Source organism: Xyrauchen texanus, chromosome 13, assembly GCF_025860055.1.
Source record: "Xyrauchen texanus isolate HMW12.3.18 chromosome 13, RBS_HiC_50CHRs, whole genome shotgun sequence".
Classification (NCBI taxonomy): Eukaryota; Metazoa; Chordata; class Actinopteri; order Cypriniformes; family Catostomidae; genus Xyrauchen; species Xyrauchen texanus.
The window spans coordinates 7,744,984-7,889,162 of record NC_068288.1 but is presented as its reverse complement, the minus strand read 5'-3'; the positions used below and the strand labels follow the sequence as shown (position 1 = coordinate 7,889,162).

The 144,179-nt window shown below is 40.7% G+C and overlaps 3 protein-coding genes across 6 annotated transcripts; 2 read left to right on the top strand and 1 right to left on the bottom strand.

Moving 5' to 3' along the window:
- Positions 1 to 29,285: 29,285 nt before the first annotated feature.
- Positions 29,286 to 66,997, bottom strand: LOC127654149 (B-cell lymphoma/leukemia 11A-like). The gene is made up of 3 exons (XM_052141182.1): positions 66,789 to 66,997; positions 61,958 to 62,293; positions 29,286 to 34,102 (listed from the first exon to the last, which is right to left on the bottom strand). The coding sequence occupies exons 1-3, from the start codon at positions 66,841 to 66,843 to the stop codon at positions 32,172 to 32,174; spliced, it is 2,322 nt and encodes a 773-aa protein (XP_051997142.1). The 5' UTR covers positions 66,844 to 66,997; the 3' UTR covers positions 29,286 to 32,171.
- A 1,119-nt stretch (positions 66,998 to 68,116) lies between these two features.
- On the top strand, positions 68,117 to 91,547 carry LOC127654404 (centrosomal protein of 170 kDa-like). Of its 2 annotated transcripts, XM_052141563.1 has the most exons (19): positions 68,117 to 68,188; positions 69,455 to 69,610; positions 71,337 to 71,426; positions 71,549 to 71,630; positions 74,017 to 74,072; positions 74,565 to 74,715; positions 74,794 to 74,931; positions 76,942 to 77,433; positions 78,474 to 78,859; positions 78,997 to 79,125; positions 79,367 to 79,502; positions 79,594 to 81,006; positions 81,865 to 82,114; positions 83,146 to 83,248; positions 83,566 to 83,703; positions 85,008 to 85,096; positions 85,524 to 85,617; positions 86,022 to 86,073; positions 86,815 to 91,547. In XM_052141563.1, the coding sequence occupies exons 2-19, from the start codon at positions 69,506 to 69,508 to the stop codon at positions 87,051 to 87,053; spliced, it is 4,143 nt and encodes a 1,380-aa protein (XP_051997523.1). In that variant the 5' UTR covers positions 68,117 to 68,188; positions 69,455 to 69,505; the 3' UTR covers positions 87,054 to 91,547. The 2 variants fall into 2 exon arrangements, with proteins under 2 accessions (XP_051997523.1, XP_051997522.1); XM_052141562.1 differs by lacking the exons at positions 76,942 to 77,433; positions 78,997 to 79,125.
- A 14,380-nt stretch (positions 91,548 to 105,927) lies between these two features.
- LOC127654151 (inactive phospholipase D5-like) lies at positions 105,928 to 143,769 on the top strand. 3 transcript variants are annotated; one of them, XM_052141186.1, is made up of 10 exons: positions 105,928 to 106,060; positions 124,190 to 124,326; positions 124,580 to 124,763; positions 128,727 to 128,835; positions 129,162 to 129,289; positions 130,079 to 130,276; positions 131,317 to 131,468; positions 134,656 to 134,821; positions 134,962 to 135,052; positions 141,263 to 143,769. In XM_052141186.1, exons 1-10 carry the CDS (start codon positions 105,947 to 105,949, stop codon positions 141,511 to 141,513), a joined length of 1,530 nt encoding a protein of 509 aa, XP_051997146.1. In that variant the 5' UTR covers positions 105,928 to 105,946; the 3' UTR covers positions 141,514 to 143,769. The 3 variants fall into 3 exon arrangements, with proteins under 3 accessions (XP_051997146.1, XP_051997145.1, XP_051997147.1); XM_052141185.1 differs by having other exon boundaries at positions 134,941 to 135,052; XM_052141187.1 differs by lacking the exon at positions 105,928 to 106,060 and adding an exon at positions 113,888 to 114,131 and having other exon boundaries at positions 134,941 to 135,052.
- The last annotated feature ends 410 nt before the right edge of the window (positions 143,770 to 144,179 follow it).

Here is a 144,179-nt window from a genome sequence, read left to right as displayed (position 1 = left end):
TCTGGATTTACGGCATTTGAATTCCTCAGCCCGCCTGTCAGATGGAGTTTACAACTATTACGCTGCTCTTGGAATTACGTGTCTCCCCCGGTATGTCCATCAAGGGTCACGCAAACATCCCTGTAGATTACAGACTGCTTCCTCTGACAACCACCACATACCAGCCATCTGGTCTTCACACCATCGCCCTTCGACTGGTGAAAATGATGTGAAGCAGGGTGTCAATTTTGATAATCTCAATTTTCTTTTAATCTTTAATTTCACCGCAAAACACATACAGTATGTCATCACTATTAAGATTGCCCTCATTAATGCATGGTCAATATTGAGCAAGTCATTTATTCTGAATGACTTATTTATATCAGAATCATTGGATTTATTTTATCACTGAGACCTGGCTGAATCCTGGAGAACAAATGACCATGGGGGATATAATAAGTTAGGCTGTAACTTTTTAAATTCTCCACAGACTTCAGGGCAAGGATGTGGCATTAACACTGTTTGTAGAAAATCTTTTAGAAGCAGAATGCTGCCTATGGACATGTATTCCAGTTGTGATGTCCAATTATTAAAGATTGATATCTTGGTGTTATGGAGGGTGAGGAAACAGGACAAGACAGACGAGAGGTGCGGATCCAAATGCGGTTTTTAATGACTTTAACACATAAGAAATAAAAGGTAAACACAAAGGAAAGTCCACGATGGGAAAAACTGGAAACTTGAACACAATGAAACAGATTAAACACGATGAAACAAAACACAAACAAAATTAAGAACTCGGGTAGGGAACACGGACCAGGCTAGGAAACATACAAGAAACGAACGACAATCGACAGAGACTCAACAAAGAACCAGGGTTTAAATACACAGACAAAGTGGAGACAGAACGAGACACAGGTGGAAACAATGATGAGTGCAGGCAGTGAGGGAGGCTGGGAATTGTGGGAAATGTAGTTTTAGACAAGGACAGTGAAACACGGGGCGGACAACAAAGAAAACGTGACATGGAGCGTGAACGGTGACGGGTGAAAACGAAAACACGGAGCAGACAAGGAACCAAGACAAGAAAGTGAAACATAGAACACAAGACAACAGTGAACATGACAGAATAAAAGAAACTACAAAAAGACTACAAAACCAAAACAGGAATTAAACTAAACTTCATGATGACAGTACAAAAACAAAAGACAACAGGGAACATAACATAACCCCCCCTCAAAAGGACCGGATTCCAGACGGTCCTAACAAAAAACAGAAATACCAAAAACACAGAATTACCAAGGAGTGAGGGGGTAGACCAGGGGAGAAAACAGATAGATGAAAGGGGGAACAAGGGACACAGGGACCATCCCAGGAGGCACAAGGGACAAAAAGGCAGTCCATGGGGGCACAAGGGGCAATTAGGCAGTTTATGGGGGTACAAGGGACAATTGGGCAGTCCACGGAGGCACAAAGGGAAAAGAGAAAGTTCACGGGGGCACAAAGGGAAAGGAGTCAGTCCATGGGGGCACAAGGGGCAATTAGGCAGTCTACGGGGGCACAAAGGGACAGGTTTAGGAGGCCAGGGAGGTATTGACCGGGCCTGGACAGGTTTAGATGGCCCGGGGGCTGGCCAGAAGGCAAGGGCCGGTTCAGGGGACCTAGGAGGAGGAGTGGCCACTGGGGAGGCCGGTGGAACCGCGTGAAGCGGAGCCAAGGAGGACCTCTGAGGTGGAGCCGAGGGAGGCTCGGGAGGCGAAGCCGAGGGAGGTGATGGCTTAGAAGGCTCAGAAGGCAGAGCTGAGGGAGGCTCAGGAGGTGGAGCTGAAGGAGGCTCAGGAGGCGGAGCCGAGGTAGGCGGCACCGTAGGAGGCTTTAGGAGCGGAGACCTGGAAGGTTCTGGAGTCTCTGGGGGCTGAGCCGTAGGAGGCTCCGAGGGTGGAGCCGTCGGAGGCTCGGGTGGCTCGAGAGGCGGAGCCATAGAAGGCGAGGGAGGTGGCGCCGTAGAAGGTTTCAGAGGCGGAGACCTGGAAGGCTCTGGAGGCGGAGCTGAGGGAGGTGGCGCCGTAGAAGGTTTCAGAGGCAGAGGCCTGGAAGGCTCTGGAGGCGGAGCCAAGGGGGGCTCAGGAGACGGAGCCGTAGGATCCGTAGGAGGCGGAGCCGTAGGAGGCTCGAGAGGCGGAGCCGTAGGAGGCTTGAGAGGCAGAGCCGTAGAAGGCTCGAGGGGCGGAGCTCTAGTAGGCTCTGGAGTATCTGGGAGCAGGGCCGTAGGAGGCTCTGGGGGCGGAGCCGTAGGAGGCTCAGGAGTCTCTGGGAGAGGAGCCGTAGCAGGCTCGAGAGGTGGAGCCGTAGGATGCTCAAGAGGCGGAGCCGTAGGAGGCTCGAGAGGTGGAGCCGTAGGAGACCTGGAAGGCTTGGGAGGTGGAGCTGTAGGAGGCTCGGGAAACGGAGCCGTGGAAGGCTCGAGAGGCGGAGCCCTGGGAGGCTCGAGAGGCTTGAGAGGCGGAGCCCCAGGAGGCTCGGGAGGAGGAGCTCTGGAAAGCTCGGGAGGCTTGAGAGACGGAGCCCTGGAAGACTCGAGAGGCTTGAGGGGCGGAGCCCTGGCAGGCTCGAGGGGCGGAGCCCTGGCAGGCTCGAGAGGCTTGAGGGGCGGAGCCCTGGCAGGCTCGAGAGGCTTGAGAGGTGGAGCTCTGGGAAGCTTGGAGAGTGGAGCTCTGGAAAGCTCGGGAGGCTTGAGAGACGGAGCCCTGGAAGGCTCGAGAGACTTGAGAGGTGGAGCCCTGGGAGGCTCGAGAGGCTTGAGGGGCGGAGCCCTGGGAGGCTCGAGAGGCTTGAGGGGCGGAGCCCTGGGAGGCTCGAGAGGCTTGAGAGGCGGAGCCCTGGGAGGCTCGAGAGGCTTGAGAGGCGGAGCCCTGGAAGGCTCGGGGGTGGAGCTCTGGAAAGCTCGGGAGGCGGGGCTCTGGAAAGCTCGGGAGGCGGGGCTCTGGAAAGCCCGGGAGGCGGGGCTCTGGAAAGCCCGGGAGGCGGGGCTCTGGAAAGCTCAGAAGGTGGAGCTCTGGAAAACTCGGAAGGCGGAGCTCTGGAAAGCTCGGGAAACTCGGAAGGCGGAGCTCTGGAAAGCTCGGGAAACTCGGAAGGCGGAGCTCTGGAAAGCTCAGGTAACTCGGAAGGCGGAGCTCTGGAAAGCTCGGGAAACTCGGAAGGCGGAGCTCTGGAAAGCTCGGGAGGAGGAGCCCTGGAAGACTCGGGAGACTTTAGAGACTTGGGAGGCAGAGCCCTAGAAGGCTCGAGAGGCTTGAGAGGCGGAGCTCCGGAAAGCTCGGAGGGCGGAGCTCTGGAAAGCTCGGAGGGCGGAGCTCTGGAAAGCTCGGGAACCTCGGAAGGCGGAGCTCTGGAAGGCTCGGAAGGCGGAGCTCTGGAAAGCTCGGAGGGCGGAGCTCTGGAAAGCTCGGGAACCTCGGAAGGCGGAGCTCTGGTAAGCTCGGAGGGTGCTGGCTCTCGGACGGTCGTGGCTACTGGCGCTGGCTCTTGGACGGTCATGGCTACTGGCGCAGGCTCTTGGACGGTCAGGGCTACTGGCGCAGGCTCTTGGACGGTCAGGGCTACTGGCGCTGGCTCAGGGACGGTCGAGGCTACAGGCGCTGGCTCAGGGACGGTCGAGGCTACAGGCGCTGGCTCAGGGACGGTCGAGGCTACAGGCGCTGGCTCAGGGACGGTCGAGGCTACAGGCGCTGGCTCAGGGACGGTGGAGGCTACAGGCGCTGGCTCAGGGACATCTGGAGGCTACAGGCGCTGGCTCATTGACGTTTGAGGCTAACGGCTCTGGCTCCCTGACGTCTGAGGCTACAGGCACTGGCTCATTGACGTTTGAGGCTATCGGCTCTGGCTCACTGACGTCTGAGGCTACTGGCGCTGGCTCGGGGACGGCCGAGGACTCAGGCTCGCTCACAGTGACATGCGTGGGCTCTAGCTCGCTCACAGTGACATGCGTGGGCTCTAGCTCGCTCACCGTGGCTGACGAGGACTCAGGCTCGCTCACAGTGACATGCGTGGGCTTTGGCTCGCTCACCGTGACATGCGTGGGCTCTGGCTCGCTCACCGTGACATGCGTGGGCTCTGGCTCGCTCACCGTGACATGCGTGGGCTCTGGCTCGCTCACCGTGACATGCGTGGGCTCTGGCTCGCTCACCGTGACATGCGTGGGCTCTGGCTCGCTCACCGTGGCTGACGAGGACTCTGGCTCGCTCACAGTGACATGCGTGGGCTTTAGCTCGCTCACCGTGACATGCGTGGGCTCTGGCTCGCAGACCGGGGCTGGCGCGGGCCGGGAGGTGGAAGCCCGTCTTCTCTCCCTCCTCCGGGCTGACGAAGTGGGCCGCGCTGGCTCGTGGTAGGTGACTGGCGTGAGGGTCGGTTCGCAGACAGGTGGGGCTGGTGTTACCTGGGCCGCCGGAGGTGGTCAAAGGGACTCCATTGTGGATGGCAAGGTAGAGTCCTTCTCAGCAACGCCCACAGTTAACGGTGAGCCGCAGACCCGCAACGTCATCTCCACGATTCTGCAGAGAGTCCACTCGTGCGTTGCTGGTGGCAACTGCTCCCTCAACGAGGCGTTCAGGTTGCCCCTGAAGTAGACCACCAGGGCAGAATCCGGGAAGTCGGAAACGCTAGCCAGCCTGAGAAAATCGCCAATGTGAAGCACTGCCGGTCGGTCCTCTTGCTTCAGACACAGCAGCCGATAATTGGCCTGTTGAACCGCTGGATCCATTTTTGGTCGATTGTTCTGTTATGGTGAGGAAACAGGACAAGACAGAGGAGAGGTGTGGATCCAGATGCAGTTTTTAATGACTTTAACACATAAGAAATAAAAGGTAAACACAAAGGAAAGTCCACGATGGGAAAAACTGGAAACTTGAACACAATGAAACAGATTAAACACGATGAAACAAAACACAAACAAAACTAAGAACTCGGGTAGGGAACACGGACCAGGCTAGGAAACATACAAGAAACGAACGACAATCGACAGAGACTCAACAAAGAACCAGGGTTTAAATACACAGACAAAGTGGAGACAGAACGAGACACAGGTGGAATCAATGATGAGTGCAGGCAGTGAGGGAGGCCGGGAATTGTGGGAAATGTAGTTTTAGACAAGGACAGTGAAACACGGGGCGGACAACAAAGAAAACGTGACATGGAGCGTGAACGGTGACGGGTGAAAAGGAAAACACGGAGCAGACAAGGAACCAAGACAAGAAAGTGAAACATAGAACACAAGACAACAGTGAACATGACAGAATAAAAGAAACTTCAAAAAGACTACAAAACCAAAACAGGAATTAAACTAAACTTCACGATGACAGTACAAAAACAAAAGACAACAGGGAACATAACACTTGGGTCCTGCTTTCTGTTTTTTCTTATGTTATCTTATTGTCTTTCTGTATCCAACTTAGAGGTCTTAATTATTGGCATTTCTGACTATTATTCAATAATGTTTGAGTTGGTATCTACCTGTCCTCTCCCTACTTTTTCTCAGTCCTTATGTCACTCTGGTCCATTCACTCATCGACTGCCAATCTTTGTAAAAAAAATTATCAAATGCATTTCACAGATGATGTCTTAGCTCAAAACTGAATTATTGGTTGAAGCTTTTAACAACGTCGCTCCACTCAAGCCAAAGAGACTTCAGGGTGTTTCACAGCCTTGGCTAAATGACGTATATCCCCCACGGTCATTTGTTCTCCAGGATTCAGTCAGGTCTCAGTGATAAAAAAAATCCAATGATTCTGATATAAAAAAGTCATTCAGAATAAATGACTTGCTCAGACAAGAGTGCAGAAAATTTCATCAACCCCTAATACCTTCCCCGTCCAGCTCCCTGACTCACTTTGAACCAGTTACGTAAGCACAGTTAGCAGATGTAGTCTCCAATATGAAGTGTTCCAGTTACAAGCTGAAGATTCTTTTTCTACGCCTTCTTAAATATGTTTTCATGACTATCAGTTCCAGTGTGACAGCTATAATTAACAGCTCATTAGCAAGTGGAGTTGTTCCAAGTAGTTTTAAACATGCAAATCTACATCCTTTGTTAAAAAACCTTTTTTGGATCTTCCAATACAAACCAATCTCCAAATTGCCTTTTATTTCCAAGATTTTCGAGAGAGTTGTTGTTTGCAGCTCTACTCCTATCTAAATACATTTAACATTTTAGATATATTTCAGTCTGGTTCCAGACCCTTGCACAGCACTGAGTATGCATTGTTGAAGGTCACTGAAACAGTTCTAACAATAAGGAAGGAAGTGGGAAGCGGGGTGGCAGTCCAGGTAAGTCAGCCTTTAATGGTGTTTCAGTTTCACAAACACTGTCTTTGGGCTTTTCACAAACATGGCACTAACTCTTCAGCTTCACAAATAACATAAACAATACGCTTTTCAATAGGCGTGCAGACACAACGTCACTGGTCTGTCTCTCTGACATTCTCGGCGGCCTTTTCAAGCCCGTCTCTGTCGTCACTGTAATGAGACACAGGTGTTAAGCATCAATAATCACCAGGTGATAGCCCTTGCGGCTTCCTCTTCCCCAGTGACACATGACCACTTCTCGCTCCACAGTCACTAATAATATTTTTCTTTACATGGATTCTGCTTCACCTGTCTTAGATGTGCCGCATTTGACACTATCATCTATAATATTCTTCTCAATAATCTTGAGTGTATGGTTGGCATCCAGAATATGGACCGCCTGTGGTTTTCCTCCTATCTAAAAGAAAGGATTTTCATTACTAATTTAGGAAATTTTTCTTCTATGTCGGCTCAATTAAAGTGCGGTTCTCAAGGGTCGATTTTATGGCCCTTGTTATTTTCCCTAAATATGTTTCTCTGAGATCTATTTTTTAGAAGTACAGCATATCTTATCACTGATAACACGATTCACAAATGTATTTCCCAGTGAGTGTACACAAGAATTGTTCATTTGTGAATGCCCTAAATTGCTTCAGAGATATTAAACATTGGCTGACAATCAATTTTTTTACAATAAAATGAAAGCAAATCCGATGTTCTGATTTTAGGTTCATCCATGTCCTCCTTACCTGGCCATGTTGCCCAGTTAGGTCCTCTGTCGTCAAATGTACAAGATCATATAAGGAGTCTTGGAGTGATTTTAGACTTCTTGTTACTTTTCAATAAGCAGATCAGTACTGTTGTCAAGAGTAGCTTTTAACCAACTGAGACCTATCGCTAAATTTTCTTTCCCATAAACACTTATGACATCAAGGTTAGACTATTGTAACTCATTGTACATTGGTCTCCCTCAAACTGCGTTATACCACCTACAGCTAGTTCAATACCTGGCAGCTAGGCTTTTAACAGGGTCAAGAATGAGGGATCACATTTCCCCTGTTTTAGCATCTCTACACTGGCTTCCCATGAAATTCAGGGTCAATTTTAAAATTCGGATTTATGTCTTCAAGGCACTATCTGGTCTCACGCTCAAATATATCAGTGACCTTCTCCTCCATTACTTCCACCCCAGAGTGCTCAGGTCTTCTGATCAACTTCTATTGAGGGTTCCTCATTGCCACTCTCTAAGGGTGACCGTGCCTTTTCTGTGATAGGTCCTTATCTATGGAATAGTCTCCCTTTCCATGCAAGGTCAGCTTCATAACTAGCCATTTTTAAATCTTCTTTAAAAATATTTATTATTCCTTAGTTTTTGGATAGATCATTGAATAGTTTGAAATGGATAAATACATTATTTTAAAGGTTTTCATTTAATTTATTAAGTTTTATATTTAACTTTAAATCAATCTGTCATTTTTTGTAAAAAAAGATTTATCTGTAAAGCACTTTGGGTCAACTTCTGTTGTTTTTAAGTTGGCTCTATAAATAAAGGTTGACTTGACTTGACATCAAGATGGCCTGTGGAGGTCAGGAGATACCTGCATTTGTATAATCGAATCTAAAAGAATATAAATACATCTTAGGTCTAAACTCCTTATGAGAAATAGTCCAGCATCTCATAGGACTCATAGCGTGCATGCATCGGCCACATGTGTATGCGCGCACTGTCAAATTAATTATATTTTGAAAAGCTAGAATTCGACTGTCCGCAGACACTAAGCGTTCAAGTCAAAACCAGAGTATATAGTGGGCTTTAGACATTATGCTCCTGGTGTAAACAGCAGGCAGCTGTAATTAGTGACAAATAATACTTTTAGGAAATCTTGGGGAGAAACTGTCATTTAGATTAAAACAGGTGTGGTAATGACATATTTATTAAATGTGAATTGAAACAGTATATGTTTTATGTTGTCATAATATACCCCATGTGGATATGAAAAAGACAGGGTTTAATAAAGACAGGTGTGTGTATGTGTGCTTAAGTGAGAGATCTGCAAGATGCATTTCTTTTCGTTCTAGGTATCTGACCCCAAAGTCTCCTTAGAGCTGCTTTCAATGCAGACAAATGCTATATTAAACTCCCAAAGGAGTGTGTGCGTGCGTGTGTTGGCCAAAGGACAGTTCCTGCAGAAAGACCTAACATCTCAACATATACTGTAAAACATCGAATATTTCTAATTTCCCAGAAGAGCTTGATGTTGTAAAATGGTCATAAATGGGAGATTGAATGCTTCACCGCACATACACACATTTGGATAAGCAGTTGCTGATTGCGGCTGTCAGTGGACAAAGGTGTCAGCAGCACTATCAATCATTTGCAGGAGTTCTCAGTTGGTCTCTCTGACCGCTCTGGCACTCTGGTTATCTTTTTATTACTAGCCAATTATATTTTATCAGTGGTGGTAAACCCTGTCTCCCTTCTTCTTATCTTTTGCCCTGAGCTGACCACAATGTCTTCTGAAGACAAGAGGGGATGTCTGAAAGGAGGGTCAATCAACCTTGACAACAAGTGAAGTCTTCTAAAAGACCATTTTCCTGTTTTTATTTACTGTTTTTAGATTTACACGCTTTACAAGTTTTAAAAGTTTTTCTTCCATGGAATAGATTAGAATAGATTTGATTAGATATAATTTATTGATCCCGCAAGGAAAATTGTTATGCTACAGCAGCATAATCAACAATATATTAAGAATAACAATAATATTAGGGGTCCTTGGTAGCTCAGCGAGTATTGACGCTGACTACCACCCCTGGAGTCGCAAGTTCAAATCTGAACTGGAGTGTGCTGAGTGACTACAGCCAGGTCTCCTAATCAACCAAATTGGCCCGGTTGCTAGGGAGGGTAGAGTCACATGGGGTAACCTCCTCATGGTCGCGATTAGTGGTTCTCTGTATGACAGCTGAGCTGACTGAGTCTGTTAGAAAATGAGTTCTGTTGTCTTTGTAGTGTGTCATGGAGGGTATGGGATGGATTGTCCACAATGGAGAGAAGTTTGTTCCGTGAACTTCTGCTCCTCACTGACTAAAACGTCTCCAGGTTTTGACCAATGATAGTTCCGGCCTTCCTAATGAGTTTATTAGTCCTGCTGGCATCTATGACACTGATGCTGCACCCCCAGCACTCACAACCACAGACTGATGGAAGATCTCTAGCATCTTGGCGCATAAATTGAAAGATCTGAGTGTCTGCAGAAAACAGAGAATAAAATATATAGATATGGATTATGCTGGAAATGCTGTAGAACATATTGGCACATTTGAGCTCCAGTTTTCAGGTGAAATGTCCACAGAGTGATGTCAGAACCTAGTGTGTTTTTAGTTGTAAATGATGCAATTTTGTCAACAGGAATGCATGCTTTACCAAATGCCCTAACCCCAGCTCTAAGCCTAATGCAACCTACAAATGGTGTTCATCGTGAATTATGTGCAGTGTTGGGTAAATTACTCGTAATAGCGTCTTCTACAGTGTAATTATATTACTGTACTAATTACTCTGTCTGAAATGTAATTGCATTATTTAATACTAATTACTTTCTAAAACACTTATCACTTATAAATAAATTATTCATGAACTGGCTAAAGAATTTAAGGGGTCTGCATTAAATTAGAAAACATTTTACAATATACATTTTAACAAATTTCGATTTTAAATTCACTATTGTTTTATATAGAATTCTTCTATAGTCTATACAGTATTTTACACAATTACATCAGAAGTAACTAATTAAATTTCTGAAAAATGAAACGTAATCCCTTATTTTACTTTTATCAATAAAAAAGTAATTGTTTTACAGTAATTAATTACATAGTAATGTATTATACCCAAAACTGATTATGTGAATATTTACTGGTTTCCATGGGACCAGAACCTGTCTCTAAAGCACTAAATACGCTAAAAATGCCACAGGAAAAGGTGAAAATGTTTTTATTGATGCAAAGATGTATGATGAGAGATACTGCTTTTCAGTAACTCAGCAGAGTGGGGTATCAGGAGATATTTGTTAGCAAAATGTTGAATTCCTTTGCGATTATGTTGTAAAAGTAGTCCATACAACTTGTGCGATATATTGCACGTTTCGCGAAGCGGGGGCTAGAGGGCAGTGGTATTTAAGTTCACCACATGTTGTAGACAACTACGCCATCTTGGGACTCACCCAAGGAGTTAAGGCATCCTTGAAACAAGATAAACAACCTTGATCAAGGACACAGATTGTTGTACCCAGTGAAGGATGAGACCATGCATTGCCCCAATTTTCTTTTCTTTTTTTAAACAAACAAAACAAACTGGATTCCCTTTATAGACAATCTCATACCTTTTACATACCACATAAGACAAAGTCAATATTTTATTTAATAGGGCTTCTAAAAGAGAGCTGGGACTGACAGCCAGGGAAGCAAAACAACACCAGGATGGGCCCAACACACCACTTACCACACACACTTATGAGCACACTACATAATTCAATAAACCAGTGTAACTGTGATAGCTGTCAAGTTAAACTGAGAAGGGGGGCCAGAATATCCAGCAACCAGCTTCCACACATCCTAGACACAATGAAAAGTAAAATTAGATAAGAAAGATTACAAATCATAGCAATAAAATCACAACAAAACAGCAGCACAGCATGATTGTGCTTGCACCACACACACCAGACAGACCCACGCCTTCAAGTGGCGCAGCGCCGGAACAACACAAGCAAATAAACTAGACACTGTCGAACAGACACACAACTCCAGCTCTATTCACTGCAAAGTATGAGACAAGACTCAGACTGCATGACTCCAAAAATGTAAAGAAAAGTATTCATGAATTAAGACAAATTACTAATGGGCCAGGTGGCATCAATATGCAGGCAAATGGCAGGTAAGGGACAAACCATTGAAGCTATATGCAAGCGGGACAATGACTGCCTATCCTGCTACAATCTACCCCTCCCTTTTGCATTGTCATCCCAATGATGAGTGATTAGCCACCAGGACTTAATTACCAATATTTCAAAAGTAGTTTATAAACAAATCTGGGATAGCTAAGAATCAGAATCAGAATAAAGCTTTATTGCCAAGTATGTTTTTTACGCATACAAGGTATTTGTTTTGGTGTTGTAGGTGCATGTCACACATTCTCTAAATATAAAAAGAAGTATTAAAATATAAGCAATATAAATATAAATAGGTCCACACAGTATATATTAAAAGAAAAATAAAATTAAAAGAGCAGCAGAGTAAGTACAGTGGCATATAGAGCCAGAGGTGGAGTGTGGAGAGTGTCAGGGTGGGTACCGGGCCTTGTTGATAAGGCAAGTGGCGGATGGGAAGAAACTGTTCTTGTGGCGTGACGTTTTTGTCCTGATGGACCTCAGCCTTCTGCCAGAGGGGAGTGTCTCATAGAGATTGTGGCCGGGGTGGGAGAGATGAGCCACAATCTTTCCAGCACGCTTCAGGGTCCTGGAGGCGCACAGATCCTTCTCACCTTCTCTGCAGACAGGATGACACGCTGCAGTCAGCCCTTGTCCTTGGCAGTAGTAGCAGCGTACCAGATAGTGATGGAGGATGTGAGGATGGACTGGCTGTGTAGAAGTGCACCATCATTGTCTTTGACAGGTTGAATTTCTTCAGCTGCCACAGGAAGTACATTCTCTGTTGTGCTTTCTTGATGAGGGAGCTGATGCTCAGCTCCCAATTTAGGTCCTGGGAGATAATAGTTCCCAGGAAGCGGAAAGACTCCACGTTGTCGATTGTGAAGTGCAGGTGAGGCTGAGTTCTTCCTGAAGTCCACAACCATCTCCACTGTCTTTAGAGCGTTGAGCTCAAGGTTGTTTTGATTGTACCAGGTCACCAGGTGGTCAACCTCCCACCTGTAGGCGGACTCGTCACCATCATGAATCCGATGAGGGAGGTGTCATCCGCAAACTTCAGAAGCTTGACGGACTGGTGACTGGAGGTGCAGCTGTTAGTGTACAGGGAGAAGAGCAGAGGAGAAAGAACGCAGCCCTGGAGGGAACCAGTGCTAATGGTCTATGAGTCAGAGACGTGTTTCCCCAGCTTCACATGCCACCTTTAAGGTGGGCATTGGTGGGGGTGCCCAGGCCCCTGCTGAGGTGGAGGAGGTGGAGGTGATGCACTGTAACTGGAGCTGTTGGAAGGTGTCGTGGGGTGGATGGTTTCAGGACTGTCCCTTTGTTGGGAGGTGTCGTGGGGAATGGTTACAGGACTGTTCCTTTGTCTTTCAAAGCGGCAGTAGAACTCGTTCAGGTCGTTAGCTAGGCGTCTGCCTGAGCCCTTTCCAGACAGACACAGAGTCGTTGGCTGAAAGCTGGTGTTTTGGATCTTCTCAGAGTACCGTCGTTTAGCCTCTTTCACCGCCTTGCTCAACTTGTACTTTGCCTCTTTAATTCTGTCTTTGTCCCTACTCCTGAAGGCCTCTTCCTTATCAAACCTTAATCTTCTGAGTTTGGCTGTGAACCAGGGTTTGTCATTGTTGTAACTCACCCTGGTGCGTGATGGAACACAGCAGTCCCCACAGAAGCTGATATATGACGTCACAGCCTCTGTGTACTCATCCAGACTGTTTGTAGCAGTCCTGAACACGTCCCAGTCAGTAGAGTCAAAACACATCTGGAGATCCTCCACAGCCTCACTGGTCCACTTCCTTGATGTCCTCACTGCAGGTTTGCAGAGCTTTAGTTTCTGCTTGTGTGTGTCAGAGTGTCCCAGTGCAGCACGGGGGATGGTATGATAAGCATTCCTGACTGTGGTGTAACAGTGATCCAGAATGTTCTCCTCTCTGGTCGGGCATTTAACAAACTGTCTGAATTTAGGGAGCTCATGAGTGAGGTTTCCTTTTTTAAAGTCACCAAGGACAATAACTAAAGAGTCCAGGTTGGTCCGCTCCACACACAGTATCTGGTCGGCGAGCATGCGGTGTGCGACCTGCACGTTGGCCTGCGGCAGGATGTAAACATCGACCAGGATGAATGAAGCAAACTCACGGGGTGCATAAAAAGGCTTACAGTTTATGATGAAAGATTCCAGGTCAGGAGAACAGTGCTGCTGGATCACTGTCACATCGTTGCACCAACCGCTGTTGATGTAAAAAAAACACCAGCCCGTTTCCCTCTCCTTCGGCATTTGACTGACAAATTTCCAGTGTAGGGTGAAGAAAAGTAGGAAATAAGTCCTCTGGTGTTGTTCCCCTGATGTTCACGAGCTCATCTCTGGTGATAGAGCTCCTGGTACCTTTGCAAAAAACTGAGTTAAAACACAAATCAAAACAAAACAATGTGCACACACACACCGAGGCGGCCGTCCACATTACAGCTTCACAATAGCACATCAGCTTCACAATAACACATCGGCTTCACTATAACTCATTAGCCTCACAGTAACATATCAGCTTCACAGTAAGGCTCTTGACCAGTCTCTCTCTCTCTCTCGATCTGGCGCCGGTGTTGTCCTTTTATTCCGCTCTCCCCAATCTCACTACAATTAGAGGTATGTGTTAGTCATAATTTGGCTCAGGTGTATGCACCCTTACCGCTCTCTCTCTCCCAACAGATGCTTGACCACGCCCCCGCTGCCACATACTGTATCCCCACTGCCCGACTTAGGCTGGGGAGTCATCCAGACAGCCTACCTCTCCCCCCCATTTCTGGACAGGAAGTTGGCGACAGCCATCTGCACTCCCGGTCTGTGGACCACCTTGAATTTAAAGGGCTGGAGTGCCATATACCCCCGGGTGATCCGCGCGTTGGTATCCTTCATGCAGTGGGGCGTGATCTGAGCAGAGGGTGAAGGCCCAACACAGCAGGTAGTAACAGAGAGTGAGGACCGCCCACATAATGGCAAGACACTTCTTTTCAACAGAGCTGTACAACACCGGGCACTCCTCCCCCTCCACCACCTGCGAGAGTACGGCCCCCAGCCCTCTGTCTGAAGTGTCTGTCTGTAATACAATAAGGAGAGGGAAATTAGGTGCATGTAAAAGCAGCCCCCCAAAAAGTGATGCTTTAACCTGCGTAAATGCCATCCCCTGGACCGGGTCTGGAGCTCCCTTTTCAGTGAGATCAGTCAGCGGGCTGGTGACATCCAAATAGTTAGGCACAAATCTCCTGTAATAGCCAGCCAGCCCCAGGAACTGTCTCACCCCGTTTTTGGTCTTGGGTCTCGGGCAGTTCGCAATCAACGCACTCTTGTCAATTCGGGGATGTACCTGCCCGTAGCCCAAGTGGAACCCCTGTTACCGTACCTCCACCTGCCCAATCACGCACTCCTTGAGGTTTGCTGTGAGCCACGCCCGTTGCAGTGACCTCAGAACCAGCCTCAGATGCTGCATATGCTGCTGCAAATCCGAACGGAAGTGTCACAAATTGGTGTAATCCGAATGGTGTGGAGAAATATGTTTTTCACAGGAAATTGGTGTCAAGGGGATCTGCCAATAACCCTTTGTCAAATCCAGTGTTGAGTAAAAATGAGCAGTGTCCAACCGATCAGGTAACTCATCAATACGAGGCACTGGGTAGGCAACAAATTTAGACACCACGTTGACTTTTCTATAATCCACACAGAACCGTACAGACCCGTCACTCTTAGGAACTAGAACAAACATGCTGGACCAGTCGCTGTGGGATTCCTCTATTACTCACATATCGAGCATTGCATACAATTCTTCCCAAAAATGTTCGGGCAAACGGTAAGGGTGTGTATGTACCACCACCACGTCTCGATGTGGTGCTAGATTAGGTTTGTGCGACCCGGAAGAGGGGAAAACAAATCCACGAATTCTTGTTGTAATTTGGCAACCTCTGCGAGTTGGTACGGTGAGAGGTGGTCCCTGCAAGTGACCTCATCTTCATGAGTGATGGTGGGTGCAAGTGACTAGTGTTGTCCAGGGTCACAGCCGGGGTTTTCTCCTGGCTGAGGAGGCTTTAGATCACCCGCCGGTCCTCTGCTTGAGCCTTGAGGATCACGTAGAAGTGCCGATCCTGGTCCTGATGGAGCTCAAGTAGAGCCTGTTGGTGGGAGTGATATAGGTCAGCGAGGGACTTGATGATGTCGGACAGCGGGAAGGACTCCATGAGGCATGCATTCTTCAAATCAGATCCCGAGTTTCGGCTCCAGTGTAACAAAGAAGGACACCGGGAACTGGATTCTTCAAATAGAGGTGGATAACTTTTAATTAGCCACTTCACAGATTTACAGCTTCACAATAACTCATCAGCTTCACAATAACTCATCAGCATCAAATTAACATATCAGCTTCACAGTAAGGCTCTCGACCCAGTCTCTCTCTCTCGATCTGGCACTGGTGTGGTCCTTTTATGCCACTCTCCCCAATCTCACTACAATTAGAGACAGGTGTTAGTCATAATTTGGCTCAGGTGTATGCACCCTTACCGCTCTCTCTCCTCATGGACACTTGACCAAACCCCCACTGCCACAATGACATATCCCTAAACCCACAGTGTAGGATATTTCAGGGGACAGTTATGATATAGCTAAGGTAGCCACTGCTTAACACATGACTCATCTTTTCAAGAACATTTACAACCTTTCAATGGTGAGTACACTGAGGAAGGAAGGGAGGATAGCAGGAGAACTACTACTTTTGGGGCCTGAGGCAGCTACATAATGCAACAATGCCTTGTCTGGCTCTCACTGGGCTACGAACTCTTGCAAACATTGTACATCCTCGTCCATGGTGAATGCTGAATACAAAAAACAAGAGGGGAAAACATAAATATCTGGTTAACACACCTAATGGATTAGTCAACTGCTGTTTTGTTGAAAACCAAAAACTAAACACGTCTCAACTCCACCGGGTTCACCCTGCCAACTATGTCAGTTTGTGAGGGATTTAGGGTTGGGATTTGGGTAAAGGTGTATGGTTAATAAAATATGCATTCCTGTTGATTAAAATTACATCATTTACAACAAAAAATATAAACTGCTTTTGGCACCACTCTGTGGACATTTCATCTGGACACTAGAGCTCATGCTTGCCCATACATTCAACAACACTTCCAGTTTTGGCCACTGGGGGCAATGATTTGAATGTTGGTCCACACAGATTTATTTTAGCTGAAGAAGAACTTTTGAACTCCTGTCACCGAATTCAGAAAGATCAATCAAGTTTAATACATGTATAAGTCTTTTTTATTTCAATGGGTTTTTTACAGAATTATTATGCATTTTATTTATTAAATAAAAGAAGGTCATGTTTATTAACACAGCCCTAAATTAGACAGTCCCACTTGAGTAAAAACTACAGAGATCCCATCCAAATCATTACATGAAATCACAGAAGTCCTTTAATAATAATTGTAAATCATATGTTATGTAGAAACTAATCCTTTTTGCAAATTGCCATTTACCTGAAGTAATGCATCTTATTGCACCAAGCATTCATGAATGCGGTGGTATTATCAGCTGCTGTGTATTTTTAAACCATTTGTCCTGGTAAATTAAATATCTTTATTTGTGCATTTTAAATATTTTTTTTCCAGGGTTCATCCGAGCCGTTAGTTAATTCTTGACAGCAATGGAAGTAGTGTTGATGGACACACATTTAACACATATACAAACAATTTATGAACAAAAAAAAATAAATGACAGCCACAATTATTGAATGTGACCACTGCAGCTATAGGAACTCCCCTTTTCCCAGCTGGTCCTTGTGGATCAGAGAAGCAGTGACAGAGAAAGCGATGAAGAAATTGAGCGGGGGGTGGGTAGGGACAAAAACCTTGGCCTTGTGGCGTGACCCGGCATTGGGGCCCCTGTCTGGGTCCTTCGCTCTGTCTGACACCTCCTCCCCCCCAGATTGTCTGTGAAAGCTGGATCCCTCATTATAATCCCCGTGTCTATGGAAGCTGAGGGTGAGGGGAGCAGAAGACCAACCAAGACATGGCCCAACTAGGACAGCTATTGATCACTGGGCTGACACACATATAGAAAACTTAAATGGCTACGTAAATGTGTGTGTGTGTGTGTGTGTGTGTGTGTGTGCGTGCGTGCGTGTGTTGGGGGGATGGGAAAATTTTGATGCGCTCAGCAGTCTGATTGAAAAAAGATTTCCAGATCGATTATGGTTGGTTTCTTTCCTACCGGGCACTGCACCGCTCTATGTTGTGTTGCTTTTAAAAGGGCTGGGGTGAGGGGTGCGATGCTGGTTTATCAGTGGGTCAATAAGTAATTCCTTTTTTTTTCTTAACACTGACAATGCTTTCAAAATATACTCCATATGGTACTGTTAACATAAAGTTTCTCTAAATATGTATGAAGGAAATGTGTAATATGTTCATATTAAAGGTGTTCCTTCTCTCTGTGTGTGGGGGTCATGTTTGATCATTTTTTAAGAGCAAAATGTCACCACAAGAATAGTAAATCCTGAAATAACCAACATTGTTAGGACCAGTCAATGTGTTATAAATAGTAAATTATGTCTAAATGAAAATTTTAAAATGCAGAAAGGTTTCTGTGAGGGTAAGGTTTAGAGGTTAGCTTTCCTGATGTCATGAAATTACCTTACTGTGGCAAAACTTTTGCAAAATATTGTGTGGTTCCTTACACAAACCGCAACAGTTCCCAGGTTAAATTTACAGTGTGTGATGCTAAAAAAAACAAAAACATTTTCCAAAACAGAAAAAAAACAAAATCTACGGTAGCCTACCTCCCTTAAACCTAAACCTATCCCAAAGTAATAGTGTGTGTGCGTGCACGTGTATGTAGGGAATGGGCAAAATTCAGGCAAAGTCACAGCAGGAAAATGGGAAAAGGTCTGGTTCATAGTTCATGATCCCCAAGCTCTCACACACACACTCTCACCCTTCGCCCTCTGGCCTCGTCTGGTCGTAAAGGTCAGTGCATGTCTGGGAAAAGCAGAATTTTAATAAATTCTTGTTAAAAGGTCATTCTAATGCATCCACTCTTCTCAAGTTCATCAGATGACCAGAACTTCACATGCAAACACAACAAAAAATGCAGTATGTGGAGATTAAATTGTATAAGATGTAAAACAAAAAAACTTGATAAGCACATAAAAGTTAACTTTTCTATTTTAACTGCAGGCAAAAGGTGGACATTTGTTATGCTTGTGTTATAATTGTCTTCATGAAACTGTAAAAATTCTAAAGGTTATCTAGCAAATCTAGTGTTTCCCCCCAAAAAGTGCTGTTTTCTTAATGAGAGATCGCTGCTAGACAGAGAGGACTTCTGTATTATGCTTTAAACCTATTGGCCCACTGATTTTACCATAGAAAGAAGGGGAGGGGGTGTCTTAGAGGGGTGGTGGGGTTGCCCAGCTGGTTGTCTTGAATGGTAGCAACAGTCATACAGCTGAAATCTCAAGTAGGATTGCCTACTCATTTTTAGTTTTAAGTAATTATATTGATAAAAAGAAAGTCATAATTTCATCACAATGGTCCGTTCAGACCAAACATGTTTTTAGGTTAAAAAAGCTAAATGCTGCACAATGATGAAACAGAACACAGGTGTCTCAAGACATGTTTTGAAAGTTATTTTAGGCTACATCCATACTAATATGTTTTAGGAGCAGGGCGTCGGCATCCTTACCAAAAATGTAAAGTTCTGGCAAACTTGCCTCAAATGCATTATTTTCACATGCAATCGAGCTTGTGATTTTCCGCAAATGTTCGTAGCTCTTCACCGGTTGTGGTGAACCTGCAGCAAACCTTTGGCTATAAAGGACAATTTGCTGCAAGTTTTCCGCAAATTTGCTATGAACTCTCAATTTTTGTAAGGGTGGGAGTGATTGCTCTGTCTGTTGGTGTATGTGTACAAACAGTTGGTGTATTCACAAATATATATGTGGAATCCATGTTAATGAAGTGGCAAAAGCCTATTTTGCAATTGTTTTGAGAAATAAGTAATTGCGCTTAAGACATCTGATAACCTTGTCTATTCTCAGTGCAAAGTCTGAACGTCTAACGTTTGATTACAACTAAAAAAACTGTGTAGAGGAACCCCAAAACAGGTTCAGTGTGAACGGCCCCTAAGACTAACACTTTATTAACATATTCTTCATTTGAAAAGAAAAAACAGTGTATGTACATACCATAAGATTACAGTTAACTTTTATTTTTACAAGCAAATGTAAGTGGTGCATGACCATGCTAAACTCACCATCACAATACCTGGGCATTGCTATGGGTTGCTAAGTTGTACTGAATGTTGATATGTATGGCTCAGGTCCCTCCTTCAATGTTAGTACATGGGGTTGTTTTCTCTTTTTAATCATCCGCCATGAGAAACTTGTATGTCTAATCGCCTATGAAATTAGCAGCAAAACTCTCCTCAACAAGCAGCATAGTTTGAGGTATCATTTATGTATATTGCTCAAAAGGTGAGGGACTAGTTATGAGCCTATTTTTAAAAGTTTGGGTCAGGTGTATGTTCAAATCCATAAATGTGCTGTAAGTATGACCAACATTAATAGTGATAAGTGTATTTGATTACACATGAAGTTTCATAACAAAGTTCGAGAGGAACATGTTCATTTAATCCAACCAATCTCATCACCAGAGTAAGGATATATTAACAGCTGCTTACCTCCATGATGGGGACGATTCTTCCGGCATCCCTCCATCCACCCCTTATCATCCATCCACTCATCAATAACTCTACAAGTCCAGGGTGGTATTCGAGTTCAGGTCAAGTCTCATGCCTCGAGCCTTCAAAAAGTGACAACGAGCCAAACTCGTTTACACTATCCTCACTAAAGGATAATATTAACTTGCAAACTATTGAAACAAGACTGGTGTCTGTCCAGTTCACCTCTAAATTTACTCTTGTAATGTTGCTGTTTAGTTACTTTTGTTGTTCTTCTTCTTCTTTGTCCTCTGTTGATGTCCACAGTTATTGTCTCTTGCTCATAAACTGAACAAACATCACAGACCGAGCTGAAAGTGTCTGTGTGCTTTTATTTATGTGTGTGCATGGATATGCATGAGTGCATGCATGAAAAGGATGTCTGAGTGGGAGCAAGTTTGCATAAATGAGTGTCTACAGCCACAATATTATATGATTTTGGGTCGTATTGCAGGGTAGTGGCTGATAACCGCGTGTCTGAATTGTTTGAAAAAGTTAACCTTTGGTTCACCCCAGCCCCTCCCAAACACCTCTGTTGTCTTTTTAAATAGACTAAGACAGTTTCATGGTCTCTGCCAGCGCTTTCCCGTTTCCAACTGAGATTGTTCCAGATTAGATTAGACGCAATATGAAAAAATGTAAACCAAAGACCCCTCAGACTGTGAAAGCTATCAAAGGCATATTTTCACTGTCTAATCCTCTTTCTGCCCCCCACTCCCCCTCCCTAGGTTTCACCCCAAACACCCCCTTTTTGTCTGCCCAATCAAACTGTGCCCATCCCTCCTGGTGCAGTCTGGGATTATTGGTGATTTGATGAATTATACATGAATGCCAGAATCAACTCAGCCATTCACCACAAAGCTGTAAGTATGTGTTTGTGAGCAAGCGCAGGCTTGTGTTTTGGGGTGAGGGGGTCACGGCATAGGAGGGTTAACCTAAACATTGCCTGGTCTCGCAGACACACGGTGTCTAGTCTCAGGTGGAGTTCGAAAAGAGAAACAGATAAGGAAAAAGAGTAATGAACTTTGGCTCTGTTATTGACAGGGTTGTAAAGCTGGCACCTTACTGTCTCACCAGAACTGTACACAAACACCCAGGCCAGAGGTCAGTGATAAACTGGCCCTCTTTTATTCAACAAGACAGATATCGAGACCCGCAGCTACTGGATTCACAGAACAGGCGTCGTTATCTGGCAAGGTGTGCAATGCATCACATCACCACTGGTGAAACTTTTTATTGTGCTCAATTTGTCGCATGGAACTTGCCTTGTTTGTGTTTTAAAGGTGAAGTGTGTAAATGTTTTTATCAGGTTTCACAAACACTCCTTCTATCTTCCATTAGTTGGACATACAGATAGTCCCACCAAAAACGGTTGCTATAGGTTGAGCGAATGTTGCCGTGTCGGGCTGGTTGGGACTCTCCAGACCATTGTTTTGATAACGCCACAGAGCCACAGAGTTACACTTTTCAGGGAAATCAAACTACTAATGCTTTACTTATAGTTGTCTCTACATATTATGTTGTGATAGGAGAATGTTTTTTAACAAGGAAAAATTTACAAATAAGAGTTCTTATTACTGTAAATGTTGAGATTCTTTAATATTTTAACAGGATTACTACAGAATTGAACAGTAATTATTCTGATAACTAGACTACACTGGTATATGTTTCACGCTGTAGATTCAAAAGAATAGTCTCTTAAGAGACAAACACAGTGGATTTGTTATCAGGCCTCGAAGAGGTGTTTATTTTAAATAATAAACAACAGAACATTTTCAAAAAGGGCAATAAAAGGGGGCCTGGGTAGCTCAGCAGGTATTGACGCTGACTACTGCCCCTGGAGTAGCAAGTTGGAATCCAGGGTGTGCTAAGTGACTCCAGTCAGGTCTCCTAAGCAACCAAATTGTCCCAGTTGCTGGGGGTTAGTGTCACATGGGGTAACCTCGTCATGGTCGCTATAATGTGTGGTTCACGCTCTCAGTGGGGCGTGTGGTGAGTTGTGCGTGGATGCCACAGAGAATTGCATGGGCCTCTACAAGCGTTCCGTCTCCACGGTAACACGCTCACCAAGCCACATGATGTGATGCACAGATTGATGTCTCAGACATGGAGGCAACTGAGATTCGTCCTCTGCCACCCGGATTGAGGCAAGTCACTATGTCACCAATTGGACATTCCAAATTGGGGAGAACAGGGAAAAAATTATAATAATAAAAAAAGGGCAATAAAAGTTAGTGTTCAAGCAAAAGGGGAATCTGGTGTCCTCGCCGTGACATGGGGCTCAGTGTAGGTTGGGGAATGTCCACAGGGGTTTGTCCAGGTTTTAGGGGCGGGGTCCGGCAGTCATAAACACTCCCCTGCCTGGTCCGGTGCGCAAGTGGCGGCAGCTTGTCTTTAGCGGGTCAGCTTCCCTGAGGCTGAAACACTTGAGGGGAATGGACCACAACTTTTGTGCTCAAAATCAAACAATGCTTTCTGATCATACACACTGCCAGTCAATATATAAACACTACAGAGAATTAATTAGACACTACATCAGAAAATTATGAACACACCATCCAGGGCATGTAGTTACGGATTTGTAAAAAAATTTTTTTGGTATATAATAAGTCTCGTAAGTATAGTATAGTAAAAAAAGTATAGTAATCACAACTTACATTAGTACAGTGCATATACTGTATACTGTAACTACTGCAAGTAGTACAGTATTGAATGTCTGTATATTCAGCACTTGCATACTGTAAAAATACAGTATTCCAACTGCAAAACCCCAAAGAAAACTCTAAATGAAAAAACACTTTATAGTAAACTCAAAAATGTAGTGCAACTGCAAAATTAGTCAATGAGAGATGTATTCAGCCTAAGCATCACGTTTGCATATCATTATAAACAAGTGTGAACAATTTTGATTCATTGTGTAAACAAGGACAACTGTGTTGTACTTGTGTTTAACTTTTGCTGCCTGTGTTGACCGTTTTGCAACACAAGTGCATTACAGTGCGAAATGTGTTTTAGTGAGTGAGAATGTGTTTAGCGTTTTGCAAAAAGAGAGACTGATTTGTCAAATGGGTTTAGTCCTCTAAGCATTTGGTTCAGAGAATGGGGTTTAGTGTTTTATCAATTCAGAAAAACTGATAGAACTGGTTTTGAATAAGAACCATTCCTTTGTTCTAAACCCAATCTGTAGTCCAGCTGTATGTGTAGAGGCAACTGTTGAATGTACTTTAGCTCATTTGGTACAGCAGAAATATTTAAACTGAACAGGTGTGCCTATAGTCTGGTGTTCTGTAATGGTGTTCAAGGGTTTAATTCGCCATAAAATTTAAGTTATGTTGTTATTTACTCTGTAGAACAGAAGAGAAGAGAAGAGAAGAGAAGAGAAGAGAAGAGAAGAGAAGAGAAGAGAAGAGAAGAGAAGAGAAGAGAAGTGAGGTCAAAGGGGGGAAGGGAACTTTTGGGGCCCTTCTCAGACAGTCATGAAGGGCCTCTTGGATGTTTCCTTTCTGCTGGATGGCCTCAACAAAGGTGCTCAGTCATGTGAAACTTAATCTTGAGCCCCCCCAAAAAATCACCTTTGACCTTTCTCTGCCTTCACCCAAGGAGAAGGGGCCAGGATCGGAGGCACTGGGGAGAGGTCACGTCCCCCAAGACTCTCCCCAAGCACACGTGTGTGGAGTGTATTCTTGTTTGTGAAAAAGAAGGAGCGACCCTTTTACTGATTTTTCTCTCCAGCCTAGACCCCAGTCTAATCCAGTGGCCCTTTACTCCTGTCTGGGCAAATCTAGAATCACCTCTGTTGAGCAATACTTGTGTGTTTTTGATCTCAAGGGGACAAGATTACTGGAATCAAAAGAATGAGATATACTGTACACATGCACGCATGCACACACACACACACACACACACACACACACACACACACACACACACACACACACACACACACACACACACACACACACACACACACACACACACTCCCCTGTCTTTGGTGCAAGACCCTGTATAGTATACTGAAACAAGACAGAACTAAATGGGAGAAATTAGAATGCCCAATGTCCAGCGGATATAGAAAAGTCCTGACTTGCGGAGCCAATAACATTTTAGATACATTCATCACCTGTCATTTTTCTTATCTCAGATAAAGCACATTTTATGAGACAAATATCGTCAGATTTTATTGCTGATTTGAAATATTTTTCTTTGATCATAATCTTGACCAACCATTTTGGAGATTTCCGTCTTTCCCCATTGAAGTAATGTAAATTTGAGCTGTACTTTTATGCTGTTTACAAAGAAAATAGCTGGCCAGGAGTGTTCTAAAGATGGCCACCGATTGGACTTACTTCCCTTGAAAGGGCCTTTGTATCTTCTGCCTACATAAGCAGTTGCCTTTTAAGATAGCATCCTAATTCAAATGCAACCTCAGTTCCGATTTCCAAGTGACTGATTTGGAACGTTATACATAGGCAGCAACTCTGTACGTCATACAAATAGCGCTTAACTCAATATACAACTCAGCAGACAGATTTTGAATATTGTTAACCTTACAAAAATTGAGAGTTATGGCAAACTTGGTGCAAACTTGCATATCTAGTATGAGAGCAGGCCGCGCCAGCCACTCTTTAAGTTTTTCTCTCCACAGAAACTTAGATTCGGCTGGGCCTTTAAATGCTCATTAAACGTGCCGGGGAAGGTGTTCTTTTCCGATCCTATTCTTTCAGGGGGAAAAGTGTGTAGGCCACACACTACACTGAAGGGAAGGGTAAAAAAGTGGCGAATACGTCATATGGGCCTAAGTCCGCACATGGAAGAAGTGCGGCGATAGGTTCTGCCCTTCGTAGGAGAAGAGTTCTACAAACAAATCGACCAGGGCAGAGAGGAATCTGCCAAGGGTGACGCGGGTCTACTGAAAAAGGGAGACATCACAAGAGGTTACCGGGGTAACCAAGACCATTGAAGCACTTACCCCATTACAGGGCATGTTAGCACACGTACTGGGTCAACTACGAATTCCTCCGCTAAACTCGTGAGCCACAGGGCTAGGAGGAAGGACATCCAGGGTTCTCAGATCAGGAACACGCATGGGAGAGAAGAGCACATGACTTCACCTTCGTGGTGGGGAAAGGCTAGTACCTATGGCTAGTACTCCTTGTAGAGTGTGCTGATCAGAGCATCTAAAGTGCTGCGTGCGATCCAAATAGATGCGCAAAGCATGCATCGGACATAGCAACAATAAAGCTGGGTCTGCCTCCTCTGGGGCAGCTTCGCTTGGAGGCTCACCACCTGATCCCTAAAAGGGCTCGTGGGAACCTTAGGCATATAGTTTGGTCGGGGTCTCAGGATCTACGTGAGAGTCTTCCGGACTGAACTCCAGGCACGTTCACTGACAAAGAACGCTCACAGATCCCCGACCCTCTTATGGAAGTGAGCACGGTCAGGAGGGTGGTCTTTGAGATGGCCTTTAGCTCGACTAACTCTAAGGGCTTGAGCAGGGCCATCTGTAGGGATTGAAGGACCACAGATAGGTCCCATGAGGGAAGAGGCACGGCCTAGGAGGGTTCAACTTCCTGGAACCTCTTGGGAGACTTACCTTCAACAGCATCATGACTTGTTGCTATAGCAGCTACAATACCTTGAGAGTGGAGGGGGAGAGACACCCCTCCAATTCTCTTGCAGGAAGGAAAGCACTGACCTGACTGCACACCTCTGGGGGTCTTCGCTTACGGAAAGAACATCACTTAGCGAACACACTCCACTTCAGGGACTAGAGCCACCTTGTAGAAATAGCCCTGGCCTGAGTGATTGTGTAAACCACTGTGGCCATAGACAACTTGGGTCTTCTGCGTCCTGTTCAGGGGCCCAACATGGAGATTCCAGAGGTCTGGGCGTGGGTGCCCCATCCCTGAGAAAGAAGGTCCTTCCTAAGGGGAATCTGCCAGGGAGGTGCTGTTGCGAGGAGTGTGAGGTATGAGAACCATGTCTGGGTGAGCCAATGCGGTGCCATGAGACTTTTTGACTTGTTCCTCATCCTCCCTGACCTTGCACAGAACCTGTGCAAGTAGGCTCACTGTGGGAAACACGTATTTGCAAATCCCCCTGGGCCAGCTGTGTGCCGGCCGAGGGGAGCTCCCATCAGGGCATACCAGTGCGGGCAATGGGAGGATTCTCGGGAGGCGACCAGGTCTACCAGTGCCTTGCCGAATTGACTCCATATCAGGGGTGGAATCTCCACTTTCCCCTGAGCGTCAGGGTGAGTTGCGACATGTGAAGCGAGCGTAAACTGCCTTGACGCTTTATATAAGCCACTGTCGCCGTGTTGTCCGCCCGGACCAACATGTGCTTGCCATGGATCAATAGCAATAGTCTCCACAGGGCTATAATTTTTTGGCAATTTCAAGAATTATATAGCCTTCTTTCCACAAAACAATGATTGACTGAAGAGTTTCTAGAGAAAGCTGTTTCTTTTTTGCCATTTTTGACCTAATATTGGCCTTAAGACATACCAGTCTATTGCATACTTTGGCAAATCAAAAATAAACACAAAGATAATGTTAAGCTTCATTTAACGAGCTAAATAGCTTTAATTGTTTATGGACTGGCCCCATTCATTTCCATGGTAGGGGCCTTACTGTAACTGTAATTTTTGCTTTTTCTTTTTAAATAAAGGATTATGTCACAAATTATGTCACAAATGCTGTCGGCTGAGCTTAACTTGCTCACTAGGCAGCTGACTACATATTGAAACAGAGTCACACAATTCTGTAAAGCTCCTATTGGTGGGATGAAGACCAGCATTGCTTCTCCATAATTAGTTATGTTTTTTAAAAACAGGTGGTAACCAAAAATTAATGAAGAATGTGAAATATCTATACATTATTTGTCACAATAAGAAAAAAGGTAATGCCTGCTACAAAACTTTGTTTTCAAGGTTTCTCTCTTGTCAGGTTTGCTGAAGTTGACTCAAATGAAAGGCAAAAGGTATTCGTTTGTGAGAGAATTGAGTGATCCTCTCCAAGAGCCTGAAAATATAGTCTCTGGGGAGGGAGAAAGCCAGAGAGCAAAGGTCCTGACCTGCTATGGGAAAAGTATGCATGCTATGCACGGTCTGTTTGGGATCAGGATCCCGGCGAACCACCAATGTTCACCCTTTGACATTGAACTTGAGAGAGGAGAAAGCAAGCAGAGCACCTAAACGCTGTAAAATACACACACACACACACACACACATGCACGCATGCATGCACACACACACACACGTTGGTGAAGCAATCATTATGAGGACTCTCCAGACAAATAATGATTTATACGGTACGAACTATATATTCAATCCCCAAACCCTACCCCTAAACCTAACCATCAAAAAAAATACTCTTTTAAATCTTTTACTATGATTTTTAAGCAGTTTGAATTATGAGGACACTAGAAATGTCCTCATAAACCATATTTATAGCATAATACCCTTGTAATTACCAGTTTATAACCTAAAAAATGTCCTCGTAAACTACCCAAACCCGCACACACACACACACACACACACACACACACACACACACACACACACACACACACACACACACAAATCTAGCCATAACCCATCCAGTGCCCATCCCCAAGCCTTAAGGGCTTTTATCTCAACTGTCAACAGGTTAAAAATCAGGATCCTTTTCTATAGCTGGACTTTAATCTCCTCCAGGTCTGTAAACATAGAGTGCTGAAGCAAGGGCAGAGAGAGATAGAGAGAAAGAGCGAGAGAGAGAAAGAGAGAGAGAGATTACTTTGTCATGTCAGAGCCAGTTCAAAAAGAAAAGAAAAGAGTACAAGATGATAGAAGGAAAAAAAAAGGCTGTTAACGTTATAACACAGACCCCCAAATGACCAGACAAAGACTGAGATAACAGATAAAGCTGCCAACTTCCAACTTTTTCATTTAGGTATTGCAAAGCAAACACACCTGTTAATATGCATGTGTACACATACACACACACACACATGCACGCACGCACGCACTCACTCATGCACACACACATACGGTGGTCCAAAGGTCAAAATGCTTCTATTTTGCATTCTTTTCTAATATAATACAAAACTTTTCATTACAAATTATAGTTAAATGGAAAAATTTACACAAATTAGAGAATCTCTTGCATGCACTTGAACTTTCATGAACCGTATGTACAAAAGAGTTAACATGATGTATGTGACACATTTGCTTAGGTTTGATTAGTGACCTGGAATATTAAATATTTCAGTAACACATTACATTAAGGTTCCAGTTGTTAATATTAGTAAATGCATTAGTTATCATTAAATAACTATTAACAATATGCATGTACATCATTTATTAATCTTTGTTCATTTTAATTTCTAAATATATATATTTTTTATTGATTAGTTCATATTAACTTATGTTACCAAATGCAAACTTAATGTAAAGTGTTACCAAGGTTTCTTAAAAAAATTAAGTAGTAAACATTTTTTAACTAAACTTTTCTTGGTTAAAAACTTTGTTTATTTCTGTTTAAATAATAATCATAACAAATCCACGATTTTTTAACGTAGTCTCAGACTTTTGTATCCTAGTGTAGATGTGAGCCATGCCATAAAAAAACAAACTTTTTTGCAAAATTTTGCAAACAATTTGATTTAACCTGAACTTCTCATGGTTATTGTTTTTTCACTTATCTAATTAATTTATTTGAACTTTTAAAAGTTAGCCTAGGTCAGTGCTACTGTAAGTGCACAAAATCAGAATAATATATATTTTTTTTAATATACGCCCCTTTTGAAATGGACATTCATATAGCTGAATGCACTAAAATCATAGTTTAACAGAACAGGCCGAAAAACTCTGATAAAAGTTACAGTTACTGCTCTGTTTGTGTAAACATGCTCAGACTTATTCTGTTAATCTTTTTTGCAAAAAGAAATCTGCAGGATTCTGTGGAATGCTTTTAAACGTGTTGAATGGAGCTGAGAATGTAATCAAATTATTCGGCCACGTACACACTGTTTTAGTTTTAAATCACGTTAATAGCATTAACAGCTATCATCCACATTGAAAATACATTTCCACCACTGAAAATGGAGACTCTCTAGTGTCACATTGGCAAATGGTGATGTTATGAAATCGAAAACATCTAAGTGTGGTCTTAGAAAACAAAAATGCAACGGTAGAACTTGTGTAGAACTTTGCAAATGACGGGCATTCCAACTCTACTGAAATTTGCAGACTTCTGCTGCCGCAGATTCCAGGTGAGTTATTAATAAAACAAACCAAGACAAACTGCTGTATTTCAAAATGCATTTTAAATGTATTTATTGACTCTTGATTCATTGCATATGACATCCATTCTTTCAAAGATGACTGGAATGTTTCAGGTTGTGGGAGGAGACAGTGTCAGTTCAAAATAAAGAGGGAAACCCAAAATCTAACAAACTTTACTGCATATCCAAAGGCCAGAGATCATATAACCACCTGTTCCTCATCATCGTGACAGGTCAGAGAGGATTGTGTACAACAGACCATTGTATAGCCTTTTATCCATGTAAACCCCACATAGCTTTTTCTTAGAAACTCATTTTCAAGATCTATACAGTAAAACGTTTCACTCTATATTATCCTGCCAAATGAAGGAAAACAAAAATGGTGGCAGCATGTTGAAATTTACTACAGGTATTTTTGTACCTTTAAAGTGAATAAGGAACAGTCTGGAATTCTATCCTATATATAAATACTATCTTGACTACTCTCGATGAACATTTAAATCAAGATCTTCTCTATGCACTGATGTGGCAAACAATAGCTTTTGACTGACAGTAAGTCAGCCCTATAAAATGTCAAATGTACTCCTACAATCTCATCCTGGTGAACTGTGGATGGCAAAGAAAAAAACAGAACCAGAAGAAAACGAATCTCAATAACATTTAGTATTTACATAGTACATTGTAATTCACAAAGACATAAAGACGGGCAGCAAAAAAATTGAACACTTTAAATTAATTTCCTTTTAAAAACACCAAACGTTTTACAAAAAGAAAACCCCAAATATCTAATTCTTAAAAGATATCATGGCTGTTTAAACAGAGAGTTTGGAGTATATAAACTGAGAAGTAAACATACACTGTCCCATTTAAAAATCTAGCTCCTAAATAACAGCCTTCTTTTTCTTTCTTTCTTTCTTTCTTTCTTTTTTGTTTTTATTTTATTTCCTTTTTTTTTGCTGACCAAGAATTATAATCTAACTGTATTTTACAAAATGTGATGACACCTCATCAATTGATGAAACGAGATACGGTGACCATACGCCCTCTTTTTCCCAGACATGTCCTCTTTTTCGGACCTTAAAAAAGCGTCCGGCCGGAATTTTTAAATTTGCGAAAAGGTCGGGATTCGGCTTTAGTTGCATTATGATGTGCATCTGGTCTAGCATCGTTTTGGAAAACCAGAATATGGTCATCCTATAGGAGAGTGTCTCTTGTAAACAGAAAAAAAAAACAGTGCAGGTTTTCGTGCTGTTGGAGAGCGGTTTTATTTTATACTCAACCACCTGCCCGTAGATTAGCAGGACAGACACAGAGTTTTAGGCTGAGTGGCAAGTGCTATTTATAAAATTCACTATGGGATAATGTAGAGAATAAAAAGTCTGAATGTCAACTCGGCGGGCACAAAATATGTGTAACGTGGCTAAGTGCTTTATACTATTAGACAGGGGTATTTACAGTACATAGCTTTAGAAACTGCAGAGTGTTGTGTTAAAGAAAATGGTAACACTTCACAATATGGTTCTAGTCATTAACATTAGTTAATGCATTAGATATCATGAAATAATAATAAATGATGATTTTACAGAATTTTTAAATCTTGGCTAATATTAATTTATCAAAGTCATATTAGTCCTTATTGCATTAACTAAAAGTAACATAAACAACTTTAATTGAAAAATGTATTAGTATTACCCAATACATTTTGTAAAATGATTGTTAATTGTTAGAACATGTTAACTATTGTGTTAACTATAACTATAACTTAATGAATATAACCTTATAGTAGAGTGTTACCAAGAAAATGGTATGGAAATAACCTTTATCAAGCAAGTTAACGGTAAAGTGTTCAGACTTTCATCCAAGAATGTGTAAATGACCTGGAATACATTACTGCATTGCTCCATCAAAACTGGCCTCTAATCGATCTGAGCTCAATTTGAAATTCAAAGGATTTTCAATCCTGACAACTCTTTAGAAGCTTATTCAGGGACTATAAAGATATATTTTTAAACTTTCATGAATTACCCTGTCAAGAAATTGATTCTTTGACATAATTGACATATATACATAATTAATATACATTTTGATCCATGCACCAAATAGAAATATATCAGTATAGTCCAAAAAAAATTGCTTTTATCTACTGTGTGAAACACATATTCAGGGCTACTTTCTAAAAACTTTCATAGAAAACCCAAATTAACATCGAGACCCTATGTTAAAAGAAAATGTACTAATGTACCAGACAGTTTGATACCAAAATACAAGATAAAATATCTCCAAGCCAAAGGGCATGAACATACCAACAAAAGAATTGTACTTAAAAACACAATAGGTTATACTAATAAATTATATACACAAGAACGTATACTGGATTCCTGCATTTAGTGAATTCACAATAGGTACTTGATGCAAGAACCTTATTTTGCATTGAACAATATTCCCAAGTTTATGGCAAATGGCAGAAACCACAGACGCTTTAAAGATACCCAAGGCACTCTTTTTCACAAGCAACAACAAAAAATCAAACAAGTTTAGTATTTGACTAAAATATTACTGTTCAAACTTTCGCTGGTAACCCTATAATCTATACCCCTATTAACAGTGTAAACCCCAGTGTGAATGTAGGTAGTCAAAAGATTACAAGCTTAAATGACCAAATACTAGGTATGATACGTAAAAATAATTATTTGCCACATGAAATGTCCCGTTCAATAAAAGACTGTACCAACAGCAACACAACTAATGCTTAATCAAGCTAACACATTAAATCATGCCAACAAGTAAGAAAAGTACAAAACATTAAGTTATTGCACATTAGAGAGGCTCAAAGTCATGCGTCAATTTTTGCCCAGCATAATTCTCTGACGCTGTGCCTTAAATATTATTCTAGGTCTGCAAAATATGTCGTAAATCTACTCTGTTTTTATTTCAATGCTCAACGGTTGATCGTTGTGCCATTTTTTCATGTGCTTCTCCAGAGTGCTATAGACGCTAAAAGGCATGTGGCATATCTCACATTTATAAACGTCCTTGCCCATCTGCCCGTGCGTCTTCATGTGTCTCGTTAACTTGCTGCTCTGAGCACAGGCGTAGCTACAAAGCTCGCATTTGTACGGTCTCTCACCGGTGTGGCTGCGGCGATGCACTGTCAAGTTGCTGCAGTTCTTAAAGACTTTGCCACAAAACTCACACATGTCACTACGGCGGCTGTCCTTGGAGCTGGGTCGACCAGTGGGGAGGTGGGGCGTACTGGCCCTACTTCCCGTTCCACTGCACCCTGATGCTGTCCCTCCATCCAGCTCACCAGGTGGAGTGGAGAACCTGAGACTGCCATTTTCCGAGGAGTGCTCTGAAGAGGTGGCAAAAGGCGATTGTCTCGAGTCCCCAAAGTTGAGGATGGGATCTTTAAGCTGGCGGGATGCGGCATATCCAGCCAACCACTGAGAGTACACATTCTCAGTGTTGGGGACTGCAGGAGTAGGTAGATCAATGTCTTTTTCAACCTTTATGCGTTTCGAGAGAGGACTGTCGGATCCTGGACTTCCAGCCAGAAGTTTACGAGAGAGGTCGTCATTTAGGTAGGAGGCCGTACCATTTACTGTGGGTCCATTTCCCTCCTTTACTTGGCCAGACTCTTTTGGGGAGTTGTCACCGCCTGTCTCGCTAGTTGATCTATGGTCTCCTTGTTTGTACATGTTTAGGGCATCTCGATAAACCTGAACTGCCTCCGAACTTTTGTTGTGACATTGTCTATTGTTCTCGTGGTGGCGTGCACCTTCTAAGCTCAAGCTGAAGATAATGTCATCCCTCTCTCCTGCCTCACTATCATTCTCTTCCTCCTCTTCTTCCTCTTCATCCTCCTCTTCTTCCTCTTCATCCTCCTCCTCATCATCTTCATCTTCGTCATCTTCCTCCTCCTGTTCATTTTCAGGGATCATGCCATTGTTTTCACTTTTCAACTTTGCCACCACAGATTTGAGAGCATTGGTGGCACTGCTTAGCAAATCACTTGTTCCTGGTTCCGGAGAACTGGCAATTGAAAGACCATCATCAGATTTGGAGGTAGTGGAGGAGGATTTGTGCAGATGAGTCTTCATGTGGCGCTTCAACTTGCTGGCTTGAGTGCAAGCATGGTTGCACAGGTGGCACTTGTACGGTTTCTCTCCAGTATGACTGCGCCTATGAACAATTAAGTTGCTCTGGAACTTGAAGGACTTCCCACAGAACTCACAAGACTTTGCCTTCACAGTTGGCATGTTTGGAGTTTGTTGAGTTGATGTTGAATGAGGTCCAGGAGAATGAGAAGCTCCAGGTTGCAAAGGCTGAAGAAGCTGTTGCATGGGGCTAGGACGGTTCGGCGACATGGGCGGAGAGGACCCAGCAGAGTTCCCTGCCAGTTCCCTTAGTCGTCTTGAGAAGTCCATAGATGGGGAGTCCAAGGGTACTGAATTAAGACGCAGAACCCTATCAAAGGCGCTTGGGTGGTGGGGGGCCAAAGCCAGATCATCTGGGCTCATATGATGCCGTGGTGGGGGACTAAAGAGTGGAGGTGTCCTAGGATATCGACCTTCTCTAGGAACTGACGACCCTTCTCTGTTGGCTATCCTCATTAAGCTATAGGGGCTGCTATCTGCACGCTGGGCTGTGTGTAGCTGTGGCTGCGAAGCACAATCACCACCCATGCCTGGAGCAGAGGCCACCCGAGGAGTTAACGGACTTCCAGGTTCACTCTCCAGGTATATTCGGAAACCATGAGTGTTCTGGGCATGCTGTAGCAGGAACCAGGCATTGCTGAATGACTGCTTACAAGTTGTGCAAGTGTAGCTGCTGGGCTCATCTTTTTCTGCAAGACAAAAGCAGAGAGGAAAGGTCAGCAGTCCATCTAGGAAATATAAATGTTACTTTAAGTTTGAGCTTTACATTATGTTAAAATAATAAACAATATTGAATGCTAATCTTGCTCCATAATGAAAGTTCAGTAAAAATGTTAGCATCTTTACTTGCACAACCTTGCACTGGTTATACTTAATAACGTGACAATGTGTAAGTTCATGTAATGACCTTAAATAATGTAAACACGATTTTCTTGCATTGTTGGGTTAATTATGTTCATTTTTAAGACAGTTAAGAGCATATTGATGTGCATATAAACACAGTAGGGCAAGTAAGGAAGTAGCAAATTAAAGGATTTCCGGCTCATGGCATTATCCACTACACCACACCACCACCAGCGTTTAATGAAAATACATGCGACTGAACGGTCTATAATGTATTTGTTTGTGTATTCTGTTGTAAACATCTTTATTTATACAGTTTTGTGTTCTTGCCGAAACATGTTGGCACACAAAGTCGCAACTTTACAGGCAACATCTGACCTTATGAAACTCTAAGTGAGGTTGTTCAGGTTCTGAATTCTAGGTCTACATTCCAGCGTCATTTTTCAACTGCTTTGCATCTCTCTGAGGTAACAAAAAAACCTGTACCCAATCAAAACACTTTTTCACTGCATAAAACATTCAAGGGGAGAGGCTGGTAAATTATGGATCATTACAATCTGCAAAAATTACAGTTAATTGCTGCCACCTGTGTGGTGTGGTGACCTCCTCGGGAGATTTTTCCATCATAAAAAGCCATTGTGACTTGTCTGCCTTTTCTCAAGCTTTTTATAGAATGTACGCATATATACTTTGAGGAGTTAAAATTAAATCCAGTTCATGCTTCACAATAGGCATACATTATTATAGTGATAATGTTCCTTATTAAGAGCTTAGCAAATTCAGACACTTTAATTTTGGTCATCTTGTCAGCTCTTATATAAAGAAACACAAAGACAGAAGACCCAGGCACTTCCTGTCTCTTAACAGCTAGCTTAATATATAAGACAATGGCTTTTCTTAGCTAGTTATGTATATAGGCTAATCATCCTGTGTTGCTGACATTTAAAACTCCCACCTCAACAACAGCAGCCATTACATGATGGCCTTGTCTAAGAGGACGACTTATTGATTACTTTCAACCCTGTTCCTCTCAGATAACAGCTGACAATCATATTTTTTTTAGTGATACTGTATGCTAACAGCAATGCTGAGGGAAGGGTATGTCAGAAGAATTTGTGGACACTTATCCACTTTTTCTGCTAAAAATAGCAGCAGAATATTTTTACTAGGATAAATCTAAGGCATTTTGTGTTTGTTCATTTATTTGAAGGTATTACATTCAACTTTTTAGATGAGTAGTGTTTAAAATGTTTAGAGAAACTGGCCTCAGTGAACATCTAATATATTTGCAAACTCAAAAAAAAAAAAAAAAAAATACATGTGTAAAGAATCCTCTTAACATGTAACATTAACATTATTAGCTTTTTCAAACCAACTAAAACACACAGTGATTAAAAGTGAAACCAAAGACGTGAACGTTGTGCTTACAGGGCCCAGAGCAGAGCGTTTGACACTGTCAGAAGCATAAAGGCGATGAGGCTACAATTACACACAATTTGCCCAAAATAACTGCACTTCACTCAAGCATCTGTGCCCTCACACCTGACCCTATTTTAATCTAGACTAACAATTATTGTCATATTCAAATCACCTTTATAAAAAGCATCAAATGGCATACACGGATACTCTTGCGACATGGAATATGGAAACCCAGATTTGGCCCCGTTTTTACATGTTAATTTGGCAGCTGGAATAGTTTTGCCAGTTTGAAATGAGGCTATGAAATTAAAATTAGAATCTTGTGGCTTTCAGTCACTGTTTGTTTGATTTGAGGCTATCTATATGCTAGTGTACTCAATACGCTCGTTTAAAATTAGCAATCTTTCTCATCAGTAAGCCGGTCCAAAAATATTGATGACTCATCGTGCACTATACATATTGTTGTTAACATTTTCTAGCATGCGAATGTTCCTCCCCCAAATACTACCTGCAACAGACTAACAAGTAGCCTATAATGCAGGGGTCCCCAAACTACGGCCCGCCCCCACATTTGGACCGGCCCTCTGAACAATGCCATGCAGAGAAATATTTTTACAATTTAATTTTAAATATGTTTTAATCATATCATATTTGTATTTGATAATACATATTGGCTTTCAAAAAAAAAAATTCCCTTAGTTATAATTATTAAAGTAGCCAAATTATTTGTTAGATTCACCCGGATTAACGTTCCATCATGATCGAGCGGGTGCACGCCGCACGCGATCCAGCAAGAAAATTGAAAGTGACAACAAAATGGCCAAACGGTTGGGAAAGAGAAAAGTTGATTCAGAATGCAGGGTATTTAACCAAAAATATTGCATTTTTTTTTTGTTCAATGCAAAGAAATGGCTGTTTGCCTCATCTGTCAAGAAACAGTCTCTGTGTTCAAAGAATACAATCTGCGCCGACACTATGAAACCCGCCACAGAGACAAGTATGCAAGTTTACAAGGCCAAATGAGAACAGACAAAGTGTCGAAGCTAAAAAGTGGACTATCTGCTCAGCAAAATACGTTTGTACGGCAAACCCAGTTGAACCAGTCATCCATTCGAGCTAGCTTTCAGGTAGCTAAACTGATTGCAACCTGCGGTAGGCCATTCAGTGATGGTGAGTTCGTAAAGAAATGTATGAATGCTGTTGCGGAGGAGGTGTGCCCCGATAAGAAAGACGTCTTAAATGCGGTCTGTCCGCAAGTACAATCACCAGACGAATTGAAGAAATGGGGTATAATGTATATGCCCAGCTGAAGGAAAAAGTGAAAGAATTAGATTTTTTTGCATTAGCGCTGGATGAAAGTAATGACGTGCAGGACACGGCACAGCTGCTCATTTTTCTTCGCGGAGTTAGCTCAAACTTTGAAGTGTCCGAGGAGCTGGCAGCCCTAAAAAGTCTCAAAGGTACTACGACAGGGGAGGATATTTTTGGTAAAGTGTGCCAAACGATAGAAGAGTTGGATCTAGACTGGTCTAAGCTGGCCAGCATCACGACTGACGGAGCTCCTAGTAAGGTTGGCGCGTCAAGGGGACTGATAGGACGCAAGAATAGAGAAATGGAGGAAAGAGGTCTCATGCCCCCTTTACAAGTACACTGCCTAATTCACCAGCAAGCACTGTGCTGCAAGGTTCTGAAGTGGGAATCGATTATGAAAGTGGTGGTGTCATGTATAAACTTCATCAGAGCAAACGGACTTAAACACAGGCAGTTCCAAGTCTTTCTGTCCGAGCTAGAGTCTTCTCACTGAGATGTGCTTTACCACACAGAAGTTCGATGGTTAAGCCGGGGCAGAGTTTTGAGGCGTTTTTACCAGCTGCTACCCGAAATCAATGTTTTTCTTCTGACAAAGGGCAAAACTGTCCCAGAACTGATCGACACAAAATGGAAATGGGACCTCGCCATTTTAACAGATGTGACAGAAATGTTGAATGGCCTCAACGTGCAGCTCCAAGGCAAGGGGAATCTAATATGTGACATGTATTCCCACATAAAAGCATTTGAGGTGAAACTAGCACTGCTTGTGGGACAAGTGCAAAAGCAAGACTTCACCCATCTCCCTGTTACCCAAAGCCTCTCAGCTGAGAAACCAGTGGTCCCATTCCCAGCTGAAAATCAGTGGAAGCGCTGGAAATGATGAAGGCGGAGTTTGATGTGCGATTCCGTGAGCTACATGTCCACACTAAAGAAATCCGCCTTTTTCAGAACCCTTTTTCTGCTGACATTGACGAAGCCCTGCCTTCTTATCAGTTTGAGTTGGCTGAGTTACAGAACTGTGATGTTCTGAAAGACGCGTTTAAGCCCAACAGTCTCACTGAATTCTATACTGCCCTCCCTAACGAGACCTACCCAAACATCAGAAGGAATGCAATGAAGATGTCCACACTTTTTGGCAGCACGTATATCTGTGAGCAAACCTTTTCACGCATGAAACTGATGAAAAATCCGATGAGATCAAGACTCACTGATGAACATTTGCATCAGTCTTTGAGACTGGCTGTGACAGGAATGGAACCTGACATTGGACTTCTCACCAGCCAGAAACAAGCCCATAGTTCACACTGATTAGCCTAATACGCATGAGTAAGTAAATAATTTGATTTCAATAGCAATGAATATGAAAAAATTTAATTACGATAGTAATAATGCTCTTTTAATAGGCTATATATCACTTGATATGTATGGTGCATAAATAATAAATTAATCTAGCATTAGGAGGCATAATACTGTAAATCCATTTAAAATCATAATAAAATCTCCACAATAAATCACTCCGGCCCATGCCATTTTCTGTTAGACTACGGCCCTCCATTATAGAAAGGAAAAATGATGTGGCCCTCATAGAAAAAAGTTTGGGGACCCCTGCTATAATGGTTCATGACAGTGAAGAAATGAAAGCTTATCTTACAAAAAGCGACAAACCCTTCGATTAATCCCACAAAAATTGTGTTTCAAAAGGAAATACATTAACACAGGAAAGACATTTTAGAGCTGGACATATGCATGGACACACACATAACAAACACCCCAACCCCCAACTACAAATTGAATGTGTCAGAGAAGGGTGAGAACGGGAAGCCATCTTGGGGCCTCTCATAGAGCACCAAGCAATAGGTCAGCAGTCACCTTGGCAACGCACATTAAAGAAGGCATATAGACAAAAAAAGTGGACCAGACGGAGAGGTGAAGGGGATGATGGTTTAAAGGAATGGATTGGGGGAGGTTATAGTCTGCTGAAAAGAAAGAGGGGACTTTGAGAAGATGAACTAGACTGGTCTGCTCAGGGTAGAAAGTTTTGTTAGCATATACAATTGTCCCACAGACACAGCAAACATTTAAGCTAGAAAAGCAGGAAAGAAGGAAACGCAGGGTTGTGGCAGCTTGACTGACTAAAATAATTAACAACTTTTTAATTGCAGCATTAATTAAATGTATAATATTATATTATTATATTAATAAATATCTAACATATACAAATATATATATATATATATATATATATATATATATATATATATATATATATATATATATACTGTGTATACACACACAATATATACATGTCATATTTCATATATAATATTAAGAACAAATTATATATAATATTGGGAATTACAGTTACAAACTACATTTATTTGATGCAGATCGCTGATGAATCTGAAACGAAACACTGAAAATTAGCATGACATGTCTTACCTATGACAAGCTCCGAGGGGAAAATACACAGCGCATACTCACAGACAAACGCGCACTGGGCAAAGTCACATGGAAATTTAATCAAATTATAAATCACATCTTTTAAATACCCTGCCCTGCATTAACATAATCACAGAAGTAAACTCTGATTATTTGCATATAACATGGGAACTGCTGATTGGATAGGGCTGTCATGATTGTGAAATTCGGTTGACGATTAATTGTCAAACCAATAATTGTGATTAATACGATTAATTGTCTCTTAAAGGGTTTTCACAATTAATTGTCATATACGAGTGTGCTTTTTTCTGCATGTGTGCTTCATACACCTTAAGAATTCATTTTTACACATTTAACTTGAAACATAAAAATCAAAGATTTTTTTTTAAGGCTTTAAAAACTTATGAATGACATGAAAAATATTTTCTCTTTTCGGTCAACTTTAGTTTTGGTCAGTTTTATATTTACATTGTTGTTTTTTTTACTTTTTTACTCTGTACTGTAATTTTACAGTATATATTTTATAATAGAACTGTGCAAAAGTTTTAGGCACTTGTTGCACAAAATGTTGCATAGTGAGGATGCCTTCAAAAATAATGACATAAATAGTTTTCATTTATCACTTAATGTCATACAAAGTCCAGTAAACATAAAAAGCTAAATCAATATTTGGTGTGAACATTTTTGCCTTTAAAATAGCTCCAATTATCCCAAGTACACCTGGACAGTTTTACTTGGTTGTTGGCAGATATGATGTTCCAAGCTTCTTGGAGAATTCGCCACAGTTCTTCTATCTATTTAGGCTGTCTCAATTGCTTCTGTCTCTTCATGTAATCTCAGACTGACATGATGTTCAGTGGGGGGCTTTGTGGGGGCCATGACATCTGTTGCAGGGGTCCTTGTTCTTCTGTTCTATCCTTTTCTATTTGTAAAAGTAATGTATGGGAGTCTAACATTTATATTTCTGTCCATATCTATATATCTATATATCTATATATATATATATATATATATATATATATATCTATAGATATATATCTATCTATATCTATCGATATATAGATATATATATATATATATATATATATATATATATATATATATATATATATATATATATATATATATAGATATAATATTTGGTTACATTGTGCAATAGTAAAATATTTCTGTCCAAATTTCTTCACTTTCTCATGTTAGTTTAATGCTCTGATTAAACCCACAAGCCCTTGTTTCTCATGAAGCAAAACCCTGGAGATTTTGTTTCATCATTTCATCACTCCACAGAAATTAAGTAAGCGTGCATCTCATCCTCATCAATATATCCTTTGTCACCTCATGTATGAAACAGGAACATTTGCCATTACACGATCATTTAAAGTGAAACCAGAGCACTTTGTGTTTACAATCACAGTTTATCCTTGTTCAATTAGGTTCTCTGGCATCAGCAGAGGCTCGCGCCCAACTCCCCCTTGTGTTTCTGATTCAGAGCGCTTGAAAAGCTCTTTACGTGCTCTCCCTGACATGAGCTGGTTGATGTCCACAGTGCGGCTCAGTTACACTCGGATTTGGAGTTCAACTGAATGACACACAAACGCGCAATCGGATAGCAATCTGATCAGTAAAAACGTATGAATTGACCAAGTGTATATACCCCCTAAATCGCTTCAAATCTTGGTCTATGTAATATTGTGTATGGCCTTGCCCATGTAAAGATTGTTAGAGCTCTTTAAAGGTCTCAGTTGTTTCTCCTAGATAGCAATGAGACTAAATGAAGAGCAAAGGGAGAATTTTCTATAAGTCTGCTTTCTCACATGAGTTTTCTCTCGAGTTTCAGAAGATATCTCAAACAAAATGATATCAATGTCTGCAATCAAAAGTCAAAGATTTTTAAATGAACTCAAATATTTCTTATGAAACTCTTCCAAGACCAAATGATCTGAACTTTGCACATTCATTTTATAGCACTATACTGTTACTGTTTGTCAACAATGTTGTGTGTGTGTGTTTTTTATACTTTTATTTCTCCTGAGGAATTTTAGGAGTAATTACTCCAGTATTTAAGTCTCACGAGACTTACAGTAATAGGTTTTGGTTTAATTAGAGTTAGACTTGACAAAATGAATTACATGGGGTTTTGTACCTTTAAAAAGATCCTTGTGCTACGAGTCATTCATGTGGTAAGAAGCGCTGTATGTTTTGTGGTATATGTAAATTCAAAAGAACCAACTATTTCATTCAGGAATCATGCTACAATGGATGCACTGTATGTTTCCCGCTGTATATTCAAAAGAACTGGCTCATGAGAGTCATTCGCCTGGGTTAACGGAACTGAAAGTTATGAAAATTATTTGGCTGTGGTGTTTTTCAAAACTCGGTTCCCAACCTTACTAATAAAGCACTGAGAGTGCAGTCTCTGAGCTATAATATCAGGTGGATGGCACCTTTCTTTATTTACGAATTGTTACTTAAAAGAGTTCTTGAAAAGTCCATAAACACAACAGGCCTTTCCTGACACATAGCATACATAAGGGGTCCAGTATATCACTAAACTTTACGACCCCACCAACATTTCCACACTGCTTGACAAAGATTATTTTAAGTCATCCTGTCTCTTCTCTTTTCCTTTCTTTGCATTCTCCTGCTCCGTGAGAGGACTGCAGGCTTAAACAAGCATGTGATAGTTAGGCTGGTGAGACGATCCATTCAGGAAGCCCCCTCGGGCAGAGCTCTGGTACTGGGGCCAATACAAAAAGATCAGTGTTCCCAATTCACATAACAGCTATGGGGTCAATATTTAAGGCTTTCCATCTGGCGCGTCCTGGGGACGAGCGATATTGTAAATCAAGCCATAATTTGATTAATTATATTTTTAAATAAAAGTGCTTTATTCTGCTTAATGAACTCAAATTTCTGTTCAAATAGGCCTATAAGTAAGCGATTTGTAGGTTGATTTCCTTGACAAGTGCAAATATTGTGGCTCTTGCAAAAATTGTTGTTTGTTTGACCGATCATACACAAAATTGGCTTAACCAATGGTGTGAGTTAGGGGCAGGACTCCCTGTTTTGTTGACCAATGGAAGACAGAAGGAGTGTTTGGGGAAACCTGTTAGAAAACAATATTTCTGAAATAACGTTGATGCAGAACTTACACACTGCAGTTTTAAATAAGAACATAACCCAAGGGTTAAGTTGCAATGCTCATATAACATTCACATTTAATAGCACTAGCACACAATGACGAAACTAGGGTAAATGGAGAAAGGACTCTAAACATAACATTTACCATCAATAAGCTTCTATATAACTTGGCTGAGACAGGCCACTCTCACCCCATTTTATTCATTTGGGTGACATTGAGCTGGATAAAACCCTAAATTGACTGTAAAAATGGCAATTGAAACATCTTTACAGCACAAATAATACGTGAGTTTTAACAGAAGAATTAATGTTAGTGCTTTTATAAAATTACAAGCTTTGCATTTCTGCCTTCAAACCCTCCAAACACGATTGAGCTTAACTTGTATTGAATATGGGAAGATTTGTTACCTTGTGACATTATTTTCTTGACAGTTATGCACATATTACCCACCGATTCTCATTACCGTAATGAGAAAAAAGATGGTCATTATGATATTCTCTTTACCTTTTCTCTTTTCTTATTTAATTTGTAAAGTATTTAATCATTATAATAGTACTCCAAATACTGCCTTTCATTGTTGCTGATTTAAATGTAAAAAGTCATTGCATCTTTTTTACTTTAATACAATAAAAATAACAGTGTTACGTTAATGGGAATTCATCACTTCAAACAATAGGAATAATAAAAGTAAAACATCCAGATGTCTTACGGTAATATGTGTGTGTATATATATATATATATATATATATATATATATATATATATATATATATATATATATATATATATATATATATATATTATTGATTTCAGGTTAAATATGACCAGGAAGTTTTCTTGTTTTCATGTTTAATGAGAATCACCCCTCAAGACATGCCGCAATGATCTGAACCAGTCTATCTAGGGCATGTTTACATAAAAAAAACAATTAAAAAGCAGTGCAAGAATATGTTCTGTGTGCACAGCCTGTTATAATTAAATCAACCTGATATGTATGGAGGTTCTTTGTGCAAAATTGCTTTCTACAAAAGATGTTTTCATGTAGATTTCAGGTATATTAATCACAGCTGATTTTAGCTAGTTCTGGCTACAATGTTGTACAACAGGTTGGTGTTGTCATAAAAGAATTAGGCATGTGGCAGGTGAATCCTATCTGTCATGGCTATCATATTTCAATTGTAATGACATAATATTAATTAATCTGGGGTTTCTTCATTGTACTCAACTGCAACAGATAAATCAACTAAAGAATTAAGGTATTTCAAACAGAGCTGGAATGTTACCTGTGCACCCTTGCCAGAAATCTGTCAGGAGCCCCGTAGATCACAACGCTTATACAGTACATACTTTTACGAGACTGTAGTGTCGGAGGTTACAGAGAGCAATCAATTTTCTCTGTTGAAAAGACAAGCATTGCTGGTCACCAGTATATTATGTTTTTGATGCTGGTGGGCTGGTGTTCCTACCAGGCTTCTAAACAAACTTAAGCAGTGAGACATCCCCACTGGCCCACCACCTAGACCAGCACCAAACCAAACCAGCATAAACCAGCCTGGACCAACATGGAAATTCATGCTGGTTTTAGCATGGGGGTTTTTCCTGTAAACACATGTCAACAACACTTATTTAATCTCATGGAGAACCGGGTGAGTCGTTTGTTTGCTTGTACATTTTTGCCAGTATAAGAGTGAGCGTTTATATAGGTGTGGCTATGTCGCACTCTTTTGATGGCTGTGAATGAGTTCCGAAGACAATAAATTAAGGGACAAAAGCTTCTTTATTTGCTATAGAGAAGGAAGCACAGATTTCTTTTTTAAAAAGGTATTTCTCCCGAAAATCACCCTCATGTTCTATCTTCAGTGGAACTCAAAATCAGAGCGTGAGGACATAATTTTCCTTTTTTGGTGAACTATCCTTTAGGACACTCGTGCGGTTAACTAAAGTAATGTAACTGAATGAAAAGTTGAAAGAGTGATCGAGAGAAGCAACAATAGTAAGAAAGGATACTCTGAAGGAGCTTTGGCCCTCTGGTGACAGCAGGATTTATTGTAAACTCAGGCAGCTGCAAGACAGCACACAGTCTTGTGATCATCTCTAGCTCTACACTAGAAGGGCCCTTATTCCAGGCCCCAGACATTCCAGGGAGGCGCTGGCAAGACCGTACACATTCATGGCCCCGCTGAGGTCAAGGGACTCATCTCCGTGAGCGGTGGAGCTAAGCGGAGAGTATTTGACAGAGTGGTGTAGGAGATGTGCATCAGCTTGTTGGGTTCTGCTCTCGTTCTCGCACTTTTAAGTATTATAAGTGAGAATCACATACAGCCGCAGTATCTGCTGTACTACAGCACTTATTCATTGAGTTTTAGAACTCAATTATATAGACCAACATTTCATTCAATGTTATATTATAACATCAAGCCAACTTTAAATATGGCGATTGGAGATTCATATTTCCATACAGAAGTTTTCAGAATCTTCATAGTTAGACACATAGTTAGGGGCCGTTCATACCGAATGCACTTAAAAAGCTTGACTCAGTGCTACGAACACAAAGCAGAACACAGATCTTGAGACATGTATTTAAGAGTTGAATCTCTTTTAACTTGGCATGGCGTCTAAATCGTGCTGTGCCTGCGCAATGCACTGTAAAAAGCAACTTTCAAAAGCATCTGCCTAGCGCATGCATATGTTGGAAAACAATTGCAAACCACAAAATGTGTTCTACTTTAAGTATGGAAATAGTACAGAATGCAGGTGACTTGAGATGCGTTTTAAGAGTTGACATTCTTTTTAACTTGATATGGCTTGTATATACTCAGCGCACCTGTGCGATACACTAAAAAAACTAAAAACAAACAAAAATACATTGAGATGCAGCAAAATGATCAAAGACTTCCATCTAGCAACATATTTACATTGCAAAAACTATTGAAAAATTGTGCAGACAGATGCACAAATGCGTTTGATGTGAACGTTCTCTTAGCGTGTCCCTTAAGTGATTTCTAGAGTGTTCTAGGTAGTTGCTTACTGGCCCACGGCAAAAGAGCCAATATCCTCGATAATATTAAAGAGATAGTTCACCCAAAAATGAAGATTCTTTCGTAATTTACTCACCCTCACGCCATCCCAGATGTGTATGACTTTTTTCTTCTGCAGAACACAAATTAAGATATTTATATGAATATCTCAGCTCTGTAGGTCCATACAATACAAGTGAATGGGTGCCAAAGTTTTGAAGCTCACAAAATCACAAAGGCAGCATACAATTAATCTGTATGACTCCAGTGGTTAAATCCATATTTTCAGAACTAATATAATAGGTGTGGTTGAGAAAAAGATCAAATTTTGAGTCCCTTTTTAACTGTAAATCTACACTTTCACTTCTACATTCTTGTGTGGAAGTGACTTTCACTTTCACATTCAGCAACTACAGGTTGGTGCTGGTCAAAGGTGGATATTGATGGAAAAAATTACTTACAGTAAATATTGATCTGTTTCTCATCCACACCTATCATATCGCTTCAGAAGACATGGATATACTACTGGTGTCATAAGGATTTCTTTTAAACCTCGTTATCTAATTTTTGGACCTTCTGAGTTCTGGTCACCATTCGCTTTCATTACTGTATATGGACCTACAGAGATGAGCTATTCTTCTAAAAATCTTCATTTTTGTTCTGTAGAAGAAAGAAACTCATACACATCTGGGATGGCTTGAGAGTGAGTAAATGATTAGAGAATTTTCATTTCAGGTCATTTCAGGTCGCTAGATATGGCTCAAGTCTCTCTTTCAATGTATATCTCAGAGAACTTAATGTCAAAACAATTGTCAGACAAGCAGCACGATTTGAAGTAGGCTATTATTAATCTCCGAAGCACAAATGATGTGGGAGTTACATGTCCAAGCTTTAAAATACACAACTAGAATTCTCACCATGGCCATAACCACCTTTGACATAGAGGGATGCAACCAAGCAGTGTTCGGAAAAGTTGTGGCTAATCAATATGTGTTTTTCAAAGACAGATTCTTAAACTTTTACATTTGGTCCCCACTGATTTTCTTTGCAACACTTCTTTTCCATATGTGTACTCACATGAAGACTTCTGCCTTTTTATACATGACAGAGAAGGCTCCACACCACAACGAGGGCATCTGTTCTCTCAGTGTTCTGGGCCGCAGAGTTTAGATGTTTCTTTGTGTATGTGACAGTGTCACTGTGTGTGTCTGTCTACGATAGTTCGCTGTGACAGGCGAGGAGGGCAGGGGTTCACAGAGCAGGGCAGGAGATGACCCATTATCATCCAGCTGATCATGACAAGACAAGAGGGGGATCAGAATAGGGAACGATCATCTGTGTTCTGCTGAATAAAGAAATTCATTCACATCTGGGATGACATGAGGGTGAGTTAATGATAAAAATCTTTTTTTTTTTTTTTAACTCTTCCATTAACTATGGATATGTACGGCCTTATCACTGCTCCCACTGCTTGGGTCCATGTTGGATCAAATTGTTGGATATTGGATCTAAGATACCCAATATAATACTGCACACAAAAATGGCCATAGATGGCTAAATTCACAAGTTGCATTCATTTCTATGCAACTTTCAGGAGTCAGGGGTTTGCCAATTTGTTGGCTTAAATTTATTTAAAGATTTTTATATTTTTGTGGGGCAAACAAGTAAACTAGAGTTTTTTTGTGTGAAATAATCTGTGCATATTACTTTTAGATTAACATAATTTTAGATTACAATGTCTACACAAATTTCTGCAAATTGTTTCAGTGTTTTCTGTACAACTGATCGTGGACCGACACTGCTGTGATATAAATATTTTTTTTTCAATTCCGGCCTATTATTGTGTGTGGCAGGGTGGAGGGCGGGGCCGGGTCGTGATTATACACACCCAGTCCCTTATCAGGCTAATTAAGCCTCCTAGAGGTATAAAGGGCGACTGCGGAGGATGATGCGGGAGAGAGAGATAATTTACGAACATGTCCGTCATGTGTGTGTTTGTGTCTTTTTGTTTAAGTTTATAATTAAAATATAATTTATATTGCCAAGCCAGTTCTCGCCTCCTCCGTTCCATTGAACTGCGTTACATTGTTGTATCAACAATTTAAAATAAACCCGCTCCGAAATGACACGTAAAACGAAACGTACTGTGATTTGTCACTATACAAGTCATTCTGACTGACATTTTCTATCTAAAAAGGCAGTTCTTAGCCACAATAGAGTGCAAAAGTTGGGTTACCGAAATAAAAATCCCAATAATTGTTTCCATATAGGGACCAATAACGTATAAATCTTTAAAGACATACAGTTCCTTTTAAGGTTGAGTTTTTAATAGCAGAATTTCTGTTGAAGAGCTACACTACCCAAGATTCTGAAGGGCAACGATCTACCAATCAAAGAATTACAGCCTTGGAGTGACCGCCCACTCCCATGGCGCACTATGCAAATGAGCCTGTCTTCTAACTCTCTCAAACTACTGAAAATATATGAATATTTTGCAATAGAATTAAAATATATTGTTTCTAATCAACAACTTTAAAATAATAGTTTTATAGTTTTCCATTTTTTTTTTTATTTGATTGCGTCATTCACAATGCTTCAAAGGATTATAGTTCATTCCCTCATGTAACACATAAGGTACACAGTCTTGCACCCATGTCTTTTTTCTAATTTTCAAAAATGGAAATCAAAGTTTGTAATGGTGTCATTCACTTCAGAGCTGGTTGTTTTGTTTCATGGCTTAGAACTCTTTTCTAAAATACCTATGGGAAATATGTATGGGAACAATACAATACAAAACCAAGTTGACTGAAAGATTGGGCGGGCACTGTCCTGCTCTATAAGATGCAAAGTGGACCAGACTTAATGCCAATAGTCAAAAGCCTGGCTGTATGAGACTATATGTAGCTTGGCACGCCAATATCACATGCCAAATAACGTTAATCTATCTATGCATGTCAAACAAACCATAATCACATTTATAGATACCATAACAATTGCTTGACAGTTTTTTCCTCGATGAAAGCATTGCATTGTTTCAACATTCCCATCAAACTCTCTTCTTGCCTTAAACGTTGGTAGACCCGCTTTCACGTGCAAACTCAACACGCCACTTAAACTGTCATGGTCCTTTATGTCCAGTCAGTAAGACCCTAAATGGAAGCTTTGTGATGGTTTCATGCCTGCATTCTACAAGTGCTCAATTTGTTACAGCCATAATGTCACTACGGTGTTGCTCAAATGCAAGAAGAGGCAAACAAACTAGAAAAAGAGGGATGAGGTGACAGAGGAAAGAAAGAGATACTGAGGCAGGGGGTCTAAGACGGGATTAAATGAAAGATTGAAAGAGCAGAGAAAACAGACAAAAGAATAAGGATAGAAAGACTGGTGGGACAAGAGAGAGAGAAATACATTGATAAGTGTTACAGCAAATTAACCTCTTTAATTGCCAATGTGCTCTCACTATACTCAAGGATTGTTCCATGGCGATGACAGCTGATGGGATGAGATGCTAAAGACATATGAGGGACATCTGCTCTCTGGCTAGACAGTGAACAATTCTTGACACCGTTTTGAACATTTGACAGTGTTGACGAAAGAAATAAAGGGAGTCCAAAGACAAACCATTGGCAAAGGGTAATCAAAGACTTCTCTAAGAAATAGTTTATGCAAAAATTTAAATTCTGTCATTGTTTATACACCCTCATGTGTCAAACATATATTACTTTCTATCTGGAACACAAAAGGATATATTTGGTGAATGATAACACTGCTGTTTCCAATGAAAGCATAGTGACCAGTAGGAACGTGAATCGTAAGGATTTAACAATTCCTTCTCTGATACTGATATCTCTTAACGAGACATGCTCTTTAACAATTCTTTTAGTACTTTGAAATAAGAAATAAAATTATTTTAGCATTTACTTATTGTTATTGCATTTCAAGCTGGACATGACAAAATTAATTAATTGCAATAATAAAAAGGACCAGCTCATAAAAGTGATATGTTCAGGAATTGGACTATACTTGACATGGTGTATGTTTCGCACTGTACAGATTCAAAAGATCTGGCTCATAAAAGTTATTGGTTTCGGGATTCGGACTACACTGGTAGCATTGCATGTTTTTGATTAACTAAAAAGAACCAGTGTCACGGCTTGTAGAAGAAAAGACAAGGCAAGACACGTGGATCTATATTCAAGGTATTAAATGCAAACTCACAATGTACAAGGAAAACAAAGAAAACAAAAAAACATAGGAGTGAGAAAAATAAACCCTTAACAGCTTTTACACAGATATGAATTGACAGGGAACAAGAGAAATATGAGGGCTAAAGGCCTGATAGGCTAAAGGAGACACAGATGAAAACAATGAGAAAGGGAATCAGGAAACCAGACATGACGAAGATGGCAACAATACATTTCAAAATAAAGAGTCCAAGGAGAAACCACACAATAATAACATGACAACCAGCTCATAAGAGTCTTTTTTTGGTAATCGGACGATACTGGATGAGCTGTGTTAAATGATTTTTAAAAACCATCACAAAAAGAGTCATTTGTTTGCGAATCAGACTACACTTGTAGCGATGTATGTTTTGCGCTGTAGATTCAAATGAACCTGCTAACAAGAGTCATTTGTTCAGGAATCTGACTAAACTGAATATGCTGTATGTTTCGCGCAGTAGATTCAAAAGAACTGGCTCAGAATCATTTGTTTGGGAATTGGACAACACTGATTATGCTGTATGTATTTGATTTGCTGAAATAGAACAGGATCATAAGAGTCATTTGTTCGGGAGTCAGACTAAACTGGAATTGCTCTATGTTTTGTGCTGTAGATAAAAAAAAAACTGGCTTATAAGAGTAATTTGTTTAAAAATCTGACTATACTGGACACATGCATTGTAAGTTTTGAGCTGTAGATTCAAAAGAACTGACTCATTAGATGATACCAAATGTCATTGGTTCTTGCATGTGTTGCAGGCTAACTGAGAACACAAATTTTCCAGTCTTATCGTCTGCTGATTTCCATTTTGGACTGTTTTACAAACAAATTTGTACAGCTACCGAAGACTGGAATATACAAGTTGATATTTATTTGGTGCTTTTTTTGGTCTTTTGGAGCTTAACATCTATTTGTCATGAAAAGAGAGAAGCAGTAACAGGTAAAGGTCAAAATAGTTCCCCACTGTAAACGCGATTTTCTGAGTTCTTTCAAATGAGGAAGGAGGAAACTCAATGGACAAGGAGAGCACATCTAAGCGACCTCAATCTTGACAGCGATGGCCTCAGTTACTTTGACCCTCACTTTCACAAAATAAATTACATCTCATGTAGGCTAAACAGAAATATGTGAGAACTAAACCTATTCTTGGATAAGTGTAACAATTTTGTGAATGTATAGTTTGTAGACCCATCCACATTCAGGGGGGATATTGATAGGGCATCTACAGCTCAAATATTCACTTACCAAACAAAGCTACAAGCACCATCTGGAAGTAGTGGCCCACTTTGTAGGGTCAGAGACGCTGTATCGCACAGACATATAGAAACTGAAAATATGAAAAAGTGACATCAACAGAACGATATCGGAAAAACAGATTGATTGTGAAAACACACTCTATTGCACTTACAGACGCACACCCAACAAGACCAAACACACAAAGATGCAGAAATGCACACTGTGAAACTGTGACACACAGAGACCCCTGTTGTGCGTGAGAGTCCCCACAACAAAATCTGCATAAATGCATATGCAAATGTACAGGTCAACTGACAGACAAGTGAAGAGCGTGCAAAGGAACATATTTATCTCTATGCGAAATATTTTAATGAATGCACACACAAAGATTTCTTGGTTATGTAGCATTCGTTATGTTTTGCCCACTGCCAGCTAATTGTTCTTTTCCATACAAAACTGGATGTGTAATTTTTTTCATGACATCTATCTTATTCAGTTCACAAAGTATATATCATTCAAAAAAATCCAATGAACTATCTCCTGGCCTTATTTCATGCATTGTCTTCTCTTTCTTGTGTTTGTGTGTCTATGTCCATGTGGTGTGATTTGTCTTTAAAACAGGCACGCAAGTGAAGACAAGGCCAGCCATCTGGTTTGAACTAGAGCAGGAGCAAGTGCATCGAAACCTAGTGGCATTTGATATATAGGCAGCAGGTATGAGGACTGTGTACGTGTAAGAGTGCATGTGTGCATGTTGTCTAGTCCGATTTAAAATACCTGAGCTCCTCCAAGTTGATCTAGAAATGGACAGCGACCGTCAGGGTTTGTAATGGTGCTGATATACGTGCTGCCAAAAAGTGTGGACATCTTCATTGCATTCCTTCTGATGTTTGGGTAGGTCTCGTTAGGGAGGGCAGTATAGAATTCAATGAGACTGTTGGGCTTAAACGCGTCTTTCAGAACATCACAGTTCTGTAACTCAGCCAACTCAAACTGATAAGAAGGCAGGGCTTCGTCAATGTCAGCAGCAAAAGGGTTCTGAAAAAGGCGGATTTCTTTAGTGTGGACATGTAGCTCACGGAATCGCACATCAAACTCCGCCTTCAGCATTTCCAGCGCTTCCACTGACTTTTCAGCTGGGAATGGGACCACTGGTTTCTCAGCTGAGAGGCTTTGGGTAACAGGGAGATGGGTGAAGTCTTGCTTTTGCACTTGTCCCACAAGCAGTGCTAGTTTCACCTCAAATGCTTTTATGTGGGAATACATGTCACATATTAGATTCCCCTTGCCTTGGAGCTGCACGCTGAGGCCATTCAACATTTCTGTCACATCTGTTAAAATGGCGAGGTCCCATTTCCATTTTGTGTCGATCAATTCTGGGACAGTTTTGCCCTTTGTCAGAAGAAAAACATTGATTTCGGGTAGCAGCTCGTAAAAACGCCTCAAAACTCTGCCCCGGCTTAACCATCTAGACTTCTGTGTGGTAAAGCACATCTCCGTGAGAAGACTCTAGCTCGGACAGAAAGACTTGGAACTGCCTGTGTTTAAGTCCGTTTGCTCTGATGAAGTTTATACATGACACCACCACTTTCATAATCGATTCCACTTCAGAACTTTGCAGCACAGTGCTTGCTGGTGAATTAGGCAGTGTACTTGTAAAGGGGGCATGAGACCTCTTTCCTCCATTTCTCTATTCATGCGTCCTATCAGTCCCCTTGACGCGCCAACCATACTAGGATCTCCGTCAGTCGTGATGCTGGCCAGCTTAGACCAGTCTAGATCCAACTCTTCTATCGTTTGGCACACTTTACCAAAAATATCCTCCCCTGTCGTAGTACCTTTGAGACTTTTTAGGGCTGCCAGCTCCTCGGACACTTCAAAGTTTGAGCTAACTCCGCGAAGAAAAATGAGCAGCTGTGCCGTGTCCTGCAAGTCATTACTTTCATCCAGCGCTAATGCAAAAAAATCTAATTCTTTCACTTTTTCCTTCAGCTGGGCATATACATTATACCCCATTTCTTCAATTCGTCTGGTGATTGTACTTGTGGACAGACTCACCGCATTTAAGACGTCTTTCTTATCGGGGCACACCTCCTCCACAACAGCATTCATACATTTCTTTACGAACTCACCATCACTGAATGGCCTACCGCAGGTTGCAATCAGTTTAGCTACCTGAAAGCTAGCTCGAATGGATGACTGGTTCAACTGGGTTTGCCTTACAAACGTATTTTGCTGAGCAGATAGTCCACTTTTTAGCTTCGACACTTTGTCTGCTCTCATTTGGCCTTGTAAACTCGCATACTTGTCTCTGTGGCGGGTTTCATAGTGTTGGCGCAGATTGTATTCTTTGAACACGGAGACTGTTTCTTGACAGATGAGGCAAACAGCCATTTCTTTGCATTGAACAAAAAAATAATCACTTGTCCACTTTTGGTTAAATACCCTGCATTCGGAATCAACTTTTCTCTTTCCCAACCGTTTGGCCATTTTGTTGTCACTTTAAATTTTCTTGCTGGATTACGTGCACCCGCTCGATCACGATGGAACGTTAATCCGGGTGAATCTAACAAATAATTTGGCTACTTTAATAATTATAACTAAGGGAAATTTTATTTTGAAAGCCAATATGTATTATCAAATACAAATATGATATGATTAAAACATATTTAAAATTAAATTGTAAAAATATTTCTCTGCATGGCATTGTTCAGAGGGCCGGTCCAAATGTGGGGGCGGGCCGTATTCGGCCCGCGGACCATAGTTTGGGGACCCCTGCTTTACGTCATTCATTCTACTTAAATGTAGTTCTTTTGAACTTTCTCAGAATTTTAAGTTTAACCATCTTCCTCACTTAAAGGAATAGTTCACTCAAAATTTTAATTTTGCCATAATTTACTTATTCTATAATTTACTTATTCATAATTTACTTATTTCTTTCTCAAACAAAGCTATTGAATGGCTTCGGAAGACTCTGAATATGAGTCATTTGTCATTTTTTGTCATTTTTTAAGCTTGACAGCTCCTGGTCCCCATTCACTTTTATTGGATGGAAAAGAGCAGCTTGAACATTTTACTTAACATCTCCTTGTTTCTTTGAACAGAAGATTTTTTAAATTGTTGAACTATCCCTTTAACACTCTCAACCTGCCCTCAAATCTCTTTTTTCATCTGTCTGGTTTCCTTACTTGTTCTGGTGGCATTTTTGTATATGTTTCTTTGTCATTCTCTTGGTTCCTCTCTCGGTCCATCTAAAGCTGTTCAGCGAGCGGCAGATAGATAATTCCGGCACCCCCTCTATTCAGGATAAACAAAGTGCCTCAAGTTCAGCACCCCCCCCCACCCCGGCACCCTTAAACAAAGCCATCTATCATGCTGTCTGGCCCGACCTGTTTGGCCACAGCCAGGGCCGCCTTAGCCTCCGAGCCCCCCGCCCTGAGTACAATCCCTCCATTGTGCCCCTGTCGGCCTCCCTGCCGGTCTCTTCTCACACCCCATGACATAGACACAGGGTTAAGACAGGCTCCAGAGGTGAGCCAGCACCTGTGATGAGGCACATAAAGGTAGTGCCAGCTGCAGTTCATCTTACATTAAAATTAAACACAGCCGCTGATTTCTTAAACCTACCTTCAGTGGCAAAAACCCAGTCACACTGCATGACCGCAGTCCGCTCATCAAATTCAGGGAAAATATCCACATTTCTGCGAGACTAGCAGAACAAAACAGAACTGCAAAAATAGTTTTCGAACACTGCCCCCATCCTCCATTGGTCAACCAAACAGATGCTCCTCATTTATAACACAACACAAGTACATATTGTAGTCTCAGTGTTGACACAAGAGGAGCTCTAGTGGACATTACATCAAACTGTCCACATCTATGGTATCACTTCATTGATGATCATACTGTCATTTAGGTTGAACATACTAAACGTGTGTACTTGTGTTACTGAGGCAGAAATAAACCGCGACACTCAAGGGGGCGACAGAGATACCGTGAAATGTCTGTGCCATTAATCATACTTCCAAAATTTAGCACAATTTTACATTACGAGGAAAGTTATCTTTCAAAACTATCGGCCGATTAATCGGCTATCGACCCGTTTTCCCACCTTAGTTATCGGCATAGGTGGAAATCGCGGGGGGGTCGGGGTGGTCAGGACCCCCCTATAATATCATTAAAATATGTGTATTGTAAATAATATAATGATAAATTCTTAAAATAATTGTTTAAGAAATAAAATAATACAAATGCAAATGGGGCAACAACAAAAAAAACCTTGGTGTCCCCTTCAAAAATTGCTCTTGAGAATTGTTATGTTTACTGTCCCCCCCCAACATTTTCATGACATTTTCGCCCCTGGTTATCGGTACCAGCAAAACCCACTATCGGTCGACCTCTAATCATTTATATCTTTGGCTCTTGTCTGGTGCTTGGGAAGCGGACATTTGTTTACCATTTCATGAAATGTTAATTGTTATATAAAATCATTATGAAGTAGCTTAAACAGTGCAACTTGGAGAAAATTCTCTAAAAATATGTATTAAGGGTGCACAGCTCTTTTCTGCTCTGTTTATTTCTTGAGTGTCTTTCTTCGCTTGGCGCATATCAACAGAATGAACTCATTATGGGCTAATCAAATATGCAAAATAATTGGCAATTACCTAGAGGGACTAATGGTCATTAGAATTTACAACAAGGTAATGAACTAAAGTCTGAGCGTACCATGCATATTCATAAAGCAATCAAGGCTTTGAAGATTAAAGAAGTGCTTCAAATTCAAATGAGCCACAGAATATTATCAGCGAGATTCAGAAAGAGAGAGAGAGAGGAAGAGAGTATGTCTCCCAAGATAAAAGCCTAAACATTTTGTTGCGTTCCCTTTCAGCGCCTCCATTGCAGTAAATTAGCAAAATTAAATACTCAAGTTCAAAGAACTGAATGATACATCTTCACAGAACTGATTCTATTGTGCTTTTCACAGTTCCATATTATTAAATTAATATTTGCCCACCTATGCATTGTCAAAAGCCATTTCCAAAGTCCAACGATCATAGTCTTAAGTATTTTTACAGACACTTATTAACGTTGACATACTTCCCCATATATAGATTAAACAGTTTCCATTCACAGTGTAGCAATGCAACTCCAGTCCGACTGATTGATCTGAAAGGCTTAAGGTTCCAAAATAAATTTAGAGTGCATGGAAAAGTGTGGATAAAGAGGTAAAACTAAAGTGGAAGGGAGATATAGGAGACAGACAGAGAAAGAGATTTTGGTGGAACCATGAACCAAGACACAGACAGTAAGGGGCCTCCTTGGTCTTTATCTCATTCTATAGAACACAGATAACACAGACCAGCTGCAGACCACACACACACACGCACGCACATATATATATATATATATATATATATATATATATATATATATATATATATATATATATATATATATCTATCGAGTCCACCATTTTACAACAATTCCTTGTCCTGGAATTACATTAACATAAGTGGAGAAGAACGACTAATAGATGTTTAGCAGAAATACGCATATATCAGTCTCATTAAGAATTCTGTGGAATGAACTTAAATATGGTAAAATGTGTTAAACAGATAATACTACATTGTTATGTGTGGATACAAATATAATCTAATTCACCAAGATATATAATAAACAAACAATCTAGAGGCAGAAGATGTACAATTTTGCAAAGCTTTCTGAAAAGATTTGCATGTGCAAACTCTGTATGGGCTTGCTAATATCAGTCATTATTTTACATACTGTAAATAGCATATTCCATATCAGATCTTTTAGATGTTGTTAAGGAAAAATACAGCAAAATCAAAGCCTGCATTAAACTATACAGTGTAAGGGCCGAAGTGTACTTTGGTATTCTGTGTAACGCTACGTCTCATGCATAGTGCTCATGGAGCAACTTTCGTCCCTTTGCAGCCCAGTTGAACAATTTTTAACATGTTTTAATCAATTCTGCAACATTTTGTAGATTTTTCAACAAAATCAGCACAGAAATTGACAAATAATTTAGATTCTGTCTGCACCTATGCTAATCGAAACACTCTAATTAATCACTGCATTTATGCGCACAAAAAACACATCGCAAATACAATGTTTTGACATGACTGGAGAATACCAAAAGCGAAATCTGTAATTGACACATTTCACGATAAGTTGATTGCAACAGATACATTTTGATTAATTGTGCAGCTCTACACACAGTATATTTACACAAATGTAAACTGTACTGTATAAGCCCCCTGATAGCATGCAAGTGACAACAACCCATATGGCTAGTTGATAAAAACGTTGTAACACAGACCTGAGTTTTTTCAACATCTAGATTTTAGGTTAATATTTATATGAGTATATAAATATAAAAATAATTGATCTGTTTATATAGTCCTGTGGTGTGACAAATACATTTTTAAAGTACAAATATTCCATATGGACTCTCAATTAATAATAATCTTGCAAAGTAACTATTCAAAATATTTTGTTTGGACTAGTTTTAAATTAATTATAGCATGTCACACTGCAGGAAATGTCTGTTAAGCTTAAAAAGTGTCATGTCAACCACAAATAGTTAAACTTGACCACATAAAAATACTATGCCGCCTACTCTGTGCCAACTTATTGCACTATGCCAACTGAAAGTGAACCATTTGGCAGCATCTGTCGAGTCAAACTTGCTGTCATGTTCTGTTGAGACAGACTCTGCAAACCATAGACAAATAAACACATACAAACTTGCTCATCCACCGACAACTTCAAACTTCGAACAAATCATCCACTTAATATTTCTATGAAATAACATTAAAAAAAACTGTCTGCATCAGCTCCACTGTGCACTCTACAGTTTCAAATCATTCAGAGAAAAATAGCTGCTATTCAAAATCATATTAATCGCACTAAATTCACCTGAAAAATGTGATTACACCAACCACAATCATTTTCATGTGTTAGATCAAGATAGAATAGATCCTTGGGGTAATTGCAGTTGCAGGTTTCCACTTTGTTTAGTGTTGTTCCCCACAATTTTTTATGCATCTAAGCTTGTAAAGTTCCACAGTGATGGTGAACTATTGGGGGATCCCCAAATTTCCTGTCTTGTCCTTTTCCATTTGCTCTCTTGCAGCTAATGATCCATAACCATCCATGGCAGGAGAAGAGTGGATCATTGCCAAAGATGTCAAAGCCAAGGCCAAGAACACCAGCCTCCGTTGGAGAACATAACAGAAAGAGTACATTTCATCCTAATTAATCACGTGAAGTAGTTGTTACACGTAGTTAACGTGTAATGTAAATATGATCTCTACAATAAAATATAGTTGTTAACTAATTTTATTTGACATCTTCAAAGCTCTGCTCTTTGTGTTTACATCTTGAAGAACTGCTTTTTAAGTCAAGGCCACCAGGTATAGGCTCAGAAAATACTAATAAAAGAGGGATCACCTATTTAAGCCTCAAAGAAAATAACCACCGAAAAAGAGAGTTTAGATAAGGGGGTTGGGGGATGGAAGTCAGTGCATAAGGGGGTTATTGCCCCGTCCGATCGCCTGGTCTGCTTGGTGGCATTTAGACTTGAATAAAATGGGGGTGTGATGCGCTGTTGTTAAGTGAGGGGGGTATTAAAAGCTGCTCTGTCCATATGCATATCTTAAATTGTTTATCATGCAAATTTATCCAAGCATGAACCTTAAATGGATTCAACATTTACAGCCGATACAGAATTCCATCTGTTGTTACGGACATCTGCTTGCGTGATGCGAGACTGCCGATCACGCATGTGCTTTACATGTAACAGTGAAGGCGTGTGACCTGTATAACCATGGCGGGCAAGCACTCAGTGTCCGGAGAAACACACAAAGATAGGCTTTATGGCATTACAAGCCATGGCTTTATGGGGGGAAAATACATGGACTGCATAATATCTATGAACTAATGCAATTACACAACAAATAGTTTCAGTGACCTAAACAATGTGCCAAGTCAAAAATAGGCTAATTAAAAAATATTCAGCCTGATCTCGTGAAAATGACATGAATGTTTATCCAAATGATATGATGTGGTTCACAACATATATTGCTGCAGGTCAGAGGTAAAATGTCCACTGTGTGGTGATAAAAGTGAGTAAAATTTTGTCCCTAACAGATCAGATATTTAAAGCTAATTCTCTATCAAGTTTTAAATGAACAAAACCTACTTACCTCCCTACCCTAAACCTTAAACCTAACCTTTACCTATAGTGTCATAAAGGCAAATGTGAGGTGAAAAATGCAATCGTTAAACCATGTCATTTTGTGGTGCTTCTAAGTCACTTTTGGCTCACTTATCGACTTGCGTGCTCTTCAGGACTCGTACCCTGTCCTTTGCATTACAAGTGCAACACCCTATCAGTTCAACCACTGTGCAAAATAGCAACTGCACATTTTCACCCTTAACAGTGAAAGATCTATAAAAATGGAGAGATTCCACACTTTTTCCTCATTTTGAGCTCAAGCCAAATGCCAACTTCCAAAACATTATTATATATCCTAATCATAAGCCAAATTGAAAACTTTGCAAAGTATTTTTGAGTTTACTCAACTTCAGGCAAATTAGTTGTACTAACTTAACAATTCAAGTTGGATTGTACTGTAAATTCCTTTAACCCAATACAATACTCAAAAATATGAATGATTATAAAGTACAAAACACTTGACATTGTATGTGCTAATTTAAGTTGCTCTGACTTAAATGGCACAAAAGATGACTTTATTGATTTCTTCAAGTAATCTTAACTTTTTCTACATTAGATTATCCTCTACTTTAGATACAATCAACCTTTAAAATGGAGTTTATTTGACAAAATTAAAGTTGTATTTTGCATTTATTTTTTATTTTTTTTCTGACAATGCACTAACCTAATAACATTATCCCAGTGGAAACAGCTTTACATTGAACACCTTAAACTGCTTAGCTACCTTAGTCTGGATGCATTTACATATTAATTCAAATTTCTGAACATTCATCAACACTTTTATCAAAAGTGACTTACAGTGCATGACATATTTTTTTTATAAAAAATATATATACAGTATATATTTATAGTATATATACTACAACGTAGGCATAGCTAGCACAATGTTCTATCAGTTGAGCTTCAAGAACATATGCTTTTATTTATTTTTTTGGGTGCTGTGTGGCCAACGCAAAGGGAAACCTCCCATAATTATGAAAATGACTAGAATCAGTACCGATCTGTGGGAACAGGACAGCTCAAAGGAAGATCTTGTCTTTGACAGCTGAAAATAATTTTCCTTTCTTTTTTTCCAGCATGAATGTAACACTTTGCAGCCATATATTTACTGGTGTGATATGACCTTGTGACAACCACATTGAATGCAGCAACATCTGCAAAACCCACATGAAAGAGATGAATAGAGAGAAATATATCATTCATATTGACCGAGAGGAATTTTTTACACTATATTCCTTCAGGTCCTATTTTCCTCAAGTCCAGTTACCATTGTTTCCCAGCCTGATCTTATGAACATTACATGACCATGGCAACATTTTTGCAAAACAAAGTTATTACCCGTTTTGCAGCACTTTTCAATTGAAATATCCAGTGGGGGGGCGACAAAAGTGAGTGAAACTGTCTCGTAATCAGATGAGGTTTTTCATGTAGGCTAAATGTTAGATAGAGGTTTTAATGATTAAAACAAACCTCCCTAACCTACAACTTTAACCTAAACTTAAAAATTTTTTTCTAAAAAAGCATGCAACAAAAAAGCAAATGAGAGGTAAACAAAATTCACATCACATGTGTCAGCTTGCATGCTAGGCTGGCTCAATCCCCAGACTTCCTAGTATAAAGTCCAGCACTCTATCAAGTGAGCTACCAAGCAAGCTAATCACAGTGGAATAAATGTCTAAATGTGCGTGTGGCTGTAATACAAGCATTAAAATGCATTATTTTCAAACAATGAAAATTTTGGTATCATAAAATAGAAGTGTGTGAGTAATAGTGCAAAAATTTTTTTAATAAATTCATGATCAGCTGTTGTAGTTGTTATTTGTGTGAAAGTGAATGAAATTTATGAAATGTAGAGAGGCATGTAAAGTAACCTACAACTTTAACCTAATCCTCACCAATAGTTTTCTAATAAGCACATGAGATGTAAAAAGCAAATGAAATGTAAACAAAACCCACATCTCAGCTTGAAGGTGGCTGGGCTTGAACCATATACTTTCAAGTCCAAAGTCCAGCACTCTATCAAGTGAGCTACCGTGCAAGATAACTGAATTGGAATAAGTGTGTAAATGTAGGTGTGCCTTTAATACAAGTGTTAAAATGTATCATTTTTCAAATGATGTGTTATAATAAAAATGTTTCAATATCATAACATAGCAGTTGCATATAGTAACGTTCATTCTATGAGATTAGGTAGTTTTTTTCCAGAAGACAAACAGAGCAATCACAATCTCAGAAAGTAGAAGGCTGAAAAACGTGCATGCTTTCAGGTGCTGGCTAGTGTTCGAATTGTGTCAGACCTCTTGGGGTTTAGCTTTGTATGACTACTAAAAAGATGAATTCAGTAAAATAAAATCACATTATGTCAGATTCAACAACAATTCAACATACGTTTTAGTCTTTCTTTGTTTAAATTTTTTGGAACAGAACGGACCTTGCAAGTTACATTTTGATATCCTATGTTGGGTCCCTTAACTCTTATGGTCAGGGATCTCCCCCAGACCCCCCTCAATTCGAACACTTGCACTCCTGGCAAAAGAAAGAAGAGAAATATGGTATATGGGCATTCACCAGGGCCCCTCCAATCAAAAGCATCCACTTTTAAAACTCTTTGGAATCATCTCTCAAAAATGTGATCAAACACTGGTTACTCTACCTGTTATATTCTCCTGCTTGGGTCGTAATCCATGCGGTGTGGAGGCTAAGTACTCCTCTCCACTGGGTGAAACTTGAACAGCCACTTCCACAGGGGCGCAGGCCCGCCGCAGACCTGCACGTGGAGGCGACGGTGGCAGGTCTGAACCTTTGTCTATACATAGGCGTCCTTGACACTGCCTGCGTTTGTGCTCGATGAACACTAGGATGTCAGCCAAAGAAAACCTGGAGTGACACTGGCCACAGGTGAGAAGATCCTGGTCCCCTTTAGGGGTGGATGGTTCCGATCCGGGCTGGCTTTCCCGGTTTTCAGGGATATCTGCCGTCACTGGCTCGGCTATAGCAAAAACACAAAAAAGGAGGTGTGAAATGGCAGAATAGCTTGTCATATCCATCCTGAAACCTGATAATGTCTTGATAAGTGATAATTATAGGCCTATATGTAGCATAAGTCTTAATTATAACTATTTTCATACAAATGGAAAAGTCACTGACATTAGCAGTAGTGTTAGAAGTGTTATATTTCATATGGAGTCAGGTGTCATATGGACGTTTATAGATTTTTCACAGAAGTTGTAGTTCCAGCTCTAGATGAGGTACACTATAAAACTGGATACATTAGGTTGCACCAACATAGGTAATTTATGTAGGTTAGATAAGGTAGATAAGGTATTTATTTAAATGTACCAAACATTGAAGGTTCCTACTTTTACAGCATAGAATTAATAAACACAGATATTTCCAGGATTTATTTTGTTTTAAGCCACAGATGTATCCATATACTCAAGATAACAAGATATTGAGTTTTTAAGTGTCATTTAAAAATCATTAAAAACACACAATGATCAAACACAAATCTGAAAAGTTGGGAGATGCCCTATTAATGTCTATGGCAGTAAAGGTCTGTTCCAAGCTTCAATGCTACAATGCAAAAAACAGCATCAGCACAGTATTTTGTACAGTTAGTATCCTTTATTAAAATGTTGACACTACTATCGGAGGAAGACTGACAGTCAATGAAAATCTATATGATGTAGAGAAGATGCAAAACGAAAGACGAAGGCAAAACATTGCAATGGCTATAATGGTAATGGTACATAATGGTGCATTAATGGTAAAGAGGAGGGGGTTGTTCACTTTTGTCGCATGATCCTTTTCATTATCCTGTCAATCTCACATCCTAATGAACCTAACACCTCTGAGAATCAAAAAATAGATTCTAATTTGACTTCAAGATGATTGGAACCCATTTAGTTAAAAGTGTTGGAATCCTCTGAACAAAGGTTAGCTATTGAGGGGAGTATGTGGGGTAGTTCCCAGAAGGACACCCGGAACACACACCGATCAGCCACAACATTAAAACCAGCTGCCTAAAATTGTGTAGGTCCCCCTTGTGCTGCCAAAACAGTGCCATGTGAATAGATGCTATTCTTCTCACCACAATTGTACAGAGTGGTTATCTGAGTTACCATAGACTTTGTCAGTTCGAACCAGTCTGGCCATTCTCCATTGACCTCTCTCATCAACAAGGCGTTTCTGTCCACAGAACTGCTGCTCACTGGATGCTTTTTGTTTTTGGCACCATTCTGAGTAAATTCTAGAGACTGTTGTGCATGAAAATCCCAGGAGATCAGCAGTTACAGAAATATTCAAACCGGCCCATCTGGCACCAACAATCATCCATGCGATAATCTAATCAGCCAATCGTGTGGCAGTAGTGCAGTGCATAAAATCATCAGATACAGGTCAGGAGCTTCAGTTAATATTCTCATCAACCATCAGAAAAGGGAAAATAATGTGATCTCAGTGATTTGGACAATGGCATGATTGTTAGTGCAAGATAGTCTGGTTTGAGTATTTCTGTAACTGTTGATAACTTGGGATTTTCACGCACAACATTCTCTAGTATTTACTACAGTTTAAAACACAAAACATCCAGTGAGGGGCAGTTCTGTGGATGGAAATGCCTTGTTGACGAGAGAGGTCAACAGAGAATGGCCAGAATGGTTTGAACTAACAGAGTCTATGGTAACTCAGATAACCGCTCTGTACAGTTGTGGCGAGAAGAATATAATTTCAGAATGCTATTCTGAGATGCGGGTTGGAGCTGTTTTGGCAGCATGAGGGGGACCTACACAATATTAGGCAGGTGGTTTTAATGTTGTGGCTGATCGGTGTATGAAAGAGCAATCAAAGCCATGCCATGCCCCTCAACAGGGCTGAGGGAAATTGTTGCCATCAGTGGAAGGTTAACCCTAATTCTGGGTCAGGTCAAATAGGACAAAATGTGGGGTTGACAGTATGAGACATTCTGAAGAAAAGTAAAAAAACATAAATATTTGAATCAGTCCTCTTCTATGGCTTTTTTCAAGACATGTTCAAGACATAGTGTTCTGTGTCAGCTTAAATTAACTGGAACAAAGACTAAGATCAGATCATGTGTTGGACAAACAAGTGTAATTCAAACCTCTTGAGAAACAGGACAATAATTGTGAAGTGTAAGGCCATTTTTCATTCTCTAACCCAGAGGTGCCTAAACGTTTTCCTACGAAAGAGCCAACAATCAAAGTTGATTGAGGGCCACAGGCCAAAAGTAATCATTACATTAATTCAAACTGTATTGTATCAAATTTTATCAAAGTTTCCCTCATTTATTATTTCATAATATATATATATATATATATATATATATATACACACACACACACACACACACACACACACACACACACACACACACACTGATCAGCCAAAACATTAAAACCACCTACCCAATATTGTGCAGGTCCCCCTTGTGCCACCAAAAGAGTAACAACTAACATCCCAGAATAGCATTCTGAGATGCTATTCTTTTCATAACAATTGTACAGAGTGGTTATCTGAGTTACCATAGACTTTGTCAATTTGAACCATTTTGGCCATTCTCCGTTGACCTCTCTCATCAACAAGGCGTTTCCATTCACAGAACTGCCGCTCACTGGATGTTCTTTTTTTTTTGCCACCATTCTGAGTATATTCTAGAGACTGTTCTGTGTGAAAGTCCCAGGAGAGCAGCAGTTACAGAAATACTCAAACCAGCCAGTCTGACAATCATGCCATGCTCCAAATGTTTTCCCCCATTCTGACATTAACTGAAGCTCCTGACTCATATCTGCATGGTTTTATGCACTGCACTGCTGCCACAGGATTGGCTGATTAGATAATCACATGGATGATTGTTAGTGCCAGAAAGGCTGGTTTGAGTGTTTCTGCAAAAAACAAAAAACAGTTCTGTGGACGGAAATACCTTGTTGATGAGAGCGGTCAACAGATAATGGCCAGATTGGTTCGAACTGACAAAGTCTATGGTAACTCAGACAGTTCTGTATAATTGTGGTGAGAAGAATAGATGCGGGTTGCCGCTATTTTGGTGGCACGAATTAAACAATACACAAAATTAGGCAGGTGGTTTTAATGTTGTGGCTGAATGGTGTGTATATATATATATATATACTACTGTTTTATACAGAGTACTGTATAAAACAGTACTCTGTATTCCTCTTGTCATATATGGCAAGGTGGGCCAAATCAAATGTCATCATGTGCCAACTTTGGCCCACGAGCCCTGGTTTGGGCATCTCTGCTCTTACCATTAACACTAATTACATCAAGGTGATATTCTCTCTAAAATCAGATTTACATTTTTAAAGATTTTTTTTAACACATGTTAAACCAACAATACACTCTCTGGTGTATGGCTACAAGCTGAGCTATTTCACAAATGCTAAGACTTAAGGGATTCAGCTCGTGCCTCTTTATACTCTCTCCGCACATTATCATAAACAGTAAAACGCAGTGACCAAAATGAAATATATCTACCACAGCAATGTTTACATGATAAAAATCACTCTGTAAATTGATACAGGACAAGAGATGTGTGGATAAATACACTTAAACGAGATCAAGTTCAAGTTCACAGTCTCATCTTTACTGGTCCTTCATATGTGATTTTTCTGCCTCCTAGTGGCTACATTGCGCAACGCATATATGCCGTATCGGTGAACGCGTACAAAAGCGATTTAACAGACGGATTTAAATCCAAACATTAAGTTTAAACTACACTTTAAAATGTAATAGATGTAGCTAGATTTTAATTACATAATGGGCTTTACGTTTGTCAGTTTTTGACAGTGAAATACGAATATGCTACATTTGATGTGATAAAAAATAATACAAATAAAAAAATAAAAAAACATCGCGCGGGGTTTTTAAACAGAGCTTACGCGGTTAATGCGTCAAATGCGAATTTTGCATAGCCAGCATATATGATAAAGCTAAACACATAATAACTAAAGAAATCCCGTTTTCTTACCGACGCTAAACCTTAAATTACATTATGAAGCGCAACGCAAACTTCAAGTTTCGCTCTTAGTCCGTCTGACTTTCTCAGAGCTGTGCCTCTTGAACTCATTAAAAAAATACTATAAATAATATATTACACGCACACAAACGCATAGGCCTAACCTGCTTTTACGCGTCAAAAATCACTGCATAACGGAACAAACGCACTTCATTCCATCGCCCCAATCAATTCACACCGTTTTTATGTCCGTAGGTGCAAGTTTTCGATAGTTTTTCTATGTCAACGCGCTATACGGACGTGCTTGACTGTTGCGCCGCGTCCAGCTATCTTATCAGGTAGCCTACCTTTTAAAAGTGCGTCTCGAGACACCTGCGTTATGCTGCGTTGCGTTACGTCTGAGACGAACCTCTCTAAACTCCAAATAAAACTGACTGTTAACGATGTATTTGAGATACAGAGAGAGAAAAAAAATACATGCACTTAAACTTACGCGAAAACTCCTGTTTGCTTAAGTGCTGGGGTTTGCCCTGCTTGCGGCGAGACATGTTGGACGCGGTCTCAGCTGGGCTCACATCGGGAAGAGCCAGAGTCTTAAGAGAGTCCGCAGGGAAAATCTTCTTCAGAGATGCATCGGGTATCCCAAATGAATTATAGATAATCGTACAGAAGAGAAGCGTGTAGTGGCAGGACGCGTGTGATGGGCTTCATGGCTTCTTGGAGAGGAAGAGAAGAGCGGAACGGAAAGTAAGCGAAGCCCCTTGAGTTGCTGCAAGTTCAAGTGCGGACGTGACGTGCCAGCGAACTTGACCGTCCAGAGGTAGATGATGGACATAGACTTACTCAACACAGGCAGAGGGAGGAAGCCTGGGAGTGGGAGGGGGATCAGAGTGATAAAAACCAATGATGGGCTGCATGTGGCTGCAGCCAGTGGGCAGAGAGGGAGTAAAAAAGAGAGAGAGAGAGAGAGAGAGAGAGAGAGACTATATATGGTTGGAAAATAATACTCACTTTAATTATATAGAAAAGATCAATGTCCATTGTCAATCCATTGTGTTGAGTAGCCTAACCACAATATAAACATTTATATGATAAATACATCCTGTGTCTTTGAAATGTTATGGGCATATATATATATATATATATATATATATATATATATATATATATATATATATATATATATATATATATATATATATATATATGCCATATATCTTAGGCACATACGATGTTTTTTCACAAAAATTGTTGTTTTAAGATGGTTATTTATATCTGCTACTTTAGTGTGTCAATAGGAAATATATGTGTTATCCTCTCAAACAGTCCTTTTGTAAATAGAATAAAATAGAAGAACAGGGAGCCCTGCAACAGATGACATGGTCCTCACAGAGCCCCCACACATATAGGCTACACATATAAAGTAAAAAAAAAAAAAATTTAAACTTACAAATATTGAAGTTTCATTCATTTAATTTTGTTAAAGTTTACTCAATTAATTTCGATTGAAATTTTTTATACAACTGAAATGTGTTAATCTTAAACAGGCAAATCGTTTTGAATATAGGCTGTTAATAAATAACATTTAATAAAATACAAGTAATATGATTATATTTTATAGTTCATTATATTGCGTTCATAATAAAAACTTAATTGTATCTCTCTGGAATGACAAGTCTTAAATCTAAACAGGCACAGATAAATTTATTCACACATAAAAGTTCCCCAAAACATTCGACATCAATCGCCATCTGCTTCTTTCTTGACACTGCAGCGCCATCGTGTGTCAATAATAGTAACTGCACTTCAGACTGGGATGGGCAGAGAAGCGCTGCTCCGTGAACAAGAACAGGCGGATGTCATTTATTGCATAAATATACTGGGATTTACCGGGTAAGTGATGTGCTCTATTTTTTTTGCCTACTGACCACACTCTAGACCATTCAAGTTGTTAAATTTTAACAGCAAATTAAATGAGATATTGGCTATCATGAGCCTTATACAAGCGATTGATCTGGCCTTTTACGGACTGAATGTCTCTAACGCCGTCTGATGATGCGTAATACAACAGTAGCAGACTTATTTTACAAATATTTAGTCGTGCTTGGATTTGTGCGTCTCCCCCAAGGCGTCAAATGTGTGTGATTAAACACACATCCGATCGCTATCGATCAATGTATAGAGAAGAAACATGATAAAAAATTCGATGGGTGTATATAGTGACCGACTGTGTCTTAGAATATACATGAGATGTGTCATTATAAGGCATAACAAGGCCAATGCATGAAGGTAGAGGCGGAGACTAATGGTGAATCAGGAGAGCTCCGTTCACACGTAAATGATGCTCTGTTTATCTAATAATGATGCGTATATGCAAATTTGGATCGTATTTAAAACACTTACTGCTTGTATTGTGAATGTCAATAAAACATGTCTTTATTTCTTCACGATGATACATAGAATTGTTTCGCATTATGAGAAAGGGTGACTATCATGAAAATAATGTCAATGTAAAAATAGGCTTCATTTTCTTCATGCAAATTATAAAAGTGTATTTTTCTATTTTGTTAAATATGTCCTGGGCATGTTCTTGACAGGCTTGACAGTTCCAATTTTGTAACTTTGATGTTGGTAAAGGAATGCCCTGAATGCTTTTTGGCTCTATCTGCCTCTATTAAGTTCACCATAACTTATTTTAGTCTCATTTGATAGCCTTTGCTTATTGGATGTTGAAAAAATTATTAAATTAGCTCTAAAGCAGTGGAACGCCTTGAGAAAGTTATTCATATTCCTATTTTTTGATGTTTCCCTCTTTATCCATTGTTTAAGTGGATAGAGTAGTCAGCTGCTTGCCTGGCATTTAGCAGGAAATTATCCCATTTATTCAGGAATGGAGAAAATCCTCTTCCACAGGGTATACTTAGCATCAGCGACTTTTGCGTAAATAACACATCCATATACTATGAAAAGAATTGCTCATGCCTAGAGGTACAGTATACAGTATTCTCTTTATTGTCTCCTATAGGCTGTATCAACTTAATTTTAGCCCAGATGCATCTTTGTCATTCAGTATAGATACATGACATTTTGTCCTCCATATAATTTAATGGTCAAGTTAAAATGATATATTCCATTTGCCTGTAACTAACCTCTCAACAGAATGACCTAGAAAGAGATCCAAGGCAAAATAGGAGGCTAGGTTAAGTCAAGATGAGTTTGACATCCTGGTTCCTCATCAGTGGCGGGGGAACAAGGCACCGCCTTCCCCGGGAAATGATCTTCGTGGGACGGGACGACTGTGAGTTTATGCTGCAGGTGACTCAATCTCTGTTACTCATGCACAGGCTGAGAATATCACTGTATATAAATATAAAAATAGATATCAAATATAATATATTAAATAATATATCTTATATACATGTGCATATTTTGGAAAAAAATACTTATTATTCTAATAAATAATTTGATTTATTGGTAACTTGTTAGAAACAAACCAGAATATAAAATTACTCATAATTAAAAATCTAAAGAATCACGTATAAATACAGAGAAAGGCCCACAAATTAAACAATGAAATGTAAACAATAAAAAATAATAATAAGTAATCATATTTCAATAATTTTAAATATAAGAAATATAATAATTAAAATACCTAAAACACATTACATAATTGTGTCAAGTGAGGAAAGCGTTGATAAGGCAATACCTTGTTTAATTTCCATAACACTGAACATAAGCCTATCATTGGCCCACAGTCCACACAGTAATTCATTTGGCAATTGATTTCGTCAATCTGTCTGAAGCATATTATAAACCTTTCCTAAGGATGTTTCAATGTGTACGTGCATCAGACAACTGCACTTCAGACTGTTCACTTTGGTTGTGTTGCGTCATAAACACAGCATTTTTAGAACGATGCGTCAAGTTAAACGTAGTTTGAAATGCATACTCCGATTACACCTGGTATTCAGATGCATCTCAGGTGATCCGTTTACATGTGGTTAAGCGGGACTGTAAAGCAGGTTAAGGGAAAGGAGGAGGCGAGAACCGGTTTGGCAATATAAATAATAGTTTAATGAAAAACTGAACCAAAAACACACAAACAGAGCAGCTGCCTGTAATTCTCTCTCTCTCTCCAACCTTCGTCACCGGCCGCCGGAGAGAGAGAGAGGAAAAAACTCAAGTTCTGTGAAGTTCTCTTGCTTGTGTATGTATCTGCTTTTTCAAATATGCTGATTGGATGGTTATTTCCTTTTAAAGCCGCTCTTAAAGGCAAAGCTTAAACTCTTGTTTTAGTGCACTGGTTAAATGACTGGTGAGTGGTGGTTCTTTGCTGATGTTCGGGATGCAATCAGGATGTTTTACTGGATAAATTTCGATTGGATAAGCCACTTCCAAAGCTGTTTTTTGTAGGAGCCAATATGCAAGATGGCTTTAGGACACTTTAAATGGAACATCCTTAAGTGTAAAAATGTCGGCTGTCCAACTTAAATTATTTAATTAAATATAGCCTACAAAAAGGATGTTATGCAAGTGGAACTTTCGAGAAAATTGGCTAAATTAGTTTTACGAAAATGAATTTCAATTTGTTAAGGTTTTCTTTCAACCTTAATATATCAATATTGGATATACTGTACAAACTGGTGGTTTTGTTGTTTATGTATGTATATGTTATGTTATTGTTATTTGTTGTTAGGTTATATTCCTTTTTCTTTTCTTATAGTGATGCAAAATAAAACAACATTTTCTCATCTTCAATTGTTGTGGACATCTCTTCTAGTTGACACTGTTGCACTGTATATACGGTCATGTTTGACAGCCATTGAAATGTCAATTGATTACTTAACTAACTTAGAACACAGAATGTAACTTCTCTGCTGTGGTTATTAATCAGTTCTGAATATGTTGGACTTACACATTTAAATCTGGTACAAATTCACAAATACTTTCAACTGAGGATCATCCTCCAGCCATTCACCAATCATGCAGCATATAATTATGCCCATAATAAAGAGCTATAAACTTCTCTTTTTATTGACAGTCTCGCAGTGTAGACAAACAGCACGCTGTCATCAATTATGAAGTAGCTACAGATGAGCATAAAGTCAAAGACCTGGGCAGTCTCAACGGGGTGAGAAATTTTCTGTTTCTGTTCATAATAGATAGTCTTTCTGTGACTATAAATATGCTGAATGTAGTCTCTGCTGGTATGAAAAGACTATGGTGACAGCTGACCTCCTTTTTCTCCAATAGACATTTGTGAATGATGTTCGTATACTGGAGCAGCAGTATATTACCTTGAAAATGGGTGACAAGCTAAGGTTTGGATATGATATCCTTTCAGACACAAAATAAATCACCTTTTGATTGTTATGTTGGCTTTGTTCTACTTTAGTTGTTTTGCTGAATACACAATATAACATATATTTGCTGATAAGTTAACAGTTTACGGCCGATTAGACCATTGTTAGACGTCTATACTATGTACTTGTAGTGGTTTCTACTCTATTCACTGATGACGTAGTGATTTTTATCACGTGTCACTTAAGGTATGGTTATGAGTGTTTCAGATGGCCCCTCCCCCTTTTCAATACGGGGCACCTGTTAAGAATACTATCTTAACAATTTAAGAACACTGTTCTTAAGAGCTGTTCAATAATTTAGAATTAAAGTAAACTAGAGGGAGTTGGTCAGCTGATTTATCTGAAGGATTTGTGAGAGACTGGACAACTAGTAGAGTATTTGATCATCAACACAATGAAGACACAGTTGTAAAAAAATTAAGGACATTTATTAATAATACAAATGCAAGAGTAAAGACCACAATGATTAATAATGCTAATAATTAATATGCACTGCTAAAGGATAATAAACTAATAACAAAAAGGAAAGTACTGAATTAAACAATAAAGCAAAATAAATGATTTGAACACAGAATGGATAAATGCAATGTTGTTGATCTGAACGTAGCAATGGGAGAGAATTGTATGGGAATGCTCCTTAAGGTGCGTTCACACTGCCAGCAACTTTGTCGCTGCGTGTCGCCAGTGGCTGGCGGTTAGGTCGCTAGTGGAGTGTATGGAGAGTCTAAACAGCACTGTTTCTTTACAATTAATATTATTATTAAAATATTAGGATCACGTGAGCTCTACCATCTTCTCTTGTATTGGCTGTCGGCTCCCAAAAGTCGCTCTTCATTTGCATAAAGTAAAACATTTCTCAAATTTGTCGTGTCGCTGGACACGCCCACATCTGGTTGTCAACGGTCACTCATGTTGCCGGAAGTCGCCAGCTCTCATTGAAAATGAATGAGATGAGGTTGTTTTGTCGTTGCATGTTGCTGGCAGTGTGAACTCAGCTTTATGGGAAAAGTATGCAGTGGGGAGGGCGCAGAGTTGCGATCCAGTAGTCATTGCCGTGCTGGGCTGGAGGATGTTGAACTTCGGTTGCACCAAGAGGGTCCTTAAAGAGTGGACTGGGCAGCTAGGTCAGCTGAATCTTCACAGAGTCTTTGCAGGCTGGCTGTGTCACTGAGGAGCCGGGTGGGACAGGCAATACCTGCCGATGCAGAGGTCCTTTGTAGACTGGGCTGTGCTGCTAGAGGAGCCGTAAGTGTCAGATAAGGTCCTTCAATGCTGGGGCCCTTTTTCAGCTAGAGTGCAGCAATATAGCAATAAAGCAATATAAAAGGTTTTGCTTGCAAAAGCTTAACCTCATCTATCTTGTAGCCTCTTTCCTCGTCAGGTCAGAAACTCAGGACGTGGTGTGTCTGTTGGTGTCTCCTTCCCTGTAGAGTTGGAAACGCAGAACAAGGGTGTGTCTACCCAGGGGACATATATCTCTTTCTGAAGAGGAGGAGATTGAAATCTGCCACCTTTCTGATCCTGGAGTGTGATTGGCCACTGGTGTCTGAAGTAGCCACGGTGTTGCCCACCCTAGTGTGGAACTCATTTGCATAGCATAAAGTACAGTGTTAAAACATTGTCTTTAACGTTTCACCCATGCATTATTTCTTTACCTAACCTCTTTCCAATTATTAAAGGCATCGTATGGAACAGATAGAGACCAAACAAGACAAGAAATGGTTAAGTCAACGTCCATGCATTCGTTTATCTGTTAATAGGTCTGTCCCGTGAAATGTTTTGTTAACAGTCAATAATCATTAACATAAACTGTGCTTTGCATGAAGAGGGAGTGGATGTGTTGCAGTTTATATTAATTTAAGGCCTCCAAACATAGCTATGAATAGATCTGTGTGGCCCTCCACTGCTGCTGCATCAGGGAGGCCCTGAAGGAATTTAAACCTTAGGAGTTTGGTGGGTGCAGAAGGCCCCCCCTTCCTGCCCTAAAAGAGGTGTCTGGCAGTTGTCTTAGCATCTTATCTGTTGTTGTACATTTGATTATGTTCATTCACCAAGGATCCAATCACAGTGTGGCACATCTCCTTCCACACCGGCAGTTAGAGAGGGGCCCTGCCATAAACTGGTGCTTGGAATGTCATCTTAACTGATGTTCACCACATACTTAAGGCCTCGACTACACAATTATGTGAAAATGTATTAATTTTGCAATGGTAATGCCTCTCATTCACTCTATGTCTTTTTCCTTAACTAAAAACGTATTAATGTGGGTGTTGCCTAAGATTGGACCAATAATATGCTTTAACTAAGAGTAATCCTTTCGTATATGTATATTGTTTCCTCCTTAACCCAGCTTACATACCAATTTATTTACAGTCATACATGGAGAGTTACATGTTCCAGAAGAGGCTCTGAAGGTAATGCCAGCAAACTACTAAAGTAAAACAGTGTAAATACACTACCAGATAAAAGTTGGTCACAAGACTCACTTTTTATTATAACTATTTTCCACAATTTATTGTAACAGTGAAGTCATGAAACTATGACATAACACAAATGAAAGAATGGGTTTTATGTAGTGCCCATAAATGTCACAAAAATTGCATATATATATATATATATATATATATATATATATATATATATATATATATATATATATATATATATATATATATATATATATATATTCTTCATAAAGCCAACCTGGCAAATAGTAGAAAATCTATATTTGTCTACAAAACTAATATAAACAGTTCAAGCATAACTGTGTCCAAACATTAACTGGTACTGTATGTCAAGGCCTTTGACTATATCTGCATCAGAATTTTACCAAGAACAGTCAGAGCTATTGAACTATGGTATCTTGCCTTCTGTCTTGACCTTCTTACATTTACATTCATGGACAGCATGAAAAGTTCACCAGTCAACTTCAGCTAACAAAGAAGCCTTCCCCATCAAGGGAAACCACCAAAAGTCTAGAAGTCAATGGGGCAGAGGGAGGAAAGAATGCTGGAGCCAAGCCACTAGAACTACCACCAAAGACAGAGAAGGTGGCAGGTGGGAAGAGAGTGTGTTTTTAGTTTAAAAAGACTTCCATGTGGCTTCCAAAGACTCAAAATATGGTCTTACTTTCAGGAGACATAGCGGTGCTCCAAAGAGGAACCCCTCTGTATGGGCAGCCATCTTGGTGGGGTGAAGGGGACGCAGATGATGAAAATTCTGTGAAGCATAACACAAAGGCTTCTGACCAAAAACAAGTCAGGTGTGAAGCAGGTAAGATAGTTCGTTGTCATTTTCTGACAACATCGGATTTCATGTATGTCTTCATGTTTGGCATGTTTGGCTCCTGCATCCCAAATATTTAGACACTTAAGACATTTAAAAGGTATAAATGTTATTGCATTAGATAAGAAAATATCAAACCAAGTGGTGTTTATTTTAAAGAAAGACTGCACAAGAAAAATATTTCAATAAATGAAGAAAATAAAGTATTTGACACTTTCTGGTTGTCAAACTTTAGTGGAACATGTCCATAGTTAATTTGATTAACTTTACCTTGGTTACTCTGCTAGGACACCTGTGACTGACTTCATACAGTACATCAACTATGGGTGTACTCACACTAGGCAATCTGTACCGTGCCCGAGCAAGTTTGACCCCAAAGTCCAGTTCATTTGACTAGTGTGATCATTCCGAACGCTGAACCGTACCTTAGCCCACTTGAAGAGGTGGGTTAGGGCATGGTTCAGTTGGCTCAGGCACGGTATGCATCTAGTGTAATCGCTAACCGTGACCGAGCGTGGAACTCAAAACATGACTTCAATGATGTGACTGAGTAAAGGGATCGCTTTAGTCTACGGCATAGGTGTAGTGTTTACTGGAAATTTGGGCAGATGAGAGAATACAGGAACAACTGGATAAAACACACAAGAACACACGAAAACTATGAGATATTTGGTAAAATTAGCAAATATCTTCGTGCTCGTGGACACCAAATAACAATTGAGCAATGACGTAACAAGCTAAAAAAAACCTTTTCACAAACTCTAATTAAATGTTTCTCAGTATAAAAAAAAACTAATTTACCTTTTCTGGTATTTTAACCCTTTAGGCATTCCATACACTCACAGGAACATACACTTAACCAAAAATAACCTCTTTCGGTGTCAATATTAAACTTAAATCCTGAATTCCTCACTAAACTTAATTCCTTGTAACTCATAAACATTGATCAAATGTACACACAGTGGGCCCACAAACACACACACACACACACACACTTGCAGTTGCAGGCCTGTGTCGTAGCTTGCGTTTGGAGTGGCCTTCGAAATTGTAAATTGGCCTCTTCACTCTTTTAGAGCCAACAGAACCACATATTGAGTACCTGAATGTCCTCGATGTCTCTCGGCCTCTTCTTACCGTCTGAATACTTCGTAGCCATAGGATCTTTGAGTGCGTCCGGTGACTCAAAGAGCTATCTGGATTCTTCCACAGTGTCCGAATAAATCCCTCAATGACTAAACACTCGTGCTTAGTATACAGAGTCTCTACATATGCAAACCATCTGTATGATCTCCGTCAGTGAGCAATCACACAAAATCTTCTGGATTTTTAGCGTCAGTTCACTCAACAAAACAAAAGGCTATTCAGTGTTATCTCTTCTCAATATAACACAAAGATAAGTTTTTTTTTAAACAGACAATACAGCGATTTACGTACTAATCATCTCTGTTCACAACCTTTCCTCTCCATTCTTTCTCTGTTTCACATCTCTTCTTGTTTCTCTATATATACATATTTCACACACTCCCTTGATTGACATGTCAGGGCACTGTTAAACATATACCCTGCATCAAAGACGGCGTACACGAACAAGGATGGATCACATCAGTTCCCACATGTTAGCACCAGAACATTTCACACAAACTATATACATTTTTGGGGCTTCCCTCAATGAGCCTTCCCATGAGCTCTCGGTTCTTTTACCATAAATTTCTTATATAACTGGGTTTAACATAAAGTACAGCCTCAAATTACAATTTATATCACAGATTTTAGGCAAAAGATGACCCTTCACCAACAACCCTCATATATTACACTTAATGTTAACAAATCACTCTAACATAGTGCTATTATTTATTAACCCTATTTAACACAGGGTTATATATATATATATATATATACCGTGTATCTGATAAAAGATGTATCAGATACATCTTTTAAGTGTGGTTTAAGTTTTCAATTCAAAGGTTTTTGGGCCGCTGTTTATTTATTAAACGACAGGCTGCAAAGACAATACAAAGCAGCAGGTGGAGCCAGGAACCACACCACAAACTGTGGGGACCCAGGAGCCAAGCTACTCTGAGATACCCTGTAAGGAGACTCTTCCAGTAGGGGGAAACACAGGAGAAAGCCTCCCAACTAGTACAGAGGGAGTTCCGTCAGCTTCCACAGTCCCTGCCTCAGAGGGCAGCGCACAGGGACATGCCTCCTTCACTATTAAGTTTGAATCAGTGGCTTCAGGAAAGGGCAAAGAGCGGACCTCGAATGGCGCCCAAGACCATCGGCAACGGCCAAAGAGAGGGGCAGGGGAGGAGCTGAGTGCCTTGCAGGCTGCCATGGTGGTAGCGGAGGTTAAAGTGGCGGACTGGCTGGCACAGAATGAGCTGCCCCTGGCTTGCTCTGAATCTGTAGCTGAGGATGATGGGGACAGCGTGAAGAGTGATGTACCAGTTCAGCTGAAGAGCCTTAGAGGTAAAGAAAATGAGCGAGGAGGTAAGGCCGATTTACACGGGCCATGACAAAAGCCAAAGAGGTTTGTATGGGTAAAAATTTTGAAGTCAAGACAAAAACTGTGTTGTGATTTTAGGGGCAATTGTTGCCCCTTCACAATATGGTTATTCATTGCACCAGTTCACTGACACCTCTCACTGTGGTCTGTTCCAAAACTTAGTGAGCTGCCTCACTGTCTCCTACGTAGGCAGCTGTCTTCAGTGGCAGCATCCTTACTGAAATAATACCTCATAAGAGAGAGACTTGGAACGCTTTACATAGCAGCAGCTCCGTGTATCATTTAAATATTGCTCCTTATGCGCAGCACACAATCAAAAACTTGCAACTGATTTCTTGCATCGCAGGTGATGCAAGAAAAACGACACAATCCTCTAATGAGCATAAATACGCCCAGACACACATATTTTGGGTAAATTAGTCAGATTTGTTTCATATTAAATTGAAATGTATCGATAATGTTCAGTATTGAATGGATTATAAGTATATTTATAATCTAAATTTCTCTCGCTTTGTCCACCATCTTGGATTTTTTTCTGGCAAATTCATCACGGTGCATTTTGGGATCGCCTACCTGGTTGAAGAATACATACGATGCTACCTTAGAATTTGGCTGAGACCAGAAATCTTTGGAGGCAGCATAATTAAGATAACCTACCTTTTGGAACAGTCTTTGCGAATGCCTATGATGTCTTAAATTGCTGCCTCTGGAGGATGCTAACTAGGTTTTGGTACAGACCCATAATAAAAGCTATTTACAAAAGGCAAAACAATAAAATACACCACTTATGAGGTACTAGAAAAACTTCCTGTAATTTCCTGCTTACCATGTTACCAAGAAACTTGAGACTGCATGTCCATTGTGAAACGGCTTTTACTGTTGGGCTTATTTGTGCAATGTTGCTCATGGAGACATGCATAAATTATGTAATGCCCTCTAGACGTCTTTTACTACAGTATAGTCACAAGTCAATAGTCATACTTTTCCTTCTCTCTGTGTCTCTCCCTTCATTTTTTTCTTTCAGGCAGTAAGCATGAGGACGGTACACAGAGCGACTCAGAGAATGCACTGGGAGATCAGCTCAGTAGCCAAAGGGCATTCATGCAGGAGCGTTACAGAGGAAGGCAGGGTGTGCTGAGGACAGAAGGGCCTTTCTGTGGGAGGGATGATCTCTTCCAGGACAAACCATCATCTGTAGCTAAAAAGATGGCACCAGTAGGGGATGAAGTTGGCAGAAAAGAGAATCGTTCTTCCCCACAGAAAGCCAAAGTGCAAAGAGAGCAAAGCACTGGGTCTCAAGAGACTCCTAAAAGGGGACATATAGATGACCAAAGTGACAGAGGGACCTATACAATTGAATTGGAAAATGAAAATGCAGAAGAGGAAGAGGCCAGGCGTATGATTGATAAGGTAAAGCTGCAGTAGTATTAAAATAAAACCATTTTATGTGTGGTGATGTCAGAATCTATACACTTGGAACCACTTTTAAAACTGCAAAATACAATTCGCTGAGACGTAGTGATGGTGTTGAACGTGTTGCGTTTTAGGTATTTGGGGTGGAGGATAATCAAGCCCTGACAAAACTGCGTTTCCCACATTACCAGACAGATAGAGGAACCATCTGTCCAAGATCTAGAGCCATGGAAACCAGACAAGCTGGTTATGTTGGTGCAGAGGTATAGCTAGAATATCTGCAATATTCAGCTTACTGTTCTGAAGAACATTGAAATCCATTTCAAAAGACACTCGAACCACAAATATTCCTTGCCATGTTTCCCTAAATAGTCCTCTCCAGTGTTGGGGAAGTACAAATAAATACAAGCTACTCATAATTTGAAGCAGTAAGGATATTAACCTCCTAAAAACATCAGTTTTATTAACTTACATTTTAAAAAAACATGTGCTACATTTCTATAGGTGTTGCCGGATGACTTGGTTGTAGTAGGTGGTCCAAGGTGGGTCTCACAGTGGGCTAGTCTAGCTGCAAGTCATATACGGACTGATCCTGAGGGATCTGGGGCTGAACCCACCATGCTTTCCACAGATGAAAAAGGTTCTTATTTAGTTTTAAGGGCTATCAAACATAAAACACTTTGGTTTTGTATTTTGATTTGATTTTGAAAGATTTTGTGGTGTTTCCACAGCTGATATCAATGCGCCAGGGCACACAGATCGAAAGAGAAGGACTCTCCCACAGCCCCCTTCTGAAGATTCTGCTATGGACCCAGTTGCCCATGAGGGCCCAAGGTGCCAATCAAGGAGAACAGCATCTTCCTCTGAGAAGCAAGACCTAGAACTTCAGGAGAAAGTAGATAAACTCAATAGAATTGCCAAAATGGGACCAAGATCAGCTGGAATAACCTCAGCTAGCGCAGACTTCGTTCAGTCCAAAGCAAGCAAACAAGCTTTGACCAAAACTCACGAGGTGGGGCGTAAAGTTGGTAAACAAGGAGCTCAGTCTAGACCAATTGGTGGTGGTGAGAAGAAACAAGGTGATGGGAGACAAAAGAAAGGTGAGGAGGAGAGGGAGAAGACAGGGAAGCCTCTATTGCGGCAAGAGAGCTTTACTGTAGAAAGACCAAGTGCTAATGTTCCCCTAGAGCGCATACCTTGCATTGATGGGCCTGGTGCATCAACTCCGATCAGAGAAATAGATGTTATCAGTGAGAGAATTGATACTGTCTCCTGGCTGAAAGACTCAGAAGCTGTTGCTGCTTTTTTGGAAACCAATCTATCAGACCTTGCAGATCCACCTAGCTACTCCCTTGAGGGTTCTCTCTCACCAGAATCTGACATTGATACAACAAGCACTTTCAGCCAGGCTGGGGGAGAAGCAGGACGTAAGATGGCCCATTGGAAACGTTCTTCTGGATGTCCAGGCCGTGAAACAACAAATAAGAACACCAGCACAACAGAAAGGAAAGGAAAAGGTCAGCCTTCAGGTTCAGCCGGCTCCAGAGCTTGGACCTCTCTCGATCTGACAGATGATGACTTGAGCTCCTCGCACGTCCAGGACACTACTTCTGCGAAACGACCTCAAGGCCGGTGTCAAAATATTACCTCTACAGCACAGCAAACAAGTGGCAAATCCAGACGAGCAAAGACAACTATAGCTCCTGCACCGGCCAATTCTAAACCATCCACCCTTCCCCGACCAAGACCAACAAGGGCTTCCATCCTCCGCAAAGCACGACTGGGAGACACTTCTGACGCTGACCTTGCTGATGCTGATCATATGTCTGTGGCTTCAGAGGCTTCCACTGCCAGTTCTGCATCAAGACCATCAGCTGGGCGCAGGACCCTTTCTCGGATTGAAGTTCTTGCCCAACCACGAAGCCAGAGAGTGTGCTCTCCTTCAGCTCGGAGTGACTCAGAGGCTACACCAGGCAGGATCAGGGGCTTTGTCCCAAGCCCTGCGCCTGAGAGCACACTGTGGCTGGGTCTCCGATCTACAGCAGCTACTTCCTCTATGATGGCCCCCAGAGCCAGAGCACACAGCACTTCCAAACTGCCTGATAAGTGTCCTGGTGCTCCCTATGTTCAAAAAGTGCCAGCAGGTGAGAACTTTGAGAGGAGGTGCTTTGGGATATTACAGGAATAGTGCACCCATAAATGAAAATTCTGACTTTGTTTACTCATATTGTCATTCCAATCCCATTTGCTGTTTACTTTTTTCATGTAGTAAAAAAGGAGACATTTTGAACACACCAAAGGAGACCGGAATCTAAGTCATTATTCACTGAAAATGTTACATATGAGAAAGCTATTGGAATTTGGCGCCGATGAAGTCAAACCTGGAGCAATGCATCTAAAAGCACTGCGTTTTATTTGAACGTGAGCACAAATTTCAGTCATTTGCTCATACAAAGTTTTGATATGGCTTCAGAAGATCTCAAATCTCATTTCATTTTCCACAAAAACATTAACAGCATATGGGTTTGGAATGACTTGTATTTAAGTATTTAATGACAGAACTGTTCCTTTAAAGGAATGTTCCTGGTTCAATACAAGTTAAGTTCAATCGTCATTTGATTCATAATTATGATTACCACAAAAAATTATTTAAACCCAGTTTAAATTTTGTTTCCATGACAACGCTAAGCCAGTTAATGCTGAAATCGATTTTATCACACTAAAATTATTTTAACATTTATATTGTTTAAGTCTTCTGGCTATACTTTTGAAACAGTATGTATGGACTGGTCCCATTCACTTCCATTATAAGTGCCTTACTTTTTTTATTGAAGGACAAGTTTAAAATATTTTCTTTGGAAATTAACATTACACTACAAATGCTGTCGATTGAGCTGAACTTGTACTGAATGTGTAACATTATTTTAAAGAACTAGCAATAGTAACTGACTTAAAATGTTTATTATAAAACAAATCTTGTATGTTGTATTTCTTCCTTATAGCTGGTGGAAGGTGGCGTCGTGTACCAATTGAATATGCTTCTACCTCTGAGGATGAGTATGGCTCTAACCGGCACTCCACTCAACACACTCATCCACGGCCAATGGCTCCATGTGTGACCCAGCTAGGGGGTTCAGCCCCTGCAACACCCAGCCCTGGAAGCATTTCTATGCTGCGACACCAGTCCAGCAAAGAACAAGAACAAGACGATTACATGAGAGACTGGACAGCCCATAGTGAGGAGATCGCCAGGTAACACCTCAGGCCTCCAATCAGCTTTACTATGAGCTTAAAAAATGTTTTATTAGCATTTGGGTGTTAAAGAAATGTTCTGGGTTCAATTTAAAGGTGCACTCTGTAACTTTTTGCTTATGTCATCTTGGACTTACAGTGACACCTTGTGATGTGGATGCAGCAAAATTCAAAATCAGTAGTTTTCAGTTACAGGTGCCATTATAGAAATTCACTATTCACAATAAGCCATGATTAATTTGATCCAAGAGTGAAAGTGTCCAATAACAAGGCGGTTACTGAGATTTAGTGAGTAGTATTCAGTATTCAGCTTGTCATGTGATTCTAAAATGGCAGCCCCCATGAAGACCTCCATGTAGAATAAAACATCTTTTATAAGGATATAACTAATCATCTCATGTGAGCGGTCATGATTTTTTATACATACGTTTCAAAATTAAAAAAAAAAAATGTAATGGGGAAAAATTACAAGCACAAGTTATCTCAATCGACAGAATTTGTGGCATTATGTTTATTACCACAAATAGTATTTCTACTTGTCCTTAGTTTATTAAAAAAAAAAAAAAAAAGTAAAAATCGCAGTTACATTAAGGCACTTGCATTGGAAGTAAATTGGGCCGGTCCATTAACATTAAAATACACACTGTAACAAAATTATAGCCACAAGACATAATCATTAAATATGTTAACATGATATTAGTGTAAAAAAATCAATTATTGAACTTTACATGAAGACATAATGTCATGTAAATCTGTCATGTAAAAATGTAATCTGGTAAATGCTGTAACGGTGGAAAATTCCTGATTTTAGCGCAATAAAGTAATGTTAACATGTATAATGCTTATATCCTGTGGCATAATAATTGTATACTTTTGAAAGTGTGTTTAAGTTGACTGGCCTCTTTCATCTTAATGTAACCACAATGTTTTTATAAACATAAAAATGCTGATGATACTGTATGTACAATCACAAATTTTCATCACATTTTTGGTTCATCAAATCATACTCTGTTTACCTTTGACTGTTCTAGAATCAGTCAAGATCTGGCTAAGGATCTGGCCATGCTGGCACGTGAGATCCATGACGTTGCTGGCGAGATCGACTCTGTTAGTCCTTCTGCACCATCAGCTTCAGTGAGAAGATTTTTGTAAATTTACATAACCAGATCCATGGGAATGATCTATATTGATATAGAGCTATTCATTATTTGGTGTCTGTAGAGATTTAAATCAACACTTTTCGACAAGTGTGCAGAGGATACGTTTTTCGTAATTCAGTAGTCAATTAAATTAAATGGTACTCCATTTCCTATAGAGCACATCATATAATTATTTCACAATCCTTCCTTGTATGGACATGGTTTCTGTTTAAACCCTGCATCTCAGATCAACACAGGAAGATGTTAATATATACGGTATCATCACTCAGGTCATCTCTATACCTGTCTCAGGTTGACGACCATCTGTTTGAGGATGTTCTGGGTAGTGCTCCAGAGATCTGTGGCAGAAGTGTACATTCAAGACCTCGCGGCGGTAGCAGCAGTCAAGATCCTCGCGCCATACGCCGTCGGACCTGGACTAGAGATGAGGTGAGTCCTGTTTAAGATGGGGTTAAAAATAGTCCAGAAAAGAGTTGGCTGCTCTCCATGCACCCTGTAAATTAGCATTATAATTACAGATGGTGTAGGAATTAAAGGTACACTGTACATTTTTGTTTATGTTGCACAAACTAACACAGACATCATCTTCGATTTATATTGACACCAAGTGGCATGGATGCAGTATCATGCAATATTTTCGTGTGATATGAGCGTGAATCGATCAACTGTGTTCCGCAACTGCCTTCAGGTCCTTGAATAACGTATAACGTGCAAGACTTTCTGGTGTCCTCCTAGGGAGTTGGTGCTCTACACAGACTGTGTGGTATGCATATAGGAAGCAGCGATACTGTGAGGCACTCACAATGGAAGTAAATTGGAGGGTTTAAAGCAGAAATGTGAAGATTATAATTTATTTATATTTTATGGTTTGTTGAAATTGCATCATAAAAATTGGCTATAATTTTACACAGAAAAGGTTAATAAGTGATTTCATTACACTAACATCATGTTAACATGCATATTGTTTGTTTTGTGCCTATACTTTGAAAAAGTGAGTATTATAATGTTAAAAAATTGGCCCCCATTCACTTCCATTGTAAGTGCCTCACTGTAACCCAGATTTTTTCCTTTTTTAAAGAAAAGGAGGGGTAAGTCAAAATATTTTTTTTCTAGTTATCAAGATCATGCCACAAATGCTGTCCACTGAGCTTAACTCGTATTGAACTTGAACTATTCCTTTAATGCTACATGATGTTAATGCTTAGACATCAAATATCAAAATCAAATAATCAGCTAGCTAAATTACAGCAAGCTGAACTTCTAATTACCTAAAAATTAGATTAGCTAAACTGAGCTAAACTTTTTACGAGTTCATGCGATACGGCACTAGCAGGTCTGATGTAAGGGGGGTGCAACCAGTGTGGATGCACCAGGCCCTGCCCCCTATATTCTCTACCATGAGGTGACGTGTTTCATTTACATGTAAAATAAACACCTTTCATTAGTGTACTGATATGGGGACTTCATCTCATGTGAGTGTACATGATTTAATTTTTTCCCCCAAACTATTAATTTCTTTATATGCAAAGCAAATTTGAATGTAGGAAAAACTACTGAGTGAATGCACTTTTACAAGCTCAGCTTCATTTTCCACCTATATTCCACTAGAGGGTGTTAAAGTAAAAGTCAAAAGTATTTTGCCAGCAAGGATTGGATCTTTCTCTGAATGTGTCATGTTTCTGACAATGAATCATAACACAATATTCCACTCTTTGCTTGTTCTGCATCTACAGGATGTGCTGGACAGTTTGCTGCTGGCATCATTATCACAGCTGTCAGCTAAAATCAAACAAGCCATGGAAAAGACAGCCAACAAAATCAGGTACCCTGAGTTAATTTTTTTGTGCATAGCTTTAGGTTTTATAGAATTCTTTGGAATTCATGTCGATATGTATATTAAAAATTGTCTTCAGAAATGATATGTAACTAACGATCCTTGTGCATCCCTGAATTTTGGCTTGAAATTGTATTTTTCAGGTACATGCACAGACCCTTAGCAGGGGCAGGGGCGAAAGGACATTGGGGGGGAATGTTCCTTGTTAGCTTAAATCTCCACGCTCTTAAAGGCACCTCCTCTTAAAAAGGGCATTTGCGAAGTGCGCCTTTAAATTTGTGAACGAATAGGGCAGATGCTAGCGCCCCTGTAGACCCCATTCTGTGTATTTCATTGGTACTTTTTAAGCGAAACATTCATAGTTCTTTAGATGTCACATTTTGAAATAGCTGAGTGTGGTTTACTTTTCCTGCAGGATTTTATTCAAAGATAAGGACCAAAAGTGGGAGGAGATTGAGCGAAAACTACAGGCAGAGAATGAGGTGCCTCTCCTTAAATCCTCTAATCAGGTGAGAAGGGAATATTTTGTTCTATTTATTGTGAACAACTTGAAAGTTTCCTTAAAATTTAATTTCAAGATGATTTGAAATGTATCTCACAACCTACCTTAACAAACAGAGTAAACCACAAATTGGATCATCAAGTGAAAGATGGGGGTCTGAAGCTTGAAATGCCTATGCTATGAAGTATTCATTTTTAGTTGATATTAGAGTTCATACTTCTGAGTTAATTTGTCTTTTCAGTAAATACTTTACAAAGAATAAATTGTTTTATTCTTATTCTTATAACTTCTATCTATGTTAAGATTGTCTCTAAAGATTTGGTTACATACAATTCTGTCAGATTTATGTTGTCAATGAAGTTCTATTGTTTTTTTTCATTTCTTTTCTTTTGTTTTTTTTCTCACCCTCAGGAGATCTCATCCATACTCCAAAACCTGAAAAGAGTGGAACGACACTTGCTAGGTAAGCAGTAAAGCTGAGTTTTTATCTATTTTCAGAATGGAATACTTGCTTAGTACTTAGTGAGCAGTATGTAAGGGATAATGTACAGTCAGCCGGTTGTTATCATAACTAAACCCCGACAGCAAGATCAGGAAAACATTGATTTATGTTGATATTATGTAATTATGTGAAAAGAAATAAATCTTATTTACAGACAGCCGGCCGTTATCATAACTAAACCCCGACAGGAAGATCAGGAAAACATTGATTTACGTTGATATTATGTAATTATGTGAAAATAAATAAATCTTATTAAAAGAGCTATTAAAAGACTAGCTATATATCTATATATATATATATATATATATATATTTATATGCACATGAAACATTTATCTGAGTTGAAATTATTTTATTAGCTTACTTGTAGAGATCGCACAGTGATCCGAGAAGCAGGAAAGTTGGCTCACACATCCAGATGAGCGGTCTGATATGAGGATGTGCGGTTGTTACTGAGAAAAATCAGACCACTAGATGGCACCATTGACCAATCAGAATAGAGTATTCTAGAGACCTGTGTAATACATACTGTTTAATGCCTACTATTTTAAAAAAAAAAGAAGTGGAACAGAATCATGCGTTGCTAAACATTTCAAAGTCATTCTGTTTGACAATCACGTTACCTGTTGCCTATTGAATGATGAAAAATCTGAAACAGAAACTCAATAAATAATCATTTCTTCCTTGTACTATCAATCTCTAGTGATTGATATCATGGTGGACCCTGATGGCACGTTGGATGCTCTGAGCAGTTTGAGTTGGACCAGTCCTCTTATAGCTGAGAACAGAATTAGTCCTGGATCACAAGGTCCAGCTGGCAACCAGGCTGCGGAAGGATCAGCCAGTACCACTACACTGCCCTCTGCCTATTCAGAGGTTGCAGAACGAGATGTTGGCCTGCAAGAGAGGTGCAAAGAGCAGAACACTTCCAATCAAAACTGAATCACTGCAAATGGTTTACACAGATATCCTACAGTGGTTTTAAAGGCCAGGTCAACAGGGACTTTTATGTGAATAATGTGAGGTATGCTGAAAATATTCTAATATGGCGATGCAATTAAATGTTTGCTTCATAAATTCTAGATATCAATGGACATATTTTCAATAATTAAAGACAATTTTTTGAAATATCCATCAGCTCTTATACCATGTTGTCAAAATGATTGTACACAAGCATTAATTATTCTGAAGATCCCAGATCTACAGTTGCCCAGGAAGTAGTTGAGCACAAGACTGTTGAACATGAAGCCAGATGTGAAAGAGATAAATGATAGTTTATTGAAGAGATCATACTTTAAAGTGTTGAGTAAAATTCCTGGCCACAAGTTTTCTTTGCATGTAGGGCCCAAAATTTTGAGTTGTGAAGTGCCAAATGTGAGAAAAAACATGGTTTCAGCATGCAATTAGTTACTCATTGGCCGGTAATTGTATTAGGACCTGCATCATAATATATCAAATGGTTTAGATTAAACCATCTAGTACAGAAAACATCTGTTGCCACTCTTCTAACAACTTTTACCTCAGTCAAAATTAGCCATTTATATATGTTTTTTTCCTCAAGAATTCCTTGTGGCGACACATACGTGCAATATTTTTTGCATTAAAGGTGCTGTAAGTGATTCTAGCCGTTCTGGAACTTCCACCAGACCAGCTTTTGATTTAGCCACGCCCCCTCTTTCCAAAGACATGCGTGCACACACAGACACCATTGTGTTGGAACAGATGGAGTGCGATGGGTCGCCTTGAGCTTTTTGTCATCTGACCCTGAGCGTTTTGCGGGAGCAGGACACCATACTGGTACTTATCCGAGCATTTTTAGGCTGCCCTGTGAATGTGCACAATGATTGACAGGCAGAAATTCTTCTGATTGGCTAAAAAAATTATGTACCCCACTGTTTACCAAGCCAAGGGCTGTCACAGAGACAGGTGTGAAATTTTATGGCAAGAAATGTAAGTGATTTCTGACAGGTAATTGGGATGTCTGCTGCATGTCATTCCATTAAATATTATCACTTTTAGCCACCAAAACAGAAATATGAATAAAATCGACAATCTGTCACATATTTGTGACAGGTAGCATTTCACTGAGAGACAGAGACATGCTATTCTCTTATATGATGCTGCCAATTAATCAATGACAAATATGCAATTAAAAAGAGCCAAATAATCCCACTGCCATTGAGACAAATTTTTATTTGAACTACAATTATGCAGTTTCATGGCTGGAACTGAAGAAAAACATTTGACTGCTAAATAAGAAATATTTATGGCTGATAAATTTCCTCAATTTCTTTTTCCTCAAAAAAAAGTTAATTTTGGGCCGTTTCCATGTCGTTTGAACCACAATTCATCATATAGCACATTTTAGGGCCATTTTAGGGTTTCCTTAAAGCCTTTCTCTCTCAAATGTTTAATGCTTCGACTATGTAACCAAGTCTTTTTTACATTGGTGTTGTCTGAAAACAGAAAAGGATTATCTAAAACAAAATTGCATTTGATTTGCAGCAGTGAATTTGTAATTCATGAGAATGCTGAAAATTCAGGACAAGGCTAAACTGAATAACACCGGCCTTCATGTATTCCAATGGCAGTCTTACATGGAAACAGCCCAGTCTAATCTGTAAAGTGTAAAAATCCACTATTGTGATGAATTGGACTAATCTTACAATTTGAATCCTTGCATACATTTTGTAGATTTAATTATTAAACATTCCTTTTTTTATCATAAAGCATAACCTTTGCATTACCTAAAATTATAATGTTGCTTCTTACCTGTAGTTCCAATGCAGTTGCAATGCCACAACAATACCCTTCCATGTAATGTTTCTGTATGAATATAATCATTTATACAAATGGTCGTGTGCCATGTCATTTACATGGATTTACCCAGATGTTTCATAAATCAAGCTTGTTATGTCACAAAGTGCCCATTATCAAGATCATTATGAGATGTTGTTGAGAAACATGTTATTTTGCACATTCCAATGTTTCAACTGTTCTGAAGAGTGTAGTGAACTGGGCACATTTTTGACTGTTTGAAAAGAGCTATTTTATGGGAAATGTCTTCACGGGGCATCTGGTTAGGTAGCTAACATGGTAAATATCCCCTTAGAATCCATCTGCCTCAGTGGTGTTTACACATGAATGAAAAATTAATACTGATTTATTAAATAACTTTCATATCCCTGGATGCATGATGTCATAATTGATTTTCACTGATGATATTCATTATATTAATATAATAAATGGCCTACCTACATAATTATATATTTATATCTATATTTAAGTGTGGCACTCAGTTTTACCAACAGTAACTCTCACACCTCACCTCAATGAAACGTAATCATATAGAGATCACTTTTCATGAACCAATCAATTCCTGATGGATAAAATTAATTCTAATCCTTTTTTTTTCTTGGTGAATATTTTTTTTTCACTCTTAAAATACATCTCATTAAGGAGGTAAAATGGGGTTGTGAACACCATGTTGACTTCAATTAAACTTTTATCTATTTATGCGCAGACTGTCTATATGCAAAGTTAATAACAAATAACTTTTAAAGGAGGCAAGTGACAGCACATAAAGCCGCTTGCCCTCTTTATCCTTTCTTTACCCTTTGAACACATACACACTTAAACCTACACGTTCACTCCACATATGCGAAAAGACTGATTTGCACGTCCTGCTTTATGTAGACTATAAAAATGAATTAAGTTTAGAATCCCAGGAGGCTTTAGTTCCTGTAATCTAGTACTGATATATGGCCCTGTTTCATCTTCTCTCTTTTGTTCTACACTAGCCCTGCTGGAAAGTTTGTGAACAAAGTCAGGCTGCTTGAAAATTAGTTTCATTTTTTGGGATGTTAAAATACTTTTTGGATCCCAGCTTTGGCAAATAAGTAAGCCATTCATAAGTTGATTTCCCCGAAAAGTGCAAACACTGTAGCCCTGTGCCTGTATCAATAGTACCAAAAAATCATTAGCTGGTTCAAGCTGGTCATAGACTGGTCCAAGTCATCAAAACTTTGCTTTGTTTGTTGAGCATCCCAATTAGCCCTGTACTGTATCTGTCAGACCAGGGGGAGTTTTGGGGAAAACTCTTTGAAAAACAGTCATTATTTTGCTCTTCTGTTTGGTGACACTAGCGCTTCATGAGAAATCACAGCTCTCTTTAAAACACCTTTATTGCAAGACTTGGTCATAGAGCTTAATAATTATACAAAAAGAGAAAATCCTTGTTTAAGTTGGTCAGAGCAGGTCATTGGTTGTTTAGAGCTGGTCCAAGCTGGCCATTAGCTGGTTCAAGCTGGTTATTGGCTGGTCCAACCTGGTCATAGACTGGTCCAAGCAGGTTATTAGCTGGTTCAAGCTAGTTATTATTAGCTGGACCAAGCTGGTCAAAGTATAGTCCAAGCTGGTTATTATAGGCTGGTCCAAGCTGGTCATATGCTGGTCCAAGCTGGTTATTATTAGCTGGTCCAAGCTGGTCATTAGCTGCTTCAAGTTGACCATAGCTTGTCCCTGCTGATTATTAGCTGGTCCAAGCAAGTCAATAGCTGGTTCAAACTGTTTTTTTGGTCCAAGCTGGTCATAAGGTGATTTAAGCTGGTCATAGACTGATTCAAGCCTGTCATTGTCTGGTTCAAGCTAGTCATTAGCTGGCTTGAGCTAGTTATAGGCTTGTTCAAGCTGGCTATTTGCCGGTACAAGCTGATCATTAGCTGGTCCAAGCTGGTTGAAGCTGATCATAGGCTGGTTCAAGCTGTTCATAGACTGGTCCAAACTGGTCATTAGCTGGTTCAAGTTGGTCATAGGCTGGTCTGAGCTGGCAATTAGCTGGTTGAAATTGGTAATTGGCTGGTTGAAATTGGTAATTGGCTGGTCCAAGCTTGTCATTGGCTGGTTCAAACTAGGGATGTGCACGACTAGTCAAATATTCTAATATTCGTTCTGCTCTAATTATTCAAATAGTAAAAATACTATTTGAATTTTGCTAAGTTTTGCTTTGCTGGCCATATATACAATGAGAGGCATGTAGAATCCTGAACACACAAATTAAAACTGGCAGTTATAACAGAATGCACTGGGTTAGCGCTGTTGAGTATGAACACAAGTTGATCACATCTGTTGAGCAAACAGTTGTAGTGGATAAGCGGTGTACACTTCACTTTTGTATATGTGCAGCTCGTCAGAAAGCAGCATCCTCGTTGCAATGTAATCCCTGTAAACAACAAACATGGCATCCAAAAAAGACTATGCTAGCTGAGGTAAGGGACATTCCATCATTTAAACTGGTGTGTATAAATTAGTATAATTTACTGAGCGTGTGTATATGCTTGTGTTCCTCAACAAAAACATGACATTAGATTCAACATAAACATGATAACTTTTATATGGCGAGTGTTTATAGTCTTCCTGTATGCATAGGCGGAAATAGCGGGGTGTCAGGACCCCCATCTGAGGTTTGTCCCCCCCTAAAATATCATTAAAATATGTGTATTGTAAATAATATAATGATATATTCTTAAAATAATACAAATGCAAACGGGGCAACAACAAAAAACCCCTTGGTGTCCCCTTCAAAAATTGCTCTTGAGAATTGTTATGTTTATTGTCCCCCCCAACATTTTGATGAAATTTTCGCCCCTGCCTGTATGTTAACTGTGTTTTGAATATAATTAGAAGCTTGTTTTTTTATAATGGTGACACAATCTTTATGACTAAAATGTTTTTTACAATGTCTCTTTCTCATGAATTACCTTTTTATTCTTACCTTATACTATTTAAATAATAGAATATAAAAAAAAATCGTTTTTATGATTAAATATTCAAATATTGATATGTTTCTCAACTGACTTCTGAAGTCATGGATTAAATCACTGGACTTGTATGTATTACTTTTATGCTGCTTGTATGTGCTTTTTGGAGCTTCAAAGTTCTGGTCACCATTCACTTACACTGAATTGACCTACAGAGTTGAAATATTTTCCTAAAAATCTTAATTTGTGTTCTGAAAAAAGAAAGTGCCATCTGGGATGGCATGAGAGTGAGTAAATGATAATAGAATTTTCATTTTTGTGTGAATTATTTAAGTAGCACATTGTCCTCCATTTGAAATACAATGTTCACCATTGATTTAGTTCTTGTATCTTTTAAACCAAGAAATAGTCGTGTTCTCATGTTAATGCATGATGCACAATTTTCTGAAGTTTGTGAAAGGTGTAATTTTCTGCTGAAGTATTGCTCTGCAAATGTTGATACTTTTCTATCTTTATAAAAGCTAAGCATAATTATAAATTATTTTATCATCTGTACTTTCCTGGTAATTTAATATACCAATTAACACACTCTCTACATCATTGGTCAGTATTATTAAAAATGAACAATATTTTCATTTATAATATATAATATAAATATATAATATTCAAAATGTAACTGTTTTACTCTATTACTATAATATTTTTAAAGCTACTCTAGTTATTCAGCCAAAAGTAGTGAGTGGTTTTCTCGTTTCCTTGTTAATGTTTGTCACGAACCTCACTCCCTCGCTCCGCCCCCTCAAGCTTTTCACGCTCTTTTTGCTCGCTCGAGCCCTCACGCCCACTTTGCTCCTACTCGCTCACATGCTCGTAGGCAATCTCCCTTCCTCGAGTTTCTCACGCGTTTCCAATCCCCCAGAACATTATGACCACCTGCACTCGCGTCATCTGCACTCCTGCACATTAGTTTCACCTGCACTCGTCTCATCACCTGTCATTGTTTACACCTGCACCTTCCCCTATAAATACCACAGCACATCCGTTTCACGGGTGTTGGTTATTGTATTTAGTTTCCCGTGTCTTTGCCCCCCGCTAGTCTCGTCTAGTTTTGACCTCCTCTCGTTCACCTCTTAGCTTGCCAGCTCCCCTTGTTCCCCTGTCTTTTGCTCCCACTAGTCTCGTCATTTTCCTCTTGATTCCCCGGCTTTCAACCTCACGCTCCCTTTGACTACTCTCTTTGGATTTGCCCCTTTTATATTCTCCGATTCCCCGGCTTCGACCTCTCGCTCCCCTTGACTACTCTTCACTGGATTTGCCCCTTGATTGTACTTTTGCCTGCCTGCAATAAAACGCAGTTTGACTTACATTGTGACTGTCTCTTCTTGTGCGGGTTACAAAATAACCAACCGTTACCGAAGACAGTCACAATGCCCCGCGCTGAGAATTCGCGAAGCTCACTAGAGCAGAGGTGCACGTCACATTCGGCGCGAGGAGCTACAGTTTGGAGGCAGGACCAAGCGCTCGCGGCCCAGGGGCAGCAGGTATGTCCCTTGTCTGATTTATGTCACCCTGTTTCACCTGTGTCTGCCCCTGAGCCCCCTTTATGCCTCCAGTGCATTTCTGAACGCCGTAAGCCTTCAACCCCCTGAGAGGTTTGATGGCTCTTCGGGCGCTTGCCAAGGGTTGTTTATGCAGGGCAGCGGTTGTAGAACGTTTAACCGTGCCCTTAACATTATGGACCCAGCGGCCCAACTCTTGGTTTTGCGTCAGGGGAGTCAACCCTTGGAGGCTTATGTGGTTGATTTTTGTGCCCTGGCCAACCAGGTGAATTTTGATGAGGTGGCTCTGAAAGACATTTTTCAATTTGGACTGAATGAGCCAGCCTCATCATTCATGCCTGGTGGTCGCTGCTCTCTCAACCTGGCTCAGTTTATTGACCTCGCCCTACTGTACGCTGGTTCCTCGTTTACTGTGGGGGAGGCAGAAACTGAACCAGCTTTCCATACAACGGCCCCCGTCTTGAAGCCTACCACGGCCCCCGTCTTGAAGCCATACACGGCCCTCGTCCTGAAGCCTGTCACGGCCCTCGTCCCGAAGCCTGTCACGGCCCTCGTCCCGAAGCCTGTCACGGCCCTAGCCCCGAAGCCTTATAGGGCCCTAGCCCCGAAGCCTTACACGGCCCTAGCCCCGAAGCCTTACACGGCCCCAGTCCCGAGGCCTGTCACGGCCCCAGTCCCGAAGCCTGTCACGGCCCTAGTCCCGAAGCCTGACACAGCCCCAGTCCTGAGGCCTGTCACGGCCCCAGTCCCGAAGCCTGACACGGCCCTAGCCCCGAAGCCTGACACGGCCCCAGTCCCGAGACCTGTCATGGCCCCAGTCCCGAAGCCTGTCACGGCCCCAGTCTCGAAGCCTGGCACGGCCAGCGAGTCAACGCCCATGCCTGCCACGGCCAGAGAGTCAACGCCCATGCCTGCCACGGCCAGAGAGTCAATGCCCATGCCGGCCACGGCCAACGAGCCAGCGCCCATGCCCGCCACGGCCAACGAGCCAGTGCCCATGCCCGCCACGGCCAACGAGCCAGCGCCCATGCCCGCCACGGTCGGCGAGCCAGCGCCTGTAGCCTCGACCGTCCCCATGGCCACATCCCCTGTTGGCCGAGGACGCAAGAGAAGGAAGAGGGCCCCTTCTCCCCAGTCTCGTCTTGTGCTCAAGACCGCAGAGGTTCCCTCAGAGTCTTCCACAGCTCTACCGACCTCTGCTCCGCCCTCAGAGTCTTCCACAGCTCTACTGACCTCTGCTCTGCCCTCAGAGTCTTCCACGGCTCTGCCGGGTTCTGCTCCACCCCAGAGTCTTCCACGGCTCTGCCGGGTTCTGCTCCGCCCCCAGGGTCTTCCACGGCTCTGCCGGGTTCTGCTCCGCCCCCAGGGTCTTCCACGGCTCTGCCGGGTTCTGCTTCGCCCCCAGGGTCTTCCACGGCTCTGCCGGGTTCTGCTCTGCCCCAGGGTCTTCCACGGCTCTACCGGGTTCTGCTCCGCCCCCAGAGTCTTCCACGGCTCTGCCAGCCTCTGCTCGCCCCTCAGAGCCCTCGCGGCCTCCGCCTCTCGAGTCTCCCAAGGCTCCTCCTCCCAAGCCTCCCAGGGCTCCTCTCAAGCCTCCCAGGGCTCTTCCTCTCGAGCCTCCTAAGGCTCCTCCTCTCGAGCCTCCCAGAGCTCTACCTCCCAAGCCCCCCAGGGTTCTGCCTTTCAAGTCTCTTGAGCCTCCCAGAGCTCTACCCCTTGAGCCTCCCAGAGCTCCGCCTCTCAGGGCTTCTCCTCCCGAGTCTTTCAAGGCTCCTCCTCCCAAGCCTCCCAGGGCTCCTCCTCTCGAGCCTCCCAGGGCTCCGCCTCACTGAGCCTCCCAAGGCTCCTCCTCCCAAGCCTCTCAGGGCTTCTCCTCTCGAGTCTTTCAGGGCTCCCCCTCCCAAGCTTCTCAGGGCTTCTCCTCTCAAGTCTTTCAGGGCTCCACCCCTCAAGCCTCTCACGGCTTCGCCTCTCGAGTCTTTCAGGGCTCCTCCCCCCCTCAAGCCTCTCAGGGCTTCCCCTCTCGAGTCTTTCAGGGCTCCTCCTCCCCTCGAGCCTCTCAGGGCTCCGTCCCTCCGAGTCTTTCATGGCTCCACCCCTCAAGCCTCTCACGGCTTCGCCTCTCGAGTCTCTCAGGGCTCCTCCTCCCCTCGAGCCTCTCAGGGCTCCGTCCCTCGAGTCTTTCATGGCTCCACCCCTCAAGCCTCTCACGGCTTTGCCTCTCGAGTCTTTCAGGGCTCCACCCCCTTCCAAGCCTCTCAGGGCTTCGTCTCTTGAGTCTTCCAGGGCTCCTCCTCCTCCCGAGCCTCTCGGGGCTCCGTCTCTTGAGTCTTTCATGGCTCCCCCCCTCGAGCCTCTCGAGCCTTCCAGGGCTCCACCTCTAGAGCCTCTCGAGTCTTCCACGACCTTTTTCCCCGAGCCTCTCACGGCTCTACTCCCAGAGACTCCAGAGCTTCCTAGGGCTCCGCCTCTCGAGCCTCCTACGGCTCCGCCTCCCGAGCCTCCCACGGCTCCACCTCCCGAGCCCCTCATGGCTCTGCTCCCAAAGACTCCAGAGCTTTCTATGGCTCCGCCTCTCGGGCCTCCTACGGCTCTACCCCCCGAGACTACAGAGCCTGCCAGGTCGTCGCCTCGGGGACCTCCCACGGCGCCACCGTCATTGGCTCCACCTCCAGAGCCTTTCAGGCCTTCGCCCCTAAAGCCTCCTTCGGCTCCACCTCCAGAGCCTTCCAGAACCCCACCTCCAGAGCCGCCTACAGTGCCGCCTCTGACGGCACCGCCTTTCACGGCTCTTCCCTAGCCCCCTGACACTCTCCCTGTCCTGTGGCCTCTTCCCTGGCCTCCTGACCCTGTTTCTGTCCGGTGGTCACCTTCCAGACCCCCGGACCCAGTCCCTGTCCTCCAGTCGCCTTCCAGACCCCCTGACCCAGCCTCAGCCCTATGGCTGCCCCCTAGATCTCCCGACCACCCGCCTGTCCGCTTTGTTCCCCCTGACCTTGCCTTGAAACTGCCCATTGACCCCATGGACTGTCTCATTTCCCTCTGTGCCCCTTGGACTGCCCTCAATTTTGTTTGTGTGTTTTGTGGGTTGTCTGTCCAGGGTTTTTTTGTTTGTTGGGATCGTCCGTTTTAGAGGGGGGAGTACTGTCACGAACCTCAGTCCCTCGCTCCGCCCCCTCGAGCTTTTCACGCTCTTTTTGCTCGCTCGAGCCCTCACGGCCACTTTGCTCCTACTCGCTCACATGCTCGTCGGCAATCTCCCTTCCTCGAGTTTCTCACGCTTTTCCAATCCCCCAGAACATTATGACCACCTGCACTCGCGTCATCTGCACTCCTGCACATTAGTTTCACCTGCACTCGTCTCATCACCTGTCATTGTTTACACCTGCACCTTCCCCTATAAATACCACAGCACATCCGTTTCACGGGTGTTGGTTATTGTATTTAGTTTCCGTGTCTTTGCCCCCGCTAGTCTCGTCTAGTTTTGACCTCCTCTCGTTCACCTCTTAGCTTGCCAGCTCCCCTTGTTCCCCTGTCTTTTGCTCCCACTAGTCTCGTCATTTTCCTCTTGATTCCCCGGCTTTCGACCTCACGCTCCCTTTGACTACTCTCTTTGGATTTGCCCCTTTTATATTCTCCGATTCCCCGGCTTCGACCTCTCGCTCCCCTTGACTACTCTTCACTGGATTTGCCCCTTGATTGTACTTTTGCCTGCCTGCAATAAAACGCAGTTTGACTTACATTGTGACTGTCTCTTCTTGTGCGGGTTACAATGTTGTTGTGTAATATCCTTTGTCATAGCCTACTAGACAGTGCACAATTCGGTACATTTATTTATTGCCCAGCCCTATTTATAACATTCCATTAATCTCTCACAGCAGCCCAATAATCTCAGTGATAGATAGTTAAATTACAGGCTACATTATAGACACAGTTTAGTAAGCAGAAATATGAAATTCAACGTGAAGTTACCGTTTCTTCAAATTAGAGGCAAAATTAATGCTGATATCTGACTTGAGCAAGTTAAACTCGTATGACACGATCATGCAATTGGTCTTTTTCACTGTGAAAAGCCCTTCTAGGTGCAGCTGAGATGTTCAGCTGTAAACTATGCTTGAGGCATTCTCCAGATCCATTACAGATGGGGCCGGATCTGCAGCTGCCCTTCAAGTTTTTTACGTGTGATTTGATTTGATGGGAGTCACGAGACTATTGTAGCAAATCATGTTGATGGATAAAAATAATTTCAGGACAGGGAAGTACCGAACACAGATGGTGGGAGAACAGAGCAGTAAAAGCACAGTTACAGCACTTAAAATGTACTCAAGTATACATTTTTTAAACTATTTAAAAAAGTACATTCTTGGTAAAAAGTAGTTAAATAGAGTAATGTGAGTATTTGTAATTCTTTACTTTACACCCCTGATGCTATGCACACACACAGGAAACAGAAATTATTAGTTCACCTCTCGAGTCAACTGTTCCGATTCATCTGACAAAAGAAGGAATGAACGACTTGGACAAGAAGACTCGAGAGGTGAACTAATCATTTTTATTTCCTGTGTGAGCAATGCATAGCGTATTCGGCTGTCACATGACAAAAGAACGAATGACTCGGACCAAAAGAGTTGAAAGGTGAACTAATTATTTCTGTTTCCTCCAGTCAAGTCAAGTCAAGTCAAGTGGTTTTTATTGTCGTTTCAACCATATACAGTTAGTACATACACAGCGAAATGAGACAACGTTCCTCCAGGACCATGGTGCTACATAAAACAACATAGGACAAACACAGAACCACATGAGACTACACAACTAAATAAAATGCTATATAAAATACCTATATATACCTATATACCTATATAAAGTGCACATGCAAACATGTGCAAAAAGTACAAGACATTTCTGACAATGAACAGGACAATAGGCACAGTGTGAGACAGTGCAGCGCCGACCAGTACACAGTTGTGCAAAAAGATGACAGTTTCTAAAAACGTAAACATAACATACTATGAGATAGTGTTCTAAGTGACAGTAATTAAAATGCAACTCAGGACACGTGTGTGTGTGTGTGTGTGTGTGTGAGCGTGTATTTATCACTTTGTGGGGACCAAATGTCCCCATAAGGATAGTAAAACCCGAAATGTTTGACCTTGTGGGGACATTTTGTCAGTCCCCATGAGGAAAACAGCTTATAAATCATACTAAATGATGTTTTTTGAAAATGTAAAAATGCAGAAAGTTTTCTGTAAGGTTTAGGTTTAGGGGTAGGGTTAGGTTTAGGGGATAGAATATAAAGTTTGTACAGTATAAAAACCATTATGTCTATGGAAAGTCCCCATAAAACATGGAAACACAACATGTGTGTGTTGGTGTGTGTGTGTGTGTGTGTGTGTGTGTGTGTGTGTGTGTGTGTGTGTGTGAAACCAGTCTCTGAGTATTGAGGAGTCTGATGGCTTGGGGGAAGAAGCTGTTACACAGTCTGGCAGTGAGGGCCCGAATGCTTCGGTACCTCTTTCCAGACAGCAGGAGTGTAAAGAGTTTGTGTGAGGGGTGTGTGGGGTCATCCACAATGCTGGTTGCTTTGTGGATACAGTGTTTTTTGTGAATGTCTTTGATGGAGGGAAGAGAGACCCCAATGATCTTCTCAGCTGTCCTCACTATCCTCTGCAGGGCTTTCCTGTGGTTTTCACGTAACAAACGAACTGAGGTTATGCAATATGCATGCACGGCCAACACAAAATGAAGGAATCACTCTCTGAGATTCTACATTTGAATATTGAATATGTCATTATTTGCTGTACAAGGACTAATAGTTTAAGCAGTAATTTAGCAATAATTTAATTGATTCTATACCATAGAAATCCATTTAAAATCATTTATAATTTGGCCTAACATTACAATATTTTATGCTTAAAAGAAATTGGCATGCAGCTCATATCCACCATTGAAATCTGCCACTCTGAAGAACCGCACGGTTGCTTACTTTGTGACATCACGGTAACATAATATTTTAATCAGCATTAATAATCATAATTACAATATCAAGGGCAATAATTGGCAATTATGATTTTTGCCATAATCATGCAGCCTTAATTCAGTTATAAGATTAATACATGGTCCAGTAGTCTTTTATTTGTGGAGGCTTTTTCACCACTAAAACAACTGTTATTGTCAGTGATAACAGCCATGACGGGCACTCATCATAACATAAAAAATAAATAATTCCAGCATCTGACACCACTCATTATAACACACAAACAAAAAGTACTAGGGACTTAACTTAATTGGCCTGGATAAAAATGGTAGGTACATGTCCTACTCATCCCACCTATAAATGAGGCCTATGATGACTGCATAATTTCGGTCTTAGGATAATGTTTTTGGATGGACTCCACAAAGAATAAACTGCTTTCAAACACAGCATTTGCTGGTGCAAAACACCAAGTAACACTTAACTGACCACTGCTCGCATCACTTCATTCTCTTAGAATGGAAAACATAGAGAATAAACTATTGCTAAGAAAAGCCTTTACCAGTCAAACAGCAAAAGACACTTTATCTAAGTGCACTTCCCCAAATCGGGATGGACTTCAAAGACACTTAATCATTAATCTTCAGTTCAATCAATATCCTTTAGTTTTAAACATTGCCAAAAATCTACTCAGTTTACTCAATTGCATTACACATTGCTTGCTGATATTGGCATTAAATGCATGCAGTATAGTGCCATAGGGGAACTGGTTCCCACAGTTTCTTCAACGTTTTTTTCCCCTCAATTACATAACATACACCATTTTTGTGTCCTTCCTTTCTTTTTGGCTTGCTTACTGGAAGCTTAAAGACAAAAAATCATTCAGGTTTGATTTTCAGTGAAACTGTTCAATGGGGACATTTAAGTTATGAAAATGATCATGTATTATTTAAGTAATTGTAGTATGATTTTCTGTAAAGCTGCTTTGAAATGAAAAGCTCTGTATGAGTACAATTTTCTTGTCTTGACTAACTGTATGAAGACTTTTGAAAATGTTTTGTTAGTATTAAGAAATGTGACAAAATGGTTGGAAAAACTAAAACAACAGAATATTTTACAATATACTGTCTGACATTACATTAAATGTTTGGGGTAAAATATATTCAAATAATCTTTCACAAAACCATGTATGAAACATGTCATTGTTCTTTAAAAAATGCTTGGGAGTTTAATTTTCATATAATAACCCTGATCTAAATGGAAATACCATTTATGCCACAGTTTCCTATATTGTCAGTTTCTACACAAATGCTGTATAACTTGAGGTAAAATGAGATACAGTTTTATATTAGCACATTTTAGTGGAACACTCACCATAAACACAACCCTTATGTTGTCTGATCAATATGCTAAACATACTAACTACTGTGTTACTGCAGGGCTTGTGGGCAGATCTTGCAGTCAGTATTACCAAGGGGCAGGGCCATAGCTAGTGGGGTGAAAGGCATTAACAATTATAAACTTTATTATTTTAATAGGTAAGAAGCCCTGCCAAGGGGCAACATATCCTAAAGGGCAAACACATTCAAATTGAAAATAAAACTATTATTTTGGGGGAAAAACATGAACATTTATTTTTTGAATCACATATAATTCTAATGTGTTGAAACAGCAATACATTTTCTCATGTGTATTTCTGGTCTTGCCATTTTAGGATTTATAACATCAACAGCTGTTTACTACCTTCTATTATAACATATACATCATAAGCCAGTTGTCAATAGAGGTATTATGTAAGCATTTAACATGATTGAATCGCTTAAATGATAAGGTGGATGAGTCATTTTTGAAGAACACCAAACTGTATTCCTTCTTCCGTTCATACATGCAATGATGGCACGTTTTAATTGTCTAATCCTCATATGTTATATCCACTACAATTCAAAACATATATCAAGTCAATAAATACTAGCCTTTATTCCCATGTTTTAGTTTGTTCGATCAAAATGACAGATATCCTCAAAAAGACGATTAAAAAAAAAATTACTTTATTTTTGTTCATATATAAGAAAACTGCCTTTAACAACATGTTGTAAAAGTTGATATCAGCTATTCATTGTTAAAGTCATTTTTACACATGTTAAAGGTGCCATAAGTAAGATTCAGAAACCCTTGTTATTAATGACACCTGTGGCCGTTAAGTGAACTGCTACCTGTTGCTCGTGCTCGCACACACTCCATACGGACGTGAGTGAGCATTGACCAAAACAATGACGTAACGTACAAAGAGGCTGAATGTGATTCACCAACATCGTGCTGACAGATGAGGTAGCATAATTAAAATTACAGTTATGATTGTTGTACTACAAACTTTGAGACTGCATATTATTTTGACTCTCCAGTGCTGGAACAGGGCTACAACAAAGTGTGGATATAGGTCTGACTATGCAAGACTGTAGTATGAAGTAATCCATTTTCTTTGCATGATACATTGACTGCATGTATACGATGGCCTACGTTGGCCTTTGATAGCTAGCCAGCTTTATCAGTAGCTGTTAGCTAAATTTGGTGGATGATGACAGTAGCTGTTTATAAAATAGACTGTACATTATAAATATGTTGACACAATTCAGTATTGATGGGATTCCATTACAACTGTCATTTTGATATATCCATGCGCTATTGTTTTATAATAATAGAATGTATATATTTGATGTATTACCAAGTTACAGTACACTAATGAATGGAGCTTTTTGCATTATCTTGAACATTGTCTAGCATTCATTTAATGTATTATTGTAGTTTACTTTGCTGAATAATTAAAGATTTACATTGACATTAACCTGACTTTTAGTATAAAGAGATGATCGTTCAAATTATTTGAAAGTTAAGAAGCAGGGCAGCTTGCAATTCGTCAGCGTTAGCAGACAAGATCGAGTTAGCTAAAATTGCACAGATAAATCCTTATGACACTATATTTCACATGCTTTGCAGTTATGTAACCTTACCTGTCCAATAAGAAGAATGCCAATTCAGGGTTGGTTTTGATCGCCAAAACCGTTTTTTATCCCCAAAAACGAATGAAGGTCCCTCCAGGAACCAAATGCCCTGCCGATGTTCACTCTAGTTTTCGCTCGACCACGATCACGTTCCAGCTTAGCCAGACGGGATTCAGTAGATACATTTATTTTATTTATTTATTTTTAATTTTTTGGCTTACTCTGAGTGTGTAGGAGTCGGTGTTGTGCTGGGAGCCTCTAAAATAATGTTATCTAGTGTTGCAGACTGTCTGTTGACACTGTTGAATAGCGGAAGAGAAGCTATCACTGTCTGACTCAAGGCTCTCTGGAGCACGCATAAACGTCACATCCTTTGGATTTCCCTGCAAAAGTGACCACTCCTTTCGCATGAAAATCAGTCTACAGGCTTTAATAGGCATGGAAGTCCGGGAAGAGCAAATTGTTTTAAGATGCATTACAAGCCGTTTACAAATTGGCAAAAAAGGCGAATATTACATGAAAATGTTACATATTGCACCTTTATTGAGGTACACAAAAGTCACCAATGTGCTAACTACATAGCTAATACATCTAGCTAAAGTTAGCGATCGTGTTACAAGGCATGATTTAATTGATAGGCAGTGCTCCATTGAATAAAGAACCTTAAAGCTGTTGTACAAATTCCAAATAAGTTGGAATTCGGTTATATTATAAAAAGCAAAGTTACCTCTTCAGTCTCTGCATCATCCCGCTTTCTCTTCAACTTTGAGGTGCCTCCTTCCCGGAGATGGTCAGCAGCCAATCAAAACAGGAGTTCCAGAGAAGGATAGCAGCCAATAGAATTTGTTCACACAAAGTTTTGAGCCTTGCCCCTGACTGTCAAAACTCAAATGACTTGTGAGCGTGTAGAATACAACTTCCTTGATTTGACGTCATATTTTATCTCTTCTGCTCTAGTGTACTAAGGGGCTGCTGTGCCTGTTACTGTTTCAGTACTGTTACAAATGTTGCCTATAGGCTTAAATAAAATACAGCCTATTGCAACAGTACTTGCTAGGAGAAGAAATTAGATAGTAAGCAATTTCAGGTCTGGTTCGGGCTTAAAATTTGATGGCATCATTTGGTAGGGTCAGGCCTCACAGTCTCGGGTATGGGTCGGTTTGGGGTTTCATTTTAAGGCCTGTGCAGACCTCTACTTGTCACAGACTATTCACATTTGGCTTGCTCACTGGGGGTATTGTAAGATACTATTTTATTCTCTGTAAAGCTGCTCTTTGTGAAAAGTAGGCAAATTACACAAATAAATGATTGAAAATACAATTGTTGAATTATAAACATATTGACTGCTAAATTAATTTGAATATAAGTTATGACTTTGGACTTTACTGGGAAGATAATATAGAAATTGGACCTCTTGCAATGTTAATTGAATACCTCTGTCCTATTTGTACTTGTTTAATTAATCCTAACACACACACACACACACACACACACACACACATATATATATATATATATATATATACACACACACACACACACACACACACACACACACATATATATATATATATATATATATATACACACACACACACACACATATATATATGTATATATATACACACACACACACACACACACACATATATATATATATATATATATACACACACACACACACACACACACACACACACACACACACACACTTTTTATATACACCTTAAATATTTTACTGTTCACCTCTGGCCACCCCATTAAAAAAAATAATCCTGGAGGTACCACTGGATATAAGCCTTCCCTGAGAATTTTGGTGGCACAACAGGACAGCTCATTTACATATTCTGTACATTTGGTCGATGGGCCGTTATTGCTGAGGGTCTGATTGCATTTCAGGAGAACAGAGAGAAATAGAAAAGTGCTGAGCCACTGGTTTAATTATGCTAATAGACAGAGCGAGGACAAATTAGTATTCATGGTAGAGAGCAAGTGGGAAAGACCACAGTCCGAATAAATTAGTCAGAGAGCAAAGTATGAAGCTGAGATTGGCGGAAAATAAAGACTCCAGCATAAACTCAGGCTTTTATTTCAAGTCAACAAAATTTAAAACTTTAATTATTTACTTTCTAAATACACATTTCTGGACTAATTGTCTGCAGTAAATTAGTAAATGGTATTTAAAAATGCTTGTCTTTATAATCTTTCATCAAAAAGTAATAAATTGTTCAGCCTTCTTTTTTGACAGAAGTCACCAAGACTTTGTAGGCCTTTGGTAAATGTGCCTGCAACATATTTATCACCCTCTTTTCACAATTTAACCAATTCCTGGAGGAAAAAAATCCAGTCCCTTCATTATTTTTCTCATTGAATATCCTATTTCACTTAGAAATACTGTATGTCCCATACGTCAAATATAAAATCACCCAAAAATGAAAATTATCTCATCATTTACTCACCCTCATACCATTCCAGATGTGTATGACATTCTTTCATCTGCTGAACACATACAAGATTACAAAATACAAAAGATTTTTAGAAGAATATCTCATTCTATAGCTGCTTGTCCCATGTAGGGTCATGGATGGTGCTGGAGCCTCTCCCAGCTGTCTCGGGAAAAGTCAAGGAAACACCCAGCCAGTCCTTCACAGGGCAACACATACAGACTTGCACACTCTCAACTATGGGCAGGGTCTCCAATTAACTTAACCTGCATGTCTGTGGGGTAAACAAAGAAAGGCCCAGTTGAGCCAGGACCCAAACGCAGGACCCTCTTGCTGTGAGTCAACAGTGCTAGGGGAGAAAAGAAGTCCGAAAAAAAAAGGAAATATGAAGCAATAAAACGAGATCACAACAGCTTCCTCCATAGTGAAGTTTATTACAAAATAATTTCCTGTCATCATCCTATAATACGGATGGGTATTTGTTTTTTGAATGAGTATGCAGTGTGCAGGCAGACGGCTATGAACTTCTTGCCAGTGTTAAATAAATACTTTATTAAGTTTCCCTGAAGCACTGGATAGTTAATATGCACTGTGCCTTAATGTGAGTGGGAGTGTGTCAGTCTTGCATCAGAGTGCCACACACACACACACACACACACACACACACACACACACACGCACGCACAACACACACACGCACGCACAACACACACACACACACACTTGCAGGATTTAGGGTCTTTGCATCCACTCTGCAACACTTCTGCAGTCACTGTGCCCATTCGAAATTTTCCAGCCCCTCCCAGCAGGGCAAGGAGACACCTTTGTGCCAGTGTGTGGGAGAAAATCCAAAGAAATCAGGCACCCTGTATGACAGGCACCAGGATCCCTGTATTCTAGCACGGACTCCAGCAGTGGTTGCATCCCTTCCCGTGGGGTGTACCTATCTGCAGGGACTGAATTGACAACCTACTTGTGGAAACAACTGGAACATCTTGTGAAGATAATGTGGGTGAAGTATTCATATACTGATTTGGCTAACTGGCAAAATACAAGATAGGAGGTTTACATCAGAGGGTCCAGGGCTGAAGCATCAGACAGAGATGGTTTTATTCTCCTCACCTCTCACCCGGCTGGGTAATAGCATCTTCAGTGCTGTCCAGCAACAGGACTACTCTGCTATGATTTGGCTAAAAAGAAGAGATAAAATGGAACGGGTAAGGCTGACCTTCAACAACTGACCACTGGTATTGACAATAACTGCTTACTGTTGCCCTTTCCACTCAGTATAGGAACTATCCACCTGTAATGCTGAATGCACAACACACACACACACAAACATGCAGAGTCCTGAACAGGTTAAATTTCAGTGCAGGGTATGTGTGTGCGTGTGTGCGTGTGTGCGTGCGTGTGTGTGTGTGTGTGTGTGTGTGTGTGTGTGTGGTGGATATGTCATTTTATAACAAAGAGAACATACCGCATGGCAATCATTACAATTTTTAGTTATTATCAAACGTTTCTGAACCTAAAGTAAGACAAAATTAATCATATTTCACTTTCAAGATTATGTTGTTGGCTTTGTGCTTTTTTGTACGGCTAAGAGAACATGTTGTTCTTAAAGGTAAGCTGCCTGTTAAACCTTCAATGAAGCCTCTCTTATTAGTGGCACCAAAACATTTTCTGATTTATAATAAAGTCCAGTTGCTGACTAGATGCAATATATGGTTAAATCTTATGTCAAGAACATGTCCAGGTCATATTTCACCACTAAATCCAAATAAATAATAAAAAAATTATATTTTGTTTAAAGGGATAATTCACCCCAAAATTTGAATTATTTTATCATTTACTCACCTTCATTTCATCCCAGATGTGTATGATGTTCTTTCTTCTGCAGAACACAACTTAAGATATTAAGAAGAATATCTCAGCTCTGTAGGTCAACAAAATACAAGTAAATGGGGACCAGAATGCAAAAGCTACAAAAAGGACATAAAGGCTGCATAAAAGCAATCCATATGACTCCAGTGGTTAAATCTATATCCTCTGAATTGATATGATAGGTGTGGGTGAGAAACATAATTTAATTTAATAATCGATAATTTATTCCTTTTTTACCATCAATCTCCACCTTTGATTACCCCATTCACTTGCATTGTGAGGACCAACAAAAAATGAAATGTTCTTTTAAAAATCTTTGTTGGTGTTTTGCAGATGTAAGAAAGTCACACACATCTGGGATGACATGAGGGTGAGTAAATTATGAGACAATTTTCATTTGTGGGTGAACAACCCCTTTAATGGTTAGGACCATCGAGATTTCTCACAATGTGACATTGCTTTAATGACAAGTAGGCACACTTCTCCCAAGATTCTCATTACCATAATGCAAAAATATCGAATTCTCATTATTGTAATGTGAAAGAATGAAATCTTATTTAGATTATAAATATTGATCCCACTCTATATTTTGTGTTTTTAATTACTATGTACTTAAGTATTTGGTATTTTTATGTACATATGTGCTGTTGAATTGAACTTACATTTAAAGAACCAGCATATGCATTTACTTAAATCTGTAATTACATCTTTAACCTAACCTTATCCCTAAGCCCTACCCTACCCCTGCTCCTAAACCTACCCGTACCTCTTAGTTGTAGCATACGTGAATTTTGCATAACAATGTGAAGTTACACAATAAAAACTTTGTATTGTATGAATGTTAATTTTAGTACATAGTAGGTAAAGATGCCTAATATAAAATGGGCCTAAAAATATATACACAATTGCACTGCCTTTCATTAGTGCTGAATATATTATATATATATTATGTCAAAAGTTCTGCTGCTGAAATCGGTCTGTGCTTACCAAAATTCAAAACCACTGGCCCTAATGGCCTATGCTGGAAGTGTTTTTAAGTGAAATGTCCACAGGGTGTCTGGCTAACCCCCAACATCAAGTAAAAAAAAATAAATGTCCAGCCTCCAAGACATGGTAAGGCCCATTGTAGGTGGCTGAAGGGGGCCTCGGTGAGCATCGTTGCAGCAAAAGACATATTCTGCTGTTAGCATGTCAGGTGGGTTATGAGTCTGAGGCAGTCCATGCTGTGAGGTTGGAATCGGTCGAAAATACTTGATATTTTCCATTAAAGAGTCAATGCTGTTCGGAGGTGGACCCAGGAACTGTAGAGGTGGAGACAAAATCGCCTGGGACCTGTAGGGAGTGACCAAAAACTAGTTCTGCTTTAGATGAAGTTCTAAGTCCAAGCATCACCCAAGGAAGTTTGTCTGCCCAGGAGTCACCCTGGAGATTGGCCCTGAGTGCAGCTTTCATGGAGCGATGAAACCGCTTGTACAGTCCATTAGCTAGTGGGTGATAGAAAGTGACTAGAAAGTGCACTTGGGAGGCATCAGGGTTGTTTTGTTCATGTCGGATGTCCATAGTGAATTCAGAAATGAAAGCTCAGATGTTTTAGCTATAGCAAAGGTCAATGGTTTGTGGTCCACGGGCAAGCTTCCTGGAGAAAATGGAAATTGCGGACTGCCAGGTAAACAGCAAGGAGTTTGCGGTCGAAAGTGCTGTTTTCCCACTCACTGGGGCGAAGTTGGCAGCTAAAAAATGCGAATGGCTGCCAGATATCATCAACCAGCTGCTCAAAAACTTCACCTACAGCAAAATCCGAGGCTTCTTTAGTCTCAGCTATTTCCACATCAGGTGAAGCGTGAGCCAGCAGAAGTATACTGAGGGCCACAGTTACAATAGAAATAAGAAGGAATACCAAAACAGGCAATCCAAGTGTTACTGAGTGTGTGAGTCACATCAGCTGTAGTAGTGAATGACAGAGAGATGGCCTCTGGCCAATGTATAGCTCTGTCAACCATCGTAAGAGGGGTGAAGGGGGCCAATAAGGTCTATGTTGACATGATCAAATCGCTATTCCGGAACTGCAAAAGGATGCAATGGTGCCTGGGTGAGGCTTGGAAGACTTGCCATTGAGAGCTACATACAGGGGATTCATCAGAATAGCAGCCCTGGGTACAAAGCCTTAGGAAGTCTTGATTCCATTAAAATGTTCTCTCTGCACAAATTCAAATCAAATTGAACTAGCAAAAATGTAGCTTAACTAGTAACTTGCAACAGAGTATATGGTGAAATCACACAAAACTGTCAAAGCGGTTTGACTAACTTTAAACTGTTTACAAACTTGTGTAGATGCATAAAAACCTTGGAATATTCCACTACAGTCTGATCTGATGGGGAAAGGGGTTGCTTACATTGATGTTGCTGAAAAAAACAACAATATCCATCATATCGGTGTTGTAACAGTGATATATAAAATTTCAGCACACGTTATTTAGTATAAATGATAATAACAAAACATATTATTTGTATTTTTAGGGAAGACCCTAGATGGAAGCCTACCTTTGCCTAGTTCTAATTCTGCCCCTGCATCTGAATACAAACAAGTGAATTTATAACCACCCCAAATGCATTTTACTAACCCTACTCCCTAACCCAAACCACAACCCTAAACCTATCCGTCAGTGGAGTAAAAAAAACTATTTAAGCTAAAGCGAAACCTCTGAATCGTACTCACCATTGTTTATGTGAACACGATTATTTCCTGGTTTCCATAGGACCAGAACACGTTTCAGATATTGAATGAACGCAACATGCTATCTTAATTTACACTACTGAATAGATGCAAAAAATGTCTTAAGGGGGTGGCACTTGTCTATATTTCTGCAGTATGGGGTCCATTTCAGGTTACATGAACATTCAAAAGTAACATGTCAATTTCCCATGTGACTGTGTTGATGCACTATGATAATGAGAATTTGTAGGGTTGAAATGTGCTTAAAAATACAGTTGCAATGCAATGCAAAAAAATAACAAATGAAAAAAAAATAGCAATGGTTCTAAAAAGAGGCGTAATTTCTTTTTTTATTCGATTTTGGGGTGAAATGTGACCTGAATGTGATGTTGGCATGAAATTCATAAATATCTGGGTGACTACATGCCTTCACAGATGTTCAGCCTATGGTAGAAAGGAAAACGTGTCAGCAATTTTCCCAGCATGCAGTAAACCAGCATTTTTTTCACCCTCTCTGCAGTGTTCTTCTGTATAGCAGCTAGTATAATTTGGCTTGCTGGTCTCTCTCTCTCTCTCTTTCTGTCTTACTCTAAGTGAAATGAGCCCCTTGGGAGCTGCTAGGAGGGAAGTGTGCTCTGCTCTGCCTTCCCCAATAAGTATTGATTACATTCTCTTCCTCCACTCATCCTGTGTGTTGCTTTAATAAAAATATAAATAACACTCATTGTCTTATCTTTGACTTCTCACCCAAATTTAAAACTGAATTACACTACCACTTAAGAATTTAGCACCATTTCCTGTTGTGAAGCTAAAGTGAGAGTAGACCTGATCAAAGCAGAGGTTTCATGGCTCTGTGAATCATTCTGTTTAAATGAGCTCTGCTTAACCTCAGGGTTTAGATTGAAATCTTTCAGGTGAATCCTTCACTGCAGGAAATATTGGTGGGTCTTTCAACTATTCTGCTCAGAGCTCTGCAAATAGAGAGCTTGTCCTTAGATAGCATTACTGTTAGACATGCTTCATATAGATGATTACAGAGCTTATTATTTGAAGGAAGCATTCATTAAGAAATCACAACTAACATGAAATTAGTTATTCAAGTTTCCCTAATGTCTCCCTTTGTATGGTGCCCACAGACTAATTTCAAGATCCAGTAATGATTATATTATATGCTCCAAGGTTTTTTCAGTACAAGTAGATGATATAAAAACATTGATCATTTATGCATTTGATCACATGGGAAATCAACATATTGTTTCTGAAAATGTCTGTTCCTTGAAATCAACCCCATTCAACCAAATTACAGACAAGCATCACCTGCCATTAGAAATGTTTGCATTAATTCAGCCATGATCACATTTCCCTCTGGCACTAATGAAAGTGCGTTGTGTGAGAAAGTAGTAATCATGTTCACATCAACAAAAATGAAAGCAATTCCAGGGTTGCATTTTCGCCCTAAAATTACATTTTTTTTATTCCACTGGCAGTTATTCAAATTTCAACCTGCTGTTTCCAAATTAACAGTGTGTTCAGTCCAGATATACATGGGTGAATGTTAAGAAAACTTGTCCAATGTACAGTATAGTACAGTATTCCAGCACAACAGTATAAACCCCAGTTAACAATCCCATTCAGTTTCTTCATAGGCAAAATTACTTTTAACAATAACTTATAAACCTTTAAAGACAGATCTACCGCAAACTCCAATGACGTAAATCAATTGTATATGCTTTGGCTGAAACCAGCAGTTGTCATTATTTCAATTTCATAAAAAATAAAAAGTGTTTAATGTAGCTGAATTTCTGGTGAAGAAATAAACTATCCACAATCTTGCAACAAAAGATCGACCAATCAGAGAATCGCAGCCAACAAAGCACACCAAAAGAGCTCTGCAGCATCTGCCTCTTCTCATGACACATTTGAATCTAGTCAGTCTCCCTAAATCTCAAACTGCTTATATATTTGTATATAGCTGAATATTTTGCTACAATCTTTATGTATTCTTTCTATAATCAACTGTAATATTTCTTATAATCAACAACTTATAATCAATCAAAGTTTCTAATGGTATGGTTCAGCTGGTTGGTTCATGTCTTAGAACGCTTTTATGAAGGTTTTTAAGAAATTCCTATGGAAAAATTGAATGAGAATAATACTTCTGGAACCAAGATGGCTGAAAAAGAGGATGTGCACTTTTTCATTTTTTCCCCCTCCTAAATCACTCAATGTAATGTTGCAGCCTTTTGTCATTATTTTTCATTGTTGCTTCTGTCTAATAATGTGACCTTGTTCACCAGGGCCTGTGTTTTTGATCATTGCGTGAATCGCTGGTGTGGAACCCTCTATTTATATATATTCCTGCTTGTTTAGATCTACCTGTGTAACTTGTAGTGACAAATCTGCCCTTTTATTAAAGTCAGACTGAGCGCATGCTCTTTCGTGAGGTTTAAAGTGCTATATCCTGTGGATGGGAGCACAGTATATACACACTAAACTGACGTGACCCTCAGTATGGGTGACACCCACACACATTCACTGACCTTAAAAACACACACACACGCACAGCAGGAGTGAATGAGTCAGGAATATGAAACGGCATGTTTGTGACACCTCAGAAACGTTCCAGTTCTCACGAATCACAGCCAATCTACATATTGATTAATAATGCATGGAAGCATGCGTTGTTGTAGTCAGATCGGGCTTCTGTACACAGTATTGTGCAGTAGGAGCTCTCATGTCACAGTGGACAGTGTGTTTAGACAGTGAAGTAGGTAGAACGTTCCTAATGAGTCTTAAGGGAGAAATACGTTCTCAAATCTGTTTCTTAATGATGCTCTTCAGTCAAAGGTGTTGCTGTGAAATCAGATGTTTTGGCTATACAGCTGCTTTTACTTATTGAATTATTTGGTCTCTGTTTTTCATATTCTGATGATTCTACAGTTTTTGTGAAGGGACTCATTCGTCTGAAAAGGAATTTGGTTGTCACTACCTGAAATTTCAGGAGTGAATTCAATCGTAGAACGCAGTTAATACTCCCATAAATAATCAAAATATTTGTATACAGAACATAGTTAAAAATTGCACTTACAGTAGTTGCCATGTGTCCTGAAAGTGGACAAGAATTAAATTACTTACTATTAAACAAGCTTTCTCCACACATTGCACTCTATAACCACAGGGGTAGAAGAAGAGAAGTACACACTGACTTAAGAGGGTGATATCTCGTTAAGTAATGATATAAATTCCAGCGAACAAGGTCACCTGTATCTCACGAGTACAGACAGTAATTAACAGTGCAAAAGTGAGGTGAGATTCAGCAGAAGTCTCCTGCTGTTGGCAGTATGCTTTATTTACTGTATCCTACTGTACCAGAAATGTCTACTACAGAATGGACTCAGTGGAAGATTACTCAAAGATTGCTCTTTCAGAACTCAGGAGATTAGTAAAGATGAATCATTGATCATGAACATTGTCTTAGATGTTTCTCCTAAAATGTCAAGAAAAGGTGACAAAATCCACCATAGGAATTTTTAATTTCTTAACCAGACAAACTTCATAGGTCAGCCAGATTTGCCAGAAAACCATTCTGTTTAATGGTTTTGCTATGTTTTGCTTTTTCAGTTTTACAGCATATCTATACTTGTGGGTTGCATATCTCAGATCATTTGGACGTGAAATAATTTTATGAGAAACGTTTGGAATCATATTAAAATCTCTGAATTTGGTATCTTGACAAATCTGAGCACAGTGAGACATTGTTGAGATCACGTCTGAAACTTGGAGTCACGTGTCAGATTACTAGTGAGAAGTCTCCAATTGATCTCCATTTAATCTAATGTCCTAGGAGAAATAGTTGAGATACTGAAGAGATCTCTTGTGATTTTTCTTTCCTATGTGAAGGTACTTCATAATCTAAGGTTGCATTCTTTTAGAGTTGCATTCTGACAACGACTTTCATAAACTAGTCTTTCTTGATGTATTAGTTCACAACCTTTGCAAGCAGTTTTTAAAATTCAATTAGGGCCATTTCTGAGCAAACAGTGGCCCTAAGCGAAATCCTGCAAGGAGGGCCCGACAACAGGCAGTTGTAACGATGCTGCATTATTTATATTGAGAACACGTTAAGCTCATTTATGTTTGCGCTGAACTTTCCTTTTACCGTGCCCAAGGGAAATGAAACAATACCCCAGAGATGCTTAGTGTCTGAGGTTTGTGTTTTATAACATGTCTGTTTCTTATTCCTTTCTTCTGCTGAAGCCAAATCCATTTTCTCTCTGCCGGGAGAGTTTTGCTTCATAGGGCAGTTGAGGAAGATTGCAGAACGGAGGGGGGTAGTTCTGTGCAAGCCCAGCATTGGATGTTTCAAGAGAGGGAGTGGACCGTATCTTCCTCTTTCTCCTCCTCTATTTCTCTGTCTCCATTACTATGGAGTTGAGGAGAGAAAACCACACACACATGCACACAGCCAGTGGAAGCATGCATGAGCTCAGGGTGCTGAAACATAAGACACGCTATCCATCACCCACTAAATAATTCTGGAGACCTGCACACCCATCACAGTGATGAGTGTATGAGAGAGGCTGAGAGGGACAGGTTACCAAGGAGACTAAAATTATGAACTGCACGTATCGGTTTCCTGAAGTCTAGAGGAACTTGCTGTTATGCCTGGCTTCAATCAGGAGAATATAATGAAGGTGAGAATAACTTTGTCTTCAGGCTTTCAAATTCACATTGGAATGTGCCTGCTTTATCACAGTGTCTGCATTAAGATGAATGAGGTGAATGGTTTATTTTCTCAGCTGCATGGAATGTAATTTTGAAATTGGAAGAATCTCACAAATACTGTCAGGAGTTATCCAGAGTTAAATTTTCCAACCAAAAAATAAAAGAAGAAAATAAAAATAATAATAATTTACAAAAATAAATAAATCCCACTTTTTTTTAGCACCATTTAGATTTTCTTTTTTGTATTATGACAATATTTTCATGACAGTTAAGCCCCTCCCCTGTCCAAAAAAAAAACGTATTCCAATTCCAATTTGAATGGTTGTTAATCAGAATATAGTTACATTCAAAGATTATTTTGATTACCGAAGAGATTACTTTGCATTTTATTGTCACTTGTTTAATTTCATATTTTGTCTATTGAGTTGGAAAACGTCTCGGGTTACATGTGTAAGCCTTGTTCCCTGAAAAAGGCGGAACGAGATGTTGCGCTGCTAAGCGCTACGGGGGGGGGGAACAGCTTTAGCTGTGAGCCGAGCTGAATAAATGTGTGGAACACGTCAATGAACATTGACCGGAATTTATAGCCTCGGCTGATGTAATCATTAGATGCACCTGAGGCCAGGCTATAAGATACTTCTTTTTGAAGAGCAGTCCTGGGACGCCCCAGTGCGGCAAAGCAGAGCAACATCTCGTTCCGCCTTTTTCAGGGAACAAGGGTTACACATGTAACCCGAGACGTTCCCTTTACAAAAGGCTTCACTACGATGTTGCGCTGCTAAGCGCTACGGGGAATGAAAACCCACGCCGCCGGCACTTGGGGCTGTCCGGACCCCTACGGTTGTGCAGTGTACTCACAAAAACGCGAGAGGTCTCAGACATGAGCTTCAGATGTCGACTCAAGGGCATAAGAGCCCGGAGTAGCATAAACATCTAAACCATTCAATTTTGATGAATGTGTGCGGAGAGGACCAGCCTGGCGCATCACAAACTTGTTCAGGCATGAGCTGAGATGTCGACTCAAGGGCATAAGAGCCCGAAGTAGCAAAGCATCTAACCCATAAAGCTTGATGAATGTGTGCGAAGAGAACCCTGTCGCACCACAAACTTGTCATAAAAACTGATGAATGTGAGCGGAGAGGACCAGCCTGCCGCATCACAAACTTGTTCAGGTATGAGCTGAGATGTCGACTCAAGGGCATAAGAGCCCGGAGTGCAGAACATCCAAACTAAAAAAGTCCAATGAATGTGTGCGTAGAGGACAACCTGCCGCATCACACACTTGTTTAGGCATGGGCTGAGATGCCGACTCAAGGGCATAAGAGCCCGGAGTAGCAAAGCATCTAGCCCATAAAGTTCGATGAATGTGTGCGAAGAGAACCCTATCGCAACACAAACTTGTCATAAAACTGATGAATGTGAGCGGAGAGGACAAGCCTGCCGCATCACAAACTTGTTCAGGCATGAGCTGAGATGTCGACTCAAGGGCATAAGAGCCCGGAGTAGCAAAGCATCTAACCCATAAAGTTCGATGAATGTGTGTGAAGAGAACCCTATCGCACCACAAACCTGTCATAAAAACTGATGAATGTGAGCAGAGAGGGCCAGCCTGCCGCATCACAAACTTGTTCAGGTATGAGCTGAGATGTCGACTCAAGGGCATAAGAGCCCGGAGTGCAGAACATCCAAACTAAAAAGGTGCAATGAATGTGTGCGGAGGGGACAACCTGCTGCATCACAAACTTGTTTAGGCATGGGCTGAGATGTCGACTCAAGGACATAAGAGTCCGGAGTAGCAAAGCATCTAACCCATAAAGTTCGATGAATGTGTGCTGAAGAGAACCCTATCGCAACACAAACTTGTCATAAAAACTGATGAATGTGAGCGGAGAGGACCAGCCTGCCGCATCACAAACTTGTCCAGACATGAGCTTGAGATGTCGACTCAAGGGCATAAGAGCCCGGAGTGGCAAAACATCCAAACTATAAAAATCCAATGAATGTGTGCGGAGAGGACAACCTGCCGCATCACAAACTTGCTGCAGAGGGAGACCTCTAGCCAAGGTTTTAGAGGAGGAGAGCCCTCTGGTAGAGTGCGCCCTGAAACCTACTGGCGAAGCTTGACCGGCGCCTCGTAGGCCCGGGCAATAATGAGGATGCCTCTTTGAGGGCACCCCGCCCACCAAGCCGTGGCAAACCGCAGTGGCCACATAGAACCTGGCAGTGGCGAGGCAAGTGCCCGCTGACAGTTCTTTCTACAGAAAATCCAGAACTGAAACAAACTGGCAGTTAGCTGGTTCTGTAATAAGAACTTTAGTAGAAGGAAACGCATGCAGGTGCATTTGCGTTACTACGTTCAGCCCCTCCCAAGGGGGAGGGGGAGGGGGGGACTGGGTGACTCGGGGAGAAGTAGAGGAGACATTGCGCTATCAACAGAGGCGAAGAGGTCCTCTTCTGCCCTGTAAAATCTACCCAGATCAGTTCTAAGTGGAGGGAGCCCTAGCACTTGAAATGGTCTCGATAATCTCAAGAGAAAACCCCGTGAACCTCATTTGGTACCCTTAGGGGCCAGACATGAAAGGTTTCACAATTCGGGCCGGGGATGAAAGATAGTCCCCTGTGCCTGAGACAGAAGGTCCCTCCTGTCCGGAATCGCCCAAGGCGAGCCGTCGAGGAGAGATATAATTTTTGAGAACCAAATCCTGTTCGGCCAGTGAGGCGCTATCAGTAAGAGGCAAGACCCTTGCTGGCGAACTCTGGCTAAGACTCCCGGGAGCAGAGAAACCGGGGGAAAAGCATACCGACACATTCTGGGCCATGTATGCGCCATCACGTCCAGACCCAGGGGGGCTGGGTGACTCAGAGAGAAGTAGAGGGACATTGTGCAGTCTCTTGAGAGGCTGAAGAGGTCCACTTCTGCTCTGTAAAATCTCTCCCAAATTTGTTGTACTACCCGGGGTGGAGTTTCCACTAGCCCCTCGGTATGTTCTGTCTGGACAGCAAATCTGCTCCCACATTTAGAGCGTCCAGGGATGTAAATTGCCCTGAGTGACAGGAGCTTGCCCTGGGCCCAAAGGAGAATCCGACGTGTCAGAAATACAGCTGACAAGAACGTGGGTCTCCTTGATGATTTATGTAAGAGGCTACCGCTGTATTGTCCACCCGCACCAAGACATGGCAGCCTCAGGAGGAGGTATTTCAGGGCCAGAAATACAGCCATCAACCCGAGACTGTGACAACCGAGCTGACGACCCTCCTATCCCCTTAAGCTGGACGACCACTTAAGGCCGCTACCCTGCCCGTCAAGGAGGCGTCTGTCGTTAGCAGTCTGCGACAACAAGACGCACCTAGAGTGGGACCCAAGGCAGAAAACCGGGGTCTGAACCACATAGAAAGGGAACGAAGCCTGAGGCGCGTAACCCTATTTAGCCCAGGGGTTTTGGCCCTTGGAAGAAATCCCCTGGCTTTTGGCCACAACAAAAACAGTCTCATGAGCAGAAGGTCCAGAGGGATCACCGTGGACGCGTTCGCCCTGAGACCTGGAAATCGTTGATACTGATAACAGTGCAACTTAGCCTGACTTTGCTCAGGGTGATCTGAATGGACTCAATCCTAGCGGGAGACAGTTGTGCCTGCATAGTGATTGAACTCCATACGATGCCCCGATAGACAGTGTTCTGAGTGGGAGAGAGGACGATATACTTGGCGTTGAGCCTCAACCCCAGAGAAACAGATGAGCTAAGACGATGTCCCTGTGCTGAACTGCCAGTTCCTGGAACTGCGCTAGGATCAGCCAGTCGTCTACGTAATTCAGAATGCAGATGCCCCGAGTCGCAAGGAGCCAGCTCCATCATGCATTGTGAATGTGCGGGTAAAAAGGGCTAGGCTGGGTGAAAGAACCTGACCCTGGAAGACTTCGCCCCCGGAAGTGAACCTCAGGAACTTTCCATGTTGTGGCAGAACTTCTAAATGAAGTATAGAAGTGCGTCATAAGATCGATGGTGACCAGCCAAACGAGTTGTAGGGCTTGAGACACGACCGTCTTGACAGGCATCATCTTGGACTTGAACACCAACGGGTAGTTCAAGCTTAAGATCTAAGCCAGACGCCACCCCTCACCCTCCATGGGAAACGGGAAGTATTTAGTGTAATAACCTAACTCTCTCTCTGGAAGGGGAACACATACCATGGCCCCTTTAACCAGGAGATTGAGAGTTTTTTTTTTTTTTACAAAAAAGAAATCCGGTTCTGGTAGTGAGAACACGCCGTTGAAACACGGAAAAGCGGCGAGAGAATTAAATCCTGACGCCCTTATAAGACCCACAGAAAAGGATATATCCGTCAGAAGTTTCCATGCTGCCAGGATCTCTGAGATGGGTATTATATTTTAACACTTCCTGTTGAGGGGTTGTCGGGTGTTTCGCGTCCTGAATAAAATGCAGGAACAGCGAAAACAGCCAATTTTGACGGAAGCCTCTGCAACCCGAAACACCAAGAGGTGGCGGGAATGGAGGGTCTTCGAGGGGGTACCGGGAGGGGTGAAGTGAAGCACGCGCCCCGTCCCGAGGGGAGCTACCCCCTAATCTAGGCGCAAGACCGTCAGGGTCTTCTCTTACTAGAATAGTCCTGAGGGCTGGCAAGGGTGGCGAGACTGTCCCCAATCCCTGGGAGGAGGAGCACGACTCGCCACGCTTTGCTTTTGAGCCTCCCTTCAGTCAGGACCGAGGTGGGTCTGAGGCTTGCTCGTCAAGCGCAGAACCCACACTCAGGTCGTCCAGGAGGTCAGCCTGGTATGCCTGAAAAACAGCATAGTGTGCAGAGCAGCACCAGCCTGACCTGCTGCTTGATAAGCCCTTCCCACTAAAGTGGAGGTTGTCCTATAAGGCTTTGAGGGGAGAGAGGGCTTCTTAAGTGACGATGTCGAGCCCGGCGAGAGATAGACCGCAAGCGTCTCTTCGACCGGCGGCATCACTGAATACCCCGTGCCTCAGCACCCACGATAGTCGAATATAATGGCGTCGAGGGTATGTGAACACGGGAAGAAAATATATTATATATATATATATATATATATATATATATATATATATTTATTTATTTTTTTTTTTTTTTTTTAGGGGTTCTCCATGAGCGAAAAAGCTCTTCAAGGAGGTTATCAAAGAAAGGGAAGGGACCCATGAGGCGTTCACTTTCTTAGACTGGAAGATAAAATCTATCCCCTAATTGGAGCGTTTGGGGGTCTCTATTTCGCGTGGCCAGTCCAATCTGGCAACCACACGAGTAACAACATCGAGCAATTCCTCCGTAGATTTTTTATCGCGGACGGAAAGCTCGGAGGCGGAAGAGAATAGCGATCCACCTCATGATCCGAAGAAGCGTCGGAGCAGCTCGAGATCATGTGAAGGACCAGCTGGGTTTGGGGAGAGAGTGAGAGAAAGGGATCAACCCGTCTCTTGCTCCTCAGCCAAATCCATGCACGGGCCCCACGAACGATCTTTTCGTGAGTGCTGACTCCCGGAAGCAAGCGAGGCGAGCACGCCCTGCTGCAACGTGAGAGCAGCGTGCTCTACCCCAAAACAAACAGCAAAAACTGATGTGTGCCGTCTTCAGCTATAGAGCAAGAAGAGGGGAACACGCACCGTTTGCTTTCAGTCATTCTCTCTTTCTTTTTTTTTTTCTTTTTTTAGAAATATATATATGATATTTTCTAAACAGAAGAGAAAAATAGAACAACGTTCACTGCACACTGCCTAACTGAATCTATCTCCTAACAGAGGAAAGAAAGTTTTGACAGGGTGTGTGAAACACACAGAAACAGAATCGCTCTGAAAAAAGTTTTTCTGACGACACCTGGTGACGTATCCATTTATAGCCTGGCCTCAGGTGCATCTAATGATTACATCAGCCGAGGCTATAAATTCCGGTCAATGTTCATTTACGTGTTCCACACATTTATTCAGCTCGGCTCACAGCTTTTTTATTTTTTTTTGTATTTTTAAATATGATCTTGTTCTCCCAATTACTGTCAGTTAGTTGGAAAAGTGAAATAATAATATGAAGGATAGTTCTGTAGATTTAGCTAAAGACAATGGTGTAACATTTTTAAAACTTTAACAAATGGCTCCAATTAGATCTATTTAATGCTTTGCTTTGCCAAATACAAAATTAGTCCTATCAATAACAAAACACATAAAGTTACTTTGTTATTCACTAAATTGTTTTAATTAAAGCATGTTAATTTTAAGTTTTAAAGTTCATACCCATCAAGTTTAATGAAATACATATATTCTGAATTCATAATAAGTACTTTATCTACAGATTACTTAATTCAGTCTAATGGCAAATTGCCAAATCTGAGAAAGACTAAAATATTTTTGGTAATGAAGATGAACTATGTGATGAAGATATGATAAAATATCAAAATGCTTAGTGTTTAATTTAGATTTTGTCCTTTTTTCTTTCTCTTTTTTTTTTTTTTTTTTTGAAAAGGGAAGTTTTAAGAGGAGAAACTGTTTTGAAATACTTCATTATCAACATACATGCAAGGTTTATAGTGTAAGTCTGACTAAGCTGTATGTATGGAGGTTTTGATTATATGTCAGAATGCATGGCTCGGCAAGACTCAACTCTGAAAAGGAGCAGATAAGGTTATAAGGAACAGAACGTTGAGATGTCAGTCAAAGGTGTCAACGCAGAAATCTTGTTGCAAAAGCAGCATTCGTTTGACAGTATTTCCATTTGGTTAGTGAAAGCAGAAGTTTTCCTGTGTTAGACAACTCTAATCCCCCAAATACCACCAGCACAGTTTTGAGTTTTATTAATGTAGTCTCAGTGCAAGAGTTACATCTTTTGATTAAATACAAATGCGAAGACTCTCCGATTACTGCTATTCTTACTCTCTGCTTCTCTTTCTTGATTGGTTAGATTTCAAAATATGGTTAAAACATAAAAAAAAATTTTTTTTTAAAATATAGTTCTGTTAGAAGTCTGAGAGTTCCCAAGTCCATTTTAATGGCTCAAAATCATAAACTTAAAATTTTTTGGATTTTGTTATTACTTTATCATGTATTGGGACAGCTATATGTAAGCCATTTGTCTAAAAACAATAGTGTGAATTTAGGGCAGGATTTTCTGTTTCACCAAACAAGGGCGTATTTGGGAAACCTGTTTGAAAACAATTTCTTTTGCAGATGTGTTTGGTGTCGCTAGTAGTGCTTAAATTAGAAACACTTCACCTTTAATATTGAAATATCATATTAATACTTTAGAACTTTCCTAATGTTTTGTGAGTTAATTATAAACCATATTTTAACCTGACATGATGCTTCAAACATCCTACATGTAAAACGGAGTAAGCCCTGGTATAAAACATGAGTAATAGTCAATTCATTTTCAAATGCTCTGATTTCTGTACACACTGTTGAACAACAGAACACACATGCCAGCTTAATTTTATTTGTTTTATTGTATATTTCTACAAAGTGTTTTTGCTATGGTCCAATTGGCCGAAATAGAAACTATTATAATATTCTGGTTAACAATCAGCTTTCTGTAAGTGCACGCTTTTTTTGTGATTCAACCACAGGTTAAAGCTTCAGTAATCAATGTATCAGTCTGTGTCCCGAATGATGATGACAAGGAACACCAGCTACATGACACGTCCACTCTTAATGCCCCCCTTGGATCATAAACTAATTAATTGGCCGAAATAACTAATAAATCCTATGAACTGTATGATTCATCTGTGTAAATATAACAACATTTAAATTGCAAGTGACAAATTTTATTATTAATCTGAAGATATAAATGTTGAAATTAAAAATGTCTCTGTTTTATTCTCTCCAGTTAGCTCATAAGCTAACCGGCTAGCCTCTTATCATACTTCTCTTAAATTTCTCCTCACTGTTGTGACCTAGTGATAAGGTGGTGTGCTTCTATTCCATAGAACTTTAACTTTTTAATCTTTGTGGTTAGGTTAAGGGATAGAGATAGATGTAGGGTTGCTGCAGGACTCCAAATAAACTCAACAAACACAGTATATGAATGTGACATCCAACTGTTGCAAGACTCTCGTTATTTGAAGGTGCCATAACTTGTAGTGCATTGTCTTGCAGTAGTCTTGCATGGCACAGATAGAGGAACATATTAAAGGGATAGTCATACCAAAAATGAAAAAATCTGTCATTACTCACCCTAATATCATTCCAAACCCTTTAGACTTGATTTCTTTTCATTCTTTTCCACATAATAAAAGTGCAAGGAGACCTATTTTTGTCAAGCTCCAAAATGACTAAAACATCCCATTTGAGCGTATCAGAAAATACTCCATATGACTCTTGCACTTCAAACCAGGTCTTCTGAAGTAATATGATAATTTTGTGTGGCAAAAACACTTTATTCAAGTCATTATTCACTGAAAACAATCCCCTCTGCTTTTTAATCAAGATTATTATTAAATAGCAACTTAAATTTCAGTCTGTTCCTTACAGAAATATATTATATGACATCAGAAGACTGGAATATACTACTTTTGTGATACTTTAAAATGACAAAAGCAAAAATATATGCATTATATGGAAAAGAGCAGCCAGTACATTCCATGGAAAAAAGAAATTCATTTGGTTTTGAAACAACATGAAGGTGAGCAAATAAAATTTTGGGATGAAATATTTCTTTAAAAGAATTTGACAGGAAAACAATAGGTTATTTTAACAATTATTGAGGGGTTTTCCACTCACAGCAGTGGGATCAAGAATGTAAATCAATCTAAACTGAACATGAGTGTTGTAGGATAAAAGAACAGTAATTGACCAAATCCACTTACACTTGCAAGAAGGTTAATACTTTGCATTAATGTACACACTTTGAGGTGTGTACTCCCCAGCTCTTTAATGAAACTTCACTTTGCATTTCTTGTTCAAAGGAAAATTATGTATATGTCACTCGGCAGACAGCTGTATACACCCGTACGCTGCTGGAGGCCAACTTATGGTATGGGAGACAATAATTATCAGGAGAGATGCATTCAGATTAATTGCAGTGCTAAACAAAAACACATTTTTGGAGGGAAAATTAAAGTATTGACGCTGACTACCACCCCTGGAGTCACGAGTTTGAATCCAGGGTGTGCTGTGTGACTCCAGCCAGGTCTCCTAAGTAACCAAATTGGCCCGGTTGCTTGGGAGGGTAGAGACATATGGGGTAACCTCCACATGTTCACAATTAGTGGTTCTCGCTCTCAATGGGCCACATGGTAAGTTGTGCGTGGATCGTGGAGAATAGCATGTGTCTCCACATGCTGGGAATCTGTGCGGCATCATGCACAACAGGCCACGTGATAAGATGCACGGATTGACTGTCTCAGACGTGGAGGCAACTGAGACTTGTCCACTACATCATGGATTGAGTAACCGCACCACCATGAGGACCTACTATGTAGTGGAAATTGGGCATTAGGGAGAAATGGGGATTAAAAAAAACTCCTGAGTTTCCTACAGCACTTTGCGTCGTGACCAATGGTCAACAAATGTTGGCTGTGGCGAATGTTTATAAAAATCTTCCTCGTTTTTTGCTGACGCTCGAGTACATCAGTGGATTGCTGCATAGTCTACCTCAATACCTTAGAAAAAGCATCCATGAATGCAGGGAAAGAGTTCAGGTGAAAATTCGACACAGATGGTCTTTAATTCTCTAAGCCTCAGAATGAAAAAACAGCAGGGATCCAATTTCAAACCAGAAGAGCAGCATCACAAACAGCTACTGGAATCTTGAATACCATTAGACTTTATCAAATATTCTGTAAATGTATATTGTGATTACAAAAATCAAGTACTTGTAATTCGATTTCAGATACATTTTTATGGATTACATGATCGCACATTAATTGGCAAGTGCAGTAATTTGTTCATTATTTATTGATCCTTGAATTCTTTTAAAATATATTACATTTTTCATTCTAAATCAGCCTTTGAGTGTGTTTGTAAGGAGAAATCTCAATAGCACACCTCTCTTTGTATGTCTAATGCAGTCGCAGCAGAAGTGTATTGCTGTGTTTGCACTGGTTTGCTGCTTTGCTGTCCTGGTGGCTTTGATTTTCTCTGCTGTGGATGTCTGGGGAGAGGATGAGGATGGTGTCACTGAAGAGAACTGCAGCAATAATTGTCGGTAAGAAGCAGTCCTCAGCTTGTACATTGGTGTTTTTTGCTACACATAGTATATAAAAGACCCAATAACTACACAGAAGAGGCCTACTATCATACAGCTCTATGCTTTGTACTTTCACCCAACATAACCTTATTCATTGCATCTTGGAAGTGCATCATTTTCTTTGGAATAGTAGGCTCCATTTTGATTTCATGTTAACTTTAAAGAATTCACTATAGGTCTACTTGTGTTGTTTATTTGTATGTGCTATTAGTATTGTGCTTGTGGAGAACATCCCAGGAGAGCTATCATTCAACACCAATAGTTCAACACATCTCCCTCTCATTGTGGGTCTCAACCAGCTTCTGGACCAAGCTAAACTGTCAGTTGAGATAGTATCCCCATATTGGGCTCTGACCTCCACTGATCAAGGGTCACGGCTTTATTCTGCTTATCAGGTTAGTTAGTAAGGATAACGGTAACACTTTACAATAAAGCACCATTTGTTAACATTAGTTCCCCTTCTGTCACTCAATCAACATTGTGTTGATGTAGTGACACTAGGGGTCTCTCTTGAGAGCCCAGAAACACCTTAATCTTTGAGAAAATGGCAATGGCAATTGGTGAGTGGAATTTGCATGCCTGCAAAGAGCTGCACATGGGTAGTCCTGATCTTGATGTGCTGCACGAGCTGCAGTCTGCAACCGACCTCGACCCTCCAGGCGATGAAGGTCATGGCACGAGCACTCGGGCAGGCGATGTCCACCTTGGTGGTCCAGAAGTGCCACCTGTGGCTGAATCTGGTCGAGATGAAGGACACTGACAAAGTTTGCTTGCTCAACGTGCCCATCTCCCAGATCAGCCTATTCAGCGATACCATTGAGGACTTTTCCCAGAAGTTCTCTGCGGTGAAGAAGCAGATGAAGGCTATACAGCACATCTTGCCCTGCCGCGGCTCAATATCCATACACCGTCTGCTAGCCCCAGGCGGCTCTGCCACAGCCCGAGCCCAGTTCTTGGCCCCAGTGTAGAGCCCACCGCAGGAAGTGGATGCCCCCCACTTCACGGCTTGGCACGAGGACCCGGAAGGCTCCTAAATGCCCCTGAGACAGATGACCCCGGGACAGAGATGTCTGCTACAGAGCTGGTACCCAGACCACTACATCCTCCGGTGGAGGGCCAGAAGGTAAATCTTTTGTTTCCTTTTGTGTTGTGTTCACTACACCGCAAACGGGCTGCGGTACCCACATTGTCAAAAAAAAAAGAGCGGTTTCCTCATTCCTTGGGTCACATAATGGCCGTGTTCATGGCCGCCGTTGTCACGGCCGCCAGACACAGAGCACTCACAGCCAGAAGGCCCCCCCACCTTTGCGCAACCGGCCGCGCCACACATATGGCCAGCTGGTTGTGACGAGTCTCAAGGATGGACCAAGAGGCCCTCCTCCTTAGTTGCTAACCCTCCCTATTCCAGGAACACAAAGCAACGCTCCTCAACATGACGTTACCATCTAATATGCCCTGTACTGGGATAGGTGCTCTTCAAGTGCTGAAGTAACCCCCTGTGATGTATTTTCCACGGTACGGTCTCCCTTTCGGCAGACCCGAGTCTCCCTTGGGCAGAGCTCTCTTTGCCCCCGGTCGCTGTGTTTGTAGAGCTCTTCCCCTACAAGGCAGGACCTACCACTGCGCCTCTTCCATGTGTGGCTGGTGAGACCATGTGTCGTATTGCCACATGTTGACCTCCCCTTTTGGGCAGGATGTGGTCTCCATGGGGTCTTTTCCCCCTGAAAGAATAGGAAAGGAAAAGAATACCTTCCCAGATGTGTATAATAGCGTTAGATGGCCCCAGTCGAATCTAATACTCTGTGGAGAGAAAACAGAGAGAAAAGGCCACGGCTGGCGCAGCATGCTCCCATGCTAGTTAAGTCGCTCCCCAGGGATGTGGGGAACTACATGACGTCTTTTGGGGCATTGGGGGAGGTTACGTGCCGTGTGATGCACATTACGCACACAGCAGATTGCTTGCACCTGCATCGGCAGTTCACATAACACGGTTCAGCTGTTGAGGCGTTTTCTATAGGGACCCCTAGAGTCATTACATCGACACAATGTCGAGTGAGTGACAGAAGGGGATCATCTCGGTTACTCTAGTTACTGTCCCTCTTGCCACAATGCTGTACTAGCTTTTACGAGACCTTGTCTCGGCTCCTCAGCACAAAACCTGAACGAGAGAGGGCATTCCTTCTCCTTTTATACCCGTATGTCCGTGGGAGTGGCATGCAAATTCCACTCGCCAATTCCCATTGGACTTTCTCAAAGATTGAGGTGTTTCAGGGCTCTCAAGAGCAACCCCTAGTGTCACTACATTGACACAACATCTCGATCCCTCCATCAGGGAACTGAGGTTAGGAGATTAACTAAGAAATTATTGTATTAGGTAATATTAACTAACAATGAACAATATATTTATTACAGCATTTATTAAACTTTGTTACTGTTAGATAATAAAATAACAATTGTTCATTGTTAATGTTAGTTCATATTGCATTAACTAATGTTAGCAAATACAACATTAGATTTTAAAAATGTATTAGTGAATTTTATAATTAACATTAAAAAAGTGTTGTTCATTGTTAATTCATGTTAACTATTGTTGTTAACTAATGATAACAAATGGCACTTTATTGTAAGGTGTTGCCAGAATATCTCTACTATTCCGGTTACCCGATTGCAGTTGATAATTTCAGTTGATAGACAAATATGCACTCTTCGAATATTTTGTAATTCTTATCAACATTAAAAAATTACTCTTGTTGATATAATCTAAAGTGAAGTTGATTCAGTCATGGTAAATTATATTTTTTTTATTTTAAAGGAAAAGTCTGTTTACAATGCAAGTTAAGTTTAATCGACAGCATTTGTGGTATAATGTTGATTACCACCAAAATGTATTTAAACTTATTGCTTGTTTTCTTTAAAAAAGTAAATATTTAGGTTACAGTGAGGCACTTACAATGGAAGTGAATGGGGACAATTTTTTGAGGGTTTTGAGACGTTCCATGAGCACTGATGGTCTGACACCATCAGCACTCGGATGCTTCACTGTGTGTGCATCACTCCACTTGTGTTCGTTCTCCTAAACTAAAGTTTAAGAGCATTGCATATGTGTTAAGAGCTAATGTAGGCTATGTGTCTCTTTTTTTACATCTATATTTGTTTTTACATTACACATGATAGCCAGCAGGTGGTATGAGCCAGTTAGTAACATGAAGTGAATCATTAGTCATTGTTTACATAGAACAGTGCTCTGTGATCGCTTGTATTACTACTACATTACGAAAGCTAGGAAATAAAGGGCTTTAAACGATCAACTTCAGCACAACAGACAGATTGATTACAGAACTCAAGGTGCTGACCTCTTTACCGGAGTTTCCACATTGGAAACATACTGTTTAAAATGGCAGAGGACATTCCTTATTCTATAGGGAATGATTCTTATGCGCTGGCTACCACTAAATAGAGGAATACCCCCGCTTGGATGGCTATTTTACCATTGAGAAAGCTGACCTTCAGAAAGCTGACAGCATCTCTGCTTGAGTGTGGCAACAGATGACTGCATATGCTCCGTCTCTCTCTCTCTCTCTCTCTCTCTCTCACACACACACACACACACACACACACGTCCATCCATCCTTGTTTATCCAGTAACTTGTTTGAAACAGCACATGGCATGATACTATTTCTGAAGTGACATTTTTGAATTTCAAACAAAGGCTTGGATGCATCATTTGTTTTGAACCAGCAACGGCAGATTCTGATCAGTCGTGTAAGAAAGTAGTTCCATGCACAAATGCATTTTTATGACTGTACTCAGTTTTTCCTTTTTATTTTTTTATTTACGTGTTCATTGAACTGTTAAGCAACAGCTATATAAGCAATATCACACTCACACTCGTGCTATATGGCCCCAAATCAGCACTGCTATGATTATCAGTGCTGATGTAGGGATATATCGCACTTTTGCTCATGTGATATTGCTTAAATATACTGTATATACTTACAGTATTAAGTACAGACAGACAGACAGACAGACAGACAGACAGACAGACAGATAGATAGATAGATAGATAGATAGATAGATAGATAGATAGATATTTTGTGGTAATCAACATGATAAAATGCCGTCGATGAACCTGGAACATTCCTTCAATAAAACCAGTTAATATGAATGTTACAAACTTGAAGCACATTTTTAGGTCATGTTACAAAACATTTTTGCAGTGTACCATGTTAAATAACATGGCACAATTGTACTTGTGATTTAGTTTAACCTTCTGATTCTACATGTAAAATGCTCAATTGTTATTTATTTGTATTTATTGCTTAGCAACTATAAAATAACGTCTTTTTCCATTCCCAAGGGTCAGTTTTTGTTTCAGAGTTTACTAAGTCTGAAGTCTCGAGGTGTCAAATTAAAGATTGCCAGTGACCAGCCCAACTCCATTGAGCTGAATAGCATGTCTGACCACTGTGAGTCCTCAACTTCTCTCTACATCATGTTATGTGATCCATTGAATTCTGTCTGCCGTGGGTAGTTGCATGCAGTACTAAAACAGTTCTCTCAGAGCAAATTTTGTAAGATCACATAAACACATTCATCAATCAGTCAGGCTTGCCAATACTCATTGGGTTTTTCCCTGCTCCAGCTTGGCTACCGTCAAGTTCAAACCGCTCAGTATGTGCAATATCAAATATGCCAGAGTTGAATGACTGGCAGATTTGTCTTCAAGTTTGAGGGATTCACAGTTCCTTGCCATAGCCTACATGCTATGTCTGTCTGTATGTCTCTCCCCCAGATGCGGAGGTGCGCTTTGTCAATATGACTGCCCTCACCAGAGGTAGACTGCTTTCCTCCTTCTGGGTGGTGGACAGGAAGCACATTTACATTGGTAGTGCTGGCATGAACTGGATGGCGCTGTCCAAGGTACCGAATTCAACCGTTCACCTCAACTGAGAGCTTCTGTGATTTTCTTATGTAATAATAGTGTGTGTATTGCCTCAATGCAACTAATAACATCAAGAATAACCCTGACACTCAAAGAAGTGATCAAAGACCTTTTTCTTTGGGGAAAACCTTTTTCGGACGGACATCTTTGGCTGCTGTGTTTTGTTTTGAAGTAGTCCAACCTTTATGGTGCAATCATGTCATGTCGAGATGAGTTTCCATCTTTGTCGAACTTGTAAATGTAGAAGTTGGAAAGCTCCAACATGCCAACTGAAGCTAATAGAAGATTGCAGTTATCACAAGCAATTCAGTGACAAAATTATGAGAATCACTCATCTATACAGTTTGTCTGTGGCAGACTTTGTTTTGACGATATTATTACAGGTAAAGTAAATAAATAGCAAGTAAGTTTGGATCTGATGGGATTGTTTTCCCTCTTACCATTTGTTAGACTGAACTGATTACCATTAGACAAAAGAATAAAACCCAAAGAGACGTTTGGAGTTCAGTGTGTTTCTGACATTTACTTTATCATATTTTGCTTTTACTTACTTATTTTACCTGTAATAAAATCTGCAAAGTGGTGTGGATGGGATGTCTTGTAAGTGTGTCAGCTGTATACTGTTTTTGAAAATTCCTGATCTAACAAATACAAATTTGCTGCAACTTTTCACAGCCTACAAATTACATTATGATTCTGTTATGAACTTGAATCTTAAGATTTCTTTTAAGTCTATCTGACCCATCCTTTTCTTTTTACTCTTTCAGCTGAAGGAACTTGGTGTGATAGTGTATGATTGTAGTTGTCTGGCTCTAGACCTGCACAGGATGTTCTCTTTTTACTGGCAGCTGCAGTACAGAGACTACATCCCCTCTATCTGGTCCAAGAGAGTCACAGCTGTATTCAGCAGAGATGAACCAGCCCAGCTCAGACTCAACAATACTGATGCCTCAGTCTTTGTGTCGGTGAGATCAGTATATATACGTCCTTCCTTTTTCCATTTCTTTGCTTTCTACTGTAAAATAAATAGGAGAGACCGGTGCTAGCTGTCACATCTTTTCCCGAGTGAGGTTTATCAGCGTGGGTTTATTTTTTCAAGTTAACTTCTGTAAATGCATACCTTACCGACTTGCAAAAAAAGCTGTTGAAAAATGTGAACATTACTGCTCAAGAAAAAGACACGCGTAGACTTTTGACCCATTACTAAGGCATTTTTTCAATCTATATGGGGTAAGTTGTCACAGTGGGAACCTGCTATCTAAAAGCCAATTATATATATATATATTTAATTATGTATTAGTTATTTCTATTTAAATCAATTATTAAGCACAAGAAAACAGCAATAATATTATTACAAGTTTAGTGTTAAAACAAAGTTATTGTTTTGGCCTACAGATATTGTAATTAAAGAACTTGTTACAATATCTGTAGTTACAAGAAAAATGAAACAACAACATTTGAAACACTCGTGACAACCTGCACCATTATAAATGTGATAACATGCCCTGACCTGACATTTATGAGAAATTCCCTACTGACAGCACAGTTCAGCCTTTCAGTAAAAAACATTTTCATCCATTTTAAATAAAAAGATTTTTTATGTAAACTGCTCTTTCATTGGCTTCACTGGATCTAATTTGATTAAGAAAAGATTACTCACTTCACAGGTAATTTATCCCGGTGAATCTTTTCCAAAGCAAGCTGCGGCACATGTAAGGATAGTGTGCACCGGACTCTAATTTGAGTGTAATTAATAATGACTCACTTTCAGTGACAAGATGTTTTCCAGACACATCTAAGACATCCATCATCCCATTTAAATGAATAGTGCTGTGATGTTATAAGCTGCTGGGAGATTTCCAGCTCACCGATAAAATTCTTCCACTGACAATGATGTATGCATGCAGACGGCAGTCTTATTACTGCACTGGCCAAACAAACTGAAAATTAGACAGCTAAGAAACTTTAAAACTGCCTTCTTATCATTTCTTCCCTTTCTTCATAGACATCGCCAGAGCTCTTTTGCCCCAAGGGTCGAAGTAGAGATATAGATGCAATTCGACACGTGATCAGAGAAGCTAAGCAGTTCATTTACATCTCTGTAACAGATTACCTGCCCTTAGTCAACCGCAGCTATCGAGGATCAGCAATTGTAAGGTAATACTTTTTTTATACAGCAATATAATTTCATACCTTTCTGGACTGCAATAAAAAAATAAAAAATATTTAAATATACATTTAGTGCAAGGCAAGGCAAGTTTATTTATATAGCACATTTCATACACAATGGTAATTCAAAGTGCTTTACATAGAAGAGATTAAAATAAGAATAAAAAATAAGAATAATTGAAACAGTTTAGAAAAAAATTAAATACAGTACAAACAGTCAGACACGCAGTGGCACAGTGCACCAAGATTCCTGACTTGATTTTTAGTTGTTTGACCCCTAGCGTCAAGGTAGTGCAGTTTACTATATGGTGGCTGCCCATAAGTTTTTTCCTAGCTCTACCCTCCAGAACTTCCTGGGGGATCCCAAGGTGACCCCAGGCAAGCCGAGAGATTTAATCTCTCCAGAGCGATCTGGGTCTGTGCCGGGGTCGCCTCCCAGTTGGACATGCCTGGAACACTTCCCTAAGAAGTTGCCCAGGAGGCAAACTGACCAGATGTCTGAACCACCTAAACTGGCTCCTTTCAATGTGGGGGAGCAGTGGCTCTAATCTGAGCCTCTCCCAGATGTATAAGCTTTGCACCTTTTCCCTTAGGGTGAGCCCAATCACTCTGTGAAGAAAGCTTATTTTGCCCACTTGTTTCCAAAAACGTATTATTTCAGTCAATACCCAAAGCTCATGTCCATAGGTGGGGGTTGGAATATACTGTAGATTGACTGGTAAATTGAGAGCTTCACACTCAGGCTCAGCTCCCTCTTCACTACCACAGTCCTGAACAATGACTGCATTACTGCAGCTGCTGCACCGATCCATCTATTGATCTTGATATTGATATCATGATATACTGTATATGTCATATCATCAAAGGGGGCACAACTGCATTCCACATGTTTGTTAAACCTCAAGAATAAAGCATAACTTTTTTGTTTACAAGTAAACTCACGGTAAGCTATCTTTAACGTATACTCATGTGTGCGACCTATTTTTGATGATTTTTAATGATGATAAACTGGACTGCCAAGCGGCAATAAACATAACCAGAAGAAGAAACCTTTCTTTCCTGTGACAGTGCTATAAATCATGGAAAAACGTTCAATTAATTAGTACTGTACATAAATATACAGCAATGGTGATGTTGGAGATGTACATTTACATTTATGCATTTGGCAGACGCTTTTATCCAAAGCGACTTACACTTGTGCACTTATTACAGGGAAAATCCCCCCTGGAGTTAAGTGCCATGCTCAAGGACACAATGGTGGTGGCTGTGGGGATTAAACCAACAACCTTCTGATTAACAGTTATGTGCTTTAGCCCACTACACCACCACCACTTGTTGTTGTGTTCTGTCGACAGCTGATGTACTGCATTGTCAGTGATGTCTTGTTCGGTACACAACAATATTAAATTAGCCAGATAGCTAGCTAATGGCTAGTAGCTGCTGAGCCTGATTGGTTTCCATGATAGCAGGGCTGCCTGCTAATACTTCCTAACAGGCTGATTTCATTTTTGTAATTCAGTTAGCTAGTTTTTGTGTTTTTGCCAAACTGCTTGCATATTTAGTGATATGTACCTGTTTTGATCGTCTTCTCTTGATGTAGAACATAGGCTAAATATAGAAAATTACTCCAAAGTTTATCATCAATAAAAAAAACATTAAAAAAAAAAGATAAATATCGATAACGTTTTATCATCCAGCCCTGTCGTTAGCTGTTTTAAGTCCACAACAAAAAATGTATGCGTGCTGATTGAATGACGCTAAATACTGGACAGATCTCTCTCTCACAGATTTGCACACACACACACACACACATATAAAACATAAGAGTGGGAGAGGCAGCATATATACTACGAAATCATTGATAGACGCAACCTCTGGTCAGCAATCCTAATCAGCTATGAATCTACACTGCCCAATGTTTGCGACAGTACAATATTAGCTAGCTTTGTGTGTTAATTAAAGTGACTAACCTTTGAGAATGTGTTCTTCCTGAAGTTTCTGCTTCTCAGGGCACAACCAAATGTGAGCACAAATGGCACGGCAGATGCCATCATGTTTCACAGGACTCTTATCACATTTTGGGGTTTACCAGGAAATACATAATCAAATTCTATGATAAGGGTCTGATCGATCATGGCACATGGGGAAATATGACACAGATGTATAAAAACAATAAAAATAAAACAAAAATTGTTCCTTTAAAGTATTAATAGTTAGGTTAAAAGCCTCCAGCTATTCTTGAAATATTCACGAGTCCTTTGTGTCGAGTCGAGTCAAGTCTGATGTCATTTTAGGTAGAGTCTGGCATCGAGTCTGAAGTCTATTAAAATGCGACTACACATCTCTGCCCCATACTTCCTTAGGACCCCCTACAAGAGGTCATAAGCCTTCTCCAAATCTACAAAACATATGTAGACTGGATGAGCAAAGGTCCATGCCCCTTTTAGTATGCTCTTTAGAGTGAAGAGCTGATCCACTGTTCCACGACTAAGATGGAATCTTTATTGCTGCTCCTCCAGCTGAGGTTTAAGAATTGTCCGGAGTCTTCTTTACACCATCCTGGCATAGGATCTGTCCTATGTCTACAGAGGATGTGATATCTGGGTTCGTAATTCCTCATAATGTTACTTCCACTACCCGACTATATCACCAGGTGAAATTAGCAGTTCCATATGCTGGATAACAACAGCTTGGACAAAGCCCTGTCTCCTCCGCCTAAGGCTTACAACCAGAGGTCTTCCCCATTGCCTCCCCAAACTCATACCTCATTGAGGGGTCGAGCTGGGCAATTGTGAGTATCCCCTTTACAGCACTTGTTAGTATCACCTCTACATCTCTTACCCTGGGCAACTCCGGAGAAGGAGTGTGTCCAACCCCCATCTTGAAGTTTGGTTCAAAAGCCAAAACTGTGCGTGTAAGTGAACCCAACTAAATATAGCTGACATCACTCAACCTTCTGCACCAACTCCGACTCCTTTCCTATAATAGAGGTCACATTCCATGTACCAAAAGCCAGTTTCCATAACCGAAGATGTAGTCCGCACAGGCCTACACCTTTGTCTGCTGCATGTTGGGCATCGAACCTGGCCCCTTGACTTTATACCCCACTTTTGCAGAACTATTTTTGAATATTTTTAAGGTTGGCAATGTGTCATTTGTTATATTGTTGTTTAAGGTACTGGTCACCAATAGACGATATGCTCCGGGAGGCTGCAGTTTTGAGAGAAGTTAAAGTTTGTCTCTTAATCAGTCTGTGGACACACACACATCCGCTGACCTATAACTTCATGACATCAATGCAGGCGCTGTGCACAGGACTGCCTGGCTGCTCTATAGAGGTGGTAAGGAAATAATTTATTTGATTGATCTAATGATATTGTCTATTAACTGTATGTACTTGCACACACAAATTGAATGTATAAAATATTTAAAGATACACCATATATTTCTATATGTACAGTATGCATCTGTTTTGAATCAGAGATTTTACAGAGGCAAGGAACAGATGGGAGGAAATCAGCACAGAATAAATGAGAACAAATTCATAGTGACAGATAATGCAGTATACATTGGTAAGACTCTGTCTTTCATTCTCTCTTTCTTTCTCACTCTCTCTCTCTCTCGCTTTCTCAATGTCGATTTCAATTTAGTGTGCTTTATTGGCATGACACTAAACTATAGATAACATTTGTATTGCCCAAGCAATGCAAGCAAATAAAATAAAAATTAAGACGTTAACATTAATAAAACAAGAGCTACTAAATGGTGTAAAGATTACGTTTTAAATGTAATACTTTTCCGATTCGTTTTTCAAGTAAATTTCTGTATAGACACAACTTATTTTTAACTTAAGTTATTTTATTAAATTCATTTGTTTCACTTCGTTTCCAAGTCGGTACTAATAAAAAAATCCCAGTGTTTCTGCAGTACCGGTAGAACTAAGTCAAGTTTCCGCCAAACCACACATAAAAATAAAAGCTCACATCAAAATAAAAGCTTGTAGTAATATTAATGCAGTGGTATGTTGAAAATTAATTGTTCTATTTTTTACTTGTTAAAAGTCTGTAAAAATTTAAACGCAAAACTTTTTTTGAAAAAATTAAACAGATTTCAGTAGGATCCAACTTAAAAACACTTAAGCAATAATTGAGCAATACTTGAAGGAACATGCATTTCTTTTAATGTATTATTTAAATTGAACTTTAACATTAAATAGGCTACAGGAGTGTGTTCAAAAGCACATGACATATTTTTGCTGTGGTATTGAAATTGGTATAGAGAACCATGAAATTCCACTGGTATTGGTACCGACTACTGAAATATTTGTATCGTGACAACACTATAAGATAGCATAACATTTGTTTTTGTGGAAGACACAATTTACTTTTTTATATTGAAAATGTAAAAGGGTTCCCTTTCAAAGAAACATCGACGTTGCTTAATAACACAATGGGGACTACATCAGTGAGTCATGAGTTTTGAAGCCTGTATACAATCACGCCAATTTAAGTCATGGCGCTTAAGTCAAATCCATATAGGCGGATGCTTGCCGCATTTCAATAGATTTTATTTCTTCAGTGCACAAATTTGTCTAGGTTGGTTACTAGCGACTCATGCCGAAGCGAGGACTATGTTCTCCCTTTTGAGTGACAACACGCTCGGACATCGTTGGAAATAAGCAGTTTGTGTGCGGATTCAACCGCATTGCTAAACAGGCCCAATGGCACTTCATCGAGGCTCTGTCAAACCACGCTGTCTCTGAAATTAGTCATGTGAGCCTTGAGGCTCCGGCTCTTGTCATAAGAAGAAGGATTGAGGACCGGACTTTTCCTTGTGCTTCTTTCTCCCTCCAGACAGATGCACCGTTTTCTGGCCTTTTCCATCAGAAAATGCTTTGTGGGAATGATGGAAAAGGTAGGCACTTGTTGAAAAATGCCTAATGTCTTCTATTTTGTCACCCTAGATTGTTCGCAAAAAAGTTAATGAGGCAGTTTTTGAGGAGCGCTGTTGCGCGGCAGGCGAGCTCCCGCATGATCGCTGCCCAGGCCTGGGGTCTCAAATGGCTCAAAGAAGAGCATTTTTCTCCAGTACGCCTGGGGTGCTTTGTCAGCGTTACTATTATTCCTGGGTCGCATGAGATGGCGAGGCTGTGAAATTCAAATGGTTGCAAGGCTGTCTTTTCTTTGACAGCAGAAGACACAAATGCTATCTCCGTCCCTGTTCAATGGTGGCACGTACTTCACGCTCCTCACTCCTTTTAAGATATGTTGATTCTGCACTCACTAACTTTGCAGTATTCTCATTGTGAAGGAGTTGTGTTTTGAGTTCTCTGTCGGTCACACTTGTACTTCTTGTATGAGTCAACCATTTAAAACCCATTGGACACTCGAGATTTAGCATGTTTGTGTGATCAAATAGGTCATGATTTGTGTATGGAATACAAAACATGTCATAATTATATATGGAATGGATTATAGTTTCCGCTTAAGAAAGCATTGTGTCATAATTTATGGAGATAAATTGGTACCAAAATTGTCCTATGAAGAACAATTTGTATCAACATTTTCTATGGAGAACAATTGGCATAAAAATTTGCATATTAAAGATAACTTACAGCTTTTTCCCCTGCGATTTATACTGGGGAGCAAGATGTAGCAAAGAAAAAAATCATCTCATTCCAAAACCAACCTCTTTTAATTTCTTTCCCATGTTCACACATTCTTTCCTGTTCTAATGCTAGGGTAGATGGGTTATCTGGTGTTCTCTGCTGTAAATACATTCAGAGTGACCAATTTTTTATACTTGCCTGATCGAATTCAGCCTCTGTCCCCATTGCCAAGGGTCTCAGGACAGGTATAATGGAATTTGATGAATAATAATCACAAATATTCATGAATCGCAGTCTCATAAACGCCACATGCTGTTCCACCATAATAAATGCTGGGGCCATTGTGGCACACCTGCTTTCTCTCAATTCCCTCCATGTTCGCACATTATTCCCCATTCTAATGTGAGAAAATATGGTTTATCTGGTGTCTTCTAATGAACATACATTCAGAGTGACCTCTTTCATAATTGTCTGATTGAATTCGGCCTCTGTTCCAATAGCCAAGGTTTATGGGACAGGCATAAGCTATTGAGAACTGTGCTCTCCCCCAACATTCATACACTCTTTCCTGTTCATATTCCTACTGTAAGCACACTTCAGGACGACAGTCATTATGCCTAAATACAATAAAGGCAAACATTGTTAAACCAATTCAATCAGCCACAATGATGGAGGTGCAAGGGCTTCCCTCCACTGTGCCGCTGATTGCAAGGCGGCCGCCAAAGGTAAGCCAAGAATGCATATAGTGGTTACTCTTTGCGCTTCAATAGAGAATCATGCATTAATTCCTCTATCTGCCCATGTAATGGCTTGGAAGCCTTTACAAGGCCCTCCTAATTGGATAATCTGAACAAGAGAGAATGCATTTTTTTACAGCATAATTTCACAAGTGCAGCCGGGGGACTGGTTTGTGACCGTAGATTTGAAGGATGCTTATTTCCACATTCAATATTACGTCAAGGCACAGACTGTCATTCCGACAGTGTCTAGGCAATGTTCAAAGTGCGACATGTTCTCCCTGTGAAAACATTTCATAGGCTACTGGGGCTTATACAACTACAATGGCGCCGCAAATGGCCGCCTTGGTGTGGAGCTCTCCAATTCTTTTGTTGTTTTTGTTTGTTTGTCCTGTGTTTAGTTATCTTTTTCCAGACAGTTTCACCAGGGATGAACTGCTGAACATTCGACAGCACATATCAGACAATCTTTTCCAGGTTTTTGAATATTCAGACGTTTTACTGGACATTTTAGTCGGAGGCGCAGCTGTGTCGTTTAAACTCGCTACGAGATGCAGGTGAGGGAAACGAGCCGGTGAGCTGGTTAAACTCCGTCAGAGAGGCGTTCGAACAGCACTGCCGAGCATTATCTAGCAAATCTCTGCTCCCTTCCTAACAAAACGAACGAACTACATCTTCTCACACGTACTAATAAGGACTTTTCAAACTCTGCTGCACTGTGCTTCACAGAAACCTGGCTGAATGAAGCCATTCCGGACAGCGCATTACATCTGCCGGGCTTTCAGTTGTTCAGAGCGTATCGCATTGCGGAGTAAACGGGGAAAACGAGAGGCGGTGGAACAGGCTTTTACATCAACGAAAGTTGGTGTACAGATGTAACAATGTTAAAGCGGATGTGCTGTCCTAATGTATTAACTGTAAGCCGTTCTACTCACCACGGAAGTTTTCTTCATTTATTCTGGTGTGTGTGTACATTCCTCCAAATGCGGGCGGGAACATAGCGCTGCAACAGCTGGTTGATCAAATCAAAAACACAGAACAACAATACCCGGACTCAGTTATTATTATTCTTGGGGGCTTTAACAAAGCAAATCTCACACGTGAACTTCCCAAATACAAACAGCACATTACATGCCCCACCAGAGACGGGAATATACTGGATCATTGCTACACAACAATAAAGGATGCATGTCACTCTGTCTCACGTGCAGCTGGAACTACAAGCCTGCTTCGATTGCACTGATTGGAGTGTTTTTGAAGCTGCAGCTACAGACCTGGATGAGCTCACAGATACTGTTACATCATACATCAGTTTCTGTGAGGACATGTGCATCCCTACTAGGACATTTTTATCATTCAACAATGATAAACCATGGTTCACAGGAAAAGACAGCTTAGTCATGCCAAAGAGGATGCTTACAGGGGTGGGGATAAAGTCTTGTACAATCAGGCCAGGAACACACTGATTAAGGAAATCAGAGTGGCTAAAAGAAGTTACTCTGAGAAGCTGAAAAACAAGTTTTCAGCTAACAAACCTGCATCAGTGTGGAGTGGCCTAAAACAACTTATTTATTACATGACTCCTACCCCCAACCCTGTGGTGGACCAACGACTGGCTGACGACCTGAATGTGTTCTACTGCAGATTCGAAAAGCCCAATTTCACACCCCACACTCACTCTGACCTTCACTTCAAACAAACATTAACACCTCCTGCAACACCCCTCCTGCTACTCAACCTGCACTCAAGATCTGTGAAGACAATGTGTGCCGTGCCTTTCGGAAGCAAAGGTCACAGAAGGCTTTAGGCCCAGATGGTGTCCCACCAGCGTGCCTTCGATCCTGTGCTAACCAACTGACCCCCATCTACACACAGATCTTCAATAGATCACCGGAGCAGTGTGAGGTCCCATGCTGCTTCAAATGCTCAATTATTATCCCTGTCCCTAAGAAACCAAAAATCACAGGACTTATTGACTACAGACCTGTTGCCCTGACATCTGTGGTCATGAAATCATTTGAGAGACTGGTGTTGGCCCACCTGAAGGACATCAGTGGAGCCTTTCTGGATCCCCTTCAATTTGCTTATCGAGCAAACAGGTCTGTGGATGATGCAGTCAACATGGGATTGCATCATGTCCTGCAACATCTGGACAGACCAGGAACATATGCAAGGATCCTTTTTGAGGACTTCAGTTTGGCTTTCCACACCATCATACCAGCTATTCTAAGGACTAAGATAAACCAACTCCCTGTTCCCATGTCTATCTGTCAGTGGATTACCAGCTTTCTGACGGACAGGCAGCAGCTTGTGAGACAGGGAAAATTCACTTCCAGCACCTGTACCATCAGCACTGGTGCCCCCCAGGGATGTGTGCTCTCCCCACTACTCTTCTCCCTCTACACCAATGACTGCACCACCATGGATCCCTCTGTCAAGCTCCTGAAGTTTGCAGACGACACCACTGTCATCTGCCTCATCCGAGATGATGAGATGATGATGATGAGTCTGCATATAGAAAGGAGGTTGAGCGGCTGGCTGTCTGGTGCAGTCAAAACAATGAGCTGAACATGCTCAAAACGGTGGAGATGATTGTGGACTTTAGGAGGAACACCCCAACATTGTCCCCCCTCACCATTCTAAACTGCACTGTGGCAGCAGTGGAGTCATTCAGGCTCCTGGGCACTACATCTCACAGGACCTGAGGTTGGATACACACATTGACTCCATTGTGAAAAAGGCCCAGCAGAGGTTATACTTCATTTGCCAGCTGAGGAAGTTCAACATGCCAGAGGTGCTGCTGAAACAGTTCTACTCAGCAGTCATTGAGTCTGTCCTCTGCACTTCAATAACTGTCTGATTTGATGCAGCTATGAAATCGGACATCAGAAGACTACAGAGGACAGTTCGAACTGCTGAGAGGATTATTGGTTGCCCCCTGCCCCCCCTTCAAGAACTATACACTTCCAGAGTGAGGAAAAAGGCTGTAAATATCACTCTGGATCTCACTCACCCAGCCCATTACCTTTTTGAACTGTTGCCTTCTGGCCGATGCTTCAGAGCTCTGAGCATCAGAACCATTAGGAGGAACACCCCATCAGGCAAAAAAAAAAAAAAACAGGCAAAATGGGGCCAAGTGTCCACCTATATGGATTCCGTGATGGGGCTCACTATGGGTATCACTTAATCAACTTCAGCCAAAAAATTGCCATGACTGTATACTGGCTTCAGACCATGTGACTCACATCAAATAATGAAAATGTACAAAAGAGTTATGGGGCAAGGCACATCTCTCTATCCTTATTTAATGTCTAATTGCAATTCCATTTCTATCCATTTTCCCTCTTGCAAAAGCAGTAATTTATTATTGTATGTTTAAGGGTTTTACTCATATGTACCATTTATCTGCTATAATATTAAAATTCTCTGTCAATAAGGGAATCTAGACTGGGTTGGCAGTCACTTCGCATTCAATGCAGGAGCCGGGCTGGTGATTCAGGAAACACAGAGGCAGCGGGAAGGGCAGGACTCTCTTGTAGAGCACATGACTGCTGCTTTTCAAAGAGACTGGTTTTCACCCTACACAATGAGCCTGCTTACTGGCAGCAAGACGCTACAAGACAGCCAACCCGGAAAACAGAATCTGCAAGCTTTGAAAACAAAACTAGAGAGCAGAGAGCGTGAATGAGCGGAGGGAACTTCTCTGAAGTGGGATCAATAAGCCAAGGACTTATCTGTGCCTCGGAACATCTGTGTCCTGACTCTACCCAGTTGAATTTTCAGATGCTATCAATGGAATTGAATGGACATCCCTGAAGGACTTCTATGAAGGAAAATAGTAGTGAGTGCTTTCTTTTTTAGATTACAGCACAGAACAAAAACAGCACTACTGCCACGCAATTGGCTGATTAGATAATCACATGGATGATTGTAGGTGCCAGATGGGCTGGTTTGAGTATTTCTGTAACTTCTAATCTCCTGGGATTTTCACATACAGCAGTCTCTAGAATTTACTCCAAATGGTGCCCAAAACAAAAAACATCCAGTGAGCGGCAGTTCTATGTATGGAAATGCCTTGTTGATGAGAGAGGTCAACATAGAATTTCCAGACTGGTTCGAACTGACAAAGTTCTTAAATCAAGAACATTTTTAGTAAAATAAAAAAAATCTGAAATCTGCATAAATGCCAACACACACATACTAATTATCCTTTCATATGTTGCCTTGAACAGTAGCTGTCATTGCTTTGTGGTTGAATATATATTCTGGCACATTCAGCACTGTGTATATATAAAATGTTTACATGATGCAGCATGCACAGCTCTTCAAGACTTTAAAGCTTGAAATATTTTACAATAATATGCACAAGAAGAGATTGATTTTCTTATGGAATGCAAACTTTAGCTTTAGCACCCTTTAAATGTAGCTTTTATAAGCTATAGCTTTATATATAATTCTATAATGGACTGTTTTACATTAATGCTATTTTCAAACGTGATTATACTGATTATGATTTCTTAGGCCACATATGTTGCATTGATTTCTCAGTATACAGTGCATCCAGAAAGTATTCACAGCGCTTCCCTTTTTCCACATTTTGTTATGTTACAGCCTTATTCCAAAATGTATTAAATTCATTATTTTCCTCAAAATTCTACAAACAATACCCCATAATGACAACTTCAAAGAAGTTTGTTTGAAATCTTTGCAAATTTATTAAAAATAAAAAAACAAAAAAATCACATGTATTCACAGCCTTTGCCATGACATTCAAAATTGAGCTAAGGTGCATCCTGTTTCCATTGATCATCCTTGAAGTGTTTCTACAACTTGATTGGAGTCCACCTGTGGTAAATTCAGTTGATTGGACATGATTTGGAAAGGCACACACCTGTCTTTATAAGGTCCCACAGTTAACAGTGCATGTCAGAGTGCAAACCAAGTCATGAACTCCAAGGAATTGTCTGTAGACCACTGAGACAGGATTGCATTGAGGCACAGATCTGGGGAAGGGTACAGAAACATTTCTGCAGCATTGAAGGTGCTAATGAGCACAGTGGCCTCCATCATCCGTAAATGGAAGCCGTTTGGAACCACCAGTGCTCTACCAAGAGCTGGCCGCCTAGCCAAACTGAGCGATCGAGGGAGAAGGGCCGTAGTCAGGGAGGTGACCAAGAACCCGATGGACACTCTGACAGAGTTCCAGCATTTCTCTGTGGAGAGAGGAGAACCTTCCAGAAGACCAACCATCTCTGCAGAGTGGCCAGACGGAAGCCACTCCTCAGTAAAAGGCACATGACAGCCTGCCTGGAGTTTGCCAAAAGGCACCTGAAGGACTTTCTGAGACAGGATGAAACAAAGATTGGAGGAAAGACTGGAGGAAACAAGGCGCCGCTCATCTCCTGGCCAATACCATCCCTACAGTGAAGCATGGTGGTGGCAGCATCATGCTGTGGGGATGTTTTCCAGTGGCAGGAACTGGGAGACTAGTCAGGATCGAGGGAAAGATGAATGCAGCAATGTACAGAGACATCCTTGATGAAAACCTGCTCCAGAGTGCTCTGGACCTCAGACTGGGGTGATGGTTCATCTTCTAACAGGACAACGACCCTAAGCACACAGCCAAGATAACGAAGTAGTGGCTACGGGACAACTCTGTGAATGTCCTTGAGTGGCCCAGCCAGAGCCCAGACTTGAACCCGATTGAACATCTCTGGAGAGATCTGAAAATGGCTGTGCACTGACACTCCCCATCCAACCTGATGGAGCTTGAAGTCCTGCAAAGATGAATGGGAGAAACTGCCCAAAAATAGGTGTGCCAAGCTTGTAGCATCATACACAAAGACTTGAGGCTGTAATTTTCATTTTCATTTAATTTAATAAATTTGCAAAGATTTCAAACAAACTTCTTTCACGTTGTCATTATGGGGTATTGTCGAATTTTGCGGAAAAAAATTAATTGAATCCATTTTGGAATAAGGCTGTAACATAACAAAATGTGGAAAAAGTGAAACGCTCTGAATACATTCCAGATGCACTGTAGTTTATGGCCTGATGCTCTAGCATGTCTTTGCCTTATATATGCTGCCATGATCTGTAGCTTTCATTGCTTTCTGTATTACTACCTCTATGATACAATGCATCTTATACAGTATACTGTTTATACATGGTATATTAAAACTGCTTGCTGCAGCATGGGTCATAGATAAAAACAGTTATATTCCCATGTGCATACTTATTTTCATACACTGAATGCACAATTTATTATATGCCTTTAAATGTATAGCATAGCACCTCTGACTGTTATAATAAAATATTAAAGAGTAAATTAAACTGCTAACATGTGTCCTATTG

Excerpts from the sequence above, each read along its gene's own strand:
- LOC127654149 (XM_052141182.1), bottom strand. The coding sequence starts at position 66,843 with ATGTCTCGCCGCAAGCAGGGCAAACCCCAGCACTTAAGCAAACAGGAG. Across the intron at positions 62,294-66,788 it reads AAGCAAACAGGAGTTTTCGC|CCGAGCCAGTGACGGCAGAT; the intron begins GTAAGTTTAAGT and ends TTTTTGCTATAG. Across the intron at positions 34,103-61,957 it reads CAAGCAGGAGAATATAACAG|AAAAAGATGAGCCCAGCAGC; the intron begins GTAGAGTAACCA and ends TTTGTCTTGCAG.
- LOC127654404 (XM_052141563.1), top strand. The coding sequence starts at position 69,506 with ATGAGTTTGACATCCTGGTTCCTCATCAGTGGCGGGGGAACAAGGCAC. Across the intron at positions 71,631-74,016 it reads GCTAAGGTTTGGATATGATA|CCAATTTATTTACAGTCATA; the intron begins TCCTTTCAGACA and ends CCAGCTTACATA. Across the intron at positions 82,115-83,145 it reads CATAGTGAGGAGATCGCCAG|AATCAGTCAAGATCTGGCTA; the intron begins GTAACACCTCAG and ends TGACTGTTCTAG.
- LOC127654151 (XM_052141185.1), top strand. The coding sequence starts at position 105,947 with ATGGTTTTATTCTCCTCACCTCTCACCCGGCTGGGTAATAGCATCTTC. Across the intron at positions 106,061-124,189 it reads GAAGAGATAAAATGGAACGG|TCGCAGCAGAAGTGTATTGC; the intron begins GTAAGGCTGACC and ends TGTCTAATGCAG. Across the intron at positions 124,764-128,726 it reads GGCTTTATTCTGCTTATCAG|GGTCAGTTTTTGTTTCAGAG; the intron begins GTTAGTTAGTAA and ends TCCATTCCCAAG.